Source organism: Dicentrarchus labrax, unplaced genomic scaffold, assembly GCF_905237075.1.
Source record: "Dicentrarchus labrax unplaced genomic scaffold, dlabrax2021, whole genome shotgun sequence".
In the NCBI taxonomy this organism is placed as follows: Eukaryota; Metazoa; Chordata; class Actinopteri; family Moronidae; genus Dicentrarchus; species Dicentrarchus labrax.
The window spans coordinates 3,401,205-3,521,190 of NW_026136722.1; the positions used below are offsets into that span (position 1 = coordinate 3,401,205).

At 40.1% G+C, this 119,986-nt stretch overlaps 1 protein-coding gene across 1 annotated transcript; it reads right to left on the bottom strand.

The window, feature by feature from the left end:
• Positions 1-999: 999 nt before the first annotated feature.
• On the bottom strand, positions 1,000-95,613 carry LOC127356755 (protein shisa-8-like). Its single transcript, XM_051388772.1, has 4 exons — positions 92,431-95,613; positions 57,198-57,313; positions 19,184-19,300; positions 1,000-7,538 (listed from the first exon to the last, which is right to left on the bottom strand). Exons 1-4 carry the CDS (start codon positions 92,988-92,990, stop codon positions 7,042-7,044), a joined length of 1,290 nt encoding a protein of 429 aa, XP_051244732.1. The 5' UTR covers positions 92,991-95,613; the 3' UTR covers positions 1,000-7,041.
• Positions 95,614-119,986: the final 24,373 nt, after the last annotated feature.

The following is a 119,986-nucleotide window of genomic DNA, read 5'->3' on the forward strand; positions in this document are numbered from 1 at the left end:
AGGGGCTGCCGTGGCTCAGTAGGTAGAGCGGGTTGTCCATTAACCACAGGGTTGGTGGCTCGATTCCCTGGCTATACATGTCCATGTGACTGAGTGTCCTTAAGCAAGTCACTGAACCGTGGGCGCTGACGGCTGCCCACTGCTCCTAGATGGGTCAAATGCAAAGGACAAATTTCTGTTCAATGTTGTATTATTAGTATTAGTATTGTTATGGTGTTTCCTGCATTCTTCCATCAATTTGTTAGATTTTCTGACTTTCTGCTCTTTATGTTTTGTGTTTTATTTACCAGTAAACCTTGGGAACTCCCTAACTGGGTCAAATTAAAGCTTCAAGCAGATATTTTGGGCTGCAGCTTGTAGGAGTTTCCTCGCGAGCACTGCCATGAATGTTGTCACAACCATTTAATTAGGAACATTTGGGGGGACCTTCAGTCTTAGCTCATCAGTCTATGACAGTCAGTGCTTTCAGGGGTTATTTTGTGATAAAGTGTGGTAATTTCCCCCAGTGTCAAACCCACTTTCCCTCCTTTCCCCTTTCAGTTATTTTTTTCCCTGGATGCTTTTTGACAAGCCCCAACAAGCCTGAACTTGAATGAATTTCAGATTAAGATTTGATTAGTATCTTTGCCTTTTTCATGTTGGATTCCATCCTGTATACGGTTTAAAAACATCAGGTTGTGATTTCACAGGAAGTTATGGATTATTTCTTGACTGGGCACAGTCTCCAGGAAATTGCTGCAGTCCAACACATAACCCCTGTAAAACTGAATTAAACAAATCACATACAACGCGTTAATAATTGAGCTTTAGTGGGCGTAATTACTTTACCTTAGGCCAGAACCAGACTACCTGTTTTCTTATTTCCAGTCTTTGTGCTAAACTAACTGGCTCCCAAAATGAAACTACTCCTTTAATGGTCTGGGTTAGATCATTTGACGGACAATGTTAGTCCTCCTGAACAGAAACAGCCAGTACACACATGAACGATTAACAAATGAGTACTATATTTCTTGAAAGATTTATTCAAACAGGACACATGGGCCAACGTCGTATGAGTGCCTATTGACATTTCAGTCAGTTAAGTCCGTCAAAACTTTATTTATATTGCATTTTGTATGCATGAAAATTATGTTCATATCCCTTCATCCCTTAAAAAAAAAACGTCTAGAGAAATTTGTCTTGAGTTACAGAGAGTGACGTCAGATTGCCCAGTCTGCTTTTATATCTATAAAAAGCCCTTATATAAGCTGAGTAGTCAACAAATTTCACAGCAGACAAGTGGTACAGCATACATATATACACAAGTAGTACATAGCAATCCAAGGCAGCCTATTGCTGCCTATTACAAATTATCATGAAACAACGCATGATTTTTTTTTTTTTTTTCATTTTTTGCAGATGCAAAAGCTGTACAAGAAATTACTGAATCTTCCTTTCATCTTTCACCTAATGTGTTGGCAAAGCACTTGGATACAATGCAATATCTTTTAACATTAAATACATGAGTGCATGTATACCTTACAATGTAACTCAAAAGATCACAAGCTTCAAACATTTGACATCCTCTGGTGGTAAAGGAAGGTGAGCGGGAGGAGGGTTGAAGGGTGCGCAGCCATGAGTCTAAAATCTGGAAGCACTTTCCATCGGTCAAATGAACTTTTTTTTTTTTTTGACAGGAGCTTAATCCTTGAAAAAAACACAGTACAAAAAAACAAACTGACAGAAAACAAAGAAACAATTGAACCATACACCATAATCTATATATTGCTAGGGATCATGGAGCCCAAGTATGTCTACCAGGTTGCATTCAGATAACCTGCGGTAGAATACTTGCAGTGTTTCTTTTATAGAGAGGAAGTTTAACAAACAACAGTCAGTTAGCTCTGAGATGAGCGAGTGATGCCATAGTCTGTCATTAATCAGGAGAGATTGAGTAAATGCACTCTAAGCTGATGATCCAAAACAGTCTTAGCATTCTCACTGTTTTGGATTTTTAAGCATCAGTTAGGTGTACTCAGTTTCTCCTGATTGAAGGCTTTTGGTCCTGTTTCGTACCACAAACTTGTGGACGTTGTCTGGAAGATATAATCAGTGTAACACCTCCTGTTTCATGTATGTATGTGCGTGTATGTTTGTGCATGTGTTTAAGTATTTACATTGTCCACAACAGAGGCATAACTGTGGCTCATCAGAGGCTTTTTCAGTCTAATTTATTCAGCTTAACCAACTGCTTTTTTTTCAGACAATCCTTTGCCTGAAATGAAGTCCATCCAGGATTGAAGAAAAAAAATCCTGCATCCAGGATGCCCGACCACAGGGAAATTAACACTAAAAGGTGTTTTCCAGCACATCAGCATGATTGTGTCTTGTGATTGTGACACCTCTGATGTGGATCTCCCAAAGAGGAAGAGGATATTCAAGAATCAGCCTTTCACAGTGCTCGTTCAAACACTGTCAGCCAATCACTGAAAGCCATGCTATCCAACACAATTTGAGGAAAGTTGTGAAGAAGTTGTTAGTCTCTGTAAGTTCGCTGGTAGCCTGTCCTCAGGCCCTGTCTGTCCCGAAGGACTTACTGTAGACTCCTGTAAATCCTGGAGCCAGTGTTGCCATTGTGTTAAACCTCCAGTGCTGTTTGTTAAGTCAGCAAGTGTTGTAGGAGTATGAATGGGTCCTGTTACTCCAGGACCCAAACACAAGAATAACAATGTTGAAATTGTGCGATTCAGAGCAAAGACCATCTCCAGCCCTCCTTTCAGCTACAGTCACACAATGCTTTTGAAAACTGGTTGTTTGAGTACATCAGAGATAAAACCCAGAATTAGAATGTTTTTAGACAACCCAGACAAATACGAATGAAAAACAACCATCGCCATATCAGCTGTGTCCATGCAACCCCATTTCTTTTTTCTGTCTCCTCTCCTTCATCTGCTCCCAAGCCCTCTACAGAGCCAATTCTTTTGCTCAGCTCTCCCTTTGGTTTTACCACCCGCACCCTCATTAGCACCCACCCCTAAACTCTGAGGAGGGCTCCAGATAGACAGACAGACAGAGAGATAAGGATAGGGTGAGGACGGTTGGGCGCTTATTGCTTTACAGACGCATATTGCTTGTTTACTCGCTGTCATTCCTCGTTTGTTCTCAACCTCTAATGCATTCCGAGTGATTAAGGACAGGCCCTACAGAATATTTTGGTAGAGGTTTTGGAGACCAGAAAACTTTTCATATGAAGTGACCCACTTAAAGTGTGGCACCTCATGGGAATAAAAGTCAAAGAGACGGGGAAGCCATGGAGAAGAAACCTGTTGTAACATGGCACGTTACATAGTGTGCAATGCTGGCGACAGCATAGGCGCAGATGTGTCTGATGCATATTCACACCATGCATATCCCATTGATGCTTTTGTATTCATGATCCCCATTCTCTGCTGATCCCTTATTACAAAAGCATGCCAGCAGCTCCGAGCACCACTCCAACAGCTTGCCTTACAGGTTTTTCTCATCGTGGAGAGGTAAAGTAGAGAAGCCATTGCAGCATTACGAACAAGCATTATATTACTAATTTATTCTCTCGTTAAAGTTTTACTCCATCGCTCATTTTATTTGCCTGTGTACACTCGCAGCGCCATAAAATTGAGATGCAAATTGGGGAATTTGGCTGACTGACATTTCTGCTTGGAAGAAAAGTCCTTGGATTCAAAAATTAAAATTGCTTTTACATGAAATCCACTAAGTTCAGTTTTAAGGTAGCAGGTTGTTGCCAGCAAATCTCCTGATGTGAATAATATATTACAACACATCTGGTCATTCATGTCTGTGTTTGTGGATGCTAGTTTCTTTTTCAGTGTAAGTGTAATGGTTGAGTGTATATGGGAGTAAATCTGGAGTCTGCCACGCTGTGACTGACTCTCATTAATTATCGCTCTTTCCCCTCACACACATGCTAAGAGGATCCAGTGAGAATATCATGGTTTACAACAGCTTGGAGCACTTGGTACCAAACACCAGACAAGTGCTTGGTACCCATCACTCAACCTTCCATGGTCATGGATGCACAGAGGGAGGTCGGGGGGTAGTCTGCTAGGGAGCAGAAAAAGGGAGTAGGAGCAACTGAAAAGGGACAGAAAGAGAGAGGGAGTGAGAGAAAGTGCTAAATAGCGTGTGACTCTGGTAAGAGCTGCTGTTTGATTAGGTTCCACCACCTGTCTAATGTGCTATAGCATGTGCCAGGCATATGCACTGCGGCATAGCTGGTGTCCTCATGATAACAAATGAAGGTGAATTCAATCAGTGAGTCAGACTGGCTGTTGGACTGTTCTGTATGGTGGAGGAGGTGAGAATATGCGGTGTGGAGGTAAGAGATTTTGAGGTCTGAAAGCAATATTGAATTTGTTGACTAAAGCCATAACTGGCATTGGAAAAGTATGTTAAAAAATATATAATGTAATATATTACTAATTGAAAAATAAATTATTGTACCAGTTACTCGTCCACAAAAGTAATTAATTGCATAACTCGTTAGGTTTCTTTTGTCACTTAGCACAGATCCATCAAAGGTGCCTTTTAAGAGAAATTCTAGTATATTTCTTCCTCATTTCCCATAAATGCGGTTACTTAGGCCTAATGTGACTTAACAGATCATGCTAACTTTGCATTTACAACTTTTGTTAAGAGTTTTGGGGAAACAAGGGACTTACCCAATGGTTTTTTTCTTGCTTTGATGACTTCAAACACTAGTGACAGTGTTTGACAGAAAGCAGCCGTTGAACAGCCATTATGGATAACTGCATAGCAAATCGACATCTAGGGTAACCTGCCAGCTGACCTAACCTGCATAGTCATTTGTGTGTGAGGCTGACTTTCACTACAGTTATACTGTCGTCTAAGGAAACTCAAAAAGCTAAATGCAATGGTGGATTATCTCGTGGACTATTATGAAGAAGACTGCAAGTCATTTGATGGTGACCTAATTTATCGGAACTAGACACAGACCATGAGCTAAATCAAATGGACGAGGAAAGACGAAGAATGGAAGCAGAGGCAGAAAGTCACCAGGGCATTCCCGATCACTGCTCTCACAATTTATGTACGTAACAAGGTAGAGATAAAAAACAACTGGTCACAAATAGGCTTAACAAATAACCAGTCTATGGTTTGGAGGTATTCACTGACCATCAACAGCTAACCTAACTTTAGATGGTAAGCCCACTTTCAGATTCCTGAAAGTGGGCTTACCAGCGGCTAACGTTATCAAGCCAGCAAAGAAGACACAATATTAATATATGACAACAAGTTGACAAGTAAGTTATTGGGTGGCAAATTTCTTCTTTTTTGGAATAGAAGCTTTCAAGCCTCACATCTCCAGTTCCCACACTGAGCTAACGCTCCTGGACCAATCTGTCCATTGAATGCAGAGGGACCAAACCGATATCAGATCTCTATGAAACTACCCTTATGAGAGCGACTCAACCCCAAATTGTTAAAGTATAAAGCTTTGAATGCATTCAAAGCAGGGGTTACATAGCTTTTTGTTTAGGTTCAAGCAGTGATTCATTTGTGGATGTTAATGTATGTCAATTACAGGGAGTGAAGTAAATTGCAAAGCACTGGCAAGTGGTTTCAGCCTCTCAGATCATGTCAGCATTGCAGCAGTAAACACAAAAAGCATTACAGGTGTTCTTGTAATGCAACAGCGTATTTTCTACCTACATCCAGAAAAACTTCATGATGTTAAGTTGATTATGAAATCACGTATTTGCAAACTTATGGATCTGTTGCCTGAATATAGTAAGGTGGATCTTGGAGGGTGTACATACATATTTATATAGTCATTTCAAATCCTGGTACAACCAAATGCCTATACCAATATGCAGCATTGCATAACAATGTAACACAAACCCAGTCTCATTTGCAAAAGCCAGTGTGTAGGAAGGAGGAGGAGAGAATGCAATGACTTTGTAATGACCTTTCTGGATACATGGACTCTTTTGCTGTTTTCTAGGCATTGGACACGTCATGGTTTTCTTTAGAGGTGAACATCCACAGAAAGACAAAAGATGCTGACTGAAATGAGCAGCTCAACAAACCGTTACAAATACCAACAAGAGAGCTTGCTCATTCACTTCCCCAGTTTCTGAGGATTAGTGTGTGGAGAGACAAGTGTGTGTCTGTTTGTGTGTCAGTGGGGGATGCCTGTGGTCTCTGACACTGCTGGGAACCTTCTGTAGTTTTTGACAAGTGTGTAGTGTGTGTGTGTGTGTGTGTGTGTGTGTGTGTATGTGTCTCTGTGTGTGTATGTGTGTGTGTGTGTGTGTGTGTGTGTGTGTACATGGTTCAGATCCTTCTCATCTCATTTGCCCCTGGTATGAGATGAATAACTAACCCCCTCTCCCCCACCTCTGCCCTTCTCTCTGGTATGAATTGCCAGGCTGATATCTCACTCTCTAGAGGGGCTGGAGGGCAATGGAGCTGACAACACAATGGCATTGTCTCTGCTGATGAGGAGCCAAAGTCTTAGGGGAAACACTTCCCATACCAGCCTCAGAAAAAGTGGGTAGAGCGAGTGCATCTGTGCTCGTTTGTGGGGTAAATAGTGTCTGTGTGTGGGATTTGAAGATTTGTGCGTGGTAGAGTGGTGCTACGGAGCAGTGCAGAGTGTCATTGAGGTGCGAGGGGGTTGAGAGGAGAACGAGGAGAGAGCTGTGCCAACACACTGAGAGGCCACTCAATTATTTAGAAGACCCGCCAGGTTCAAAGAGTCACAGCCAACACCTGCCAATCCACCACCTTCACAGCTTATCTGCTGCTGTTTTGATCCAGTGGTCTTAAAAGTACACATATAGAACTCACATTATTATTATTGTTGTCAACAATGATGAGAAAAACGCAGACTTACAAAAATTCTGATTATACATGATATTTGCCTGCTCCTCTCTCGCCATTTCGGCAGTGGATATAAAAGATATCTGAGCATTTCTTTTAAAGTTGCTTACAACCCCACTTGGTTTCCTCTTCTGTCTAATCACCCAAACACCCCCATGTTCAGACAGTGACCTCTGTCTTGCTGTTGGTGGGCAGTCCCTTGTGCTTGGGGTGCATGTGCGGCGAGTGGCCATAGCCCAGCGGCTGCGAGAAGAGCTCGGGCAGCGTCTCGATGCTGAACTGCCTCTTGTTGGAGTAGGCCTGGCGCCGGCTGTTATGCTGGTGCAGCGGCTGGTGCTGCTGCTGCTGGATGGGGTGGTGCTGCTGCCCTTGGAGGCCAATGTGGGAAGCCACTGGGTGCTGCATGTGGCTCTTACTGGGGTCCCATGCTTTGAATGCCGAGCTGGAGGTGAGTGGGTGGGTGTTGGTCTTGGAGATCTTAGGCTTGGGGATCTGGGAGGCGTTGATGGTGATGGCCAGTGGCGCGTGGATGTCGGGCGGCGGGAGAAAGGGCTTGTCCTTGGGATGGAAGTTGATTGGCTGGAAAGTGGGAGGGGACTGGCGGTGTGTATAATCTACCATTGGGTAGCTCTTGTAGTAGTCTCTTGCAGCCGTGTCTGGACGATGGGAGAGACAGTGGAGGCAGGGAAATAAAGGAAGAGACATGGTTAAATTAAGATGATGAATAGTTAAGACAATCAGTGTTAAGAGTAGTCAGTATGTGTATGAAGCTGACAATGCTGTAATTGTAGTATAAAAAAGATAAGCAGTGGTATTATTCAGTGCAAAATAGCAGATTCACATTTAAAAATGAAATTATTATTGAAGTTCCCCTCACACCTATATCTTCAATTTGACCCTATAGACCAGCTCATGTGGTTAAATACAATATATCTACATATATATGCACATTCCGGACAAATCTGTAAAACTGTGGCTGCTGTACAGCATGTGTGTGAGTGTTTGTACTACATTTATGTATTTGAGCTTTGAACTGTCTGTGAACTGACCATGGCGTTAAAAATACCAACAGCACCAGAGAAAAACAAATAGAGAGAGAGAGAGAGAGAGAGAGAGAGAGAGAGAGAGAGAGAGAGAGAGGCTGCGAGAGAAAGGCTGAGAGAGAGAGGCTGAGAATAAGGAAAATACAGGAAAACGCAGTAAGGAGTGCAGGGCAAAACAGGAGATTTATAGGGAATAAAAATAGAGTGGGTTCAGCGTGTCGAGTCAGATTAGCGCGAGCTCCCTGAGTGGAACTCGACTCGGCTGTTCAGTCATCACCACGACAACCCCCCTCACCCCCATCACACACACACACTCTGCCCTAAAGACACCAACAACCTTGTTTGCTTTACCCCGTTTTATTGGCCCCTTTTTCCTGGAGAGGAATAAGAGACTGAGAAAAAAAAAATGCTTTGTAGTCTTTTTCTTTCATTCTATTGCTCTGAATTTGTCTTCCTCTTAGACTAGGTATTGTTCAATATCTTAACATCAGTCTTCATCTGTCTCTGAGCAGTTTGAGGTTCCTTGAAAACAACATCAAAGAGAACCTGTCATGGTCATTTCACGTCTCCACCCTGGTTAATAAAGCACAAACTAAGGGAACTTAAAGAAAAATTCCTGTGCCAAGTTCTTGTTAACTTATATAGAGGAGTGATAGAAAGCATCCTGACTTGGAACATCACAAACTGGCATCAGATGTGTATTGCCCAGGACAAGAGGACTTGTTGAAGTCTGTTTTACGAGTAGCATAAAGGGAACGGCATTCTGAATTTCAGTATTCAACCCTGTGGTGTAAATTACCATAAAATGACCTTAAATCCTTGAAATCCTTGAAATTCTTGAATCTCATAACATACCAGGTTACAGCTGCTGTCAGCTTGTATGTTTTTTTCATTTTGTTCGTGTGCCTGTGTGTCTGATCTTATCATCATTACACTCCAGACAGAAACATCATTATAAGATTATGTCGATATTCTGGTTAGAAGACAAATGACCAGTTGACTTTAATTTGTTGTAATGAACGTCAATGTATGTTGCTGGTTATTAGTGGGTGTTAATGCATGCATGTGAGATGAGGAGAACCGTACACTGTGCTCATGGGGATTTCAAGGTCTTCTGAAACATTAATGCAACTTAAAAAGACATCATTTGAAAGCATAGTTGGGTTGCTCTATGTACCGTATGAGCTGCTTGCAGTTTAAGGAAAATAGAGCCTTGCGTGTTAACATCATTGATTGATCTTTGGGCAATATTCAGTTAAAACACTCCAAACAGAAGTCATCCTTTGGCTGGCTGAAATTAGAGGGCAGATTTACAGCTTTATCTACTGTACAGAGTTAGGAATACAGAGTTTAGCCGAGGCCTGTTTTTTTTCTCTATAGCTATTACTGTTGATTCATTTCTAATCATTTGTTGTCGACAAGATTACTGAGAACATTTATATATTCAGGAAACACCTAGAGGAGAACATTCATACATGTCAGGAAACTGTCCAGTATTATCACAGTCTGGTAATTGCCTATTGAACACTTCAAATGTGGGCCCATTGTGTAACTCAAGGGTACTTCAACAGCAGCTTTCTCAGTAAAATTGTCCAAGCTGGTCTAAAGATTTGAATACTATCCTACTTCTCTCCACACCCGGTGTCAGTACAACCATCTCAACTGCTTACTGACAGGCTGCTGTGTGTCTGTGTTGTTGTTTGTCTCAAAAGCCAACTGGATATGTTCCCTTATAACATGACAAAGCCACCTAAATGTAAATATAACTATATAAAAATAAAAAAAAATATTGATATTGATAAATTTATTGATCGGTTTATTCATGAAATATGTTAAAGGTATTATTACCTATTTGCACTGCCAGGACCAACAAATACATTTTTATGACGAGGTCTAGGACCTGGCTACGCAGATCTATTACTAACCAACAAGATGGTGCAAGAGTTTTGCTGAAATGTATATTGCATCCCATGAATCGCAGAGGGAATGCTGCTGAGGTGTTTTCATGAAAGCAAATCCAGTGTTTGACAGTATTTATGGCAGACGTTTTTCTGCAATAGCCATTTAATGTCTAGCATGTAACATTTAAGGGGATCTATTGGCAGGAATGGAATTTAATATTCATAACTTTGTTTTCATTATTGATTATTTCATCATTCCTTTGACCTTGGAATGAGCTGCTTTTAATGCTGCGGGTTGCCTTCCATTGATGCTGTCATGTTGCCATGTTTCTACAGTAGCCCAGAATGGACAAACACTGGATCTGGATAAGGATGTTCATGTTTTTCACCACCGTAATTTCTCTTTTGTGCTTCAAAGGGGAGAATGAAGCGAGGGAGTATGCCACTAAATACTGCAAACTGGTCCTTTAAATAATTTAATATTCAGTTATTATCTCTCTATATACTAGTATTTATGGGTAGTAGCGAACTCTGCCAAAATCTAGATTGAACAGGACATCCTGCTGCTGCTTTACAGTAAAATCATTCAACTTAAAATATACAGGGTGACTTTTATTGTGAAGCAGCAGGAGCTGCAATGCATTTGTGTTTCAGTACACTATGACATCACTGTTGGGTGTGGTTACAGGTGCAACAGAGCACACTTGTGGCCGCACCCACCCAGCAATGCTGCTGAGGTCATACAGACTTGAAACTTCCACCCAGAGAGTGTCACACAGCTTTAAAGCCAATTGTTAGGTCACCGGTTAAACTGAGAGGCCACAACAAGTAGGGGCCCTGGGTTAACCAATCCTTGCTGTAACAGCCATGGGTTTGAATCTGACCCGTGACCCTTTGCTGTGTGTCATCCCTATCTCTCTCCCTTTCCCTCCCTCCCTGTCTATCTTCAACTGTCCTATCCAATAAAAGGCAAAAAGCCCCCAAAAATATATTTATAAAACTATTAACCCTTCAGACAGTACGTCCTGCAGACTTGTGGAGAGGGATTTAAGATACAGCAAAAGATCTAAATTAAAGTAATCACTTTAATTATTCAAAAAACAGAGATTTAGGAGGCATATTTTTTCCTTATAAAGCAATACAGTGTCACAATATTGATGACTAAGAATGAGGAGAATGAACAGAAAAACAGCTTTACTTTCATTTAAATTTTGAAGATGGGGATGAACGTGTTTAGGATTAGTTTGTGTGTATGAGTGCACATATCAATGTGTGTGTATTTGTGTGTGTTGGTTCATGTATGTACATGCAACTGTATGTGTGCCGTGCATTGTGCAAGAAGGAACACATTTACATACATTCTTCACACGCTGAAAAGGGGATAAGCCGCTTGATGTGTACGTGTCTGTGTGGAAAAGGGCATCGCATGGGTTTGACATCTTTCAGCAGCTGTATGTTGCAATGAAGTGAAAAATGCACATTGGACGTCAGCAGTATTGCTGCAGATAGACTGACAGGCTGTAGGTTTAATATCCAGGGTGCTGTTTTATTGTTTATCAGTTTTTGTAGGAACTACCATTTATTGATTGTGGAAGCTGTATATCTCCTTTCAGTGTAATATACTGCATCTGAAGCTTCAGCAACTCAAAGAAATGGAGAGAATTGGTCCGAATCTCTGGACAGGGCAGGAAAATCTGGGACGGCACAGAAACAATGAATTAAACACACTCTTCCTTCCCACAACAACTGCTGTTGCTGTCCTTTTGAATGTTTCCACACATGTTGCCAGCAGCAGCACCTGACAGCAGGGTCCTCTGTGACAGTATTAGGTGCCTTCCTCTCCATTTCACAGACTCTCCATCTGCTAAGTCTTTATCTCTCTCTTCCTCTCTCTCTCTCTCTCTCTCTCTCTCTTGTTTTCCATTTTTCCATCTGTATTTTGTATATTTCGTACTCTTCAACGACATCAGCTTTTGCTCTCCATCCAGCAGCAGCCTAAAGTGAGGCCTGTGGGCCCAATCTGGGCCACCGCATTATAGCTGCATAAGCTGGGCCCTCCAAAGGGTAACAGAGTTTGACAACATACTGTATGCTATTTGGTCTATTTTTAATGCCATTTAATTGTGTTAGAGCAGTGAGAGGACCTGCTCAGTACACTGTCTATAAACATGTGTGAATGAATAACATAAGACCTAAAAGACAAATAGCATAAGAGCTAAAAGACAATGTAAACAATGTATACATCCTGATGTTTTTTTTGGCAAGTAGTAGATCATTAATATTATATCTAGCACCTACCTTTGTGTACACACTTCATTATAAATAAATTAAAAAAAAACAACTTTTAGATACAAGTTGGCAACCCCCAGTTATAATTTCACAAGCATTTTGTGAAGTTTCAGGAGACTCTCAGGGTGATTTTAGTTGTGGACAACATAACTAGCAACATTAAATACAATACATATGTTGATCTTCATCCTTAACCTCTAAAACTCTGATTTAGCCCTTATATTCCCTCTTTTTCCACATTTCCATGACAGTAAGTGTGTTCTGTAACTTGTTCAACCCTTCATCACAGGCATATGATGACTTACAGTGAATGAAATATTTAAACCTCTGATGGCATGTTCTTAGAACTGTACCATTACCTCAAATAGAAATATTCAGACTGACATATTTGGTACTAAACTTTGAGACCTCCATTGGAATTTAAAATAGTTTTCTGTGGGTTCTGAGCAATGCCTGGCCCACATTACACATCTGTAAAATATGGAACTGCGGGAAGGTCCAGTTTAATAGTTTGAAATACAAACTCTGCAAGACAACAATTCCCTGCAGCAGCGCATAACACCCAGCAAGACAACTGCAAGACAACTCACAAGTAGAATACAATTCTTCCACCAAACCAAAATGTTTCCACTTCATAAAAATACTGGTGAATAAAATATCAAGAACCCCTTCCTCATTAGTCCCCATAGGAACTCCATTGATCATTGCTTTTAAAAGGAACCCTTAAGTGCCAAATATAAAAAATAAAACTTTGAACCAGTGGGGTTCATCTTCAAAGCCATCTTTTGGGGAATTTAAAATCACTTCAATTCATGTGGTCATAAAAAATACCAAAAGGTGTTTCAACCAATATGTGACCTGAAGCACATTCTAAAAAATGCATTATGCACTGCAAAAATATTTAATAATTTAATCTTGGACTGGGTGTAACAGCTTTTTTCTCCTAAAACAAATGGAAAACCTTTTCAGTAAATCTATGGATACATTTTGTTGTTTTGGTAGGAATAAAAAAACAAAACAATTCATTGTGCTTGTTAAGATGATGTTTACTTAACTCAATAAAAAAAATGGCAGCAGGTTTTTTTTTTTAAATGGTCCCTTAACTTACCTTGTTATAGAAAATATCTCAAATATGTATTCAACTGATTCTATTCTACACTACAAATCGTGCTCAGGCTGTTGGCTCATTAGACTTTAATTAAAGACCTCGGGCAGTCTTGGCCCAGGTCTTGGAGTCCCAGTGTCCTGGCAAACAGTCTTTCACGCCCTCTTCAAGAACATCCCTCCACCTTCTGTCTCGTGTTGTCTTTTCTCTCTCCTGAAGCCCTGACACTCATGGGAGACTAACCTGGATTGAGCTCTGGAGATCACACATGAAGTATTTGTTATTTCTAGACCAACCCGGACCGTCTAAATCCTACAATGTAAGTTTATCTCGTCCTCCTCTCACTTTGACATTCTGCTTGTTCATTCTGTCTCTGTCCTCTCACTTTCTCACTCTCTAACCTTTAGCATCTTTATCCCCACATTTTCTCACTGCCAGTCCACCTGTCCTTCTTTAATTAAGATAGATATATCAGAGCTGTCTGCGCCAGAGTCCTGCTGCTACACCTGGCACAGGTTTGCAGTCACATAGTCCTGACCTCTTTGACCTGTTATGGCCTTCCTCGTTTTTTTCTTATGTGCTTACAGCTTCATTTTCTCTGTTTAACCTCTGGTGTCTTGGTTTGTACGAGAAATTTTAGAAAACAAATGTGAATTGTTAACCGCTGCATTTAGTCTCAGTGTCTTTATAAAGATTTCAAAGCAACTTGGTCCAGATACCTGCTGTTTCATCTGGCAAATGGGCAGCTATCCTGTCCAAACTGTTGTGCGTCCTAGCCATGACTTTGTCCACACAGCCAGGATCTCAGGACCCAGTGGCTTGTTTATTGCCCAGCAAGAGAACTGATAAGCATGTGTGAAAAGATGATTGGATTGTGTGCACAGGTTTTTGTTTCTCTCTTTGTGAGTGCATAATAGGACACAGTACTAAATACTAATAATGAAAACAGAGTCTCTTAATTTATGTTTAATTTCCTTAATAGATTTTTTAAGAGATGCCAAGTAAACGGTTTAAATTAAAAAAAATATTAAAATACAATGTTTTTATCCAATGTAATGCATAGAATATATAAGTGCTTATTTCAGCCCTAAGTATTGTCCGCAGTCTCCCTCTCAGACTGTGTACAGCATGCCCCCAACAACCTCCAGCAAGCAAACAGGGCAAGAGAGGCAAAACTCGGGGCAAAAAAGGTTGCTAAGCTTTTCCTGTAGCTGCTCCTTAAGCTTACTGCTGTGAGTGCACAGTGATCAGAGAAGTCGACTCAGATGAGTGTATCAACATATTGTTCAGCTCCTTCCTTCTCTTGTCTGGATTTTGGCAGCTTGAAAGTCAGGGGACACTACTCACATATTGAGAAAATTATACTGAGGAGGACGTGTCCAGGGGGGGACATGAAGCCTGGGATTATTACTTTTCTATTCATACTTATATCATTAATCAAATCCAAACAAAATTGATCCAAATGTTCTGTCACAATGTGAATCTGATTTATAGTATGGTAAAATATATGCCTTGTTTGAGTGCCGTTAAAGGATTTTAAGTAGATCCAGATTAAGTTTTATTTATAACACGCCATTGCCTTTCCCTTTGATATTAGTCTTTTTGTTTGTTTTGACATTTTCATTATTTGAAATCTAATATTGTGTCAACTTCTATGTTGCATATGCATGTGGGTGTGTGCATGAAGACAGTGGGAAACAGAGAATGACAGAGAGATTAAAGGAAGAAGAGAGGTTAAGAGCGTCTTGGGTTGTATGCATACTGATCAGTGTGTGGAAATGCTAGATTTAGGTGTGCTGTATGTGTGCTGTGTTAGCTGTTAGGTGCATCATTAAGAGCAATTGGACGCACAGTGCCAGAGGATCAGTCTCTGATGGCAAAAAGCACAACACACCAGAACTGTACTGGAATAGAAGAATACATACAGAGGAGTTCCTGTGCATGTGTATGTGTGTATAGGTGTGTGTGTGTGTGTGTGTGTTAGAGAGAGATAAAAACAGCAGATACCAAACAGAGGGACACAAAGAGGAGCAGCTCATCGTCTGTGTGTCATCACACAGAGACAGAACTGAACACCTAGACGTCGAGCGAGAGGAGAGAACGGAGAATTGCACCTCGATGTGTGAGGGATTTGTTATTTTGAGCTAGTTTTTTTTGTTGAGTGGTTGGGGGGGGTTGCTGCTGCTGCAATCGGCCTTTGTTTCTCACTCAGTGAGCAGAATAATAAGACGAGATTTTCTCGTTCCTGCGCCTTTTCTGTTCTGTCTATTTTTCTATTTTTTTCAATTCTATTCTCATGTTGCTATCAACATTTGCAATGGCTTTCTGAATGGCTGCAATTTTGTCATTTTTAAAGGGTGACTACACCCTCGAATTCTGCTAGAGCACATTTAAAAAAAGCAACAGATGAGTGGGTGAACAACGACTGTAGGAAGCACGGTCTTGTGGCTACGTAGTGGGGGACGCAGGGGAGACTATTATAAAATATGACGTACAATATTTCTGATTTCTGAATTCTGGAGTTCTATTGTAGCTCACAATGTCATAACATCACAGGTCGTCTTCTGTATCTCAAAACGACATGATGATGAACTCTACTGTAAGTCACAAAGACATTGCTTCACCTTTTTGTAGTTTGTAGTACAGTGTATTATTTGGTTTAACTTTGGTTAACTGTTTCTATTAAACTGAACAATAGATTACCTTACTACTATAATTCTTACGTAATTGTTATTATTGTGAACAATAAACTCTAAGGGCCCTATCTTGCCGATCTGAAACGCAACTATCAAACGCAAAACGCAAGTAGCTTTGTGGGCGGATCTCGGCGCTGTTGCTATTATGCCGGCGGGATAAATGACTCTTGCGCCCGGCGCAAATCTAAAATGGGTTGGTCTGAAGTAGCTACATTAGTCATAGGTGTGGTTTGGGCGTAACGTGCAATAAACCAATCAGAGCGTCATCTCACATTCCTTTTAAAAGCAGGCGCGCTTGTTGATTGCTATTATAACGGCGGATTTGCCAGGCGCACGCCAGGAGCGGTTCACAGCCGAGGAGACCGACGTTCTCGTCAGGGCCGTAAAATACCGAGAAGTGACATTATTGACATGAAATAAATGTAACACAGCCATACAATAAATCAAAACAATGTAACGCAGCTTCGCAGGAAAAAGACCCTGGCCTCGGGAGCAGTGCGCACGGGCCGAGCAGTGCGCAAGGGCCAGCTGAGGAGGGAGCAGCGCAAACACCAAGGTGCAGAGGATCCAGACCCGCTACACGCCGGAGGACCACCCGAACATGCTGGAGCGGGAGCTGTCCGGGATGCGGCAAAGTATTAATGCCCTTCTTGACCGGGTGGCGATGTTGCTGCTGCCTCTCAGGCGCATCCCCTCAAGTCTGCGCCCTTAAAATAGCATCTGAATAAGCGCCACTGACTTTAGACTAGGTTTTTCCTGGTCTGTGGCGGAATTGTTTTCTGAAACAGCAAAATAGCACCGGGGAACGTTTGCGCCGAAACACGCCTCCTCTTTTCGCTGAACCGCCCCCCGGAGCGCAAATTCATTCCCTAATTTAAGGACGTTCGTCGGTAGAGGGAAAATTCCAATGTGCGTCGAGGGCAAAATAGGAATTATACAAGCGCCAGTGTACAAAGTCAATTGCGCTGAGTGCAAGATAGAGCCCTACGGGTTTTAATGGAGAGAAAATATAATTTCTGTTAAATAAAGACAGAGAACAGCCTGTTGCAATTGCCTGTATAAAACAGGACACAACATCTGTAAACAGGTAACCCATGGCTGAGGCCTATAACACAAGCAGCACATCACTAGCTAATAATATTATTACATATATAGGGTTACTGGTTATGTTAGAAAACAACAACATTTACGACTAGCTCATCCAAAGTGAAGTATTTCCATACTGTGTAATGTTAGCAAGGCTGTCCTGCTCTTTGAGGTATTTTGGGGGAATTCACATTTCAGCAACTCTTGCAATGTTACCCAAGATAGCCCTGATCTCCCCCTTTTTTTTTTTTTTTTTTAATTATAGTGATTTAGTTATTGTTATAAAATACTGTGATAAAATTTGCTTTCAACTGTTTTCCTTTCAGGAATATTGATGGTTTTTGGCAGGAAATCAGAAGGTTTTGTTTGAAATATAAAAACCAGATGTTTCAAAAATTGCTCAGAGGTTCAGGCTGGTAAGTCTGTCACCATTATCATTTTAACACTGCATTATGCTTGACAGACCAAACCAAAGTAAGCAAGCAGTCATCCTGGCTTTGTCCTTAAAAACGTTGGCTGTCCCATGCTCTTTAGTTTCTGTGTCTGTTACTCTGCAGCTATGATGGGCAGTCCTGTCTCTCTTTGCATACCGAATCAATGAGCAGTACATGTACATGTGTCAAACTGTCATTCCTCATCATCGTCACTATGTCCTTGTCTGTCTGCAGTGATCAGATGATAGATGGTATGTGTCTGTGTGTTTGGGTGTATATACATGTTTATGCCTGTGACCCTTATGTGTGTCTGTGCAGAAAGAGGAAGTATATTGTATATATGTGTGTGTGTGTGTGTGTGTGTGTGTGTGTGTGTGTGTGTGTGTGTCTGGTGGGTAGGACATTTATTTGTGCATTTTCTTACTTTGCGTGTGTTTCTGTGCGAACGAGAATGAGAGAGAGAGAGAGAGAGAGAGAGAGAGAGAGAGAGAGAGAGAGAGAGAGAGAGAGAAAGGCCAGAGGACAAGCTTGAGGCCTGAACCAGTTGCTTCAAACTGCTACTGTCCGGACTTCTGCCACTCAACAATGTCTAACTGTGTGTGTGTGTGTGTGTGTGTGTGTGTGTGTGTGTGTGTGTGTGTTTAATCCCTGTTCTTTTAAATAGTGAAAATTCCTTTACATAGTTAGCAGTCTGTTATGAGTTATGTCATCATCAGTTATGTATTCATGCCATCATGTACCTTTTTTCCACAGCTGATTCATGGTTATTAACAGAGAGGCAAGCTGTCAATAGCTCTCAGCATTATTGTGGCTAAGCTTTAGGCATAATAAACAACAGTGTTTTTTTTCATGGTTGTGAGGCAACAATTATTCTAATGTCTGCTTTGTTCAATACAGGACTTCCCCAGTTTCAGAAAGTAATGCACCATTAATGTTATTATTTCACATCATAGGAGGAAATGATTTATGATTAGAACTGATAGACCAAATTGAAGGAATAAAACAACACAATGTATGTTAGTAAGGTGTGAATTGGTATACATTCTACAAGTCTCTGAATGATAAACACATTTCCTCCAACACTTACTCCCTCATTTGGTGTTTTGATGAAAGTGTTAGACATGTCGGCCAAAAATGTCTCATGGGTGTTCAGTTGCGTTGAGATCTGGTGACTTTGAAGGCTATGGCACATAATTCAATGATTTATGCTGTTCATTTCGCCAAGGAGAGATTTATAACAGCTTCTTCCTTCCATTTATGCATCTAACTCACTCTAGTCGGCCCCTGTAATGGTCAGTTATGTGTGGCACTGTTGTTTTACACTGGTATATATAAATAACATAATTCCAATTGTTTTTATCTTCATCAAAAACCTGCAGTATTTCTTTAAAATATTGTATCCAGCTAACATATTCACACTGGTGGAGCAAGCATATATTTATGAAAGGGACATTATTGAAATCAGGGTTGGGGTTTTCTTTCTTGTGAGTTGCTGCCATGATCTGATATAATATGGAAGACGAAAAACAAAACAAAAAGAAAATAAGCCACAGCACTCAAACATGCCTCATGTGATTGTCAGACTCAAAACAAATGCATTATATCAATGGGTGCTTGTGCTCCCTTAACCACTTTCTGTATGTGCATCAGTGTGGGGAGATTTAGTATTTTTTATCATACTGTGTGTGTGTGTGTGTGTGTGTGTGTGTGTGTGTGTGTGTGTGTGTGTGTGTGTGATCCTACTCACCCACAGCCTTGAGTGAGGTGTACTTGTTAAAGCCAATACCCAGGTTGTTGTGAGGATGAGACAAGGCCATGGCTGGACCCAGGGGAGACAAGGCTGCATTGTTCAAATGGTTATGATCTGAGGGAGCAAGAGACAGGCAGAGGGAGAAAGTTACATTTAAATATTGTGCACGTATTAAATGCATTTCCAAAGTTTCAACCAAAGACAATGCAAATCAATACATGTTTCCATTAACTGGTGTTCTGAGAATATTCTCAAGCTGAACTAACAATATTACACAATTAAAAGTCTGGTACATTGTGGCCTTTCATGACTGATGCCAACTTAAGATGACATTTATGTTTTTTTAGTACATAAGTGACATAAGATGCTAGTGAAGCTCTTTTTTTGGAAGAGTGGATGTAATGATTATTGAAGGCTCAATAACCAGCTGCGCATTCCTATCAGCCCTCATTGCATAACGTTTCTGCTTAAAATAACAAATATATTCATAAAGCCTTTAGATGTGCAGGTTACCCACGACAGAGGCAAACATTACTTAAAATAGCCCTGCCAGCTGACAGGCAAAATAACAAACACAATTACAGAATACAACCTGCATATATATCTCCTTACATTTTTCTTTAGGAAAAATATGACATTATGAGTCACAGAGTTTGATTTTGCTGTATTACATTTACATTTTGTTCACTATACCTCTCCTTGTTTATGTTAATTCAAGTTGTTTAATTCATGCCTCACAATCATTGGGTCATTTAATCCAATGCATATGCATGTAGGTGTACAGCTTAGCCATTATAACACTTCCACTTTCATTACCCTGCTGATACACTCCCTCCTCGTTAGGTGCTATGTTTCTTGGTGTTAATGATTTAACTTTAATGGTCATGTTTATTAAGAGGAGATTTTTCTCCCAGCAGAATCCTTGTTTCTCAAATGTTTTGAGAGCGTCCTCAGAGTAGTCAGTTCCTTGACATAATCATCTCTGACTGAATTATTGTTTATGGCGCAGCTGAATATCAATAATGTATTTATAATAGTTTGTCCTACTAACTGATACAAATTTTTGTTTGCTCTGGTGCGCTACTGCTCTGAATTTCATAATCTGTCAATATCCTGGTAATTCTGGTAATGTTGTTATAAAGGTGATCCCATGTGTGTTTTGATACATGGCACCTGTGATGTATGACATTTTGGTTATTTAAAATCTGAGGGACCTGAGTGCAAAAAGATGTTTGCTTTCAATGTTAATGTGACACTGTGGTGACACCCATTTTGAAAAGAGATTGCAGTTCTGCAGGTAAATTAGAATAAACTCTTCATGCTATGAAGAGGATCTTTGTTCTTCCATATATATATATATATATTTTTTTTTTTATTAAAAAATGTATCAAATTACAATGTGATACACGAAATGTGTTGGTTTTTAGTAATGAATCCAAAGATAATTATCACCCGGCTGCAGTTCCCCTCAGCTATACAAAGCTTTTTTAGCAGCTTTTAGCTCATTGTTTTAGTTTTACAATGTAACTGTTCACGTTTAGTCTCATTGCACTCATCAACGTCGTTTCTAGCAGCAAAAATACCTACTGTATGCCACCTGCACTGCACCGTACAACAGACTGACACAGTTAGCAACGGGCTGGTGAACACAGTTATAGTTTCCATAAGATGAAGAAATCTTAATTTAAGGAAACATTCTGGTCTCATTTTGTTGTAGAAACAAGGGATAGCAGTTAATTTAAGAATGATACAACAATGTCTGTAAATATTCCACATTGCATCTTTTACTGTTAAACCCTCCTGAAGCCCACAGAAAAATCAAGGTCAGGCCAGGATTACCTCACTCCTAAAAAATGTCATAACCCCAAAAACTGTTTCCCACGGGGTTAGAACACACACATACTCACACTCTCTCTCTCTCTCTCTCTCTCTCTCTCTCTCTCTCTCTCTCTCTCACACACACACACACACATGCATAAACAGACAAACCCACGCCAACCAGCCCCATGAAGACTGAGATGCAACAGTGAGAATAAAGCAATGGGGAAAGAGGAGAGTGGGAGAGGCAGGGAGATAGCCAGAGAGCGAGGGATGTGACACCAGCACTGACTGATTGAATTAGAAATAGATCTTCACTTCCCCGTGTAATTGATATGCAGTGATGACACGCTGTGTGCGGCTCGGAGCACAGGGAGGCACAACTGTGTGTTGTAATTTTATGCATGTGTGTCTGCCTGTGTGTGTAAAGTTGTGGGTTGTTATTGTCTTATGTGAACCACTGGTGCCACCTGCTCTCTTTACACATTCATACCGAGATTTCAAAAATAGAAGTTTAAATGTGCACAACCTTCAATCAAGCACCCAAACAAATAAACAAAAACATAATGTTAAAAATGGAATGGAAGTGCATGATAAAGTAGCTTTTCTAGGACCTTTTGAGTGATTTAATAACAGCATTTGAAGAAGTGTTCGTTGTGTCCTACGTTTGGATGCCATGTTCTCAAGCATACTTGTAGCGAGCCAACAACAGTGGAAATAATGAGACAGACAGAGAGAGAGAAAGAGATGGAGTGAAGAACAGAAAGATAGAGAGAGTTGAAGGCACAGATAGACAGGGGCAAAAAAAAGAGAAAAAAAATCAACTAATTGATGGAAAGATCCCTGGCCGGTCTCCAGTTTTACCACAGGGCTGTTCCTGGCCAACAGAGAGCACAGAGAGAGTATACTATAGTAATGTGCACACCATTTGTTTTTATTTTTCTATTTCCTATCATTGTAAGTGTGGTACAACTTGCTTTGGCAATACTGAACTTAATTATAGTCATAAGGAATGGGATGGGATATGGATTATGGATTCTTCTTTTTTTTTTTCACCAAATAACTTGTGACATAAGCCTGACATATGATGCAGGAGGTTATAAATGTTCCAAAAAAAATAAAAAGATATTTTCCATTACACAAAACATATATCACACATAGTAGCCATTTCACATAAATGTCACTTATTATTTATTATTATTATAATTTTTACTTATTATTACATATTAAATAGTTCTGCTTTACAGCACTAAAATGAGGGAAATATAATCTCTTTTGGGGTTAATGCTATAGTTTAGTTTAGGAAACAACAGTTTGGTTAAAGCTTCATTAATTGATTTTTGGCCACTCAGGGGTAACACAATTAGCAGTAAACACAATATTAATATATACTTGTTTATAAAGTAAATAAATAATAAATGAAAATAAATGATAAATAAATATATTATAAATATAAATGTGATATGGCTGTGTTTACAAACAGTGGCTTATTTACACATCAAGCAGATATGAACCAATATTATCATTCATTTGAAGCTATGTTTGATGAATGGAAGTTCCTTTTGATCTCCAGTAACATATGGGAGAAATATTTTTATTAACTTTAGCTGCTAAATGCTCAACTATTTTCACTAGCTAGTTGCTAACTTTGTTTGTCTGCTGTTTGGTGCTGAGCTGGTAGCATACAGTGGGTTTTTATTTGCCTTTTTCACCGAAAACAGCTGCCACTAATACTGTAAGTGATAGTGAACTAAATAAGTCGGCTGGAAAATTAAAACAATGAGCTGAAAGAAGTTAAAAAGCTCAGAAGAAATAAGGGGAAATGTAGAGTTGGGTGATAATTATTTGTGGGTTTGTCCACATGAGTGAGACCTTTCTATCATCATATATCATATTATCCATTCTTACTATGAAAATATTGTTTAGGTTTTCCTATTGGTTAAACGCAACATTTTCTATGAACATGATCATCACACAGAGCGGTAGAATATTTTTCTGCGTATGATTTGGGAACTGAACTTGGGATATCAGAGAGGAAACTTCCTCCTTGTCTCATCTCTTTGCAACTGAATTGTGAACGGAGATTATATATTTGGATCTTAAGACATCATGTTCATTTTTTGAAATTTCAGGTCACCAGTCTGTTTTTATGTGTAATTCAGCAGGCTTCCTGCCTTAGCCACTTTAGTACCATTCATGGGATCCCATTGTAAGAGTGAGAGCGAGAGCAGATTGAAAGGGAATAAATTCTTTCCTGTAGTCTGTATTCTTGAATAAATTCTCTCTGAATGTCCTACATTTTCCCTGTATGTGTGTTCATGAGTGTGCGTGTTCTTTGATGTACTATAGTATAGAGGCCTCAGAGGAGAAGCACTCATAAGAATTCAAATTTATGTTTATTAAAGAGAAGTGGGGAGGGAAATAAAGACTTACAGTATATGCATGTAATTCACAATGTGTGTGTGTGTGTGTGTGTGTGTGTGTGTGTGTGTGTGTGTGTGTGAAATAGAAACTGTGAGAGTGAGAATAGGAACTGTTTGGACATGTTTTAGTGTATATTATTTAAGGTATTACACCTGCATTACTTGTGTGTGTGCGCCCACGTCTTCTGTGTGAGTAGCAGCATGTATACTTTTTTTTGTTTTGCTTGTGCATGCTGTCTGACCAGCATGCATTTGTTTTTGTTTGCATGTTTGTGCTCACACGTGTACTGTGTGTGTGTGTGTGTCTATGTGTGTGACTAGTGTCTCTGTGCAGGCAGGCAGCAGAGCACCACTGGGTGATGGCCTAATTCAGCAGGGCTCAACATCAAAGAGGCAGACTGCTGCAAGTGCTTCAGCCAGCCTTACTCTGACATGACTACTGTCACACACACACACACACACACACACACACACACACACACACACACACACACACACACACGCACACACACACACACGCACACACAGAAAGAGAGAGAGAGAGAGAGCGAGAGAGAGAGAGAGAGAGAGAGGAATAAAGGAAAATAGATGCAAGGAGGAGGGAGTGGCGTGGGTTTCAGGGAGTGAGAAAGACAGGGGAGTCCTGTGTTGTTTAATGCATAGTGCACAAAACTAGCAGGGACGAGAGTTTGAGTCCTGCTAGCCACACAGGCTAATATGAGTGCACTTATAGAACTGTAGGGCACACTGGATGAACAGCCGAGTGGCGTATATGTCACATCATTTCATGTTAGTGTATGGGAGAAGGAGGGGGAAAGAAAAAACAAGGACAGAGAGGCAGGATGGGTCAAAGGAGGACATGAAGGAGAAGTTTACTTTCTGACACATGTTGGAAAACAGGGGATAGCACATTTTAGTAAAGAATGCACGTTCCCAAAGTAATGATGTTTAGGGGATTGGCCTCCATATTTTGTGCACATTAAAATATTAGCGCAGAAGTAAAAGAAATCATACATGAGTCCTCACTCACTGCATGCAACCAGAATCATCTCAGAAATTGATGATATATGAGTTGCTCTGGTAGCCTAAAATGTACATGGAATATGATTCCTAAACAATGTTTCCCACAGCAGGTGAACATATTGCACACCTCAAATAATCCTACTATTGTTTACAGATTGCATTGTGGGTAAATTTTATTTTTAGCTGCTGATGCTTCAAAATGTAAAGCGAACAAAACCATAACCAGGAATGTGTTAGGTAACTGCATGCCCTTTGCATGTTAAAGCTGTCAGTGGTTGGCATGTGTGTGACATATGGGCCTCCTTCATTAATATCTGTGCTAGAAAAAATACACGCCAACATTTGTTTGAGGTGTTGTGTTGTACATCTTGCTGTAGTCCCTCTAAATCACGCAAACAACACATCCATACAGGGTATGAGCAGATGCTGCTTTGCTGAGCTCCCTTCCTGTCCTAACACTGTTCCCTCTCCGTGTGTCTTTTTATCTTTATCTCAGTCTCGTTCTCTCCGTATCACCTAGTTTCTCTCTGTTATTTTTCTTGTCATATGCCTCTTCCTGCTCATGCAACTGTCTTTTCTTTTCTTTTTTCCCCTCCCTCCATCCTCCTTCCTGTCTCAGTCACCTGCTTCTTCCTGTAAATCTTCTTGTCTTAGTCTTTTGTTCTCTCTCAATGTGTGTGAGGCAGGCCATCTGGTGTCTTGCAAGGAAGCAATGAAAGCAATGTGTGGGGAGAACTCATCCACCTTTAATTTTTCAAATTCTCTATCTCTTTTTCTTTACCGTAACTGTTAACATGGTGGATGGACTTACAGATGAGCATTAAACTATTGTTCTTATTATAGTTTTTAAATAATGGTGTCACAGGATATTTTTTTCTGTGGTGTGTTTGCACTGTACAAAAACACCTGTAAGACAAAAGCAACGCTGGTGGAGGTGTTCATTTCTGGATATGTTTGGATAACTACATTTACAGCACCATGCATCAGTGTAATCAATTTGTTGACATGTTGGCTTTCTTTAGAGGCAAAATGACAAAAATGTTTAACTTGTGTAACGCTAACAGGCACGTAAAGAGAGTGATGAAATGACTAGAAAGAGTAGCTGCACCCACAGCTTGCCCACTCATTCTATGTTTCTCTCTTACTTTCAGTTTTCCTTTAGTCTCGCTCTTGTTTGTGTGTGTTAAATGGAGTAAATGGAGTCATTTCAGTACACTGATTCCAATGAGGAAGTCTCTCTGTCATCTCCCCCTCCCTTCTATTTCCCTCTCACACACTCTATTTGCAGGGTAAACGAGGGCTTATCCCAGGATAACACCATTATTTTCTGCCTTTAGCCCACACATTGGATGCATTGAACTTTGGCTTGCCTGTCTGCTCAGCACTTTACATAACACAGTGGACCGCTATACATCTACACACACACACACACACACACACACACACACACACACACACACACACACACACACACACACACACACACACACACACACACACACACACACACACATACACTGGACTGGAAATAAACATAGAGATTGACAGTGCCTTTTGCTTTTAAAACTCTGCCATTGGCAAGATAGTCGGGGCAGGCCTGTTGAGCACAGACTGGAACAGACTAATAAGGGAGATAGCAGAGTGAACGAAGGAAGGATGTAAGGAAGAAAGGAGTGAAGGCAAGGACAGTTGATACACTGAAGGTGTATCAACTGTACTGAAGGAGATCATAAGGCCATTTAATAACAGTGAACAGCCATGATCTAAATTGGTTCTCATAAACCATAAAATGAGACACTTACAGTTGCAGTATTAAGATTGAACACCTATTAAGACAATAGTCTGAAAAGAGATTATCATGTAAACAACATTTAATGATGACCTTAATACTAATAACTAATAATAAATGACACCAGCAACATTAGCATTTATTTGGAGTCATATTTCTGGCCACCTGATGAATGTACGACATTCATTCTCCTTTTAACTCTGTTCTCGTTGTCATTGACCACTGAAGGGAAATATACGGCTCTTTATCTGCTCTTTATCTGGCCAATGCTCCATTATGTTTTAACCAGATAATCTCAAACTTTCTGTGTCTGCTGTTTGGTGCTAAGGTAGTGTACTGTGGGTTCATCACTGGGTTTTTGTGTAGCTGTAAATGAGAATAATATGAGTGGTGAGAGTGAACCAAAACAGTGAAACTTCAGGCCCTAAAAGGAAAATAATTAGATGAAAGGATAATTACTGTATCTGTGGGTTTGTCACAAGGAGTTACACTTTTCGCACAAAGTCATTTCATCCATTGTTAATATAATAATATTGATCGGTGCAGAATTAAGTACATTTATCACTGTCTATGTAAACATTGTTAATGATATGTCACCAAAATGGGAATGAAAGATGGTAGGAGTAAAATCTGATGAAGAGGAATGACAGGGGAGAGGCAGTGAGAGATGAACAGATGGTAAACAGATAAAAGAGAGAGAAAGAGAGCTGAGAATGTCCCTCTCGGTTTTCACCAGCGAATGTATAGCAGCTGTTTTCAACACCATGGACAGAGCCATCAAGCGTCCCACTGAGATCACACGTTTCTTTTCAGCACCATGGACAGCGTCGTTAGCCATAATACTGTACCACATCCAACCCATCATTCCTTTCACTTTATTGGACAGTTCTGACTGTAAAGCGCCACACAAAACATGGGAAGACACTCTTACTGCATTGTAATCCAGCCTCTTCATTATTTAAATTTGATGTCATGGTCTTTTCCGCATCCTTTATTCCCCACTCCCCTCTCTCCATTGTCTTGCTTCTGTCATTATGTCCTTCCTTTGGTCCCTTACCTCTGCCCTGTTTCCTTGGATAAACAGTCTGATACTCATTGTTCATGTAAATTTCATGTGTCCAGTACAGCTGGTAAACCTGTCAGTCATAATTTAAAAAATGTGCAGCGATGGGTGAAAACAGGAGAATATTATGTTTGTTTATACACATACACAAACACCTAGAGACCTTCTGCAGCTGTACTGTTTTTGTGTGTGTAATAATTAGTCCTTGTCGGTGTGTGTGTGAATGAGGGTGCGTGCCCTTTTTTTTTTAGTGCTTGCATGTGTGTGTTATGTAACGTTGAAGCAAACAGTGTGAGTGAATCTCTTTATTCCATTATTTCTTTTTCATTATCTACAAAGAGCGTCTTTAACTCTGACAGGCGTCTGAAGTCCCACTGGTCCCTCTCAAAGTCACCATGACGCATTCTCCCCCTCTCTCTCTCCCCCCCTCCTCTCTATAATTGTTCTTCAAGGAACAACAAAGCAAACCCCTGGCCGCTGCTTCTTAACTTTGGAGGATTCAATTATTCAAAAGAGGTAATTGTACTGCACAGTTATCTAAAACTCACTTGCTAACCCAGAGATATTTACTGATGTTTTGTGTCGTATGTCTGTGTTTGTGAGCAATCTTGTTACCTTGCGTGTACGTACAATGAATTTGTGTGTGTGTGTGTGTGTGTGTGTGTGTGTGTGTGTGTGTGTGTGTGTGTGTGTGTGTGCGTTGCATAATCATCTCCAGCTCCCTCTAACAGCTGCAGGAATTTGGAGAGGTGAAGAAACTCTTGTTACGCAACAGGACTCAATCTGGGTCTCATACATTAAGCTAATTTGCCTGAATTAATCTTTCATGGAAAAATCTCACAACAATCACTTAAGACTTCAGATCAGGGTTTGGTGCACGACAGAGGTCAAGTGAGGGTCATGTCTTGGCTAATTAAGAAACAGCAAGAAACCATCCCATATACTGTATAGACTTCTCTCTTTCTACCATATCATTTTCTAAAAGGTAGTTGCCGTTTTACCTTTCTAAATGTCTGTGAGGGGTAGAGATATTCAGTCATGCAGGCTTCCTGTTTGCTAACCCTGCAGAATGAATGAATTAATAATAACCAATCTGGTAGATCTGTGCATGTGTGCGTTTGGGTAAGTACATATGTGCGTGACACTATAGTAGGTGGATACAGGTACACTCCTTCCTCCTGTACTTAGTGAATTATTGAGCTGTTCTGTGTGTTGAACATGCCCTTTCATCACAGAGGCCAAGCAGCCCCTGGGGCTCCACTTTACACTCACAAATCTCTGAAACTCAACTCAAAGGTTTGCTACAGGAGGGTCAAACTATATCCGTCACACATGCTCTTCCTTATTGAAACAGCATAACATTTACTATTTGGAAAAGTTGCAATCTTTACATGATTGCTGCTTTTCTGCTACACAGCTCGAGCCAGTGTTGACCCAAACAAACAAAAATATCTCACAATATAATCTTATGACATGGCATCACAGCAATGGTTTTTGGTGGTTTTAAGTACAAAAAGCCTTATTGAAATTTTTTCTCTTAGATATTTTAAAATATGTTTTCATTAGGTTTATATTTTTCACTACTCTCTGTAGAAACATCCACACCAAACTGTCTGATTGATAAGGGACACTGGAACATGCAATTACACTCATCTTTTGTTTTAATCTTTTGTAGTGGTGTTTTTTTTCTGTGGTCTTGGGGGGGGGGCTTATGAGCTCACTTGGGTTTCCTCTAGTGCAGAGATATATTATTATTGTATTTTTGTTTTTAATGTTTATTTTATACAATAAAATCATCAGCCTCATAGTCCTGGTCAACCTCAGTCTGTATTACTTGTGTCAGGTGATGGGACTCTGGTATATTGATTTAATTGTCTTACATCTATCCTGTACCCCATCAAAAGAATCTGGAAACATGTGTCAGTGTTATTTTCTTATAATCTTACACTTCAATTTCCCTTAAAACATAAATTAATGTTTTTACAGAAATACAAATAATGATATTAGTAATGATTTTAAATGTTTTTCGGCTAGGTAATTAGGTCATGGTGTGTCTAAAAAAAGAGACTTTCTATGCTATTATTTATTGGTCTGTGATCTTTTGTACAGGATTTTAAACGGTTACCACTGTTAGGCTTGACACGAGAGATTTAAGGCCTATTTCTCCTCATCCTTAAACCCATTTAAGTTTTAACCAGGGGCTAATGTTGTGCCCATAAAAGAGGTGAGGAGAAAAATTAATTGATACATATTGCCCATTAAATCTAATTTCTTACATCTTTCTGTCACCAAGGGGGCCGTGTCAGTTTCACTGATTTAAGTGCTGTCTAAGGACCATAAAAATAGTTTAACCTGTTTCATTAGCTGCTGTTAGAGAACCAATATTGTTCAGAGATATGACTAATTCACTTAAAAATTAAATATCCAGCAGGCGTGAATAATAAAAAAGGAGTGTCATTAGAGTTTATATTCAATCATTCATTATAAATCATTATAAATACTATTCTTTTTGGTTATGGTTATTCCTTAGGAATTATAATAGGCATTTTGAATATTTGATGGATGTCAGAAAATATTAAATCTGGATGGGTTCTGCAAAACCAGCATGCATTTATTGCATGCTATTACTTGGGGGTTAAAAAGCAGACACACACTGTCAAGGTCAGTAAGAACACACACACATTGAATATGACATGGACGTACACTCTCACCTCCCAATCATTGCCAGATTGTGTGAAAGAAGACCATCAAGCATTGACTTAATTATTTATGTATGCATCCAGACAGGAAGAAAGGGCACGGGTATGCATATTAGTTTCTCTCTGAAATATTACTGAGTAGACCTTTGATGCAGCCAAAGGAATGCAATAAAGGATGTAAGAGAGGAGAGAAGAGGAGATGTAGAGGAAGAGAGAGAACTATGAGGACTTAGAGGGAGGTTGCTGGAGGTGGAGAAGAGAGACGGAGAGAAAGGGATATGATGAAGTGTCTTAATAAATTTGCTGTTCAGTCAAAGAGGGGACAAATTAGGATACAGACCAGTGAGAGAGAGAGTAAAGAATAAGTTAAAAGGAAAGAAACAGAGAGGGTGGGAACATCATCATAGCTGACTTCAACAGTTGGTTATGAGGAATGAGAGCTGGAGAGTGATGTGAAAGTGATTCACAAGGGGGAAAAGAAGTGTGTATGGATACTGTACATGCTACAAGTCTGTTATTACACAAGAGCTGTCCTCCCTCACTGTCACTTTAATAGCTTTGGTTCCTGAAGAGGGTCCAATCTCTTGTGATATACAGTAATTTGATGTATAATAGTTGATGACAGTAATTCACAATAACGTGTGTATGTGTGGTTGTGTGTAGTGCTCTTACTTGTCAGCGGGGTACTCTCTATTTACTGGCCAACCATCAAGTAAATTCATAGGCACAGATACAAGTACGCATTACCGCATACATGGATGCTTCATATATATGCAACTTCGTAAGCCCAACCTTTTTCCAAGTCCCTGAGTGACACATTTTATTAATATTTCATATTATATTCAAGAATAACAATAACAGTACAGAACAAATGATAAACTGTACAATTAACACAAATAGTGATAGCAACTGTATGAAGTTTGTGTAAAATCAGCATTTTGGATGAACATTTTTAGAAGATTATTTCCTATGAATATTATTATTATATTATCAGAGATGAGTACCTTTGTATTATGATTTTTTTTTAACAAGCACACACACTTAACATGCTTCTCTTTTGCCTCTGGCACTTGGCCATTGTTCTATAGCTCTTTGCTTGTTTTAACCATGTGTTTTTCTAATCCAGGGTGAGCTGATTAGCATAGAGTGGAAACTTCTAACATGCTCTCATCCTTTGAGATTTTCTGAAATTTACATCTTAAATAATAATATAAAAAAATATCAATTTTATATTTTTTTTAATGCTGAGATATAAATTATTATATATATTATATAAGTTTTGGGGGTTTTTTTAATCAAGGAGGCCCCAAGAACCCCTGTGACCCCTAGTGGGGGTCGCAAACCCTTATTAAGGAAAAATGCTATCCTGCTTTATCCCTGTTTCTCAAAATATGAGGATTTTCTGCTTATTTGTTTTATATCATTGTATATTGATTGTTGTTGTGTTTGATCAATTTGATTCCCTACAGCTAACATGTGACCCTGTACTTGGTGCGTCTACCTTTATATCTTATGCAACTGTCATACACCTCTTTGAATGTACAGTGTTTTTTGTAGGCACAAGAAAGTCCTAGTTTGTATTTGTGTGTATTTATTTATACGTGCATGTGTGTATGTATTTGTGTGTTTCTTTGTTGTCTTGGCCTCCCCTCAGTTCTGTGCTGTGTTGGTGCTTCCTGCCTGTAATGTGATTGTAGAGGTGATATGCCTTGGTACTCCCTCTAACAACACAGGCACATACTTCATCATGTTAATTCCCTTGTGTGTGTGTAGATGTGCATTTCCTTGTGCCCAAACTCTTTTCTCTCTGGGCATGTAGGTACACACATTTATATTTATATGCAGGTGTGTCTGAGCCCCTTTTTTTGTGTGTGGTTCAGTCTTTGTGTGTACTGTCTGTGTGTGCATGTGTGGGAATGATCTCATCCATATTCTCCAGGCAGTGCCAGCAGTGGGGGAATCGCTCAGCTCACTGACTTCACGCAGCACCATAAAAACCCAGCAGCCAGCCGGCGCTGTCCTTCACTCAACGGCTCCCATTACAACACTTGGCAAGGGGCGACTGATCAAGAATATTAACTGCAAACCTATGGTGGAGAAAGAAGCTCATACAGGCAACAAAAGGGGAAAAAAAGTGCACGGTTTTCTTCTTTTCATGTACGCCCTTTAGCGCTAAATCATCTGAATAGCTTTTTAAATCGTCTACAGAGGCAACCATCAGAGCAGAGCTGCTTATCCAGCATTTATCCTGCATCTGTTCTGCATGTTGAACTCCAGTATTTACCCTTGGAAGTGTAGGGTACAATGAAGCAGCAGTGCAGCAAGCATGTCTTAGACCTTCATATATTTAGGCTACTTAACATAGTGTTTGAGGGATTGGTGCACTGGTGTGTTATTTTGATTTGGAAGATGTTTTACTTTGAGTGGTTGCGGTCAAAAGCTGAAGTAAAAATCTGTATAGTTCTTTTAAGAATGTTTTCCTTTGGCAGTTTGTATCAGTAGATGGTGACGTGGACTGATGAACACAGGGTGAATAATGGCACTAGCACTGACAGAAAAACCCTAAAACACAAAAACTATTTTTGCTGTCTCTATTCATTTTAACTCTCAGGGTGACACTGTTATCAAGGTTATTTTTAATAAGTGCTGCAGAGAAATAAGACCTTCAACATTATACGCTTACAATAGCAGGCTGAATGGTGTGACCAACATCAATGATGCTAATATCCATCAATCAATACTGTCTACTTTAATCTTAAAGATCCCCTCCAGGCATATCATGACATACATAAAAGGTCTGCTTGGAACAATAACATGTCTGATATGCTTTTTCTCCCACAAAAAAAGTACAATTTCCACATTACAATCCTTAAAGAGACATCTACTCTTTCTTCCTCATTAAAAGTTCCAGAATCTATAAATAAGCAAATGTAAAGTTTTCCTGCTGGACACAAGATGTCTCCTACTTCACTGTGAAGTATTTGTGATGTCACTAATAAAAATCATATTGCCAGTGAGCACAGAGAAACTTTCCACTTTCAGAAGATTAATGTGAAAGCATCCTCCTAGTGTCAAACTCTGCACATACATCATTCTGCACAGTGAAGCTGTAGGAACATGAGGTAAAACTGATTTTTGGGTGGACTTTATTATTTCCATGTTTCTTGGGTTGCTTCATCCAAACTAAAGAATGTAAAACAAATCTCCCTACCAACAGATCTGAATCTCACTATTTCTGGGTTAGGAGCAGTAATTTATTGAGGCTCATTCTAGTTGATTCACTGTGACAACAAGACTCCAGGAAGTCACGACAACCGGCCAAAAATAGTCTAGCACATAACCCCTTGTAGTTGTGTTTACACTTTACTTTGCTTCAATCTGCACAGCTAATTAAATAAACACAATCTAATATATTAATTGATGAGCTTTAGAAGGGTTTTAGGTGGATTTGTTAGATGGACCTAGACAGTGTCGGGCTAGCTGTTTCCCTTTGTCTTAAAACTAACTAACCATTGCATGGTTTCCACATGGCATAATGTCTGACTGCTCATTTAATTGCCTTTTTAAAGCTGTATTAGTAAGTTAAAGGTCCAGTGCGTAACATTTTGGAGGACCTATTGTCAGAAATGGAATATAATATTCACAAGTATGTTTTCATCACTGTAAAATCACCTGAATATAGGACTCATTGTGTTTTTGTTACCTTAGAATGAGCTGTTTTTGTCTACAGACGCTGCAGGTCACCTTCAATGGAGTCCACCACCATGTTTCTACAGTAACCCAGAACGGACAAACCAAAGACCGGCTCTAGAAAGGGCCTGTAGCATTTTTCATGAGTTTCATGGTTACCATTGTTTCTCTTACTTCACAACCTGTTCTCATTCCCAGGTCGATCATAGACAGACGTCAGCAGTGTTCAATTAGTTTCAATCTGCACTGCAGAAATCCTATACACTGGTCCTTTAAGTGAAATCCATTTTTTAAGCCATTCTTTATAACTGCACAGCATCTCAAATGGAAAAGTCTCAAGGACATGTGTCATCAGTTTGTAAATGTTTCTTTAAAATGTGATGTTTTTATACATTTGGAAACCGTGGGATCATCATGGGAGTTTGTTAATATATTGTCCACCAGTATATATAGTAGGTTTATAAGCAGGTGAATTAGAAGTGCCAACAGAAGAATATAAAATAAAAACTTATTTCACTTTACTATATTTTGAATATAACAGAATGCAAGCAGCTATTGTTGTGAGAAAAGCTTTGTGCTTAAATGAGTTTCTTTTCATGCGGTGGGTTTTACTCCTCAGCCACATCCTTTGGAAGCAACACACACAAGCACTTTGGTCACGTGGACTTCCAATGAGGACTGCATACAAACAAACACACACACACACAACTTGTACTTGATCACACACATTTTGTATGGTCATTCGCATACACAAAAACACACACACACACACACACACACACAGACTCTCAGCAACTCCTTTGTCGTGTCGTATCAGGAGCCAGCTCCTCTCCGTGTTTCCTAAAGCGTGAATCTCTTGCTAGTGTGCCCACCCACCATGTCTAACAGTGATTGATGCTCCACAGACGCACTCTCAGACAGACAGTGCGTGTGCACGTGGGTGTGTGTGCACGTGCATGCCTGTGTTTGACCTTCAAATCACCTTCCATCCCAACAACCCCCCTCACCCCCTCTCCACACCACCACCACCTCCCAACCTCTCTATTTGTGCTTCCATCTTGGTATGTTCGGCCCGATTAACATGGGGGACTGGGTCAGTGCTGCAAGAGCCACATGGGAGGGAGGGAGTTGGATTGTAGAGTTATGGGGGGGGGGGGGTTAGGGGTGTTAGCATGTCCTGCACAGACTGCTAATTGGCTGCTATATACCCTGTGGAGGGGGAGGAACAAAGGGAGGAAAGGTTGGAGGGAGAAGTGGGAGGGAATGATGGAGAGTAGCAAAGAGGAGACTGAAGGGAGGAGAGGGAGAAAGACGATGATACAGAGGTGCGATGGCACGAGGGAGACAGAAAGATAAAGAGAGAGAGCGGCGCCTCATGAGGAGAAACAGAGGGAGCAGATGGCTTTGAAAGAGAAATGGATGACATGAGGGTGACAAAGGAGCAGAAAACTACAGCACTGCATCCAGCAGCGGTCTCGTATGGCAGAGAAGCAATCTGCCTTCTTTTTTAAATGTTGTACGCATGTTTTCAGAATTGTAATCTTCTTTTTCGCTCATCCTCTTACCACTTTAGAAAGTTAGAAATCGCTCCATGCATAACTTTTATTCCAACCAGTCTGACATACAATTATATTAAATTTTTCATATTATTTAAAAATACTCTCCATTATTATTCAGTGATCTGCCCATATATCTCTACGTTGCCCATCAATTTCTCAGCCTACCTCTTCCTCCCCCCTCTCGGTCTCTACCCCACTTATTTCTCCCCCAAGGCAGCGATTTGTGGATTCTGTCGTACTGTGGCAGCCGGATTCTCTGTCTGTCCCCCTTAGAGAGGAAAAGGAGACAGAGACAGAGAGAGAGAGAGAGAGAAAAAGAGAGGACGTGAGGGTCTAACCACCTCCGAATAATTAAATGTCCCCTCTCTCCATGCGCTGTCATCCTTTAGGTAGTGTGAAATGTAGGCCACCAGACTAAAAATAATCCAGACTGCTGAGATGGTTTGCTCTCACTTTTATGAATGATTCCCCCATTCTTAAAAAGACCAGGTTCCTCTGCACTTATGATTGCATTCATTATTTAAAGACCCTGAAGACCCACACAGGTAGTTTCACTCGCAGTTGCTGATGGTTCAGGTTGAAGGTCTTTGTACAGTGTGCTGCACTGCTGTGTTGGGGTTTGGGATCCAGAAGCTGATGGATTGATTTGGCAGCTCATACCAAGCTTGTGGATGCAGCACTGATGGAAATCCAGACTAACGTGCCACTTCCCAGATATACGGCCGTCATTCCAAATTTGAGTACTAGTGTCAGTGTCAGCCATTAGTTAAAACTTAGGCATAGGTTCACAAATCCAGGCAACTCATGTCTCATAAAGAAATGCAGATAAGCCTTTTTACCTGGCTGTGCACTTTTGCCTGTGTGACATTTTGTAAGCACTATTTTTGGATATAGTTCAGGGAAAACCAAAACAATGGAGGCAAAACTAATATTGTATATAACTATAATATAGTATAGTATAATTGTATAGTAAATAGTATAATATAATATAATATAATATTATTCTATTTAGATCGCTGCGCTACGAAATCTGAAATGCCTCAAACTGATATTGTACAGTCTGACATTGATTTTGACCAAGATTTTATTAGATCCACCTCGCACAGAGTGACATGTAAGAAACGTACACGATCGCACGGTTGTCACGGAGTCTAAAGGTGCCTTTACTAGGACAATTGAATAGAGCACAGCTGTCAATAATGTTATTAGTACTTTAACACATGTGCTTTTCCTGATAGGCCATGTAAAAATGCCCCCTTGAAATAGGTTTGACATGCAACCTGTCATCCTATCAGCTAAAATTGGACGTGTCTGTTCTTGGTTGAAAATATTTAACCTTCATAATTAATTTTCACTGGTCTTCATTCCAGTTAAGATGACAAGAATTATCATCAAATTGGACTACTGTTTATTCTCTTCTCCTGTTCATTTTGTTAAGGTACTGTAAGATACTGCTGGCTGTCAGATGTCAACATTTATCTCTTTCTTAATCCCTGCTTTATTATAGTTGTGGATGTTCTCACTTCAATCAAAATACAGTTTGCTTGATATGCTGAAATGTGCAATATCAATGCAATGATTTGTTGGTTTGAATAACAAACTACATGCACCTTTTGAAAACATTTTCTTTGTAACAATGTTCTTTTTGTCTGACACAACATTAAACTGGACCTTTTCTTTAAGCAACTCATTCTTCATGTCTGTCTACTTATGGCATCAATAGACCTTCTTCACAGCTAATTTTTTTGACTCCTTGTCGCAGAAAATGCACAGCTTTAAGTAATAACATGAAACTCTAGTGCCCCTGTAAGCCATTCCATTGATAAAGCATATACACAACATAAAGTAAATACACATGCATTGAATTATCTTCAATGTCAAAGCATGCGGACGCAATCCAGTCAGCAGATGACACATATTGAGCTCAGTGACCTGTGCCTGACATTTTGTAACCTTTATTTGCACTGGGGATGGTTGTGACCAAGTTGTCCAGCATTTTACTCATTTTCATTCATAGCATTTTGTACAGTCAATCCTCTGAGAGCGGCCCGCCACAAACAGTGTGGCCAGAGATCAGCTCCACTGAAAGAAGTTGAGGTTAAGTGACTTGTGTTTCTTCACTATAGCTATACTTTCACTGTCCTAACATTCCCCTTTTTTCAATGTAATTTTTGCCCAAACACAATACCACTTTATACCGTATGCACCCTTCAAAATATCACGAGTCAATAAGGAAGAGTTGTGACTTCATATGCCAAGGTCAGGACTTTGACATTTGTGACATATGATTCAGCCTGTTATTGATGGAGACGGGCTGGGTGAAGCGTACCACCTCAGGGTATGTTATAAAACACACTCACACTGGGCCACATGGCTACACACACACGCATGCCAATGCTGTCTACTAGAAATTGTGTCTGTATATTACTAGATGTTTCCATAATTTACGTTACGGCAACAACATAATATCTGCCTGGATTTTGTTCAGAGGCAACGTTTTTTGAAACAATACATTGATGCAACACGGTGGAGTCACAAGTAGGTGGGTCGGGTGAAAGACATGTAAAAAGTGCTGGTGTCACCCCACAGTCCAGGGTTCACGTCCACACTCCTGCAACAAAAGCACTTTGGTTGTGGGTTAGGGTTAAATGTTAATAAAAAATCAGTGCTGAATTTTGAATAATGGTGTAGAATAGTACTTCTAGATTGTCTATTTTTATGTTTTCAGTAGCGTTTTACTGTTTAGTATCAGTTTAAATTATCAGTATCAGTTTCCCTCAAAATATATTTGCTGTTGCTAATTAGTTATATATGAATGTAATTCATACAACTAGACAAGGAGACAGGGCTGTGAATTATAATACATACTTCTGAGGAATTCTGACTAATTTAAAAACCCTTAATTCTACAGTAACGCTCTCTGCTACATGACTAACCTTAACCCCTACACGGTCCTATTTTTGTCCTAAATACACACCAAAACTAATATCAGACTTAGAGTGATGTTAATCTAACCTATATTCTCCATAACTCATATTCCAACCACCTAAGCCTAACTCCTAACATTAAAAACCCTATCAGCCACTTTGTGTGCAAGATATTCACAAGCACAAGAGACAGACAGTACAAATTATATTGCATGATTAAAGATAACATTAAGACCATATGACACTGTAATGATACTATTTGTTAACATACATGCTACATGCCTCGAGCCTTGCCGCAGCATGACTTTTAGTGACCCACACAAGACATTTAATATAGCACACATATGCACACGTAGTAAGAGACGTCAGCGGTTTTACCATGCTTGACATTTCTCTCACTCTGCAGCCAGCACATGTAAGCTGTCCAGTGACATTTCACACACTGTGGAGGGATAGACATAGACATAGGACCAAATAAAGACAGAAAGCAGGAAATAAATGAGAGCAGAGAGCAGTTAAAGGGAAAAAAGCATTTTGTACTGGTTTAAACAGGTTTTACTGCTGCACACACACACACACACACACACACACACACACACACACACACACACACACACACACACACACATACACAAATATGCTATTCTTTATTGGATCCAAATGCAGTCTTTCCCGCCTCTCCTCATCCTTCTCACTTTCTCTTTCAAGTTTCATCCCCCCGAGTCCCACCATGTTTCTCACCTCATCGTCACCCTATTTCCTCCATCTGCCATGCACGCATAAAGACACATATGCCTACGTGCACACACACACACACACACACACACACACACGCTTCTCTTTCTCGCTTTATTTTTGGACTTCTTAGCTATCACTCCTTTACTTCCTCTGCCATGCTCTAATTTTCTTTCCCCTCTCATGTTTTCGCCCTCGCCTTTCCCCTCTCCACCTCTAATCCTCCTTTTTCCCTCGTCTCTCCTGTGCAATGGTGAACGATTGAGATGCCACAACGCATGACAGACTGTGATTGAAAATCCTGTTTAGCAGAGTGTGCTTCCTTCTCCTCCTCCTCCTCTGTTTTTCTCCTCTCCCTCTCTTTCTCTCCCTTCTTCTCTCCTCCCCACTTAAGCGTCAGCCCCTGCATGGTGGCCGACACTGGCCTCTCTTTGATCCCCCATAATGCATTGTGATGGCTGTGTCAGCGCTTAGCCTGATCTCAGAGAAACTATCTCTAAGCAACAAGAGGAGATCAATAGCGCAGTGTCACCAGGGAACTGTTTTCTCTGTTGGTCTTTCTCCTCTCTCTGTCCGTCTGATTATCTCATTCGCTCACTATTCCTGACCATCTCCTTTTTTTCACAATCTCTGTGTTATCTCACTGTCAGTTTTTGCAACCTTTCCCACCCCACACTTTGGCTTCTCTCGGTATCTCGTCATCTGTCTTTTTGTGATTTATTTATTGTCTTTTTCTTTCTGCTTCCCACTCTTTTGTGCAACACACGCACAAGCAGGAATGCCTCAATGCACATTAAATATTGTGTTATAAAAAGGTTTACTAGTGTTGCCTCAGTGCTGATTTCTTCTCTGTGACTGCAGTAGGTCAGTGTGGCAATTACAAAGATCAATTTGCATCTCTAAGCTTGTGTTTACAAGTGGTTTATAAGAAATAGGTTTTGACAACAAGGTCCTCAGAATATTATCACAGCACATGGTAATTTCTTGGCAGTGGAGCACAACAAAATAAGGCCTGACATGAACCACTTTCTGCAAACAGCCAGTGTTGCTGGGTTTCCCATTTTCAGCAAACACAGAGAAAGTGCCAGGACAAAAGCTGGTCATTGGGGTTGTCCCCTAATTGTCGACCCACTTTTCATGAGTCATTGAGATATTTCAGTCTGGACCAAAGTGGTGCATCAACCAACAGACAGACAGACCATTGCCACCATCAATATAACTTAAAACAAACAAAAAATGAAAAACCATACACAGTGCAAAATTTTTCAGTTTGACTGACTATAAACTAAATGACCCATAGTCAGTTTAGTCTGTCATTAAGCTAAAGTTGACCTACAGTATATCTAAGTCCAGATACTGTGTATGAAGGATGCACACATGGTGCACATAGTCCACTTTGACACATACTGTATAAGTCAGTGAATTACCTCGACAAAGACAAAAAAAAAACTATATTTTATCGTTAGCGTATATAATTGATTGTTTGTTATTCAATATCTGTGTCATTAATGTCTATCTATTCTAGGAATAACATCACCACAGGTTGAAATGCCACAATCACAGCCTCTGCTCACAACACAATGGAGCAATTCTTGTCCCTGGAGCCAACAAGAAGCTGCATGATTGATGGCAGCTTGTGGGATAAGAGTAACTGTCAGACAGTATTATAGAAAAAAGACCATTATACTGTGTTCTCAGCAGATTGCGGAGCAGCAATAGGCGAGACGATGAAGCAATGACATCACCTCTACCATATTAGCTGGCATTACAGGACCTGCCACTTCCTCAGCTAGTTGTTTGGGTTCAAGATTAATTATAAAGAATAAGACTCAATCACAACATGGACATACATCTGCGTATAATTTCCAGGTGTGAACACAAGGACGTTGTCAAACTGCCAATTATCCAGATAGCATCCAGATGCAGATCACAGTTTAATGTGAGGTATAAATGATGTGTTGATTCGTCCTTGTGTTGCAGATCAGTAATTGGCAGGCTGGGATTGCAGCAGTGTGTTTCAACATATGGCGAGAGTGTTGGGACGAGGATGAGCACCGTGAAAAAGTGACAGTCAGTGAGAAGGGGGAAGTTTGAAGGAAATCCAATGTGGGATTAAGTTAATGTGAGTGGATTAATGATTCAATTAAGAGCGATATTTGTTTTTAATGATTACAAAAGTATGACGCTAGCTTGTGTGTGTGTGTGTGTGTGTGTGTGTGTGTGTGTGTGTGTGTGTGTGTGACAGAGCGAGTTAGAGAGAGCACTTCTGCCCTCCTGCTGCTGTTAAATAAATGATATCTGTCACTCGCACAGCAGTGTACTGGCAGTGGTAGTATATGGCTTCACTTTGTTATATGGCAATCTCACCTATACGTCATACACATAAACACACACTCACGCACACACACATACAAGGTCTGTTTCTGTTAGTTCCTGGGATTGATGTAACTATTGTTCTCTATGACACAACTGAGCCCATCTGGTCAATACTGCCTTCAACCCACAGTAGTAACTACAGTGCAGATGAGGAAAAAGACTTTAGAGTTTGAAGGCTCTTAGAAAAACTATGTGACAGATATGTATGTTGTTTAACCTTGATTTTATGCCTTTTAAGCCTAAGCTTTATGCTGCTCATTAATCATCGTCACAGACTTTGTATAAAACCTAAAAACCATTTGGCAGCACTCTGTGTTTGGACGATCTAAAAGGGGGCATGGAAAATGCAGTAGCTACAAAGAAAATGGTGTTTCTTTTTCAGCTTTTTTGAGCTAGTTTAATAAATTATTCTTTAATTATATACATTTAAATATGTGATTTACAGGTACCTTGACCAAATGCAATCACATGAATTCCACTAGAGTCAGAAATTGCAGAAGTAGCACTAACTGCCACTGGTTTGCTTTTAGCATGACTAGTTAATCTAGTGTTACCTTTTTTTTCTCCATTGTATTTTAAATCGGCTATCATTTAAATATGTTTGTAATAACAATGTGTTGTAGCTACGGCAGTGTACTGCTGCCTTGCCATGCTAAAAACAGTAAAAACTGCATTATGTTGTAAGCTGTATTTGTTTATAATATATACTTGTCCTTATACAATAAACAATGAAAAGATTTTGGAGCATCAGAGGTAGAGATGAAGCAAAAAACAGTGGCTTGATAAGCTTCAGCTCAGGCTATCTGCCCAGCTGAAGTGTAGTTACTACAATTACATTTTTACCTCAGTTTTCCTCATTATAGAGAATTGACACGATATCTCCCCCCCAAATTACACGTGTATGATATAATATTTGTATGGTGAGGTAAGATGTCAAAAAGGATGATTTTGGTATTAGACCAAATATGTTAGTAGAATAAAGGAGGCTTTATGCTACTGTCAGAACCTGTTTTCAAATATTGAGATGACTCTCAAGCATTAGGCTCCGTTATCTCCTCACAGGTAAACACTGCACACAGAAACCACGGAAACTATAAACAAAACATTTCCCTGTGAGGTTTCACGGGACAAATCTGATCAGACGTAGGAGATACAGCCGGATGTGTGTCCACTCACAGGTTAGTGATATGGAAATAACCCATTCAATTAGTCATTCATTCTGCCTTGCAGTCTTGTCTGGTTGGCTTCCTTCCTTGTCTGTCCACATGTCCGCTTCTCCTGTCGTCCTGCACAGGTCTTTTTCATGTGTGTTTCAACCCACGTTGTGTGTGTGCATTAAAGGCAGGCTGCTGGTCGGCGCTCTCTAAACCCTGTGGCCGTCACACAGCACATCGACTGTCATAACAGACCTGACTCTCCCTCTGAGGATCACGCATGGTTGAGTGTGATTAGGTTAAACACGCTCTCTGAAATGACATGATGTGATGTGGCATTGTATTGTGTGTGTGTGTGTGTGTGTGTGTGTGTGTGTGTGTGTGTGTGTGTGTGTGTGTGTGTGTGCTGGACAGAGAGGGAAAACCAGAGAGAGGTTGTGTGTCATTTACGTGTGTTTGTCATTTATATGTGCAGTGTGCTCATGTGCGCATGCAGGAGCTTGTGTGTTCTTCGGTTCTTAAAGAGTGTGTAGCTTGTTGTGGTTCCTTGTTCTTCTGTGTGTGTGTTTATGTGCATGCGTGTGCCAAGGACTCCCATGTTGCTTTCCAAGAGTTCTGACTTTCCGATGTGAGACTGATTTCAATCAGATATGTTACAGCATCGTTGGCTTAGCTTAGAGACACACCTACACTCACACATACACACACACACACACACACACAGATACCATGTAGAGTCCAGCTAAGCCACTGTTTCTTTAGTGATAGCTGCATCAATTTAAGCTCACAGCAGGAACAACCTTCACAGACTGAAGGAGACATCGTGATCAAAGGCACACCCTCCTCTGTTACTTCTTATTGGCTTCACTTGTGAAATTGTAGTCATGTCCTGTGAAAACCTGGCACCTTTAATCTTCCTATAACAGTTTATGGTCCAGTCTCTAACAAAAACATTTCATGGCTGCAGGATTAAGCCAAATAATGTATAATGTAGTTAAACCAGCCAATTTAAAGATTGAAGGAAAAAAAGCAATGTTTTGTCCTTTTGGGGAGATACAAGGTTTCCAGAAGACACGTTCCTTTCATCTGATATCATCTCTAAGCTTGTAATCGTAGGCTTGAGCTTGTACAAGATTGCTGGTTTGATTATGGAAAATTACTCTAGTTGAACATGACAGAACACATGTACAGATTCTCAGAGCGGTCTAGAGCAAAGTAGATCAACCGTCTGGATGGCACATGCTTCACCATCCTATCATAATCACAATAAAGCAAGCTTTTGTCTTTGACAGTCAGTACAATGTTTTTTATATTGTATATCTTACACACTTAAATCTCTGGTTCGAAATTGACTCAGGTTGGGACAATGTAGCACAAAGGTAAAAATTGATTAACTTTGCCCAGCATCCATTGGGTAGAAAACAACCCAGGATGTTGTTCTGAACCAGTGTTATTTTACTTTCATATTAGTGTTGGGTTACCAAACAGGAACTGTTATCTGAAACTACTCTAACTATCTGTAAACGTACATGACAGAATTTGTTATAATTATAACTAATAGTGCATTTGTAACAGTTTAAAGGTCAACCTTGAGCTTGTTATGTCTAACACTGGTTCAAAATAACATTCTACCAATACAGAACGGTCTGTTTTTTCCTGTAAATGTACTTTTCATATGGATTATGTCCTCCGTCCTCACTCTCAAACACACTCCCCCCTCGTCATCTCCCTCCCCGGTAGTCCGATGCATTAACCAGGAAACCACTGAGTCCTCTATGAGAGGGGTTATGCCTCATTATGACAGAATAACAGAGCCAAAATGGAGCCTGATCCCTCCCAGTCGCTCCATAACAGTAATACTATCAGTGAGCCTGTGGCAGTTGAGGCTAATCCAGGCCATTTAATGTATAGCCACGCACTGCACCTCACTCAGGGGCTCAGCAGCGGCTCATATCAGTATCCAACAGGCACTCACATATACACACATTCACACGCTTTTCACATCCGTGGAAATCCACATTCCCCCTTTAAACTACCTCACCACGCACTGCTCCTTACACATAAAAATGCCACCCTTTGCTCACACATACAGGACTGCTAAGTGCTTTTGCAGGCATGCACACTCCCTATCCTCACCATCCCTTCAATCTCACTCCGATTCAATGCGTCATATAATACCAAAACGAGGATAATACACTGATGACCCTTTTGCTTTACTTAGTATATTCACGGAAAAGCTTGGTGAGCTTATATCTTATGGATACAGACAAAAAACTAAACTAAACTGAATACAATCACATGGCTGGACTGCTCATCCACACACACAACTAGCTATTTTAAGGTCAAATGTGTAAAAATGTGTCAATCCATAATGGTTGACCCTCGGGATGGCTGGAGGCAGAGGAGGTGACAGACACAACACAGCCTCCCTCAGCCTCACTTGACATCTCCAATACACACACACAGACACACACTCATGTATGTGTAATACACAACCCCTACGCATTAAGACAGTACAGAATGCCAATGTGTGCTGTCATTTGTCTCAATTGAGCTGCAACTTATGAATCGTCTGTCCACACTATCCATGATGGCTGTCAAGGCTGTGTGTGTGTGTGTGTAGGGGGGCTGTCATGAGTGATTGGTGTGTGAGGCTGCAGAGTGGGGTCAGGTGTCCTTCAAATGACAGACAGAGAAAAAAAGCCCCCGCACCACACTGGATCAATGCACACACACACATGCATGCAAACACACATAAACGTACTTACTCTTCGTGCACAAGTAAACAACAGTACAGATACGCCTGAAGACTGGACCCTATGCATACTGCATACATTATATACACATGTCCTCTATAGCAGCTACAGGGGTCTAAGTGTATTAACTTCACCCTAACAAGAACACAGAGATGCACTTGAGATGATCCTGGACTAACCGGAACTAAATCTTCTAAATCTGTTCAGTATGAGAAGATCAATCAGTAGAAAACATTCAGTCCACAAGATTTTTGTATATATGTGTATTTCACTGAACTGGAATATACATGAGTACTCCTAGTTTCAGATAAATACAATAAATGGATAAAAGCATGGGCTTCCCGGGTGCTTTGCAGGAGGACAGTACTGAACAAGCAGGATTAAGGCCATAGCCAGGATTTTATAAATACTGAGGTTGTGAGTGCAAACAACCTCCAAGCCCAGCTCAGCCTTCTCCGCGCTGCCAGGAATATAAATAGATTCCGAATCCTTTCTTTTTTTGGGTCCAAGAGTAAATTGTCTTTGTCAAAGAATATTCATATCAGCCTACCATATCTCAGCAACAACTGGATGGCTGGCCGTGAAATTTTCTACAGACGTTCATGGTCCCCAGAGGGTTCTGGTATTGCACACGTAGGCTCACTGGAAAGGCTCGGCTACACTGAATGGAACATAACCTTAATAAATATCATTGGTAACACTTGTGTTTATCTATTTCATGTCAAAATGGCAGCTGTGGCTGTTACCAAAGAAAAATACAGAAGGCGTGACCTCAGTGTCCACAGTGGTTTAGAGGTTAAAAAGTACAGTACTGGTAGGTAAAAAGAGGAAAGAAAAATCTAAAATAAACTAATATATAAATGAAAAAATTAAGAAACACAAGAACGAAAACAAGTCGGTATCAAAGATTTAAACAAACAGTCAATCTGCCTCTCTGTTGGCCCCTCAGTCAGTGTGTAAGTCAGTATTTGTGCTGACCTGGAAGTTTGCATTTATGAGCATACTGTTAATCAGCCAATATTTCCCAGCAAATCACTGACCCTCTGTCTTTGGTTCTTGTCTGTCTGACTGCTTCTCTGTTTGTCAGTCTCTTTCATTGTTTTGGCGGCTCACTAAAACTGTAATCTGCTGCTGCACTGGCTTATTAATAAGCCTATTCTGAATGTTCCTCCTCTGTGAGCTGGTTGACTTTCAGCAGTGGCGACAGATCTGCACAGCACTAGAATAAATAGAGCGGCACCATGTCCATGCGATTCACTCTTGAATGATTTTATGATTTTCTGCATTTGTGCTTTAAAAACCTATTTTGTTTTTACTTTATTTGTTTTTCTAGTACAATATGATGTTATATTTTCATTCTATTTACATCATCCAATTAAGATGTCTTAGTTTTCTTTATTTTTATGTGACACAAGGTTAAATAAGCTTTTGTTTTCAATCTTCAATAATTTGCTTTGTATTTCCATCTTTTCCATCCGTTTTCTTCTGGGTTTTAACACTGTACTTTCATCACGTTGCCTGTAGGTGTTGCCCCTGTAACCCCAAAAGTTTGCTTTCAACTCTGTGAAATTCAACTCTTGAACTACTAAAAAACACCAAAAGGAACATCAGGTCTATTTATTGTAGCTCTGTGATCATTTCTGGGTGACTTTAGAGTTCAGTCAGAAAATGAGGGATCAGACAGCTCAGTCTGCAGACACTCAGGCTATGATTTAGAGAGCGAAAGAAAAGAAAGAGAGAGGAGGAGAGGGACAGAGAGATGACAGAAAAAGTGAGAGAGGGAGAGAGAGAGAGAGAGGGAGAGAGACCTCAAGGGAAGCATGGCTGTGAGCAGAAAGAGGGCAGAGGATGAGAGAAGACAGCTAATGAGAGGGAACTGGAAAGGGGAGGACTAAGACAGGAAAAGAGATAGCTAGCGATGCACTAAAGGATTATCAGCCAGACTTACACCTGATTTACCCACCCAGCGATCAGTGGGGATATCTCAATCCTACTATATAATACTACTGTATATCTGGTGCTACATCCTTACCTGCCTAAATGAGACAGAGACAGAAAAATAGCACTTTTGAAACTTAACATTCAAGATGGGTATCACAGACTAATCCAAATGGGAGAGATCGTAATAGCCAAAAAGAGATTTTTCAGCAGCGTAAAAATCATCAAAGGATATTCATGAATGTATCTGCAACCCAGACAAATATGTAACTGAGAAATTTAAATAAAAAGTACTTTATTATGGGTGTTTTTGGATGTTCAGTGATTTTGGCTGCGTCAGTATAGTTTGGGTGGAGGGTGAGACACAGATAGTTTGGCCTGAGGGGGGAGAAAAAGTGAGGGAGAGAAAGAAGATTAGAAGTTAGAAGTTGATGTAGGGAAGGAAAATGCAGAGTCACATTCTCTTCTCCGAGATTGGGGGTAGAGAGAACAGGATATAAAAAGAAATATGGGAATGAATGGGCTTGACAATTTTAGAGTCTGTCTAAAGGCTAATAGAAATACGCAAATGTGCAGTGTTTTCTTGTTTAAGAACCAAATCAGCTGGTGTGTTAAAAAGCTTCCCATCTCACTGTAAGATATTGTATTTCTGTCTCAGTTTTAATTTAAATGAAACATATTTTCTATGAAATATAAGCTAAAAATATTCTGCTACGAACTAAAAAATGGGCCAAAGTTGTGGAGATGAACTACATTAAACTCTATAAGCTCTATAAATGCTAACGTATGCTCACAACATATGCACACAATGACAACTGTGCTAACATGCTGGATTTTAGTTTTCACCTTTACAGTCTTAGTTAAGCATGCTGGCCTGCTAACATCTGCTAACTAGCACTTTTCACTGTACAAATGAAGCTCATTGGAGATAACATCAGTTTTGCATTTTTTGGTCATAAAACAAACTATAGGCTTTTTTTTCACAGCAGCCATTATGACATGAGACAGTTGGGTAAACACAAGTGACTAATGATACATACATGCTGGTGCCTGGAGAAGAGGGTATATTTTGTTTTCCAAGCGGCTCGACCAGCTAAGGATAAACTCCCTGCGATATAGACAGTCCCATGTAAGACTACTCTTGCATATTTAACTCACCCAAAAATGGGCCAGTAGTATTTACATACTGCCACTTAACTTCTGCTGCTTGACTTCAGGCAGTAAGGATCATTGTGAAATTAACCACAGGAGAATCCATGAAGAAGGTCAGTTGGACAAATTCAAATCTTGACCCAATAATGGTGCTAGATAAAAAAAAGTCAGGAGCTCACCAAAGTTGTTACAATTCATCCTGAGGGAGACATGAATGTGTCTACCATAATTCACGGCAATCCATCCAATACTTGTTGATACATTTCACTCAATACATCAACCTCATGGTGGTGCTAGAGGAAAAGTCACAGGATCACCAAAGTCATAGGATTCATCATCAGGGGACCATGAATGTCATGCACCGTCCATTAGCTGTTGAAATATTTGAGTCTGGACTGACCAATTAACATTGTCAGCTCTAGAGCCGTGCCACTAGTATGGCTAAAAATGATTAGCCTACTACCTAAATTATCATTTAGATAATTCAGATTAGGGAACTGTGAGTCTCCTGTCAATTTCTGTACAGCAATGTCAGCAACTGTTCTTCTGCATTGCTACTTGTTTGCAGTTACATTAAGGCATACACACACTGTGGCATCTGTGTTGATGTATTACAGCTGCCAAGTCTGGTTAAACACATTCCTCTGATCCCCTAAAATGTATTCTGTTCTGCAATATTAAATCTGGTTGTATGAGGCCAGCAGTGGAGGGTGGGTCGAAGGCCACAGTAGCCGTCACAAGGCCACTGAGGTCAGGATGAGTCATTTCTGGTTCACATACACATCCTGTCAGACGCTAATTATAATAAAAACACCTATAAAGCAGCAAACGGATTGGTAGACCTGAGCTCCTGTCAGTCATACAGATGTAATGGTAGGAATATAATGGGATGAAAAGACAAGTTGGCCCACCTGATGTACAAACTGTACAGTACGTTCATGCACAAGTGCACGTTTTCATGCTTGTATGAACATACAGACATATACGTTCACATACTCTTAAACAATATCTGCTCTGTCTCTCTCTCTCTCTCCCTGTCTCTCTGGGGGTGTGTCGTTGACGAGCTCAGTGCGGATATAATTGGCACTGGCCCCATGTGGCACTGTAGTGACGATCACAGAAATCAAGGGCGCACAGATGTAAACAAACACACTCCTGCACACACACACCAGCCCCCTGCCTATAGTACGTCTTTTCACTTAACACCCGTCCTGCAGGCTCCCATGATACTCATTTCCTTGTTTTGATTTCAATGTCACACTGATCCTATCTCACTCCTCCACCGTCTCTTGCTCCCCCCGCCCCCGTTCTCTCTGCATCAAACTCACTCTCCCTCACTCGTCTCTCCTTTTTCCTCTTTGAATGTTCTCTCCTTCCATCTCAACCTCCCTTCCTCCCACTGTTGTTTATATTTCTCCCCCTCTCTCTGCCTCTCTTTCCGCTCTTGCAGGCCAGCAACATGCAAATTATGCCCCACAAATGCAAATCCTTTCCTATCTCAGAAGAGACCTCCAGTGGAGAAGAAGAGTCCGCCCTGCTTAGATATACCACACCGTCTTTTCCTTCTGTAACAGAGGGGCGTCGTTAGTTTGAAGGTTATCTCTGAGAACTGCTGAAGAAAGCATTGCATGTATGTATGTGCATTATTAAGACAGTCCAGGGCATCATTATTAATGCTGTTTTAAATGGAGCTTCCAATAACAACTAGGGCATAAGTTCCTTTGGCATGCGTGGGTAATTTAATCACTGGTACAAAAATTGAAACTCATGAAGTATAATATCATTGAAATATAATAAGGTAGGTCACAAACAAATTAGCTGATGGTTCCATTACAGTGGGTCAATGAGATGTTTCCATGATTATGCTTACAAAACTGAGAAAAACAGCAAGATTTTATTATGCATAGAATATAGTCTCAGCCATATAGCAGCTCTGTGAGACTGTACTTTGAGCTGAATGTTAATGTCAGCATGCTAACATGTTCACAATGGAAATGCTAACATGTTGATGTTTAACAGGTAAAATGTTTACCATGTTCACCATCTAACATTTGTTAATTAGCAATAAACACAACAAGCAGAGCTTAGGCTGGTGGATATTCCATTAGCTTTGCAGGGAGGGCATATAAATCATGTCATGGAGCGTACTTTCTCCATTCCCAATAGGTAATGTCCTTGAGTAAATGCTGGTATGCATGCTGAGAGGAAGGTGTGCATTCCTCTCACTCATCAACTCAGTGAACCGGGAACTTCTGATGTTTGAAACATGCTTGTTGACTTGTGTTTAGTCTTTTTGCTTACACAGGTTTTCTGTAGGGGGGACTTTAATCCCCTGACCTGCCTGACCCTTTAAGAAGGAGTATACTTCCCCTTTAAAATGCCTTTGTGGGCAATGTTTTCTGGTGTAATGTTAGTCAATTTCAAAGAAGGCATGGTTATTGGTTTAGCAACTTCATTAACAATATGTATGTTTTCATAATGCCGCTTAGGGGGTAAATGTGATTAAAGGTCCACTGTGTAGGATTTAATGGCATCTAGCAATGTAGTTCAGAATTCCAACCTTAAGGGAGAAAATACTAAAACTAATATGCAAAGGGGCCTATCTAGAGCCAGTTTATCCTTCTGGGCTATAGTAAAAACATGGCGGTTCAACCTGGCAGTCTCCACTGAAGGCAGAAGGTGGCGCTCATTCTGAGGTAACAAAAACACAAAAAATCTGATTTCACCTGAAGTATACACTAATGAAAACATACCTACGAATATTATATTCCATTTCTGCCAATAGAGCCTCCTAAATGTTACACACTGGACCTTTAATATTTTGTCAAAGTACAATTGAGTACCATTTAGCTCCTAATGAGGGGAGATTAACGCCATCTGTACCAAAGTGGCACTAATTCCAGAGACCTTCCCTGATGGCCACAGAGAGCAGGTGACAGAGTTTTAAAAGTTTTAGAAGACAGAAGACTTCTTGTCTGTTGTTTTCCCACTATCTGCAGAGGAAGTGGGAAACCTAATGGAATGGGGTTTTATTGTTTCCTTTTTTGTGTGGCCTGGCTTTTTTTAGTGTTGCTGTCCATGGTGCTTAGATCAGCTGACTGTCATTAGATGAAACAAAGAATGGAGAATTTCTATTGTACCATGTGCTGCAGTCAGTTCAACAATTAGAGGCAGTGTTTGCATGCCTGACATCAGCTATAAGTGAACTGGGAGGGTTCTCGCATTCCCAGCTTTCCATCTTCCTTCCCGCTCTTCTTCCCTGCCATCTGTTCTTCTCTCACTCCTCCTCCCCTGCCACACATTCTCATTTACATCCCATCGCCTGATACCTTCTCCCTCACTTTTATATAATTGCTCAGTGTCTCACTTATTTGCACCTTCTGTTTTTGTTTTCTGATTTCCAGTCCTCTGTCCTAGCCTGTGAAGATTGTTTCTCCTCCATAATTTCTTTACTTTCTTCCACACTGCTTTTACCATCTTATCTCTGCTCTGTAAATCTGCCTGTAAAACACAACAAAAAATGTGTGTGTATCCCGGTCTGTGTATGCAAATGTGTATGTGGCTGTGTATATACATGGACTAGCAGGTTTCTGTGTGTGTGTGTGTGTGTGTGTGTGTGTGCAGAGCAGGGTGACTGTCCTCAGGGCAGCTCTCCACACCAGAACAGAGCAAGAGCAGCTGACCAGCTGTCCCCCTCGCAGCTAGCAGCATGTTGTCTCTTCTATCTATTCTCTCTATTTCTATCTCTATTTATCCTTCCCGCTTCACTCTCTTTTTCTTTTCTCCAGCTCTTTCTCTCACTTTTTCATTTTTCCTCTCCCTCGCCTGCTCCTTTGCGCTCCAACTCTCTCACACTCGCTCTTGCCATGCCTCCCTTTTGATCTAATTCCTCCCTCTGTTCCTCATTGCACACTGGACACAGTGTCACACCCACCCGCTCATTTTCATCATCAGCTCCCTTTCATCTGCCTGTTCCCTCCTTTTTTTGCCTTCACCGCCTCTCCCCCTCTTGCGCCCTCCTTCGCTTGCTGCTTCTCCCATTCCACGCCTCAGTAATGTCATTGTTAAGGTATGTCTCTCTTTTAACCTCATCTAAGTTTCATCTCCTCCCTCCTGTCTCTCTCCACATTACCTTGTTCTATGACTTTGTTCAATAACTTCTTCCTGTCAACCTCTTTTCTCTCATCAAATCAGCTGTCTTTTCTAACCACACATAAACATGTCTTCCTGTTGTCACTGTAACCATCACATGACCTGAGTATGTCTTTCCTTGTGCTTTTCTCTATCTCTCTCTCTCTCTCTCTCTCTCTCTCTCTCTCTCTCGCTCGCCTCTCTTTATGTCAAATATGCCAGCTTTAGACTTTACATCTTACCACTTTTATCCCTTAGCTCATCTCTTACATTGTATTAAATATATATCTGCCTCAAAAATGAGCACAAAGGAAGAGGAGAGGAGTGCAAGGAAGATAAGGAGATCATTCTTTTGTCAGAGAGGAAACATGAGGATTTGGCTGCTGTCTTCATTAGGTAAAGGGCTCAGGACTTGTTCAGTGTATTTTCATCCTAATCAGCCGCGCTCATGCTTCTCACTGCACTCTAACTTGTCCAGCTACAGCCTATTTTAAGCCACAGCGCATTGATGCACATAGTATGTATAGTGATGAGAATAGTTGCTGTATGTTCTGCATTGTTCCCTTGCAGCAAATTTGAAAATCATTAGCATGTTTTCCTTCCCTAGATGAGAAATTGTTTTCTGATATTTTCAGCCTGTTCTTTTCAGAAATGAGGTTGGAGAAATTGCACTGAAAGACAATAAAGTGATCATGAGCTGGTGCAAAACTTTGCATACGGTGCATTTATATGTGCATTGGAGGCAAGTTAGCCAGTCAGAGTGGATGAATAAGAAAAGTGGAAGACCATGGTTGTATTGGTTGTATCAACCTACATGTTTATTTACTACTGTAATACAAGTTTACCTTTCATTTCAAAATCTACAGTAAAGAGAGGCAGACAAAGGAGGGAAAGAGATAAGACGTTTACAGCCATAGTAGCAGCTCTGTAAGGGTGTACTTTGAGCTAAATGTTAACTTTAGCAACATGCATGCTGATGTTTTGCAGGTATAATGTTCATTATCACCAACTTAGTTTAGCATGATAGCATGCTAACATTTGCTAATTAACACTAAACACAAAGTGCAGCAGTGGCTGATGGGAATGTTGTTAGTTTTGTAGGCATGTGTTCGAGTATCTAGTATTGGATAAGTTTAAATGTTGACTTGTAATGGCACTAGACTAAAAGTCATCATATAATGTAAAAAATAAAATCTGTCAAAGATCCAGTCTGTAACCTTCTTCATATTGTCTGTATTTGTCTGTATACAAACACATCACCGCCTTTGAAAGCACTGTATTTTAATTGTCTTGTTGAATATTTAATAGCGATGATGTGAAGATGTGTTGAAGAGAAGTCCCCTAACACTGTCTTGATTGTATATAAAAAGGTTTATTACAAAAAGTTCAGCATCAATACAAGCAGCGCGGGAGCTTGGAGAGCATCCTGCCAAAGGAACAGCTCTGTCTAATTCACCTTGAACACAGGTTTATAAAGGTCAGTTTTACTCCAAAGGTCAAAAGAAATGTTTAATTCCAATCCAAATGTTTAAGGTGATAAGGGGAGGTGGGGGGTTATCAAGTAAAGGTCAAAGGCCCTTCAACCACAAACAGTAGAGGATTAAGCCACAAACAGTTGAGGCCAGAGGCTATTGCTAAAGCCATAAACATTCCATAGTAAGAATTAGTCCCTTAACCTCATGTACTACTAACACTACATATGTTGACATATATCATTTGAACTTATAACAGAATGTAATTTAAATTTATAAGCCTTCAGATACCACAGTCTGTAATTGTAATCTTATTTTAGCACTAAAGAAAAAGTTGTCATTGTCAAAGTAAATAGGATTTGTCGTCTAGGGACCATGAGGTTTTGTACAACTTTCAATGGAAACAAACAGTTGCTGGGCTATTTCAGTCTGAAATAAAATGATGGACCCACCGACAGACCAGCTTTCACTTTAGACATTTTAAATGCTTTTTCCATTAAAAGGCAATAATGTTGTCATTATTACCAATATAAGGGTGCCATTCTGCTGTAGGTCTTAAATTTGAGTTTGAATCCCAACAGTAGATTATGGAGAAAGTGGTGAAACACAGTTTTTATACTGTTTAAAATTTAAATTATGGAGATGCAGAACAGTTTTATGCAGCCATCAACCTCCGCTGAAAGATATTTTACTCCAACCTGTGAAGTGATAAACATTTTGTTTACATTCAAACCAATTTGTCTACCATCCTCTCTCCTTTTCTCTCTGCCTCTTCTTTCACTCCCCCTCATCTCTCTTGTTTTTCCTCCCAGTCTCTCTCTTTGTCTCTCTGTCTAACTGGCCTGGAGGATTAAATGTGTTTAATTAAGATGTGATTAAGTGTAGACGGCTGACACAGCAGGATCAGGATGGCTTCATCCGGTCGCCCCGACTGTCATCACCCTGTACCCCCATTCAGCCCCTGCAGTAAACACACACACACACACACACACACACACACACTCTCTCTCTCTCTTCTCCATATGTATGCTCTGTTTATTCCTCCTTTCACACCTCTCACACCCTTCCTTCTGTTATTTCCTTGACATTTTCTATTATCTTTTTAACTACGGGAATAATTCTTTCTTCTTCTGCTTCTCTTGCTACCCTAAGTGGACAAACAAATATTTATTCTTCCTTCTTACTTAAATGCTGGAATTCTACAGCAAGTATATGTCATTACATCTAATAAGATGTAAAACTTAATTTAAATATTAAAAAGAAGAAAGTGCACAAACTTGTAATTGTAGTACAGTTTGGTATAGGATGGAGTTAAAAACTGTATTTCTTTTTCTTCATGACAACATGCACATCATCCTGATCCATCAGATTTTAAAAGCAACAACATAAAGGTAATTATATCACATAAAATAGATATTAAAGACTAACAAAAATGCTGAAAAAGCTATCTGGTAATATAGGGTGCTGAAAGTCTGATTAAACTCTGATGTTGAAGACTCCAAAAAAACACTTAGACAAAGAAATGTGAGAAAGCAGAGGAGGTAAAAGGGGGATTTAATAACAGGGGAATAAAAAAATGGAAGGAGCAGGGGAAACAGAGTGCTAATAAGCCCAGTACGGGGTGAAACAGAGGCCAAAAACATGTTTATTGCAATGGTTGGAAGATGAAAGTAAAAGGAGAAGCCTCAGCATTTGTCTGTGTGTGTGTGGATAAATACTGCATGTGTAAGGGTGTGCATTTGTGACAGTGTGAAATATGAAAACTTTACACTAGAATAACTTACATATGAACCAGAACACATGAAACATTTGGTATCTTTTGTATCAGTGCGTGTGGGTTAGCTAAAGTAGCATCTACAGAGACTCATGTTTTTTTAATTTCATATGGCTTTATGCATGCTTTGGTGAGTAACCAGATATGAACGTAAGAAGTTTGGAAAAAAAGACATTTACCTACAGTACCACACAATAACACAGTCTGGATATTAGGAAATAACTGGCTCACATTTTTTCTGCTACGCCTGATAATGAGGACCAAATTGTGGGGCATCAGGGACTTTGTCCTTTAAAGCATGCCATCACTCTTGTCACAAATGAACCCTTAGGAAATATGCCCTCTAATTTGAGTCTCAATCCACTGAAGAAGCAAAGGGTTATACTGAGCATGTACATATGTGTGTGTGTGTGTGTGTGTGTGTGTGTGTGTGTTCTGTATGTGGGTCTTTGTGTGTGTGGTCAAAACGTCTAGAAAGCGGAAGACAGATGGGTCACACAGCATTCCCTCTGTGGGTTTGGAGCAGGAACACGGCTAATTACATCTTAATTAAATATGACCTGTCTGTCCCTGCGCCTCCTTGCCCATGGATGAGACATGTGTGCTTCTGTGCTCAGACAGAGAGACAGCAATAGACGGTGAGACACATGCATGTACAGTAAGTGCGTCACTGTAAGTGGGTACAAGGGAAGAGTTCTGGTGTAGAAAATTTAAACATACATGTCTATTTAATGGGTCTGTGGTGTTTGTGCGTGTATGTAAATAAAAATGTTCTCAGATGGACTTGAAGTCTTCACTCTCCCATGAGCTCAGTCCTGATGTGTTGTGTGTATTTGTTTGTGAGGTTATTAGAGGGCATGAAGCTGTTTCACAGCAGTTAAGGCTTTGTCTCAGTCCTCCAAATTAATGCACCCCCTTGTGTCTGAATTGTTCTCAATTTAGAGGGGCGCTGTAAGACAATGAATCCCAAGCAGGGGTCCTTGTACCCTTGGGGCTACTTCTGTAGGTGCCAGGGAGTTTGTAGCTCAACTAATTTGAGTTACTTGTAACACCTGAACACCACATGTTGACGTTGTGTGAATACTAATTAACCAGTGAGCAGTAGCAAAGTCTAAACGCTTGGCTAAAAATGATGGGATTAATAAATAGTTGAAATAGTTGTGTAAAAGTAATTGATTAACAGTTCTTGCTAACAGTTATGGATAACTGGTTAGTAAATACTTGAACTATAGTTAAATTAGCTTGAAGTATGAGTTAAACAGTTGAAATATTTAGCTTTAAGTAGTGGATAAACTATTAAAATATACTTAGCTAAAATTGGACTAATTGATAGTTTGCTAAAGTAGTGGATAAGCAATTGAAATTTGCTTGAAGTTATGGAGAAATTAATGGCGGTGTCGATGAAGAGGTAGGCTGCATGAGTTCATCTGAGTGATATCACTACTCTAAGACACGTAATATAATTTAACCTATCCCAAATGCACAACATGCACAGACGCACAGACACACAGACACACACACTGAGGACTGACCATTGTTGGAGCGTAGTGCCCTGGCGGAGATGCCGTTGGTCCCTATAGGATGATGAACCCCGGTTCCATCCACAACTCCCGCCTCCCCTGGCTGCTTCAGAAGCTCTGTCAGAGTTCTGGAGGGAGGAAAGAAAGCACATATTTACACACTTCATTTAAGCATCCTGCATACAAACTGAAAAGTAGATAAAAACATGATAATAGGTAGAAAAAATATCCACGCATTAATGTGGACAGATTATTAAAATCTATTATTAAAAATATCCAAACAGCCTTCATGTAAATAGTAGTACCTGAGGATGAAGACAAGCTTGTTCATGTCTATTAAAACAAACCCAAACAGAAACGCTCAGAATTAAATTCAAGACAGTGGAATTGAGGATAAAAAGGATGAGACTCTGGATGTTTGCGAAGTGGGAGCATCAATCATTTATAAAATATAAAGCAACTTCCCCTCCTGCCATCTTTTATTGTTTGATGCCTTTGAACAAGTTCTGATGCCTCTTCAAAAACTGGAACAGAGGCAGGAAAAGGCCTTCCAACATGCAGATTTAACTCTTTAGGAGCAGAAAGAACTAATGCTGCAGCTGTAAACAAAGATTTGTGATTTGTATCAGACAATAGCTATTTGATCGATTTCATTCTACTTGAATATAACGAGAGAATCAATGGATAAATAGTTGGAATATGTAACTAACAGATAAATAGCTGAAACACGTAGCTAAAAGTAAAAATTGTGAAATAGCTAAAAGTAAGCTGAGAAACATCAGGACAAACAAAAGGAAGCTCAGGCACTGTCTCTTGAGGACTTCCTGTCAAATATTTTGTCAATTCTGCAATCTTTTACTATTCTATGAGTTATCATGTGTTGGAATCATTTATTTATTTAATGGAGGACCATTGTGGTGTGACCTTTCATTGATTGTAAAGATGATAACTTGTCTTTCATTTCAAGCGGATGCATTCTTTTGTTTGTTCTGTGCAAAATGATGGGAGTAAAATTTCATTTTCTAGTGTAGTGTGGTGGTTTCAGCAAAATGAACTGATTTGTCCAAGTGTCTCATAGAAAGCTGCATCACTGTCATCTGTGTGATTGCAGTTTAATTGCTACAGAAAACCACCCTGGTGGAAAGAAAAATATATTGCATGCCCTTTTAGAGTGTCAGACACTATATTTGCTCCTGCCACCATTTGTTTTTAATAAGGTTACGAAAAAGCACAGAAACTAAAATAACAACACCTGGTCTGGTACATAGGTCTGCTCAGATTGCCCACTGTTGACGTCAAATAATTTCATTGTTCTTAAAAGCTAGAAACTATTTGTTCACCTCGACAAAAACAGGAGAATGCTCACCATCAACGTGTTGCCACTGACAAGGAAATTATAACAACATAGTCAACAAATCAACTGTGACCCGAGAGCCGCTATCAAGAGACCCGTAAATATTTCCTCACTGTTAATCTCACTGTTGAAACCTTCTAAAACGCAGTAGAGCAATTGCTTTTTTATTAGCCTGCTGTGAAATGATTGCCTGTGGTCATGGGAGCAATCAGCATAAAAACATGAACACCTGACCAATATAATGCAATTTAAACAGTGGACTTGCAATAGGTACTAAGTATAAATATATATAAAGTACCGTTGTGAAGGTTATAATGTGGATTTTTGTTTTTTTAATTTGTTCCCAAATGAAGGGACAAAATAGCATGAACACCAAATGGAAATGTGTACACTCCTGGCCATGATATAGAATAATATACTAACATTGCTATGACGACTTCCAAAGACGTGATCAGCTGTTTTTGTCTTTATGGTCTACTTGCCCACCAAATTTGAGCTCAATTCATGAGCTTTTTAGAAAACCAGCTGTGACAGAAACAAGCTAATTAACAGGGTAGAAACGTGGTCTCCCGACACTCACACAGTACAATTAAAGATCCCCTCCAGACATGTATTTCGAAATATACAAATAATCTTATTGGAACAATATTGTGTGATTTACTCTTTTTTTGTATTGGCAAAAATGTGTAATTCCAGAAAGGGTTAGTTTTCCTGCTGGACACAAGATGTCTCCTACTTCACTGTAAAGACAATTCTCAGTGTGTGCACTGGTGGCTTCAAGTTTCTGGACCAGTGCACACACGGTATGACACAAAATCAAAGTTATCAGGTAGGATACACCCATGAAGCAAATAGGTGCAGATGCATCAGTCCCCCTCATCACTACAGGGTTCGTAATCGTCATCTAAGACTGGATCTTCCTCCTCTGCCTCTATCTCATCCCTTGACACTCTTCTCACTGCTACGGTGTCATTAAAGCAATCTTCAGCTGCTCCAGTGGAGCAGCACAGCGACCAGCAGTCGTCTGTGGTTTTACTGGGCAGCTCCCTACTGTGAATGTGAAATGGGGGTTGTTGAAAAAACACCCGGCTCAGCAAAAAAACACTCCTCTGGATAGAATTAACATTAGGAAAAAGTTTGTTTGAAATTAGACCTTTTGATGATGATGAGTCATCTCTTCTGGCAAATAACGTGTGACTACGTACAAGCTCAGTAATGGAATTTATTCTTAACGCCACAAAAGTTAAGGTTCAACAGATTTTATAGAACTTTAGAGATTTCCACGGGGAAGGGAGTGGACTGACGGGCATTTAGGAACAATAGATAAAATAAAATGTGTCCTTAAACTGGATAGCAGGAACACATATTATGTACCCACACATGCATCTCAATTGCCCTGTAGATTTTCTGCTTGCTCGCCAATCCATTTCTCTCTCTCATCTCATCAATATCTGTCCACTTCCATTCCATTGCTTCATTTGTCTTCCACTCTCCTCCCCCCTCTCATTCTCAATGGTAAGCAGGCTGAAACTGTAGCTCCGTCACTTTCTCGTCTCCCCTCCCACTCTCGTTGTGTCTCTTCCTTTCGTGCCCTCCAGAATGCTTAAGAGCGCTATTGTTGAGTACTTGTTGTTCTCAACCCCCTCTATCTCCCTGGAAACATCTCTTTCCTTCTCTTCTCTTCTAATCCCGTCTGTCTTATCTTCTCAACTTTCTGCGTCTGACTCTACCCCCCCCATGCTCCTGTTATCTCTTCCCCCTCTTCGTTTTTTCTTTCTTTGGCTACGAGCCTTTTATCTCTCCCTGTATTGCTCTCTCAACCCTCCGTCTCTGTCTTTCACTCTGTTGCGCTCTCTCTCGTCGTTGTGTCTGGTCTGTCTCAACCCCCTCTGCCTCTCACCCTTTGGCCCAATTTCTATTTTCTCCCTCTTCTTTATTTCTTCCCCTTTAGTATTCTCAGCCCTTACTCCCTCGTTTCTCTTCCCCGCCCTGAGGAAACTGTCACATAAACTATTCCAACTTGCAACATTAGCACTCTTGAAATGATACAGACTGATAGGAGGACATCAGAGCCCCCTATCAGCATGCACACAAACACACATACACACACACTCCAGAAAAGATTTGAAGCAATGTCAAACATTTACTGACAGTTTCTACCAGCTTTTCTGCACATTGCTCTGTCAACTATTTGTTGTCTGCAGAGTTAGTTATTAAGCAACTTAAAGGTCCAGTATGTAACATTTAGGAGAATATATATATATAGTATATACATATATAATATTCATAGATATGTTTTCATTAGTGTATAATCACCTGGGGATATAGGAATCGTGTTTTCGTCACCTTACAATGAGCTGTTTTTATCTACCAATGCCAGGGGTCGCCTTCCATGGAGGCCGCTATGTTGAACCGCCATGTTTCTGCAGTAGCTTAGAAAAGGCAAACCAAACTAGTTTCTCCTAGACTCTTCACAGCCCGTTCTCAGTGTTCTCAGTTAGTTTCAATCTGCAACTTCACCACTAGATGCCACTAAATCCTGCACGCTTCTCCTTTGAACTCATTCCACTCTGTTGCATGAGATAAAGGAACAGCTAAATCCCTTAAATGTTGAAAATAAAAAGCAAATCTCCATCGCTTAAGTTGTGGAGAGATTCAAATACTGTGTAAACCCCAGTTCAGAATAACATCCACCCAGTCTATACGCCAAGGGATATCTGGCTCTTTCATGATAAGGGTGGAAGCTTTAAGTGTTGACATGCAGCACTTCAAACAACACACACTTCTAGCACAGATATGAAGGAGGCCCAGTATGTTGTAAGTGCACACAACAATGCATGCAGTACATATCACATTCCTCGTTTGGTTTATTATGTTTATTGTTTGCACCAAAATACCAAGGCAAATTCCTTGTGTGTGTAAAGCTACTTGGCAATAAACCCGATTCTAATTCTGATTCTGGTGCCCTCTTAATTCATTTTCAAATGTACAATTTTGACAAAAGCTGTCCGTGTTATAAAATGTAGATTTAAACCAATCTTCTCTTTGAAATCTGTAATGTATCAGGTAGCTGCGACACCATTGGATTTATAACTAGGCTATTTAAGCTGAGGTGATGTTGATAAGCTACATCCTCATCCCACTCTCAAGAGGGATGTAAAATACTGTAATGGAACACCAAGATGACAGTCAAACAATCAATGTGGTGTGTTTTACTATCAATAAATGACCTATTACCTATTTATGTTCATCACAAAGGCGAACATAAATAGTGAGAAAATTGGCATTTTGGGACTTTTAATGGTAATTTCTTTATTTTTTATACTCTTTTATACACTGTAATAAAACATCTTTACTCTACTTTGTGTCAGTTTAGTCCTTGATGTGAAAAAGTTAGAAAACCACTGTACTACGTTATAAGAGGTCACTATTTCTATCTCATTTTGCTAAATTATGTGTGCATTTCTATATCTATTATTGTTTTAAAGACACTGTGCCTCAATAACTTAATTTCATTGTGACTTTTGTCCACAAATGCCTTTATTTCTGTCCATATTGTGATCTTTTAAAAGTCCCAGCACAATTATTCCCTTTTTATATGTATATATAACATCACATCAAATTTTTATTTTAAACATTTTCCTTCTAATCTGAATACAGTATGGTTTTCAAAGGCTATTTTGTTAAGCTTGTATCAACTTTCTGTTTGGTTGTTTTCTAGATTGTATAAAGTTAATCAGTTTCATGAGGCTTGCATCCACACGAAGCCGATGAGCCTCATTTCCTGTTAAATTATTAAAGAATGGATTTTGCCTGTAATGCAAGACAGGATATGAGCTGATGTACAGAGACTGTATAACACTCATAAACTCAAATGATTCAGCAATAAATAAATATCCGGCACAGAGGGTTTTAATCCCGCGAGGTTTGGTGTAACTTCTGGAAAACTCCATAGAAACAACTCCAGGCAGTGTGGCCGGCTTAAAGCACCACATGCTCAGCTTTGTCCCCGATTGAGACTTGCTGAATTTGCAGAGTAAAAAAAAACATAAAACACTACAAGCTACTCCCAGTATCCCCCAAAATTTGATTTGAGAAAACATATAAACTTCAAAAACCCAGCAGCCATGGAGCTGTTCAAACTGGTAACAGTGACAAATTAAAAGTCCTTGTGAGCCCACTGACTGAGCATGAGTGTGTTTTCCAGTGAAGCAGTCCAATATGTGTGGTAATTGCTTCAAACGGAGTCCGCCATCGACCATCCTGGAATCCTTTTGGTCGGGCGCAATTAGTGATCGTTCAGACATTTATGGGAAAAACGATTTGCCTCTGAAAACGCGCTGATATTCATGCAACATGAACCTTCTCAAGGATGAAACATTCAGCACTGTAACAACTCGTCTTTATGACGTTCTACCCTCTAATTCTAAACAGACTAAAGCAGAGGAGAAATATTAAGCTTCTGAAACTGCCTCTTTAAATATATTTCTTTAAGTATATTTGATGTGAGAGAGGGAGATTTATATGAATAGAGGTGCACTGCTCCTCTGACTTTAAAGAGTATTTAAGATACATTGTTCCAGGGCAGTGTTTCTTAAACATTTTACACCCCGGACCACCTCAGAAAATATTAGGCTCTCAAAGTACCATGATGACATTAAAATACAGTAGTGCAAGCCAATCCTATTTAGCTTTTGACTCCAATCCTGAATGGAACTGGTTCAATAACCAGAGCTTATGTGGTGGAAAAGGGGTACTACTGGTCCACTCATACTTCCCATTTGCAGCCACAAATGCGATGTTTTTAAACCATTCATTTTACCTTCACCTTCTTTTATTATTTTGCCATCACATTAGAGCGTGCTAAACTTGCTAATGCTAAACTTTTTTTAAGACCAGGGTATCACACACACACACACACACACACACACACACACACACACACATATATGAACAAACATCCCCTGATATATATATATATATATATATCAGGGGATGTTTGTGGTAGTGTTTGTTCATGTCTGCGTGTGAATGGATACGTGTGAGTTTTCTCAATATGTGACATCTTTTAGATTTCAGTGTAAGACATATGACAAACATAACATGCAAGCAGGTGCAATATATGTTTGAAATCTTGATTTAGTGTGCTAGCATTCTGACATTAGCTCACACAAGCCCTAAACAAAACACAACTGAGGGTTATGAGAATGTCATTATTTTTGTTGTTTTGTCATAAGGCAAAGTATTGGACAAGTAGAAATTTTCACCTGGTGATGGTGCTAGATTAAAAGTCAGATTTATGACAATTTAAGCACAGGGGAACATGACTGCCTTAACCAAATTTCTTGACAATAAATCAAACACCTGTTTTCACTCAAAACCAACCAACTCAACTTCATAGTGCCGCTGTAGAAAAAGGATTAATTCTATGGACGCCATTAATGTCTGCAGGTATTTGCATGGTATATCAATCTGATAGTTGAGAAATGTCAGTCTGGACTCTCCCAAGAATGTGCCGCTATAGTGTAGCTAGTGTCACATAATAATTGGAGCAGCAGTTTTCATGATCTACATATCATTTACACCAGATATTTAGTTACTGTACAGTTTACTAATGCAGTCTAAACAACATAAGAGTATTAAGAAAGTGGTCATTGAGTACATACTGTTTTGAATAAATAATCTGACAGATTACATAGTTGTCTCAAAGCACAGAAAAATGTTATCCATTCCCTCTACCGTGGCTGCAAATGTGCCCTTGAACACTGCTCTGCACTACTACAGTAAGTACTCCCATGGAGCAGCTCAGCTAAAGGCTCACTTTATGAGCTCATGTAAGCACTTATTGTTTTGTTGTTGTGACATGACAGAAAACTCAAAAGAGTGATTAAGAGTCCAGAATGATTAAGTCAGTCCCTCACTTGCTCGCTTGTTTGCTCTCGCACTCAGCTGCACAAAAATCTGCAACTGCAATGTCAATTGAGCGAGTGGATTATGATAGAATTTAATTTGCAAGTATTAAAGAAACACACTCTTTGTGTTGTTTGGCCCAAACACATTTCGCTATGCCGCACAACTCCCGAGGAGAGGAGAGGGCAAATATTTATTTCATGATCAAATTGCATATCAAAGTGGTCAAACACTGTGAAACCAAATCACTGCATCCCTACAGTTTGTGTCTGTTTGTGTATCACAGCCTTGCAGTGCCCTGGTCCTGCTTGTATAATAAAATGTGCACTATTGTTTTCAATTGTCAGAGAGTGTTTTGTGCTAAAAATAAAGTGAGAAAAACACCCCACGGTCGTGCAATACGACGTTCAGTATTGTTATGCACACAACAAACACACAATGGTGCACACAAACGCATTTACTCCCCTGGGTCTATAACACAGCATTTTGTAGCTGAATCACTCTTCACTGTCACAGCAGGTTAGTTTATATTACAAGGACCCCCACAGATGATTCGAGGGGCCTACAGCCTAGCATGGGACTGAGCATTGAGCTACAACCCTGCTGTGTTCAAACAGTGCTGCTGTATAATTGTCTGTGATGCTGCATGCCACCTACAGTTGTGCCACCCGACCAACCTACACAAACACAGAAACACATGATCAGGCTCACACACACAACCACACAAGCGCACACACACTTGCCCATTTTCTACCTACAGTGTGTGCCTAGAGGGAGTTAATTGATGCCACACAAGAGTGACTCACCCTTTAATTCTCATGGGTGGTAATTTAGAGAGGTTACAGTGGGTGGGAATTGTGTGTATATACAGTGTGTGTGTGTGTGTGTGTGTGTGTGTGTGTGTGTGTTACCAATGATTTAACAAAAAATCCTCCAGGGCAGGGAAAGGGAATTTTAAATGAGCGCATGAGCCAGGCAGGAGTGTGTATGTGAGTTTATGACCATGCGGGGGCTGTTTTCTCTTTGTATTTCACTATTAATTAGAAATGTGAGACCCCAAAACAAAACAAATAAACATAAATAAAAGCCTTCCTCATTACGGCCTTTTGACCATATGATCTGATTTTCAACCTACTTATTGAATATTACGTGCTGTGATTGAGTGTTTTGTTTTTATGTTTGGGAATATACTTCACTAGTAATACGATTAAGAAGGATTTTCAGACTCCTTAATGTCGTATGCAATTAGAAGCTCTGCAGCTTATTTGAAGAGTCTGATTTTTACATAAATCAAGTTGAAGTTTATAGTTACTGTTCCAAAACTGTTGCCCCTAAATGGGCAGTCTGAACTACAATGCCAAATGAAGTATTCGTAAGTAAGAGGAGAGGACAGAAAGAGATATTGATATGCAGCCTGGTATGTGTGTGTGTGTGTGTGTGTGTGTGTGTGTGTGTGTGTGTGTGTGTGTGTGTGTGTGTGTGCTGTAGTTTATCTGTCTCTTCATCTCTCCCTCCTTCTTTTTGTCTTGGGGTGTTATGAAATGACAGAGCCAACACTTGAAGTCTCTCCTCATCAGTAATTCACTGCACTTTATCCCACTTCTGCTGTCAGAGGGAGGCAACACACACACACACACACACACACACACACACACGGCCAGATAGACAGTAGGCTAAATGGACACTGTAGTGGCACAAGTGGTAGCATGCATTATCTCAGAGGGAGTCTGATACACCAGTCCCTCTGACACAAAAACATTTGCATACTCATTAGTGCGTGTGCACATGCACACAGCAGATACGCAGATATGCAGTAGCTGCCAGATAGTGCACCCTTGTAGGCTTGGTACAGAGCCTGGATCTGTCTCCCACCCTGCTATACTCCTATTAGAGCTGACAGCTGCCAAATAATGTCCCTTGGCATGGCTGAGTGCCTGCCATGCCAGGGCCTGTTTGTGTTCATGCGTAGTCTCTCATCAACACGAGTGTGTGTTTACATGTGTGTAATAGGAGGATATATGAGAATTCCAATACTGTGTCTTAAATTAACTTTTATGAAAAAGATGTCACATTTTTGAATAGATCAGGATTCCCTTTGTGGCAGCACTGCATGAGAAAACCTACAATGAAAACAATGAATGAATGAAAAATGTTGTTGCCGACCTTTTTTTAAACAACAAAAATTAGACTAAAACTACATAAGGAGTAGCCTTGAAAAACATAAAAAATGTTCTGCTCACAACTTTAACGAATATATTGTTTTAATTGTAAAGTCACTGACACTGTTTAGCTTTATAATTAGCACAATTGCATCCTCCACTGCTTGCCATTCTTGGGGTCTGCAATGCTGTGTTTGCTAATGTTACTGGCTCCTGGAAGGATAACTGACACAGTTATGGCAAAGCTAATTTACAATTGCCTAAAAAGATTGACAAGCTGCAACAGAATAGATGTAACAAACTATGAAATCATGCAGGCCAACATTTGTAAGAATATAAACTAATATTAACATAGCATTGTGCTAAGATGAATGAGAAAGCAGAGTGCTGGCTTCCACATATTTGCGTGTTTCCTGTAAAAAGAAACAGCTAGGGAGGGACTTGTCACAGTAGTCACTAGCGCTGATTGTGTGTTACGTTGCCCCGCCATGGAGATATAGCGGTCTAATTAGCTGACTGCCAAACTGAGTGCGCAGCGAACGGCACTGCCAGACCGGGACGCATACAGCATCTGAGGCTGAAGGATGGCCAGTTTGAAGACAGGAAACATATGACTGAGGTGATTTGGCTCCTGGCTCCCCGAGGAGGGGCAGAGCAACCAAAGAACATCATTTTCTCCATAAAATATCATCCAGTTTCACCCAAATCAGTGATAAAGTTGTGTTTTTGTGAAACCGCCCCCCAATACTCTACTCTGTGCTAATGAATCTCAGCTCTGTGTCGTATAAAGAATAAATATAAGATTGATTGATAGCTGGATGTCATAATATTGGAAAAAGGGTGGTTCAAACTTACATAAACAGGAGGAGGAAGGGAAACTGATTAGACTTTGAATAAAAAGAAATTATATTGTAAATTTGTTTGTTTTTTTGAGCAGGGATGTGATCTAAAAGGCTTAAAGGCATCATTCTCAATCATCTTCATTTCATCTAAACTTTAATGTTTTGTGTTGCTAAGAAATCAGTACAAATGCCATCAATATCACGCAGTATCTTAGTGAAAATGTGAGTGAATATCCAGCTCCTGAATGATCACATTGTCATGCAGTGCTCACCTAGCACTACTGCTGCTATGTGTAATTCTAGGTACTAGCGAACACTAAAGTGAGTGGGCAGCTGTGTTCAAACAGCAGAGTTTGTAAGGACGGGATTCACTGAGAACAGGTAGTCTGATTAGAGCGGTGTGACACAAAGACTTTTGTGTGCGAACACTTTGCTATGAACAGGTAAACACTGCCTTTCCACCATCACGCCGAACTCCTCCATCCATCCACCTACCCTACCAACTTTTCTTCCTTTCTATCAACCCTCACCCAGCCTTCCTGTAGCCACTCACCCCTCAACCCTCGACCCTTTCCCCCATCCCTCGACCCTTACCCTGTCATCCCTTCATCCTTTCATCCCCTCCATCCCTTGACCCTTTCCCTGTGCCTCCCTCTACTGTGGGAGGCACAGTATTCCACATTTGTTCATGACGTGTAATAAACCTTTCTTATTCCATTCAGCCGTTGCCGTGGTCTTGCAACCTTGCAATAGATGAGAGCGACACCTGTAACCATAGTAGCTGTACACAACAAAGATGGCAACAGCTGTTCAGAGTGGACATAAAGATTTTAAATGCATAACAGAAATGAGACTTAAATGCCACTATTGAAAACAAGACTAAAATGTGAAATGCGATGTCCTCAGGGACTCAAAATGTTTTATACAAAAGCTGTTTTAGAAAGAAGCCAACATTAATGTCGCTTTAGTCATTGGTGCTCCTCTCATCTCCACAGTACAGTAATGACAACAAGATTCTAAGCGAGTTTGATTCACAAGTTTTTTTGCTCCATTGCTTTAATGTGCGTCAGTGTGCCCGCATAAAGCAATAAAATAAGAACAAAATGAACAAATTCAAAGTCAGCATGCTGGGAGCAGCGTGAACTAGTTGCTGGCAGGATCTCAGCGCTGAGGCCGTGGCGTTGCTAAAGATGATGTCACAGAAAATACCATATGTCAACCTCTGAGTCACCGCCTGCACTCATTATTTTTGGGCCGTCTTTTATTTTAGAAACAACAAAACACACGCACACACACACAAAGATTCATTCTCCTCAAGGGATTTGTTCTCAAACATTCATCAGTGTGACGCACACATAACCCACGCATGAATACACACACAGACACACATGCACACACACTGTCGGCAGAATATTTATCATCCTGTGAAGCCTTTGACTTCATTGATAATATACAGGTACTCAGTATGATGTCCCCATTATCCATCATTAGATTGACAATAATATTGATCTGTTTTATCAGATATCTATCAGTGTCTAAACAGCTTAATGGGAAAGTCTGTACAGTAGATTTTATGCAACTGTGAACTCTTTCATTATTTGAACCATTTTTTTTCTTTATGTCTCTTTTGTAATTAATATTTCAACGCGCATACATGTGCTGAAGCTTCCTTTATTTTGTTTGTTGAAAAGAGTTTTCTATAATTCACGATTGGAGCGTTGAGACTTCTGCAGCTTCTGCCATTTCATTCAACCTTAGGGGTCAACATCCCAACCATCCATCCCTTTGACATGGACAAAGAGATCAATTCACCCCTTTATGCCTTTTATGGATGCACCCACTTGGGGCCAACACACAACCTGTAAATGTCATGTACTGTAAATATGTCATGGTCAGGGCAGCATTGATGAATTAGCAATACCTTGGCACTCTATCATCTGTGCACTGTGACAGGCTCGAGTAACTGTTCGTGGTGTGTGAACTGTGGAGTTAAGTGACCTTGGATTACAACCGCAGGCACGGATACGGCCAGTATGATGGTCATTCGCCCTGGGAGCTGTTTGCTCAGTATAGCAAGGTGAGGCAGACACAACAGGATGCATGGATGAGTGGCAAATCTTAACTCCGCTCATTTAGGATGCAGTTTACATGAGCACTGGGATGTGGCAGCTCTGCGTCTCCCAGATGGGTGCTATTTGTGGCTAAGGGGATGCAGCTGGTCAGCCAGCAATGTGAACTATCAATGGACATGCATGCAGCTTGATTAGACACATTTAGGAAAGCCTGATGCTTGACTCTTTAATCTACACATCCTTATTACAGGTTAATGCATCATGTTAGCGTCACATTACGTCAGATTTATGATTCAACAATTATTTATGTTGTTGAATGGAACCGCTGACTTTATATGTTGTTCCTTTTATTTATATGTTGTTATTGATATGTGAATATAAGACTCTCTCTCAAACCCCATAAAGCATGGATATAGATCAAACATTAATCACTGAAGGGGACACTGACCTATTAAAGAAAGAGTTTGACATTTTGGGAAATGTGCATATTTGCTTCCTTGCAGAGAATTACATGAGACGGTCAGCTTAGTGGAAAAGACTGGAAACAGCTAGCCCGACTCCATCCGAAGGTAACAAAATTAAACTATTAGTCACCCTGAAGCTGACTCCAGAAAGTGTATGCGCCGGGCCAAAGAAATAGTACATAGCTGCTGGTAGGTGGATTTTGCTTCATATTTACTGTATAGACATTAGAGTGGTATCAATCGTGTCATCTAAATCCTGGCAAGAAAGCAAATTAGTTTCTTTCCTAAAATATCCAACTATTGCTTTAATTATTATTAAATTATTTTTTACACATCCAACTGACCAGTAGTTATATTAACATTTATTTTAGCAACTAATTGCTCCACTTGTAAACCAGATATTTTTTTTTGCTTAAAACAGCTGCCTGCTGTGGTGTAAAATGATGCCACTAGAGCAATGAGAGTGAACCAAATCAATAAAATCAAAACAATGAGTTGCGGATCCATCACTCTCAGCTAATTTTTATTAACATTACAAGGCAGAGGTTCTCGCGAGGTCTACACTACAGTGGTACCAGACCAACCAGTGTCTTTAAGGTAGTACTGGCAGCTATGGGGCAGGGCGCTAGGAGTAAGACAATGAAACAACAGGGTGGCTGCTAAAGAGGTTAGCATAGAGGCTTCTAGCATCAGTTATCAGATCAGAACTGGAGAGTTTTTATTCATTGAAAGAAGAGCAAAACAGCACTGAAGGCTTTTTTTTGATGGAAAAGATGTTTTCCCTCTTGTTCCGACTGGCTTCGCTAAGAGTTTGACTACATTATTTGGTTTGTTGATGGGGTGAAGTTCACGTGTGATAGACAGTGACAGACAGATGGTTCATCCAATCACCTGCTGAGTATTTTTTGAAAGTGCTTGCCCTTTTCCAAACAGTTTCCAACGGTAACTTTCCACATGGTTCTGTGTAACAAACCATGATTTGATCCGTTGTTAAAACAATAATAATTATATCCGCTTAAAAGCTGCATTACTTCTCCTAATACAATTTCTGTACTACTAGTACTACTTCTCACAGAAATTTCTGAAGCCGCTCTACTGCACACACCTCTAAGTGTTATGTTTTCTCTAGACTACATTCACCTTTTGCTTGATCACTGTAGCTGTTTTTCTTGCACAGTTAAAACGGAAACCACTCGGTGCTAATCTCTTTGACGCAGTACAGTAAATTTGATGCAATGCAATGTAATGCAACAGAAAGCAACACTATAAAAAGCTTTGCAATACAGCGCAACAAGAAGTAGGGAGGCAGGAGTCAACCTGTGTTTAGCTCATAACACACATTCACTCATGCACAGATATTGCCTTCACACTGCATTCAACTCAAAGTTCAGCCTTGTACACAGACATCAAAGCTAGGCACAATATGCACTCTGTCGGGTTTACTAGCACACACACACACACACACATACACCTAGTGCAAGGACACTCTGACAATGCGGTATAATATACTAATGGATAAGCAAGTCTCACAGCCAATTCTTGTTCCTCATTTGTCATGAAATCAAACACACACACACACACACACACACACACACACACACACACACGTGTACAATAAGTCTGATCTTGGCTTCACGAGTGAATACGTACCTACAGGGTGGGTCACATCAATGACTCTAATCTATCAAACTGTCTGACTTGACTACTTCTAATTCCATCCACACATCCATCTCTTCTCTTTATTGCTGCTTCTCTCCATGCCTGTACCCTCAATCAGTTTGTTCTCTCAACCTCTGTCTTCGTCCGTATCATCTTTAATATATCACTTTTTCCTGTGTTGAAATGGTCCATTTCACTGGTGCCATTTTAATTTTGATCTCTGCCTGCATTCATCCTCCAAAATAATTCTGTCTTTCTTACTACTTGGCAGGTTTCTGTTGTCTTTTATTCTATCACATCTTATTCTGATTCTAACTTCCATTTATCCAGGAACGAGTTTAGTTAACTCTTTTATAAGATCTCTTTACCCCACTTGTCCTGGTTTTAAATGTTTTTTCCAAAAATGTCATGAAGGACACAAACATTTATTTTGAAGAGGTGTTTGATGAACATTTTGTAGCCTTGTTTTGATTATATAACATTTTTCTTCTTCCGTACATTAGCAACATTGCTTTTTAAGGTGGGATTGGTCATTCTGCAGAAAGATAGTTGATTGTTGACTCTCATTCCCTGGTATCAAATACTTTTGCAACCCAAAGCGTCGATATTCAACGACCTTTAACTGCTTTGGCACTGCATCTGCCTCTCTTCTATATCTTTCCACATCCGTGTTTCCCCCCAATCACTTAATATTTGCAGTCAGTTCAGTAGACAGAAATCATGATTCACTTGATTTTAAAGTTTTTAAATGATTCCTCCCATAAAAACAAAATGCTGATTAAAAAAAATCCTCTCAAGCATTCAGTCTATTCCCATGTCCACATACTGACAAACCACCAGTCCAGAGGAAGTGCAGACAAAAGGGATGGGGAGGGAGGGAGGGACAGATTAATGGAGTGATGGTATGAAAAATGTACTCGCTCAGTGCACTCTTTTGATAAAATGCCAATTAACCAATCTCTTTCACCAGTTAATCTCAATTCCTTCCTTTCCCAAGCTTTCTATTTTGCTCAAATTCACTCCCTCTCTCACTTTCCGTCGTGCCTCTACTTGTTTTCCTCTCTCGTCTGCCTGTTTCTCTTTTTAATGGCTCTCTAACTCTGACGACTATCTCCCAACCCCTCTCTTTCTCACACTTATTTCATGTCCATCCCTCCTTCCTCATCACCCACACTCCCATTCCCTCTATTTTTCTTTTTTTTTTGTCTATAGGTCTCCTGTTATCTCCGCTGCCTCATGACTGCTCCTATCTCTCTCTTTCTCTCTCTCTCTCTCTCTCTCTCTCTCTCTCTCTCTCTCTCTCTCTCTCTCCCCCCTCTGTTACGTGTGCTGTTTAGCTGCGCTTAGCTTCACCTGTCAGCTTGGATCAGGGCTGTGGAGCAGCAACATGACAAACTGCCCTCTGATTCACTTACACACACACAGACACACACATATAAGCGCGCGTAAGTGCACACACTTGTAGCGTCTTTTCAGAACCCCCCCCCGCACCACCCCTTTTTCCCTTTCTCTCTGTCTTTCACTGGCGTATTGATTTGTGTTGATGCTTTAGTTTGCAGTTACATACAGTTCACCGTCTTTGTACAAACATTTTAAAGGAATGTACTGTGTTTTTTTCAAACTAGCCAACTTACTGTATCTACGATAAGATGGAAAAACAGACAGAATGTCACTAGAAACAACAGAAACTTATTTAGTAACTCTTTGCATTATTATTGTTATTGTTATTATTTTGAGAGGATGGTATTGTGGGGTGGGGTGGGAAGGAACAGTAGTAATTGCTTGTATAAATGTTTGAGGAACAGTTACACTATTATTTGATATGACTGTAAAACGGAGCCAGTGTGAGCCAGCAGACGTGACGTACTGTGAGTTGCTTTGTACTCATTGGCTGCACATATTTGATTCGTCCGTAGCAGGAAACAATGGTGGCTCGCCTGTTCTCACACAATCTCATATTGTGACTAAACAGTACGCTAAAATATGTTTCTGAAAGAATTTTAAGCGAGTAGCAGGATCTAGCTCCGTATTTTCTCCATTCAAGTGAATGATATCAGTGTGTTATTGCACCCAATGGCGCTCCCTCTGTGGCCTTTACATAGAATGCAGGTTTTAAGACACATAGGCGTTCAACTTTAAGACCCGGACGCTCTGTCCATTATATATACTGTCAATGATAACAATATAAATCTGTTTTAAATCTGACAACGTTTTACCTGTTGTATTTTACCTGTTGGAGTAGGTAGAGGTGTATAGTACAGATTGTGTACATGTGGAAAACTGTGTTAAAGCTTAGTGAAAATGCATGCATTGCTAATATAAAAGCGTTTGTTTTCAGTGCACGTGCACTGGAGCTGGCTTGTGTGTTTTACAGTCAGACACACCATCACACAGATGGCTTTTAAAAAATGTTTAATTAAAGAATCGCTCATTTTCTTCTTTCATGTGCCTCCCCCAGTATCTCATCTGTTCCTTCCTGCATTTGACATTGCAGTCTACAAAATATTTCTCAAGTCTTTAAAATCCAATCCAAATCCAATTATTAAATTGAGGTTATTTTTCTCTATATCCAAATGACAAATATGTGTGAACCGTTTCTGGCATAAACAAACCGACTAACCCCTCTCTCATGAAAGGCAGACATACGTGGGGAGAGAGAGCATTGATTGGGAGTCTTAGAAAGGTCCCTATAGCTCTCACAGAAAAGGAGGGCTATAAATCCACTTAATGGCTGGAGATATTAGCATGGGCTAAGCTGCTGGGACAGTCATCACTTACAGGAAGGAGGAAGGTGTATGGAGGAAGACAGACAGACTAAGAGGGGATGTGAACTGCATAAAGGGGGTTTATTATATAGTGAGTGTTATGTGCATGTGTAAATTAATGCCTGTACGATGATGGTACAGTAAACACACACACACAGAGGCAGAGGTCTCCCTATATACAAGCAGAGGGAGGACTGAACTGATTGACAAAATGGTCCCCCAAAAACACTAAATTCTAAATACAGGTTTGCTGTTTGTCTGCTGCCACGCCTTAATTTATCGACAGTTTCTTTACGCTGACAAATTGTGGTGATTTGAGCGTAATGCAGGCTGCTCTGCTTCCTAGAGAAGTCTCACAAGTGTTGGAGGGTTGCAACAGGGCGGAAGTTCCTTTTATTTTAAGCATCTTCCGCTGCCGGAGACGGAAAAAAGAAGAGGAAAGGGAAAAAGACAAGTCAGCGAGGAAAAGACAGGGAGGGATGTGACAGTTGTGTTCATAGTACTGTAGCCTAAAAAGCCATTTCAGTTTTTACTGTGGGATGACAGAAATTTTTATTCTCTTTGCCATGTGGATATTGTTCAACAAGAGACTTACTAGACTTGTTTTAACACCATTCTTATTTTTCTATATTTAATTTCAAAATGTGTATTTCCGCTGTGACTGAATAAGAGGTAGGTTAGGCAAGAATTATCATAACTAAGATAAAACATAAATTGTATTGCATCTTTCTAAGCCCAACTGTGATTTTACTGCACTCTGCCTTATCCACTTCTACTTCAGTTAGTCAGTTCTGACATTTCCCCCGATGCTTCTCGGCGACATTCAAAATTTATATCAATTCATCAAATCAGCTCTGGTTTTTGCATAGAGAGAGAAAGAGGAAGTTTCTGGAGAAAAGTTGTGTCCGTCAAACAAAATGCATTTTAGCTGTGAAGGGTTCTGCAAAGGACTTATACCAATACTTGTTACTGATTATTGGCAGTGATGCCAGCAGCTTGTTTGAGAATAAAAACACAAAAATCCATACACACATCCCTTTTGCTACATTATAATGTAAGTAAAAATCTGACTATGATCCTTTGTTGCATATCATTCCCCTCTATTTATCCAGCTTGTCTGCCACTTTTCACATACATAAATAAAAAATGCCACGGGGTGCCTATATTTTTGACAGACTATTAACTTTTGTCATCACATGCTGTGGTTGTATAAGGTACCACTGTTTTCCAATTGAAAACAGTGAACATCTGGCTCGCTGTCTGCTGCCTCTCTGCCACAATATGTATGCAGCATATAGAGCGATCCTCCTCTCTCTAAAGATTTATCACACTCATTTGTACCAAAGTAGGGAGGATAGGAAGCATGTGGCTGGAATGTAAATGTCCCTTTACATTTCATAGTGGTTCACACTGATAAACACACCAAATGGAGGAGAGAAGAATAGAATTAATGAATGAAGGAGGGGATGAATGGATGAGGTACAAAAGAAGTGAGCAGAGGAGAAAAGGAAGGACAAGATGGTGTGCAAGGAGAGAAGAAAGAGATTTTATGAAGAAATTACATGTAGGTATAAAGAAAACACTATAGAGAATATGCCACTTGAGCGCAGATTCAGGTAATCTCCCCTTCACATTGTATTACATTATTTGATAGTTAACATTCAATCTTATATGGCAGACGTGTGCAATAAAGAGTTGACTGCACCTTTAAATTGGTCCTCAACTTGATCAAAATGCCCATATGACCCCACTCTGTTGCTACCAGTTACGGCATTGTATGTTATCTAGATGTTAAAAGGTAAATGTTTTGAAAAGCAATGACAAATGAGTTATTCTGTCAATGAGACCAGAGGATTCCTGCAAATGTCATCAAATGAGCATTCCTCATCAGTTTCCTTTCTCATGATTGTACTGAATTATTCATGCAGCCAGTTCACTACTTGTATTTATTTAAACTACTAATTTAGTGACTTTTTTGGTCAAGTGATCGTAGCGTTGTTCTGTCTTGACTCTAGATTAAGGCACAGCCCGAACTGCTCAGGCAACCATTTATTCAAACAAGAAACAAAAATCTTTCTCAACTATGTATATCTTTTTGCTTTATCTTTGTACTTTTCCCTCTGATGCATTCTGTTTCTGTTTTCCCCAAACTCTCTCACTCTCTGTCTTGTCCTGCGTTATGTAACTGTGTTTCTGTGCCTTTGTGCTCCACTTTCGTACACAGTGTAAAGACCCTTTATGGTTAAACAATGCAACCGAACACCGGGAGACCGAGCTGGGTATATTGGTTATGTAGACTGGCGGTAACCAGTGTTTTTATTCCTTCACTGAGGACAAAGCAGGAATGAACAGAGTACATGAAGTGACTTTGTTTCCTGGAGCAATAGCTGAACTCTACAGTGCTTGTTTCGCATCAGCCATTGCAAAACTCCACTCAACAGTCTCAACATTAACTCTTTTGTAGCCTTTATGAGAGGATGTTCTTTAGCGTGGTTAACGTCCCTAAAATCACAGCAAAGAATATCCTCAGCAATATAATGGTTAATTAATAACAATTGCTGGACAATGATAAGATAATGATAAAATGAACATCAAAATGTTCATATCACTTCAATATTACTTTTCTGTCTGCACATACATTACACACTGCAGCCTGATTATGTCCCATACATGCTCCTGGATTATATTTCTTGTATAGCCCTTCTGTCTTCCAATGTTGGCCTTTTGGATGATAGCAGGATCTGCAATACACACGGCATTTAATATCTCTCTGATCCTCAGAGCAGCCTGCCAGAGAGCCTGAGGGCAACAGAATGTGTCGGTGATCTGTTAAAGGGTTGTCTCTCTAATCAGTTTAGTTATATACAGCGGGTTAAGTATTTCATTTTGGCATTTAGCCAAACACATGTTGAATGTGTTTAAATAGTAAGGACACAATTTGGTCAGTGACTCAGGGGGTGTCCATATTTGCAGCTGTATAGGAATACTGTACAAAAAACACAGCTTTTCACTATCGACATGTTAAGGGGTAATGTGGGGCTGGAAAACAGAGGGGGCCGGCAGGCTGGAGAGTTTATGAAGAAGATAACAGAGGAGGGGGAAAGGGAAGCAGGGAAAGTAGCGTAAAATGGGGATGAAGGTGATTGATGGAAAAAGAGATGACTGGAGAGAGGGAGGAGTGGACGGATAAGGTGAGTTGTATTTTGACCATCATGGCTGTCATGTAGAGTTGAGAAATCTGAGTTCCCCTGTCATTTTCCATTGACGCTGTGTTATTTCACAGCAGCCCATGGGGGGTATTATATTGTTTTCAATCCAGCTCAAGGGTAAGACATCAAAATCTATTTTCCTCTCTCATTTTTCTCTTGCTCTCTCTCTGTCCATCCATCTTTCTTTGTTTCTTTGTCTTTGTTTCTTCTTTCTTTCCCTCTACACTCCTCTCAATGACAGGGTTCCCCCAGCCAACGTCAGTGTTGCGTCAAGCTGGCATTTATAACATTGATACCGCATCGGTATAATTAGAACGCACATATCGACTGTTCGACTGCTGCCAAATGTGAGTATGCGTATGTGAGTGTGCGAGTGCATGTGTGATGACACTTTTGATCCTGAGAGCAATCTTGATTCCAAAGTTTTGCCTTTAAAACTTTGTTTTAGGGGTTTTTTTGTGTTGAAAAAAGAAAGAAATTAAGTTGTTTGCAATTTTTGCACCTATTGCACAACAAATGTGCATGTACAAAAACAGTAATTGAAGACAGCGCCTGACACAACATTAACATAATTTTAACCAGCTGAAAAACAATCAAAATAAAAACTGGAAAGAGCTGACAGTATTAGAAAACTGGGCATGTCTCCAGTGATTATGGGAGGCTTCCAAAGTACTTAGAAAGATGCAGGTAAAATATTGAATCTAATACTGGCTGTTGGCTCTACAGACAGCACCATGGCTCCAGCACAGTGGCTCTTGCGTACTATGATAGTGTCATCATGCGTTGTAACTGCAGGCCTGAATCCTCATTGATTTTCATTATAGCTCAGACACTGTTACTAATCCTGAGTGCAAAGAACAAACACAATCCTGTTCAGTACACAGATAGTAGAGATATACTTTACCCTGCTGTTGCTTTAATGCACACAGGCTTTTTTTAAGTGCTGTGGTATCATAAAATTCTGAAACTGACACGTCGGCCCTGTCCTAATTGAAAATGCAAATAAAGTAATTTTTAAAGTGAGCCAGTAACCTGCCAGTGATGTCTTTTCACCCAACAACAAATCAGTAAAATAGGATTACTGACAACACAGCAAGTTATAGATCATATGGCTTTAAAGTCTCTTTGTGAGTAGAAGAAGCAGAAATAGCTGGACAGATATATTTTTTATTACAGTGAAAAACCAAACACTTTAAAAACAAAAAAATTTCTAAAGAATAAAGAATGAGCATGTTTCTACAGCAGCCTATTGCTGCAATGCCAAAATAAAAACAGGTCAGTATCAAGTTTATTGTTATAACAAGATGTTTTTCACATTATAACACTTTTTTTTATTTCTTTCACATTATACCTGAGCCATTTTTCTTCTTCTGGCATGGCACCAATACCATTAGTATGTTTCTATGTTTGTGAGAGGTAAATCAAAAAGAGCTAAGTGCTAATCATTACATTGTAGTCCCTGAAAACTCTTGTAGTCTTCCAGTCGGATTTGAACTGCTGCCTTTTGTAAAACAGGAAACTTGAATCTCGAGATAGCAACTGTGCAAACGTTAAGCACAGCTCTGTGCTGTTGTTGTTGTTGCTGTGGATGTTAACTGTGCTGCATACAATATGTGTATTTGTATGAGTAGGAATGTGTGTGTGTGTGTGTGTGTGTGTGTGTGTGTGTGTGTGTGTGTGTGGACAGGGTTGGTAGGGGTTAAGGGGAGGCGAGCAGAAGACAAAATGATATAGTGGTGCTATCGACTGCAGACCCTGAACCCCTGCAGTCTCATCAATCATATGACATGTTACGCCACTAACATACAGAATAAACCCCCAATTAGCCGCCGTGGAATGCCAGTAAAATACCATATGAAGAAAATACGGCTTAAACCAGACACACATGGTACAATAACCTGCATTTTAACCATCGTTTTGCCACAGTGCTGTATCACTAAATTGTCACTGAACAGAACATTAACCTTCAGAATACTTTTTTGATATAGCATGTTGTTTGTTTTACTAGGAGTTAGATGAGAAGTCTTATCATTTAATTTTATGTCATTAAATAGTTCAGTCAAAGACTAGATGGACCTATCTTAGGACAAACACTGGGAACAGGGGAAAAACTAAACTTTTGTATCTGTCATGTAAACAAGATTAAAATGCAGGCTGAAGCTAGCAGCTATGCTGTGTGGGACAGTGTCACTGTAATACATTCAGCAGTTTAAATTAATTCAGTTTTGCACTGCGGGCCAATTATGGACGATTTCAGTAACTTCGGTTCAGGATTTTGTTCCTGACTGTAAAAACAAAGTGATCTGAATTTGGTCTTAACTGATTCATGCTTCTGGCATTTCTTCTTCTGGTCACTGCGGATTATGGATGCTGATTTAGACCCATTGACTCAGACTCAGTGACTGAGAACAGGTTAAGTGCGTAACATGGTTAACTGAGAGAGATAAAAACAGCTGGAAAAAAACAAAGAAACTTTCTTATTTTAACTTTTTCAGCACTCTCTCTCTCTCAGTATCTTTTGGGTGCTATAAAAGGAAGATGGATAACCCAGCTTTTTGACCCGAAAGGCGAGAAACTGCTGGCGAGATTGGTCTCAACATATATCGGCACTGCACTCTGCAGCCTGTCGAAACAAGTATGTGTGTTATTGTGTGTGTAGGAGAATTTTTGTGTGTGTGTCCGTGAGAAAAGGAGAGAGTGATAGTTAAGTGGTTTTGAATTGACCAGTCCATTCAGGGAAATTTATATATGTAGACAAAATGTTACCATTATGAAAGATGAAGTGCTAAAAAAGGAATTATTTTGATTATTAGATGATGACTACATCAGTATCTCTATTTACCTTAACCGCTACGTACTGTACAGTATATGTTCTCCTATCATACCAACAAAAGCTTTGGAAAAGAAATGGGGCTTTTTTGGAGAGAGAGCAGCCAGACAGAAGAAAGGATCAAGAGAGAAAAGGAACAAGATGGAGACAAAGGGAGACCAATGGGGAATGAGACAAGCACAAGCATATGAATAGGAAAAGCAAACAGAACACGAACAAGGATGAGGGTAAGGGATGAAAGTAGAGAGTGAAGTAAAGAAGTGAATTCCTCATCGCTGTGCCATCCTGTTCCCCCTTCTGAATTTCCCTCATCTCTGTTCCTGCACAATGCCGAAGACGTACGACGGTTTGGGCGATATGAGCCAGCAGGTAATTATTTTTTGGATTATAAAGAAAAGGAATGGGTAGAGATGGAAGGATAGGGAGGAGGCAGTGGAGACTTGGGGAGGGGAAGGGGAAGAGGGAGAGATGAATGGCAAAGGTGATGGATGTCTTTCTCTCGTTTAATCTGTGTGTTATGTTTAAGCTTTCCTGTAGATGCGATAGTGTTTAGAGATAAGAGCTGAGAGGTGATTACTGAGGAGGCAGGGAGCCACGATGGGCAGAGAATGAGGGGGGAAAGGAGAAAAAAAAGACAGCAAGACACAGAGAGGAAGAAATAAACACCAGTTTACAGAGCTTTAATTTTAAATCAATATACATAAATTGAAATGGACAGTACATCATGTAAAAATATCAGATAGCAGCATATTATGCATACAGTACTCATTATTTAGAAGCACATTATGCATATGGGGTTGTGGGGAGTGGAGATAGGGGGCACTGAATCACCCTCTTGGTGGCACCTGTGCTCCCATCCCCAGCTTATTGCATGAATTAAATGGTGTAAGTGCCACAGAATAATTATTGAATGATGAATCATTCGTCCTTGCTTATGACATCAATAAAGTGCATGAAAAAATTGCAAAACTATCTAAATAGCAAAAGCAGATGTAATAGTATATGATTACAATGTTCAGTGTGGGGCCATTTTATTGTTATTTCCTGCAAAATTCTAACTATACAGCCACTATATTATTCCAGAAATTTAATTACATTTTTTTATTCAAGAAAATGTTTGTACTGTCTCCTACGTGAGGTTTTTCAGGCGTAGAACCAACACTCTTGATGAAAAGCTCAAGCTCAAGTTTCCCTCGTATCATCTCCTTCACTCGCATTTAAATGAGCCACAATATGGTTGAGACCTTTCTGCTTCGTTTCTTCCTTTTCCAACTTAGGTAAGTGGTCCTCAGAGACCCTTTTCATTTCTGCCAATTCTTGGCAAAGAGCTTGCAGGATCTCAAAGTCCTTAAGGCTCTCTGTCTCATTCTGGTCCTTCAGGTCGTTTTGCTTTTGGAGCACCTCAACAATTTTCTGCTGGAGACCATATTTTCCCTTCTCCACTGCATTGAGCGTCTGCAGGGTATCATCAGAGCACCTCTTTTAATCATCTGCTTCTTTGCCTCTGCGACCACGAACACCTCAATTTTGTCAGCCTCTGCGTGGGTCCTTAATTCTTTTTCTTTCTGAAGGAGTTGGTTCCGTTCCACAATTTCCAGGTGGAGGCCTTCCCTTGGCTTGTTATTGCGGGCCCATCTGAGATGTTGTGCATCTCCTCCAGTCCAAGCCCCTTTCTATCTGGAGTTGGTGGTTGAGCACTGTAATGTTTTTTGAGAGAGAACTTCCTGCTTTATTTCTTCTTATTTCTGCTTTACGTCCAGCTCAGCGGCAAGCATCTGGTATTCAGTTGAATGCTTTGACCTCCAGGTTTTGAGGTTGTCACCTTGTCTGTGCTCGTGGACTCAAATCCTTGAAGTTTTTTAATCAGTTTGTCAAATTCTTGACTCAGGGCTGCGTTCTTCTTCATCTCCGCTGTGAGCTTGTTTTTGAAGTGCAGTTTTATCTCTGCATTCTCCATCTGGAGGGCATTGTGGTTGCTACAAAGGACCCTTAGCTCATTCTCATACATCTCAAAGAGGTCCACGCTGTGCTTTTAGATGTCATTTTAAGAATTTTAACAAAGTCATTGTCAGAAATTATTCAAAGTAGATTATTTTTATATCCTAAAGCATTTATTTTAATGAATAACACATACACTGTGCACTTGACCATACTTTTATTAGTTAAATATTAATTTAAAAATGGTTTAACTTTTTTTTAATGAATCATTTGTATTCACTCTACATATCACAATCAAATCATTACAAGAAGAGTTTCAGTGTTATGCTGAACACAAAATAAAACTCTGTGTTACATTAAATAAGTGTATACTCAATATATTTAAAGGGAAGGGTCCTTCTTGTTTTTATTAAATAAATGTGGTTTTGTGTTTATATATATTTATTATGTATTATATGTATTTCCTAGTTTTGCCAGAAAACTGATTCAGTCATTATTTTTTACCGGCTGTTAACCAGCTTACATTGGCCAGTTCTGGCAAATCCGGCCTCCTGGAGCACCCAGACCCAGACAAGTACAGGGGAGGTCTGCCATTTTTGTTGGGGTGATTGAGGCCCTATGCCAGCAAGCCACTGCAGTTTCAGAAACGAACTTGGGTGTGGTTATTTCTGCAGGCCTGTCAGATTTGGGCCATGGTAGGAATACTTCTTTTGGTTAGCAAACTTGTTGTTTGTTCATTAGCTTGGAGAGCTTTAATCCCTCTTCAATAACTTTTTATTGAATGAAAAGATTCACAATCCTGAGAACAAAATACCTGGGAGGGGGCTGAGCAAGGAGAAAATAGAACGAAGCTCGGAGAGCTATTTCTGGAAGACGGAAGACATTTCAGGAAGAATTGCAGATTAATTTCCACGTGACATTTTCTGGTATGACCGGGCCTTAATTTTGAGAATGGTTCATAAATTATTTAAACTATTAGTTAATGATGAAATAATTGCTTTTTTACATCTATATCTCTTTATTTACATGATTAACTGAGTATTATCCTTTTTATACAGTGTGTTAGTCTTTAATGTATTTATAAGCCATTAGAAATATAGTAGGTATTCACAAATAATTTGTGAATAATTATAAACATATAGTTATGAGCTAATTCAATAACAATATATAAATTATGAATTTTACGTTAATCAAAACAAATTGGTTTGATAACACTGGCTCTTTACTTGTTTCGGGTAACAGCAATTCTACCAGAGTGAAACGTTTCAGCATTCTTCCCTCTTCTGACTGAAAGATATTAAAAGATGAAAAGGAAGCAGAAGGTGGAAGGGCAGATTGCAAAGAAATGAAGATATGCATAATAGCTAAGAATGGTGAGATGGCGAGGAATACAAAATGAGATAGATAGATAGATAGATAGATAGATAGATAGATAGATAGATAGATAGATAGATAGATAGATAGATAGATAGATAGATAGAAGTTGAGTCAGTGGTGAGTTACAGGAGCAGGAGAAAGAGAGATGACCAGCTACAGTACACAGAGAGTAATAATGCTTGCTGCTGTGCGCGCTCCAGCAAACAGCTTCATGTTAAGCAGTTGATTTCCTGTCAGGGCGACTTGGACCTAGCGTCAATCTACTGGGACAACACCATTATCAGGATCACTGGAGTGAAAATGGAGCCCACGTTGGACGGCCTGTTCCCAAACTCAGACTATACACATAAACTTACACAGTTGCAGAGAGCCTCACAGAAACACAATGTAACAAACACAGTCAACACAGTCTCCAGTTCTAAGGAGTTAGCAAAACATTATTAGACTGAATATAGGGGGGAATATATATTCATACACTTTAACAATGGAGCTTCCCACAAAACCTCCTACAGTGCCTCCACATTACCAAGTCAAAAGTGACAGATCCTTGTTAACAGCCCACAGCCCTATTCAAAAATAAACCTCTCATTGTGAAGTAATAACTCTTCATTTATCTATGTTTTGTCTTCCTTTCAAACATAAAGTGAAATATAGTGTTTTAGTTCCTCATCTTATGATAAGAATCCTGTAAATATCTAGTAACTCGAGTGTGTGGGCTTTGATAAAAAGCTGATATAAATTTAATTCAGTGAAGAAGCAGGACGTTTTTTGGGTGGATGCTTTGGCATGTAATTAAATTAAAGTCAAATCAGAGAGAAGAGGAGGCATTTGCATGATGGGCTGTTGCATTTTTTTACATTTAATGTAAGTAGAAAGATGTGGGAAAGGTTCATTAATCTGTTGTGCTTGTGGTGGGGAAAAATATTTTTACCTGGAGCAGTCTACACACGAATAGTTTCTCCATGCAGGATTTTTCTTCAAATAAAGGCACTTGTATGTATTTTTTCTAAATTCAACACAGTTTGGGCATTAAAAATATCACAATAAACTGGAAATAATATGGACAAGCATAAGCCTTGTATGCGATCTTCATCTTCCCTCACAAGTAGCCATGAGATTGTGCATGTTATGTAGCTTTTGAAGTGTAGTGTGCTTCATTGAGAGCAATTCAATACACTAAACTTAAGTGCATACATTCTGTACAAATCTTAGTATTTTGATGATTTTGTTTATGTTGTACGAAATTGAGAGTGCATATTTTGTAATACTTATATATATTTTTCAGTGCCTTTATGTCTTATGTAAAGCACATTCAGTTGTTTTGTTGAAAGGTATTATACAAATGAACTTGCCTTGCTTTCATCTGCTTTAATAATGTGCATAATGTGGACGCAGGTATCATTCTGTACGAATATGCAAAATCTCAGGCCATTTTGTTTGTAATCTCTCATGCACACTTTTTGGCCTCATATCCAGCACGTGCTATGTTTTATACATGAGGCTGCAGACAAGAGTGAGAGAAAGTAGAGGATGAGATGAAGAAACAGAAGGAGAAATAATAGGATACAGTATTAGAAAGGGGGCTACTGAAGGAAGGAGAAGGAGGTAGAAAAGGAATAGGTCTGGGCGCAGACACAATAGAGAAAGTATGTGTTGTGGAGCCACTGCAGCAACAGTTGAGCTGAGGAAGTTCAGGGCTCTGCAGCAATCTGTCTCACTGAGCTCTGCTGCACTGAGGTGTGGTGTGGAGTTACAATCATAACACAACTGATACTGCCGCCTCTGTGGGACACGCATGTAAAAAGACATACCTCCGTCTATAGACACAAAACTACAAAGTAGGCATACATCCAGTGTTAGAAGAAGCAGCGAGATATTTAAAAAAAATAAAAAGTAAAAGTAGCAGTACCTCATTGTGAAAATACTCTGTTACAAGTTATGTAAAGGGGAAGTATTATGCGGTTAGCTGCTTAGCAAAAAGTAAAGCTATATCCATCAGTAACCTCCATAAATCACTGAGTTGAGGATGAGAAGCTGGAGGACATAGCAGGGAAAACTAGAAAATGTGTTACTTCTCTTCACAACCGGAAAAGCAAGTTTTGCAAAACATACAAAAACTCTAAGAGTTGGTCCTGAACAGAGCAGTCAAATAACTTTTATAACAGACTGAGTGGGTGGATGGGCACGTCCCTGTACTTCGTGGACATCCTGTGCCTGGAGCAGATCACCAATTAAAGAAATCTGTGACAAGCCGACGTCCGCGTTTTACATAAAATAGAAAACACTGTTGGAAACGTTGCATTCAGAGCAGTCTGAGCTTTTTGGTCACAAGGATTACTTTACATAAAGATACGTTTACCTAATTTCTTTAAAATTTGACATTGTAACATTATATATATATATATATATATATATATATATATACATATATATATATAACAACCAGTGAATTTGTCTGATTATAATTATATATATAATAATTTTTCTCTTGTGTTAATAGTAGATTTTCATATTGACTCTACGGCCTATTTCCTAAAATATTGATTAGTCATATGTGGCCAAGATCTGTAGGTCAAGACAACAAATACTAATCAATCGTATTTCTTTCACAGCAGTGCAACTGTCTGAAGGCCATGAATAACCAAACAGTGGTTGGAAATGCATTGCTTGGATTAATTAAATAAACAAACTAGCTTTGTCCGAGCTAGCATCAGGAGGGAAAAGACATCCTGACCTGACATCCTACCGTGCAGTTCTGCTTCTTTGAGTTGTTTACTTCAACTGTTCTAGTTCAAACCTTTCATACCCTTTATTTAGATGTACTAGTAAAAACCACAAGTAAAAACTTCAGGCTGGTGCATGAAATCCAGCAGTCAGCTAACAGCAAAGTGTGTCTTAGAGCTGAAAATACGTTTTAATCACTTAGAATCCAACTGCCAAAGATCACTTTGTTTTAAAGAGCACAGATACTGGCAAAGAGAAGAGAAAATGTTGAAAATATTCCCAATTATCATCACTTCCCTAAATGTGCGCAGAGGCTAATAAAAGGCATAAACAATAATTCCTTGTTGATTTGCGTTAACTGTGCACTTTGGGAGGGTCAAAGTCTATTTTTCATATCGCTGCAGCATCAAAGAGTTTATTTTGGGTCCAGATTAAGCATCGAGGAGGAGGAGGTGAGCTTAACAAGCCTCACTGCTTTTCTAAAAAACACAAGCTCATGTTATTACAAGGTGAGCACAGCTCTAACAATGGAGGTGAAATCAGCACTAAAGCCTGAAGACACATTTTACGTCAATGATGAGTCTCTTTGTGATGAAGAACTGTTTGATCTAGTTTCATGTCATTTGCTGTATTTCTTATTTTATATTTTAATAGATCTTTTCCTTGTGGTACCTTACCTGAAAACTTTTTCTAAATGAAATAGCAACGGCTCATCATCAGTTTATTACCCCGCGGGCCTCCACACACACACACACACACACACACACACACACACACACACACACACACACACACACACACACACACACACACAGATACACACGCAAAACTTTGTTTGGACTTCACGCCTCACTATAAAATATTAGATTAATCTGTCCACTGCTGTATCCGTTTCAGGAGAGCAGAGCCGTGTGCACATGTTTATCTCTGGCCTCTAAACACCTGTCACAGGCGGTGATGAAAAGCGCCACTGCGGCTGAACAATAAAGGAAATAGAAAGCAATGCTGATGAAACACAATACAGTAAAGGAAAAGAATGGCCGATGGAAATGGTTGTTTAGATCCCCAGTGGGTCATTCAATCGCCTGTGCCCTTGAACACATGGCTTTTGAGTGGAATAACTTATGATAAGTGGTATAATGCTGTTAAAGGGAGTGAGAGGGGTGTGTGTGTGTGTGTGTGTGTGTGTGTGTGTGTGTGTGAAGTGGACACTTCTTCCACCAAATATTCCACCAATATTCTGATTAGTTGACATGATTAGTTATTTGAGTCTATAAGAGTGAAAATGTATTTTTTAAAAGTTTTTATTGTTTAACTGTGTGTTAGAGTGCATAGATTTCCATTCTTTATCTGTTTGTCTGATGCTTACCCTGTTAACACTGGCATTAATTCATGCCTGGCATTCAGATTATTTATGCTGTCGACCCGTAAGTATTGTTTCATTTTCTATCTTTACACTGCTTAAAGCACCAGTGGCTGTGTTTTGAGTAATGCTGCACCAACACTTTTTTAATAGTTATATTTTATAAAGGCCGATGTGTCAGATGTTTATTAGCCACCCCCTAAACTGCACTGGCACTGTTATTAAAGCCACAGTGTGCATGGTGGTCTTACAACAGGGACTTTGGCACCTTGTCAACATGTTAGCTATGCTGATTTCTACAGATTTGGTCACCTCAATGATTATAGTCCATAATAGCATGAGCTGCGCTCTGGTTAACTGACAAAACTTGATTTGGCATATTAATTCCCACTGAATCACATATCAAAGGATATATTTAATTTTTAATTTTGCTTTGCAGCAGTTTCCACATGACAGGCGCAAAAGCAAACAGACTGAGAGAAAACGAAAAACACAAACAGCCACTTGGGAGGGGAGAAACAGTGCCATGGAGGGGGCACGGGAGGGGTGGGTGGGATGAGTACTACACAGTTATAATGAGAGGTTTGTGTGTGCATGTGTATTTTGTGCTATACATCATTGCACCACTGCCTGTTGTGATTGCCTGACCCAAGGTTTCAGCGCATTACCACCTTAACGGCTTTGTGGCTGGATTTATTCGTTGAGGGCACACACAAACCACACACAAACACACACACACATGTTTACACACAGACCCACCGCACTTTCTCGCTCACAGCTGGATGAGAGTGTCTCGCTGTCAAATGTATGCAGGTTGAGAATGGATTTTAAAATGTGGTGCCCATGAATAAAAACAGTCTTACCAGTGCTCATCTATTCTGCACAAAGAGGCTTCACAGTGTTTTTGTCTTCCACAGGCAAATTATCAGTACATATTTCATAATTAGAGTTTCAAACTCAATACAGTTATTTTGTCATATTGATTTTTATTTACATTGTAGGCATTGTAGGTGGTTCTTTTATTCATTTACAACCAGCTCTAACTTTCGGATTTCATGAGCTAAGAGTACAGTTCTTTTCTTAACTTGAAACTTTTTCCACTCTGTTTGCTTTGTCTATTTGCTTCCACGTATATTTTTTCTCTGACTTTGTGTGCAAAGAGCTGTCCCTAAAATTAGCATTCAGCCAGAATGAACCTTCACTCTCAGGGAAACTGGTAAAAGACAATTTAGTTTTTTCTTGAAAGACAATTACTATAGGATGGGAATAAATTAGAGAAATACTTTTTAATTATTGTTCAATGGATAAAATCTGTGTCCTCTGTAGACCTTACCCGTCCATCAAGTTTGACCTACCAGCAACGCCTGACAAAAAGAATTGTTAAAAATGAATTAACCACCTAAGTAAAAACTTAAAGTAAGAGCAACACCACATTGTCAAATTGCAGCCCAAAGGTTTTAAAACACACCATCAAGAGTTAAAATGTCTCTTTAGCAAGTTTTGAAAGACTCTCAGACTATCCTTTTCCATGCAGCCTGGGCACAAAGCTAACAAGTCATCTAAAGCTCTCAGTGGCAGAATTAAAACAGCTCAGCCCTTCACTCATCAGCACCTCCTTCTCTCTTGTGTAATGTCCTTCCTCCATCTGTCCCTCCCGTCCTCATGCTCCATTGAACTGTCCTTTCACAGGCTCCTTCACCACTGGGCTCTGATCTCGTCACTACAGCGGTTAGCTCCGATGTCATTGTTATCACACACACGTCTGTGATAGGCAGGAGAAAGCGTTCTCTGCGTCACTATTTGCCCTGTTGCCTTCTTCCAGCCCTCTGTTCTGTCTTTCTTTTTATTCCTCCCATTCTCATTGTTCCTTTTTCTTCTTTGTTCTGCTGTATGGTTGTCACTGACCCCCTTTTTGTGCTTCCCCATGAGTTTAAAGAAGTTTACTTGGGACTACGGCATGGTAGTAAATAAAAAGGGCACATTCACAACTATTCGGCTTTTGTCACACCTGTGCCTCTTTTTTTTTTAATGCTAAATATGAATTGCTGCAAGGCCGAAAGAAGGAAGCTTTGGAAAAACTATTTAGTCTCATAGGCAACCAGTCCTCGTGTCAAAATGCAGTCATACAGGAAGTATTGAGATCCTTATTTAAAGCCCTTACAAGAAACTTTCATTTTGTGTCTTCTTGCTGATGGTTTCATTTTTTATGTAGGTCATATAAAAGCATCAGTATTAAATTGAGACTGTTTCATAACCAATTAAAATCTCCTTGTAGTAGGTTTAAGTAAAAGTAACTACTCCTGCACCCATAAGCAAAAAAATTGTATCAGCATAAAGTACTGAACATATTAACATATGAAAAGTACTTATTATGCAGCAGGAGTGGTATATTATATTATTCCATCAGTAGTACTGATGCTTTACTGTGTAAGAAGCAATTTATATGAAGTTGGGTTCTTTAGATTATAATATCACATTATAAAAGCTCATATGTTTGATATTTAACATCTTGATCTTTAAATTAACTGTAACTGTCTGTCAAACATATATAATGCGGTAAAAAGTACTAGTAATATTGTCTCAAAAATGGAATGGAATATAATGAAGTAGAAAGTAAATACTAAATAAATAGAGGAAATATTTAAGTGAAGGCCAAGAACCTAAAAGCTGTACTCACATACAATACATGGGTAAGTGGATTCACTTTCCACCACTACCCCAACACGGTTTTCATCCAGGAAGGTCAAAGTGAATGGTCAAGTGGGTAGAGTTTCTCTGTCTTGCTCCCAGGCACTTCAGCAGATGCTTGACAACATCTGTCCAGCTGATTGTGAGGCATACACATGCCAACTCTAAGAAGACAAATGTTGAACATTTCTTTTGACAGTATGACCTGGATGTGGTGCAGACAGCCATCCAGATTTCAGGAACATCTCTCAAAACAAACGCTTTATTAAGTATTACAATTCACACATAACTGTTTGACTCTGGGGATAAAATGTGCAAAGAGCTGCCAGCTTTCATTGTGTTATGGTTGGCACTGTGCAGTACAACAGTAACAAGCACTGATGTCCACTGCTATCTTCCTCTTCCTCCCTGCCCTGGAAGGTTGAGAGGAGATCCGGTAATGACAGGAATTTAAAGGAGCCCCCGTGGCCCAACTCTTAACACCCAATAGGCTGGCCAGTCACACCCTGCACACACACTATCCCTCTCCCTCTTCCACACACACACACACACACACACACACACACACACACACTCAGACACAAACACACACCCCTGTTTTCTGCACTAGAATTAGCCGTTGGCTGCTCTCCAGTCACATCCGCTCAATAGTCCACCCTACCAAAAACCACCCCTCTCTCTTCTCATTGTTCACTGGAGCCGCACATTGCCACAGTCATAGTTGTGTCACAGCAATCAATCACCCGTCAACGTGAAACGGCTATACCAATACAAAGAAAACACAATACAACTGCACTGTAATTTCCCCCCAAACTCCTCCCTTACTATCACCTGACATCTGTCCTTTGGAATCTCCATCACACTGCTTGACCTCCATCTGGTCCTCTCTCTCTCTCTCTCTCTCTCTCTCTCTCTCTCTCTCTCTCTCTCTCCTTCTCCATCACTACATTCATTGCGCCCTCATGGTTGCATACAGACATCACACCACTTATCACCTCACTCTAATTCAGTCGCTCGATTCATTATCAAGTGGACGGCCCTCTCACACAAATGCAAACACTCGCACATGCAAGCATTTACACTTGCATTTACCCGAGGAAAATGTTCATGCACAAACACTACTGAGCTATAGAGCTCGATATGCAGATCAAATGTAATGTTTTTTGGTTATTTCAGTTTTTTCTTAATCCATTCTGACTGACAGTGTTGATACATTATTTCAGTAACACATTACACTCAAGTCAATTTTATAGCCCCAAATCACAAATCAATCTGAGCATGGCGGTATGAGTGACATTTTGCGCAGGAAGTTAGTCAATTAAGGGAAATTGGGATCACTAGGTGTATGTTTTTGGCCCACAGCCCACCATCAAGTTTCAGTTTTTGCCCTCCCAGTAAAATCGTTTTTGAACTAATAAATGTAATAGAAAGCTCACACACATATTTTTAAATGATCATTGACTTTTAGTCAACAAGGACTTTTTTTTCTTGAACTAAAAACGAACATAAAAAATCATTCATCAGCAATTCAGACATTATCATAGTCGTCATAATCATCATCATTTCACTGCTAATCATTATCACATCTATCATCTACCCATTATTCATTACTCCTTCTGTGCTCAGTATCATCCATCCATCCACTCATCCATCCATCCTTCCTTCCTTCCATCCATCCTTCCATCCATCCATCCATCCATCCATCCGTCCATCCATCCTTCCTTCCATCCATCCTTCCATCCATCCATCCATCCATCCATCCATCCTTCCTTCCATCCATCCATCCTTCCTTCCATCCATCTATCCATCCATCCATCTGTCCATCCATCCTTCCTCCATCCATCCATCCATCCATCCATCCTTCCATCCATCCACCTTTCTCAGTTCATACCTGGAGTTGGTCATGTCAGTCTGTCCTCCCTGACTCTTCTCCAGCCCGAGTTTGGTGAAAATCCCGACCAAAACCATGATTGCCACCACTCCACAGATAATATACACGATCATGTGGGTTCGATCCCGGTCTGGTTCCTCTTGGACTTCCGTGACGGGTTCCGCTGGTTTCCCGGTGTTTGCCCAGACAGGTGTGTCGTAGTTGGAACAGGAAGTCTGGTCCAAACTGTGTACTTTGAACTGGCAGCAGAAGCGGTAGAAGCAGGAACCACAACAGAACAGGTAGATACCTGCGTTACAGTTGAAGGGTGGGTCCCACTGACCCATGACATCATAGTAACCCCAGCAACGGTTACCGACAGTTGGGACTGTTTTGTCTTCCGCTTCTGGTGTAGGCGTTGCCAGCGCTGCTTCTGGCACCACAGAGGGCTCTGTTGTCTGGTTATTGACCTGGGCTAAAGCTTGACCTGACGGCCGAGAGTTCAGTCCACCCAGAGAGGTCAAACCCAGGAGAATAGCTAATGAGAGGCTTACCAACAGAGGATGCATGGAGGCGGCCATCTTGGATTCACTCCAATGTCTTGTGATGGCTTGGTGCTGATGTGTAATTGTTAATGATAGGCCCAAATTAAAGCTCTAGGTTTAAAAAAACAACAGTTGAATATCCTTCTTGCCCAGAGCTTTAAATTGTAGTCACTGAATTAATCTCTGAGCCTTTCAGATAGAAATCAGTGAGGGGGTGGGGAAGAAGATAGGGGAGAAGACAGAGCCTTCAATTAGCGTTGTGGGAGTGCACACAGTAACAGAAAGCTAAATTGTCGTCAAGGGGCAGAAGAACAAGTGAGTGAAAGAAATCAATCTCCCATCTCAACATGCTCCTAACAGGAGTGAATGAGTCCCTTGTGAGCAGGCACTCACATGTGCAGACACATCACAGTCCCTTGCAGTTTACTGTACAGTCTGTGTGTACCGTAGGTGTGTGTGTGTTTATCAAAGCAAATAAATATTCCGTAATTCAGGAAATGTCACCTTTCACAAAGCCATATGTCGTCGGCAGACAGCAGAGGCGGTTGAAGGCAAATCCAAATCCGGTGGCTTGGAGGGAATCCAGTTTAGGAGGGCGTGTTACGTACAAATGAACTTGCCTCTGGCATTTCCAGCAATACGCTCCCCCGCTGAGTGGATGAATAATCCGTGAAAAGTGAGAACTCTGGGTTCCTGGGCGCTATCAGAAAAAGAAGGCAGATTCCTCTAAAACTCACAGATAGTCACAGGCTCCCACATGAAAGGCTTTTCACTCCGGAGACAGACTCATATTCCTGAGTGGATAACAACTCTAATGCTCAACACTGGAGTCAAAGCAGTTCTGAAGTCCTGGCGAAAACTCTGAACAGAGTGAAGTGTTCCCTCTCAGAGCTTAACTGGCATCTATCATCCTCCTACTCTCAGTGTCACTGTTCAAAAGAGGCTTTTTTATTTTTGTAGTGGGCATCTTTTTCGATGCCACCTTGGTCCACTTTGGGGAGACGTTACTCCCACCTTGAGATATCTAGATCCAGTCTCTCAGCCCCTGATGTCTTTATGAGTGATATTAAATATTGAGCTTTTATTTTGTAAAGATTATGTAGGATATATCTCCTTCCTATTTCCAGCCAAAGACCCAACAGGTAACCACAGCTGTTCAATAGTCTTTAAAACATTACTCCAGTCTCTCGGCAAGCGGAAATCCTATGATGATAACAGTCCAAAAGCGTCCCTCTTGCACCTGAGGCGTGTTTTCTGTCACGCACACACACAATCACACGCACACACACTCTCACACACACTTTCACAAACAGCTCAAATCCCCCTGGTGACAGTGCTCTGTCAGTGTCAGTCTGTAGCTTTTAAGCGACACAAGGAGTCCAATGGCTTTTTGTTCCTCGGCGTGCGCGGGGGTCTCCTGTTGCTGTTTCTCCACTGACACCCCTCCTCTCCGTGGATCCCAGGGTCCGTAACAGACCCGGGACACCAGCTGGGTACTACTGTCTATCAGCCTGCACAGTCCTGCCCTACAAGTGCTAAGACTAAGGGGAGAGGAGAGAGGAGGAGAAAGGGAGAGGGGGAGGGCTGGTGTTGTGATACTGAATCTCTGATCTTAATGTCTTAGCGTTGCTGCACCCAAGACTCAAGAGAAGCTGTAAAAAGAGATGCTGGATTTACTTGACCACAGTGGAGTGTCCCACATAACGGATCTTGTGGCTTGTTCTTTGATGTTTTTTTTTTCTTTCTCCTTCCTTGGTTTGCTTTTGGCTCAGTTTTTGGTTATGTCTCTTTGTTTACACTCTGATCCTATTCTCCCTTTATGCTTCTCTTTGATATTTTTGCCTCTTTCTCTCTCCCACAACTTACCTCAACCCTTTCCTCTCTGCCCGAGCTGGGCTGTGTGGGCTTTTTGTCGATTGCTGAGGAAATATCAGCGTGGGGTCAGAGAGCCTGTGGACTGCCCTCTGCACTTTCAGCGGCGTGCTTGCACAAGCCTCACTGGAACAATGCTCTCCCTGCCCAATCGGACGACAGAGACAAGTGGAGATGCGACAGCCAAAACAGCCGTGTGGCAGCAAGGGCAGATCAAAAAATATCCTGTTTTCAAAAGAAGCCCCCTTGGAAGTATAGGACTGTCTGCAGCAGAAGCTCTTTGTTGATGTTATTGTTGTTGCTTTAACAACTCAGTGCCAGTTTCCCAAATTTTCCCTTTGCATCAATGTATTTTTTTGTCTTTTTTTCCCCTACTGAGCAAAAAATAAAAAATAAAAATATCAAAGCACTAATCTGCAACAGTTTTTAAGCAAATGCTGCATATGATCTGCAATTTTTCATTCAATAGATTTTGATGTCAATTCAGTCCTTGTCCGGCTGCAGCTTCTTTGAAAACAGGCATAATTTGATATATATGTATAGGAGTTTTATATATATATCATATGTATGTGTTTTCACTGGTGCTCTGCTTGTGGAATGCTGGGAAGAGAAAGGAGAAGCAATAAAATATATATATTTTTTATTCCATCCTTTCCCTTTGTTGTTGCTTCTTCATCAGCGTGTATTCCCTTATTTCCTCGCTGCCTCAGTGCGTCTGTATCCCGTCCGCTGGTGATGCCTGCGCTGCTGCTGCTGCTCTCTGGCATGCCTGTATGACAATGTCTCACACACACTCTCTCTCTTTCTCTCACTCCTCCCTCTCCAACTCACTCCTCCCTCTCTTGCTCACTCCTCCCCTCCCTCTCTGTGTTTCTCTCTCTCTCTCTCTCTCTCTCTCTCTCTCTCTCTCTCTCTCTCTCACACACACACACATCTTTTTGTGGGCAAATGAGCGCGGCTCTTGCTTGCTGACTCTCCCTTTCACTCTCCTCCTCTTTCTCTCATTATGTGTCACTGACACTCTCCTCTCCCAGTTTTGTCCCACGTTTTTTGCTTTATTTTTTGGCTCCCAACTATCAAAACTCACTTCTTGTCCTTTTTTTACGTTCCCTCCGTTCTTCTCCTCCTGTTCTTTTTTATCCATTCATCTCTGTTTACTTCCTGTTCGTCTAACCTTTTCAGTTTGCTTTGGCTGCCTCTCCTGCCCCCTTCCTTCTTTTTTTTTTCCCATTATTATTGAGCTATTCATCCCGTCTCCTTTCATCTTTTCCCTGATTCTCTTTCAGTTTTCTACCGTGCTACTTTCCTTTCCCAAAATGCCTGTCAGTCCAACAAATAAGAGCAATGGTGCCGACAGAGTGGCAGGTTGTAATGTGCAGGCATGCTTTCATGTGCAAGTGTGACGCATGTGTGTGTGTGTGTGTGTTTGTGGCTTGGTGAGTGTTTGCGCCTGTGCGTAATTACTGCACTAATACCACTGCACATCCTCGTCTTTGTGTGAGCACGTCTGGAACATGTGTGGTGCTGCAGTCTATAAGGGCTGATTTACGGAAAGAGAGAGAGAGAGAGAGGGATGGATGGATGGTGAGAGGGAGAGAGGGAAGGAGGAAGTGAGATTGAGGTAAACAGAGAGGAAGAGGGAGGCAGGAAGAGAGGGAGGGGAGGAGAGAAGTAGACAGCAGAGCGGTTGCCAAAGGGAGAGGAGAGAAGGGGGTTGACAGAGAGGAGCCGGGGAGGGAAAGAGGAGAGGAATTATCGCAGGGAAGGGAGGAGGATTAAGAAACATGGGGAAAGCAACTGGAATAGGAACTGACAGAGGGATAGTGGAGGGAGTGGGGGAGAGATATAGATAGGAAAGGAGGTGCAGACAGGTAGGAGGGGGAAAAAAGACAAGTTATCTCAAGGGAAAGTGACATATTAGACCTAGAGAGAAAGAGAGAGGGAATCGTATTCAGATAGAAATAGTCAAGGCTGGAGAAAATTCCCAGGAAATAGACTGTAGAGAGAGATGGAGAAGCAAAATGTTATGAATTTTGAATAATCCTGGTTATAATGTTGAATGTGAACTAGATTTTGAAGTGCCTTTGGGTGTGACCATGAACCAGGCATAATCAGAAAACACTGAGAGAGAAAAAGCAGCAAAAATGCAAAAAATACTGCTTAATATTTTATTCTGTTTGTAAGTGGCTAACATTATATTCATCTTAAATATTCATTTTTGCTAACTTTTTTTCCCCTGCATAAAAGCTTAAAAGCTTTTCTTTAATTTCCCTGTCACCCTTTCCTTTTTTATCTTTTTCTTTTCCCCCCTCACACACACTTACTACAGACTCTTTGTGTCTTTTTTGGTTGTTGTTTTTACTGGAAGAACCCCCAGCTCATCTTCGCTTGCCGTTTGTTCTCTGTCCAACCCTCTCGGCCTAAATTTGCTTAAAATCTTTGGCAAAGTGCATCAGGAGTTATGTCAAGAATACACACACACACACACGTACACTTACAAAATGCACACAAACACACTCCCATTCCTTCACTCTACAGTTACGTGATGCACCACAAATCAGCTAATCCCCCTCCTTCCTGCAGTCTGACATTAAAGTGTCCTCAGCACATTTTCTCTAATGGAAAGCAGGTCATTAATTTAAGAAAAGAAATCAAAGTTGGGGTGAATTCAGATTGGTCTACTGGCAATGGATGCACAGGACACATCTCAATGCTCACAGAGGCAGTGAGACATGGGAGCAAAGGGTGTTGGCTGGAAAGCGAGGTGGGAAGAAAAGAGGGATAAGATGGATGGAGAGGAAAAGAGATGGAATGAGAGGAGGAGTCCTAGGGGAGAGATGGAGGGCAGAGAGTACGGTTGAACAGGAGATCTGTCTTAAATCATCTCCCCCCCTCCCCCCCTTTCTCTCTTTCTCTCTCTCTCCTTCTCTCTGTCTCTGCTTGGCTGTGGTCTCATATTCTCCACTCGCTCTATCTGTTGTGTTATTTTTATTTTCTTTCTCTTGCATATCATACAATAATAATTTCATATATAAGTCTTAGGGTTGTAAGCTAGTAGGCTACTATCTGCATCATCTGTTTATGTCACAAAAATATCTGGATAGTGGAACCATGCCTACATCAGAAGTTGTTCCCCCAGATTACAGCCAGTCATGCTCCCTATACATACCACTTTGAGGTTATACAACTTTCTTCAAAACTGGAGGCTAACTTGAATGTTAAGTTGGTCTGAAGATTAAAAAAAAAATGAATAAGAAAGCTATTGACAAAAATGTGGAAAAAACTCCCAAGGCTCATTTTGCACGAACTTTGGAGACGGTCCCTAACTTCAGTTAGTCAGCTGCCCGTCTACAAGTCACTAACACCACCTGTGCAGCATGAGTCAAGCTTTGTCATGCGCTGACCAACAACTGTGGTGAAAACTGTTGTAATCTACTCAAAACTATCCACTCAGTGTTCTTTCAGCCATTCGCCTATGGATCCTGACACCAGTCACTTGTGCGGATTGTAGCAGACATCATGCAGATGTCTGTGTCATGTATATGAGAAGAAGTGCTGCGATGTCTGTGACAAACTGTCAATCTAATGACAGGTCAGTTGGGGAGGGGCAGCAGATCTAACTGCAGATGTTCTGCTGCTGCTCCTATCAGGGAAATGTATTCCTACCCATTTAGATCCCTAGCAAGGATTATTTATTTTGACACCTTTTACTGTATTCCATCTAAACGCAGGTGGCTTCATTTGGTGGATTTTCACAAGAGATCTTTCTGTCAGATGCTGACAAAGCCAATAAAAGGATGTTCTCTCTCCTCTCTTTTCTCTGCTCTGTGTATACCTTTTCTTTCTTCTCATCTACCACCTCTCGTCTTCACTTCCTCTCCCACTCCCTCCTTCATTACATTTTATAGAAAACTCAAGGAGGATGAACATTTTAAGTTTCCTCAAAGCCAACCTCATTCTTTCTCTTCATCTCAGTCGCCTGCTGCTTCCTCTGCCACTTCAAACCACATCGCCTCTTTACCTTCACTTTGTCCTCTCCTCAGCCTGTCTCTGTCTCTCACCTCATCTTCCCATCCTCTCATCAAACTGTCTCCCACATTTCTCAAATTCCAGTGTATGTGCCACACCACGCCACGCCTGTCACTCTCACTCTTTTTTCCTCGCTCTGTGTCACTCCTTTACTCTCTGACTGTCGCTCAGCATGTATTAGTTCAGGGTGGAGATGAACACGGAGAAAGAGCATCAAGTGAAGCATGTTATGTGAGGGTAACTCAGACAAGGCCATGAGAGGATACAGTGAGAGAGAGAGAAAGAGAGAGAGAGAGGGACATTAAGGAATCCAACATTAGTGGCAGGCCTTGAAAAATGAGAGAGAGAGACATTTAAGAGAAAGAAGGCAATGAAATAGTTACATATAAAAACATGTGAAGAGAGAAGATGAGTGGGGAGCAAGGCAAAGAGAGAAGGACATAGATCAAGTGATGAAGTTATATTGAAATAAAAGAGTTTGATGGCATCTGCAGGGTTGATGGATGTCTGCAGTTGTAGAAGTGTTTTTCTTTTTCTTTTTTTCACTGCCTTGTGCAGCACGGTCCCGAGCCAGTGCCCTCCTACAACCTCGTCCTTGACTGCAGAGGCCAGACATCGTATACCTGTTATTGATTCAGAGCTGGCACACACACACACACACACACACACACACACACACACACACACACACACACACACACACACACAGAGACACACACAAATTAATACTTTCTCACACACCTGAGCACACACACTCATGTACACAGATACAAACAAAGATATCGTGTTACTTAGAGGAGATGAAGACAGAGTTTAATGGGATGGAATTTAACGTTTATGCCCTACACTGTAATTAGGAGTGTTTGTGCCATGTGTGTCTGTACCTGTGTGTATGTGTGTGATTGCTACTTTATTTTATTGTGATTATCTTTTTGACCATGAGAAAGACTGCAGAGTAAGTATTAAAATTAAACATGGTGCTGATTCTGTTAAACCAGGCAGACATTGTACGGATTTTAGCCTTGAGTTGGTCACCTCACGCTAATTTAGGAATTGAGTCCTAAAGAATTTTTCGACATTGGTTTGTCGCATGTCAAACATTGTGGTCACCTGTTTTGCGGTTTGAGCAGTTCTACCATTCAATTTCTCACATGGCTGTCGTGAGCGGGTTTTAATGGTAATGGTTAAAACTGTCTTGACTGTTGCTATAAAACTGAACCTGCAGATCAGACAGAATATACTGTCTGCAACATCCCAAACATCTGCAGCACCATATTTTTCTTTTTTCTTCTTATTTTCCATTCAAATTAACGCTTCTTATTCTTTTTGTGTGTTGAGAACAGTTTTCTTGTTTGAATACACTTAACTGAAATTGTCAATAGACAAAAGTAATGTGATGTGTGAGCATAAAGTTGCAGGTTCTGATTACCTGATAACCTATTGTGACGTCAACCACTGGTTTGTGGAGACTTGAGTTTGGCATTATGGCCGTTGCCACGTTGTTGTTTTTTGCAGCCAGTGTTGCTTATTGGCTACACTTGGTTATGACTCGTCCATAGCAGAAAACAATGGCAGCTCACCTGGTCACATGTTCTCGTACAGATCATAAAATATGTTTCTGAAATATTGTCAAGAATATATAGAGAATCTGAATCAGAATTTTATTTTGATTCATATTGCAAAAGCACTGTCTAGTAGAGTGTGACATTGCTCACTCACTTTTTTGCTGAGAGATAGATGAGAAGACCGATACTACTTTCTTTCTCTGTCCAAATGTAACAAAATCCAGCACTAACATATTACATATTGTTGGATTAATTCACGCAAAAAAACTAAAACAAGTCACCAGACTATTCTTTGAGTAAAGTGCAGTGAGCGTTATTGTGACTGTGAGGTTGCAAGGCAATCAGCAGAGGCTCCAGAAACTGCGGCCAGGCAAGAAGTAGTCAAACATATTCATTAGTGAACTTTAGAGGTGCTGCTAGGTGAAGTTTGTTGTCTTCAGATAGAGCCAGGCTATGTGTTTCCAACTGTTTCCAGCTAAGCCAACCTGCTGCTGGCTGTAGCTTTAGCAGACAGTTACGAGAGTGTTACTGATCTTCTCCTCTAACTCTTGGTAAGAAAAAATACACATTTTAAAAAAGGCAAACTATTCTTTTAAAAGTCCAGTGTGCAGGATTTAGTGGCATAGATTGATAAAAACAGCTCATTCTAAGGTAAAAAAAATAGATAAATAAAAGACACTATTGAAGACATAACATATCATATTCCATTTCTGCTAACAGATCATGCTAATTGTTACACACAGGGCCTTTAAAACAGTGTGTAGGAATTAGCTGACAATGTCTGGCAGTGTAGAATTCCAGGCAGTATAAATACAGAGTTGTGTCTAATATTATCTCAAAGGTTAAAGATAAAAATAAAAAGTTCTTGAAAGTAACACTGTCTCGCTGGAGGTTTAAAGATGTTCCCGGGCTCTCATTGTTGTAGCTCTCTTTAAATGAAAGTTTCATTTTGCGGATGCAATGCAGGCTAGCTGGGTCTAATTCCCAGCTGCGGTGCTTTTTGTACTGTGATCCCTCTTTGTCTGTAGCCCTCTCATCTTCCCTCTTCTTCAATCAAAAGAAAGTACACAAAGAGCTCACTCTGTCTGTTCCTCGTGTTGGACAAAAAAAGAAAAGGTCTGTTGTGAAAGGAGAGCCCCGCTCTCCTCTCTGTAAGACAATGTGGGTCAGTTTGATATAGAAAGAAAAAATCTATTGGGTGTCTTGAATTTCCTCCCGTTGTAGATTTTATTATTAGAATACATAACTTTGCAGTGGTGTTGTACACTGTTTGTATATCTAGTATATAGTCTATGTGCCATCCTCTATTTCCACAGTACGTCTCTCGTTTCCCAATGTTCCTTTGTATTTTACCCTACTAAGAAAGTCTACCCCAACTGCCCTTCCATGGTCCGATCAATGACTACTAATGCTAATGCATTTAAGTATTGATGATTCTTTTTAGCCATTTGTTTATCAGCCCATCCAGTCTTGTCAGTCAGCTATCCAAACAGCTATTTATTTTGACGAGGGCCAACAACACACTCGATCTATCAGCCAAAATTTCAACTTAACCCATCAGCCAAACCTAACCCGTTGAGCCAAACAGTCAATAAACCCAAAGACAGAGCACAATCAACTCATGCTAACCAGAAAACCACCATACTTTAACAACAGGGAATTCTCCTTTAATATACACTACATGCTGGACTTGTTTTAAGCTCTTCCATTCGTCACATCTCTGGAGCAAAAATGGATAAATTCCTGTTCTGAAGGGCAATTGAAGACGAGAGGATATGAGACCATGTACTATAAATTATTCCGTCATGGTGTAGGTAGTGCTGGTAAAATGATTTTCTGTTTGAGGGGACTTAATTACCACTAAGCCCTTTGGCTGTACCAGCTACTAACAGGTCATAACATAATGCTACAGTCAATACCAGACAGACAGGATGCAGTTCTCTCCTGTCCTCTTCTCGAGTCGCCAACCATGCACAGCGTTGGTTTCATTTCATTTAGGTTAACAGATAGATGCATAATGCCACTCGTGTCCATATTTGTATTCTACTATCTTCTTCTCTGGTATCTTCATATGAACCAATCCGGGCCAAGGATTCGTGCAGTTAACCCAACAGAACAAAACCAGAAAGTGAATGAGACACACACAATGAACACGGCAACTGGCAACGGCCTACTTTTCTTGACTAAGAAACTACTCAGCTGATACTTATTACTGCTTCAATGCACTACCAGAACCTGCACATTGCACTAACATGCTTGGTGGTACGACTACAGAAACACTGGTTGAAGATGCCAAATGTTGCTGTAAGCAAAATCCTGACAGGTCACACGGCTTGAGAGAGTGCGAGAGTTTGAACCTTGCAGGTAGCTGGGGCCTTTCTAAAGTTTACATGTCTTCCCTGTGCCTTTGTGGGTTTCCTTTTGGTGCAGCCTGTCCATGGAGTGCCTGCTTCAGTGTGTGCTGCGATAGGCTCCATCCCCATGCGACCCTGCACAGGATAAGCAGATATAAATAATGTACGATGGATAAAAATCATTCAAAGATCAGCAAGTCAGCAGATAGCAACCAATTAGCCAACAAGAGCACCAAATGCCCAAAGAGCCACTAAGCTAGATAACTGGTCGTGCAGTCAACAAGTAGTCATCAATATAGAAGTATCCCACTGCGTCTCCATGGGAGGTCTGTGTCATGATTAGCTGTCTGTCTCTGTTTCATCCTGTTGCCTTCTCAGTCCCCTGCAAAGCCATCGACTGTGTCTATCTGTGTGTTTGTGTGTGTGTCAACAGGGACAGCCACAGTAACTCAATCAGTCAGAGATAAGATCCGTCCTCACTTGTTCCGCAGAAAAAGGGACAGAGCAGAGATGTAGAAAGAGACTGTGTGTGAGAGAGGAGGATAGACAGAAAGGTCACCCATAGGTGAACAAAGAAAAGTGAAAGTGGTGTGGGTGACGTGTTAAACAATCGGAACTGAAAGAAGGGCTAAATAAAAAACGAGGTTCACAAATGTGAGGTATGGACGGATTATGAGACAATAGGCCTCTCCTGCATACCAGCAAGAAAAAAAATGTGGTTATTAGTGTCTCTTTATAGTAATTTTCTGTCTCTTTGCATCACTTTGCATCTCTTATTATTCATTTTGAGTCTTGTATCTTTTAATTTTGTAATTTTGTGTTTCTTTGTCATTGTTTTGTGTCTGTCATCCTTTTGCACCTTTTGTGGATGTTTTTTGTGTCTTTGTAGTCGGCTTTTGTCTCTGTTGTCACTCTGCATCACTTCGTTATCAAGTCTTGTTTTGTATTCTTTGTGGTCGTTTTGCGTCTTTTTGTAGTTGTTTTGCGTCTCTTTGTAATTGTTTGATTGCTTTTCCAACAAGAATTACAAAAGTCACTTCAAACTGATTTTTCTTGCACAGTTGCACACTGATCACTTGAGCGCCGGGGTCTGTGCTCGGTAGGTTTGATCAGTAATCAATCCATGATCCCAGCACGTGTGGAGAGAATGGAGAAAATGAAAAAACACTAAAAGAGGAGCGAAGTTGTAGTTGTAGAGTTGTAGTAAAGAGACCTTGTTGATGCAGAGATATTCACTAACTTGCCCTCAATTGCTACTTCTTCCCCTTTCCGCTAAAGTTTTATGACACAAAGCGGATTTGTAAAATCCAGCAGACGGTTATTGCAGCTCAGTGATCAGTGCAGCCGTAAAGCCCTTACGTTAACATGTTTGATAAGCTATGCAGCGTAAGGTCTATAATTCACACATGTATTAGCACATGTGGTAGTCCATAATTAATCTCATGTTCATTTCAAATGAGCTATCCAGGCACCACTTTGGTTTAAGTATGTGGCTGTGCTCATGTATGCGTTTGTGTGTGTGTGTGTGTGTGTGTGTGTGTGTGTTTGTGTGTGTGTGTGTGTGTGTGTGTGCACGGTTTAAATTTGTGGATTTCAGTGGATTAGCCCAGTTTAGGGCTGATGTTTTCATCACCGAGGCTCCTAAACTTGAGGATGACTCATATTTGGTCCAGTACCGCTGATGACATCACTGCACATCTCACAGTGCTTCTCCCTGGAGCTGTTTATCCAACTCTATATTTATCATCTTATCACACTTACAGAAACACATTCCAACTTGTGCTGTCGATTAACTACATGCCATGAAGAGCCCAGGAGCACCTTTACGCTTTCATGAAGGGTTGTAAACGGGAGAAAATCCCATCTATTTTATAGCGTGTAAATACAAGGCATATATTGGAAAGCAAATTGCCTCTGGGAGGATATTTTTCCTGATCTAATCTAAAATGTTCATGCTGAGATGGCAGTATCAAAGTCAGGGCTTCCTCTTTAATTTGATTCTTTAAACTTCTTCAAAGGGAAAGTTGAATCAAGGAGGCTTATGGCAATGCCTGAGTTACTGGATCCTCTTCTCTCTTTTTTTCCTGAGAGGAGTGAAACCATGAGAAAGTTTAATGGTTGATTTTGTAATGTGAATACTGGAATATTCAAAATTAGCCAAAATAATTCATTGTATCCATTCAAATATTAATTCAGAGTGGTCTGACATTCATAATTCAGTTACACAATCCTGATTTAGTCACCATATGTGTGTAATTGACACTTTTGGGCAACAAACTTTGCATTCATCTGGTGTCCCTGAGCAGTGGGAGCTGCAGCATTTCTGTTTCTTATTGTTCAGAAATGATAAAGACCCTTGTAGTCTCCTGCAGAGTGCTGTGAGAGCACAGCTATAACTCTTCCAGTCTAACAAATTCAGCAACTCAACCAAGAGATTTCTCCTTTTATTGGCTTAAAAGCAGCACTTACTCCAAAAGATAACAGTCCAGGGTGGCGGCACATTGTATGCATCAGAGATTTATTGTAACCACAAGTGATTTTGTGGTCCCGGTAAATCCCTGATGTTGACAGCAAACTGTACCTTTTTTTCCTTCTTTTCCCACAGATAGTACGCTTTGAAGTCTTTTTTACAGTAAAACCACCCTGGGTCTAACTAAATTAAACTCCCACCGATGTAGTCTCTTCTTCTCTTTCGTATTCCGTACTCGTACGCCTTTGGAGTTCACTTTGTACAGAAGCTAGGAATAACGACGACATGTTTTCTTTGCCATCATCAAAGCCCACGGCAGTGACCTCATTATCCCTTTTTCAAATTTCAAAGCTCTTCTGAAATTGGTTCATCACAAAATCTATCTCCACCTATCACAAACAATCTAGATCAAAATTAGATTCTCCAGTGTAGCTACAGAGAATATCCTTGTTTCTAGTAGAGGAAAATAGATGTTCACTGCTATTAGGTTTAATTTACAGTCAACTAACTTGCACAATATCCATCACAGTAAATCTTACTGAGAGCCAATTGCATACCAATTAAAATGATCATATTACAGCTAAAACATAATAATTTTCACATACCAAATTTACTATACAGTTAAGTTAATTCTTCAGACTTTAATTCAGTTGAGTTCAGCATTGATGCATTGGTCGGTGCATGGCACTGAACCCACTGAGCATCTATAATTGACCTGCTCTACAATAGACCGGCACCAAGACATTTCAGTCTGACCCCAGACCTGGGGTTGTGTAAGGTTACATGCACCAGTCTATTTACCCAGCACTAGGACAAAAACACATCAGGTTCCATTATTGTAGTAGTAACAGCAGGATATACGCAGGTAGGATCGGTTGTTGTCACATGAATAGAACATATGATAGATAGAGCCATGAGGATTCTGTGCCAGGTTATTTTTGGTCTTACAGATCTTTTTTACCTGGAGGGCATATAACAAATTACAAAGAATATCTCTAAAGGGTTAACTATTTAGAATATTTTGTGTGATTGTTGTTGAGGCCTCCCTAAAGGATTATATCCTCTTGAAAATGAGGACAGTGAAAAACAATAGTCCACAGGCCACATCTGTCCCTCGTAGTGGTCCTAAAGCAGCTGTTCCACAGGCTGACTCTCTCTTCTGACTTCTCCCAGTGGATTTCAGTGCAGATACGTCACAAAGAGAGCAAACACTGAAATGTAATTTCCAGTCTTTAGAAATTCATTGCATTAAAGATGACGTGAAAGAAAGATGTTTCTGAGTGTTTGAACAGGCCGGGATGGTTGGTCGGGGGAATCTACAAGATCTCGAAAGAAAAATGTGCTGATGAAGTAGCACCATCGTTTCACTTGTTGTGTACTGCTGGGTAAATTGTCCACACTCTACAGATAAAAGCTGAGATGAATTACAACAAAACAATACTATAAGTTAAAAGTTTTACTATAAAACAATGAATATGTCTAACTTAGAAATAAATACAAGATTGCACTGAATAAGATGTCCCTGTCATTTTTTACACTCACATACAGAGACACTCACACCATATGACATTTCTATATATAGAGTATATGAAGGTGTCTTGAAGCTGTAACTGTTTATGTACAGTGTATCTCTGCTTTTACTGACTATTAATCACAGCAAATTCAAAGGCAAACGTGCATGGTGGACACATGTACACATACACTCTTTGGTCTCCCTTTGCATCCAGTTAACCCCTCGAGCCATATCCTCATTAATGACCCTTACAAGGTCATTGTACCGTCTGTTGATTATACTTGGCACACAGACACAGACTGAAACACACACACTCACACTTTCCCAAAGAGCGAGGCTTTAAATTTTACACCACCACCGTAAAGGTTTATCTCAGCCGTAATCAATAGTGTATGACTTTCATTATCTTTGTCGTTGGTAATATAATCACATCATAGCCTGAGAGAACAGTAGCACAATAATGTATCATCATAATCTACATTGTAATTATTATTGATGTAAGTGGATGGATATTTAAAGCACAGGGAAGCACTACACTCATCCTCTGGAAGATCATTTAGTTTGAAGATCTGTTGCAAGAAGTGCAATACTGTTCCAATTACATGGGTGAACAAACTGTGGCAATGTTGTGTGCTATGTGTATTCCCTGGGTCAAAGAGAGGTTAAACATATTTTAGGAACACTGTTTCATGAGAAAATTGATTACTTTGTGCATTTGTCGAGTTGTTTTTACACTGAAGGTTATTTTTTAATAAATTACTGGACCTATCTATTGTCCATGTCCATTTGTGTCAGTGTACAGGGCCTACTGATTTTGTAGCAGTACCTCAGGGGTTTCATTATAAAACCAGAGGCAAAGTAAGTATTCAGATTTTTACTTAAGTAAAAGTAGCAATACTCTGTTATAAGCAGGTAGTAAAAGTAAAAGTGTTATCAGCTAATACGCTAATACCCTGTACTCATTCTGCAGAACAGCCACAATGAAATAGTTTTGGGATTATTTAAATTCATAGATACCAATGCATCATATTTTATAAAGTGATTTTGTATGTACAATCTGCATAGTAACTATAACTGTAAAACTGTTCCCAAACCACTGATTTAAAGGATGCAGGCGTGGTGGTTCAGCTAGGGCATTTCATTTACCTTTTCTTTAGTGTAACTGACTGGTTCACCAATTAGCTTGCTGTGCTAACCTCAGCACGTGTTGCTAATGACAGGAGCTCCCCTGAAAACAGTACTGGTTAAATTTTTAGGTGGGGTCTCTAAAATATAAAAATAAAAATATGAAAAATGTATGTTATTTTTGCCATGCATTTCTATCTTCATCATCATGGATCATGTGTAAAGTTGGGCTATTACTGATTCATGCAGTAATACACTGAAGATGATGGCATGTAGGCTATTCTTGCAATAACCACTGAAGCTGAATGCTTTATCAGTTTTTCAAGACCCCCTAAAACTCCAAAAAATAAAACAGAATAAAGTTCCAAGTACTGCAAAGCAGTGCTCAAGTATGTTACAGTCACTGAGAAAGTGTACTAAGCTACAGCCACCGTACAACATTGTGTTAATGTAATAAGCACAATAGGATGAGGTATTTTGATAAGGATGCCACTGTAGCTAATTAATAAAACTGTTCCTGATGCCAGCAGTTTGCACACATCAGACCAACAAAGCATTTAGAAACAATGATCTGATTGCTGTGTGAAATAGATTATTATAGATTTTTTTTTTTTCAATGTGATTCATTTGGCCTGAAATGACAGTTAGCTGTGGGTTAATGACTCTGTGTGAAAGAGCCTCGGCCACCCCTTAAGCATGTGTGCTGTGTGAAAATCTCCATGACTGCTCAGTATGTATCAATAAATAGACTCAATTGCGGATATAATTAGGTCATTTCAGTAGCTATAAATGATACTTACTCGAATTGGTCACTATGAAATCCATGGTATACTGCATGACCTATGATAAATGATCGAAAAAGCTGTCCATTCAGTTGGTGTGAGTTCATATGAGTTCACAGGAGATTGAACTGCCATGCACTGTTATGATCGTTAGTTCCCATGTGGCTGTGGGAGATATAGGGTCTCTGTCAAATTGACATGCAATACATTTTCATGACTACGTTATAGTGGAGGGGTCAAGAGGCTGGGAACTAAACTCATACTGAGCTCATCCGAGCGAGGCCAGAATCACACAGCATTCCCATACATCCTCCTTCCGATTCATCAGTCAACATATGGCACAACAACAAATCAGCAGCTGTGCATCAAGGTTCGTGAGCGAGGCTGAGGAGCGTTGGTTTTCTCAGAGGACCCTTCTTTATTTATTTCTTCCTTCCTGCAGTTCAGCCACAGTGCACTGCCTCTGATACATCTCAAAGCAATACATCCAGAGATGATGCCCGACAAAATAATTACAGGCCTGAAAGTAAAGCGCATTATGAATTGTCATGAAATTCATGAGTCATCGGAAAACATTTCCCTATAAAACAGCTGTGTTTTTAAGTATAGAGATTAGCGGCATGTCTCATCATTAAGGGAAAAATTACAAGTATTGCATAATTGTGGGAACCATTTGCTTGTACATCGCTGTTGATTGTCTGTGTGGGAGACATGAGGTTGAATCCTATCAGCTGTGTGCGGTGTTGGGATTTAGAAAGTGATTATATTTGACATCCTGCTAACAATCCCCCTGTTGGTGAAACCATTTAAAGGTACAAATAGCAAGATGTTTCACTTTTAGCTGGGGGCATATAACACAATAATAGCATCAGCTGTCAGCCGCGAAGACACTGGGGGGGAAAGCGAGCATTCAGCTTGTAGGATGAGCTGTTGAATCAAGGGAGGCTGAAACACAAAGATGGAGAAACTGTAAAGAAGAGAGGAGCTAAGGGACAGAGAGGACTGGGTGAAAAGAAGGTGCCTTTCAGTTTAATTAGCAGTGGCAAATTAATTAGCAGCAGAATGTGAATTAATTAGTGTTCTAAAGGCAGTTTGAAGGCAGCGCCATAAGGAGCCACTCTAGAGGTCCCATAAGGCTTTACAGTTTGTTGCAGTCCAAACATTATCCTATTAATTAGCAATTAAATGCTTCTTGAATCCAACTTTCTATCAATCTCTCTCTCTGTTTTTCTTACTCTCTATCTATTCTGTTTGTCTCCGTATCATCTCTTCCACATCTTCAAGAGAGACGAAGTGCAACCCCCCGCTGTTATTTACAGTAGAGGACCTCTTTGCACTTGCAGTTACACATTTGTGCAACTAACTAATTTTGTTTTTGTTCATCCACACAGCATTGCAAACTGTTAGCCTGAGGGTATAATTCCTGCCAATAAAAAAAGCTAGATACACTTTGAGAGATTGAAGGGTTTTTCAATATTTCTTTCTAAAGAGTGGAGTTGGAGTGCTAAACGCAGCACTATTTGATATAATCACTGATTTATAAAAGCCATTTAATTTCATATGCTCTCACTCCAGTACGTTATGTTGGCTGTAAAGCAGCCAACATAACCAGGTGTGTGGATGGGTCAGTGCACAGGAGATTAGCTGGTTTAAAGAGATTTCTTACAAACAAAGGATTAAGGACCCCACTGCTGGAAGTATTGATGCAGAGGACTCAATTTAATCACTTCAATTTTTGCCATTCAAAACGTTGCACTGAGGGAGCCTCGTGGAGCTTCTTCATACCACACTGTGCGTAAAATGTATGGCTTTTGTATCACATATCACCCTACTGTGGCTTCTGGGGCTCCAGCCCCGATTGATCTCTCTAAACCCCAGAATCCAGTCTCTAAGCCTGGACAGGCAAATCAATTGAGTTCTACTGCTGGGGGAATATCACTATCTATGGGTCCAACCTATGGGCGATTGTTGTCTTGTGTGTGTTTTGTTTAATTCAGTTGCGTCACCTCAGTGAGCAAGCTTGCTGGCTAACTATCTTACGAACTATGGAAATAACGTTTTTCACGAGTAGTCACCCTCAACTATGTTTGCCCCTTGTTAGGTGGTGGGAGTAAAAATTTGTCATCCTCAACATTTGTTGTGTTATGGTTTCAGAATGATGAAGATAGTTGGAGAATAATTAGATACAAAATAGTATGTAGACTCTACAGGACCATTTTTTTACTGGCCGACTATCATGTTTTCTCCAGATTATGAACAGATTTTTAGACATTCTATTAATTCAACTGACTTAAATCACCTAAATTCATATTTTGCCAAGATTGCTGTATCTCTTCCTTCCACTAGATAAATCTGACTGACAATTTCAGGGATGGAGCAAACTTCTATCGAGGTAATTTGACCTAGAATTAGATATCAGAGTCTACAGTTGGCAAAAAAAACACGGGAGGGGGTCACCCTCCCATGTCTAATAGATTATTTTATAGCAGCTCAATTAAGACCTTTGGTGTGTTGGTGTAATCCAGAATACAGGTGGAAGGAGAGTTTCCAAACTGGGGATAAGATCTGGTGGAATAGTTTAACTGATTGGAACAACGTAATAGCCCAAAAAATCAATTAAAAAAGGCTACAAAAGTTTTAAGATGATGTGCTTATGACCCAGACTTTGTACGTAATAGATTAGATGATGAGTTCAAGCACAGAATTATATGGAGCATTTAATGAACATCAAGCATTTGGATAATATATAATAAAAGGATAATATATACTAAAATTCTTCATAGAGATATATGTTTTAAACTCAAACCATAGAAACCTGTTAAGACTGTATAGGGCCTAAAATAAATAAAATGTAATTCATTGTGTGTGAAACAAAAATCGGAAAGGGAAGGAGTAACGGATGGGGAATGGGTGACAACTAACTGGCAGCCTTTGACAAGTATCTTACTGTAAGTTTTTTGAGTTACTGTTTGGAAAGAAGCTTTTTCATTGCAAACAAAAATGAAGTCATACAATGAATTTTCTTATGTCAAAAAAAAATCCATTGTCTAGCTCATTTATGCAAGCTCAGCGATACTGCCACACTTAAAATAAATTCTCCTTTTTCTTAAAGATTCAGTGCAGAAATACCAGGTTTCATACTCTGGTGCAGATTGATTTTCTGTCATCGGTCAGAAAGTACTGCTAGAGGACGTGCAGGAAGTGAGTCTGCGAAACTTATACAAAACTGGAAGTTCACATCTCAGGCTGACACAATGCTCCATTGATTTTCTTTCCAGTTCAATTACGATAATATACAGTGATACTCATGTTTGTCACAAGGAAATAAAAACAGTCATGACAGCCACTAACATTTGTTTATAGCAGCAGTGGTGACATATGTCACAATGTGTATATTATTTAGTGTTCCAGCATTTGTAGGTCATTTCAAGGTCCATTTATTGTGCAATTCATTACCCTTTGCTCTTTTCCCTTTAGCTCTCCTTGTTGTCTCAGGCTAACATTGTCTTGGTGTGTCTTTCTTGATGATTATTGTCTCTGGCCCCACTCGGCCCCGCAGAGGGAAAAGCGGGTGAAGCTTCGTCCATGTTGGGGTCGCAGAGTTGAATCTGTCGTCATGTTCTGTTTTCTTCTTCTCTTCCTGACTCAACCTGAAGAAGCGCTGCACCCTCTGCCCTTCATGTCGAGACGTGATTGGTGGCCTTCAAGTCGTCTCCAAGGAAACCAGGACAATGTAAAAAGTCTCACCTGCACATCTCAGGGTCCTGAGAGTTGACCATTCTGGTGCAGTCAGCGTTTTTCTGATGGATGGTTAGTCGCCCACCCGTAGGCAGACTCATCTTTATCAGAGATGAGCCCAATGAGGGTGGTGTCATCCACAACCTTTAGCTTGACGGACTGATGACTGGAGTTCCAGCTGTTGATGCACAAGGAGAAGAGAAGAGGAGAAAGGACCCAGCATTCAGGAGTCTTATTTCCCCAGCTTCATGTGCTGCCTCCTGTCAGACAGGAAGTTGTAGATGATGTACCGTTAAAGTAATTGTCATCTTGATATTGATTGATATATGATCTTTATTTCTGTGAAATCTTTTATAAACTCTTTTTTTATTTTATTTGTTTTCTATTCTCTTATTTTTGTTATTGATGTATAAATAAATCTGATAAAATCTCAAAATCTTTCTATCTATCTTTCTAATCTATCTTTCAAAATTAAAAAGATATATTGATATCACTAAGCAATTTAAAGTTAATTTGAAGTAGACAAGACTTGTTTAAATAATAATTGTTTTGTTTTTGCTTTTAATTTTAAAATCAACAGCTTCTCCTCATGCAGCATACCACTGCCTCAGGCTACATGTTGTTTCCAGGTAGACAGCTCATCAAGATGAGAGACAAGTGTTGGGTTTTGAACTAACTGAACTGAGAGTTAGGACTAACAATACACTTCCAGCCTCAAGGCATAAAGTTGCAGCATTGTAGCTTTTAATTCCTAGTGTGACAACTCTCTGCTGACTTTTGGAGAAAGTGAAAAGCAAGCAGTTTTTGTTTATTTTTCCTTTCTGGATCACAGTCAATTTGTAAAAACTCAACAGGCTTCCTCCCATACATTCTTGCACCATGTCAGGAAAGCAGTTTAATGGCTGACAGTGCTCTCTCTTTAAATACAGCAGAGTCAACGAGGTTCAGTTGTCACCGCCTCATCACCCAACTGTGCTACTTTAAAACCTCACCTGTGACAACACTGAGGACTTGCTTCTGGTCATCTCTCTCTACTGTGTTATGTAACATCAGGCTGGTGCTGCTATCGATTCTTCCAGCTGACTGTGTGGAGTCATGGGTGGCGCTCATCCTCACCCAGCTGCCACCAAGCCATTGACTACAGCGGCCCCTGATCAATGCTAATGACACCGCATGTGCAACATCGCTACTACTTTTACACAACTTTACACTTTTTTCTCATTTAGCATCAACACACGTCAGAGGAAATCTCCGGGGCGATCGATGCTCGATGCTCGATGCTGTTTACTTATACAAGGATGCTGCTAAACTATGTGCAGTTACAGTACTTTTAGCTCTGACGGCACATTGACTGACATTTGTAAATGGTACTACTGTCAGGATGCACTAAATTCTGTGTATCATATCAAACAAATCAAACAACTGCTGCTCTATTGGTCATGATACAGCTAAAGGGCAAACATGTCTTCTCAAAATTTGGTTTCCAAACAACAAGCTGATCATTTTGAGAGAAACGTAATGCATAGTGGCAGCTTTGGCAATTTATTTTGTCTTTCAACATTCACATGCATTTTCTGAAGCTAATGCTCATAGCATTAAAGCATGATTAATATTTCTATGATTATGTAAATTTTTATGGTTAAGGCAAATTGTGTTGTTGGTTAAATATACTGAAAAAATAAAACACTGACTTCAACCATCAGGCTCTGCTCCTGATCTCAACCAAAGTGCTTTAATGAACTAAACCTGACCACATGCAACTCTGGTCGACGTGTTTACACCCACAATCAACCCGGACCACCTCCCTCTTGAGATTGTCCTCCTGAGAAAAATTACAACATTGCTAATTTCCGCTCTGCCAGAGTGACAAAGACCTTTAGTGCCCTCAGGAGTTATGGATCTATGGCAAAAGAAGACGTAGTGTGATGTTCCAGGGATGCTAGGCTGGTATTTATTTCAACCCAAGCCATGATCTTAGCTGATGACACGTGTCATTCTAGTGGGTAAATATTTTTGCCATTTCATTTGGAGGACTTGTTGACTTATAGGCTACAGCTTCTGTGAGATGGTAAAACAAAATTCTGTTACTGAGGTTGGCAATGTTGGTTGGTCTACCACTTTGGTCCAGACTTAAATATCTCAACAACTATTGGATGGATTGATATGACATTATGCACAGACATTCATGAACCCCAGATAATGAATCCCAATGACTTTGGTGATCCCTTGGCTGTTCCTGTAGTTCCACCAGCAAGTTGACATTTACACTTTTGAGTGAAACGTCTCTACAAATATTGGACAGATTGCCATGAAATTTGGTTAAGATTGGTTTATTTTCCCATCAGAATAGGGTTAAAAAGACACACAAAATCAAATTATGCTTGTTTGTAATAAGAACTCAACAACTTGAATGTGTGTGTTTGTTTCCAACAGCATACATGCAAACATGCTTCTGCCAGTTTTGTGTGTGTGTGTGTGTGTGTGTGTGTGTGTGTGTATGTATGTGTGAATGTATATGCACCTTCTGCAATCCTCTTCCATAAGATTATATATAAGCAGTCTATTTAATGAATCCTCATTAAATAAGGCCGAGAAGTTACAGAGTTGCCAGGCCACCAAATCTAAGAGATCGGACAGAATGATAATAACACTGTACTGGAGTCAGCAATAAATCACAGACTGATAAGGTCAGCTCCTGAATAATGATCATAATAATGTGATGAGTTCCAGCCATGAGCTGGCGGACATTTCTGGGGAATAAAATGCCGAGAGAGGATCTCTGTGGAATATACGTGTACTGTGCATGTTTGTGTGTGGGGGGGTCTGGTGCATCTGTATGTGGATTTGCATGTGCATGACTGAGCAATTGTGCACTTTGGATAGGTTTACTCAGAAAAGCTCAGTTTGGCAAGCCATCCGCCTTTCCCATTTCCCCCCAGCCAGGAAACAATAGCTCCTCTGCTAAATATAGAACGTCTGCATTTTACCTCACCCTTCTTTCTCACTCTGTCCCACCTCTCTCTCTCACAGACACACGAAACACACTCTCTTGTCTTTCTAACATATTACGCAATTCTCCCTCACTCTCCCTGTTTTTCTTTGCAATCTCTCATCTTTTTGGACACGATAGTGGGGTGGCTACTGGGGTGGTTATATGGGTCGAATAGTTGGTGTTTGAATTTAACACTTTGACTCTGATTATGAGATGATGATGATGAAGACGTTTATGGCTGGGATGAATCCCAATGACTTATCACTCCTCCATTGTTTTAGTTCATGACAAGAGGCTTCAAAAACCACCACTTAGCAAATGTCAGCCTTAGTGCTGTAGGTCATGTAAAGCCATCAGTATGAAATAAGTCTCTTTCATAACCAGTTAAACTCTTGTACATTACTAAAAATAAATAAATAGATTACATCACATAACTGTTCGTGCTGGTTATGCCACCTGTACATTACCATGAACTTCTTGATTTAGAGACCTTGAGAATCGTGCTGTAGCCACATTAACATGTTGATTCTAGCATGTTTTGTCCTCTGGTTGCAATCACACACTGTTGTTTCCTCCTACCCGTCACCCATGCTGGTGCAGAGCTGTGATCGGTGTAAGTTCAGCTTGTCGTCATAGCAGCCAATGGGGTCACACTGATGCTAATAGCTCTGATGAGTGTTTCCTCATCGCTCTACACTCGGCCCCACTGCCCCATTATCACGCTTCCCCCCTACCACACACTGTGTCAGCATTTTCTTAGCCTGTATGCCGCATTGACATATGCAGGATGCGTGTGTATGTGTGTCTGTGCACACATGGGCGGGAATGTGTGTTCAGTTTCACTGCTTGGTTGTCTGTCGATGTGCATTGATTCAGCCACATGCCGTTTGCATTTTGCTTTGTGTCTGTTATGTGTTAGTCTCAGTGTTGGCTGTATGGCATGAGACACATGCAGCAAGGGCAACCAATTAAAAATAGTTGTAAGTAGGACAGTCTCTCTCATCACTGCATGAGCATAAGAATATGCTGATGAGAAGGATCTCTAGTTTGTTTCCTTCCTGGTACAGTTTAGTCTTGTTCTAGTTAAAGGTTAGAAAATAAAATAATGGCAACTGCAACATGCAACCTATTTAGTGTCCATTTCCTTCACACCCAAGACTAAGATCTCAAATAGATTTATTTTTAATATAATATTTTACTGTTCCTTTAAAACCTGCATGGCACCTCGCACATTGAAAACATTAATTAATTAATTATTTTCTTACAGAGATGAGATGATGAATACTTGTCACATTTAACTGAAAGCCAGTGAAAAGTACAGTAAGACATTTGTGTCATGACAACAACCTATGTGTCTCATCTAACTCATCTCTGGTATTTCAATTTATCTTTAATTGTTCTGGATATTATTTTAAAGACAAAGTGCGGTTTATAAAACTACTGATGAAACTAAATGTGGCTGTAGAAACTGCACTTTCTCTACCTGCAACTTCCTGCAAGATCACCATAGCAGATGCTGTATGACACTAGTAAGTACCAATAGTGGCGTCATTGTGTGCGTCGCTGTGCACTAGCACAGTGTAATGCTTTTATGATGCCTGTAATGTTCAGTTTTTGCTGTAGCTTTGGACCACAACGCTAGCATTTGCTTTGTTGTTGTACAGAAGCCCATTTTGCTCTGTGATCCCAGCTGGTATGTGTGTGTGTTTCCGCTGTCTGACAGACCTGCCCTGAAGGTAACGTGTTAAAAATAAATGGTCAAACTGCAGGAATTAATTTGCTGTGTTAATTTGATTTGCACCCAGCAGCTAAGTTGGCTTGCTCATTGATGAGGCAGAAGCAAAATTACAAATCCTACAATGGCGAAGGCACGACCCCAGTCTGCCATTGATTGATCATCGTCTTCGTTGGTTAGACATGACCAGTGACATAGGTTAGGATTAGAGTAAGAATATCAGGGCAACTCAATCAGACGTGGATTACAGCAGGTCAGAGGCAAAGTAGGGTGGGTCATGCCTTCGCCATAGTAGGATTTATAAATTTGCAATGCTGAAACATTATTGCAGATTGAATTGTGATACATTGTACAGGTGTACCTGATAAAGGGGCCAGTGAGAGTATGTTGGCCAGCAAATAATCATAAGTTACAACTCATCACGAATGACACATCACTGTCATTAGACGAATGAACTTCTGACCATCTAGAGCTCTTTAAAGTTAAACCGTGAATGAAATGTCTGTATTGAGTCACTTGAGTCACCTGCTGTTGAGTGGAAGATTATGTAAGAGGAGGAGAAGGTGTGTGAGACTGCTGAACTTGTCGTGGCAGGAGGGAAGAGGCCTCACAAAGATGATGGAAAGAAGGAAAACACAGGGCAAAACACACCAGTCACAGAAAGTTTTTGAATTATCATAATCCACACTTTTTTATTTGTATTATTTAACAGCATCCTTGTCTACAAGCCAGTTACCACATGCCAGTAAACAGCCTGAACAACATAGTGTTTTATTAACATCAGCAAAGAAACTATGCTATGAAATGAGGAGAAATGGCACTCGGTTTGACAGGCTCCATTCAAATGTGATTTTTTTTGTTATGAATACATACAAGGGTATAGTGGGTGGTCATTTACTGTCTTGTCAGGAGATTCTAAATGTGATTCCTGCATCATCAGCAGAGGATAACTGAAACTGAGGATATTTAGAGAACATTCGGCCATCTGTCAATAACAACTGCCTCCTGTAAACGCAACGGAGGTCCGCATTCAAAAAAGTCTAAATGGTTGCAAACAGAGAAAATATGCTTAACACTGAATAATATCTTGTCATGCGTTCACGGCAATCTGTCATGTGTATTTTAATCTAATCAGAGAGAGTGTGTAATACTTTGGTTTGGAGACGGATCCTGTTCACTCACCCTGTTTCATCTCTTTCCTTGAAGGCACAAACTTCCCTAATTTATAACATGACAGCAGCAGTTTTCAGGCAAGTATCTGAGATATTTTGATGCGGTAATCAGGATAACGAGCAAGAGGATGAAGTGGAAGAAAGAGAGAGTGAGTGAGGAAAATGCATCGGTTAGTTATTTCAAACACCAAGGCAACGTGGAAGCGTCTTAGAAGATTTGTTTCACTGCAACGTTGAGCACTGGGACAACTGATCACAATCCAAGGTGGTGATTGGCTAATACCCCGCAAATAATCTCCTGTTGTCATTAATAATCATTTCAAAAATCCCACTTGAGACATGGAGTCACATAGAACGCTACGCTTCTCCACGGAAAACAAAACCCTGTTGCGTGCTAATTTGCAGCATTGCTGCCAGCTCTGTATTCACACCCTCTACTGTAGGTTTGTGTGGTAGGCCTGACACTGTCTCTCTGCTGACACATGTATTGGAAATCAATTATGTGCAGGCAGACTATACAGACAGCACTGCATTGATGCTTGCCAGTGTTCCTATTGTGCCTTATTTGCTAAAGAGGTAAACACTGTTCCTAGAATCCAATCGTCCAAATCATTAATGCAATTAAAACTGTGAATAATCAACAGAGCAAAGCAATATACTATATTATTTCAGGAAATAAAAGATAAGTGAGCACAAGGTGTCTTAAGGTGTTTCTTTATCACTGCATTGCACAATTATAACATTTGATTAAATTCCTAATTGCTTTTTTTGCCTGACTTAAAAGTTGTATTATGCAATTAAACCTATTAAGCAGACAACTATCAGTGACCCTGAATTTGGCTTTTCAGTAATGAAGCCATCAGGATGCTGCGAGAATGGCATAATACAGATTGGGGTTAAAGCATCTGAACATTGCACTGAGAAAATATAGTAGCAATTAGTTCTTATGATCAGTTTGCAACTTTCTAGACAGCTTTCTATAAGACAGAAGATACTGTAAGGTTTTGTTATTACCTGATAAGTGATTTCACTGCACTGAACAAGGCACCATGATGACACCGCCCTGCTAATTCTCTTTCCTTCCTCAAAACAACTGTTCTTTCCAAGCACTGACAATATTCTGTCTGATCTCCAACACAACGATTAAAATATTCTACACTGACCGGGACTTTTGACAACAGCCTATCTGTTAACATCAGATGTAATCATCTACAATTGTGACAAAATAAGGAGCTGTGGAAAAGAAAAAGAACAATTTGTAGCCTGACTGGTGCAGACATGAAAGAAGGCAAAATTATGCGAGCTGTCAACAGGATCCAGTGGAATTAGAAAAAGGGCATCAAGCGTCAACAGAATATTAAGCATCATCTGATGTAAAACAACCTGTGGTTTGATTTGATGTGTGTGTGTGTGTGTGTGTGTGTGTGTGTGTGTGTGTGTGTGTGTGTGTGTGTGCATATGTATTAAAAATGTTTTGAAGCAAGGAAAAAAACCTTAAGAAGAGTTATCCACAATAAAGTCATCTTCCTCTCATCTTTCTCTTCACTTCAACTTGTACCCATTTCCTTATTTTCCATATGATTTCACCTCTTTATAAAATCCTTTCAGTGTGTTTTCGCTGTGGAAGTGTTGGGTTCTGCAGGTGTTTGCTGTGAACTTGTAAGAATAAGGTGTTTTTAGAAAAA

Excerpts from the sequence above, each read along its gene's own strand:
- LOC127356755 (XM_051388772.1), bottom strand. The coding sequence starts at position 92,990 with ATGGCCGCCTCCATGCATCCTCTGTTGGTAAGCCTCTCATTAGCTATT. Across the intron at positions 19,301-57,197 it reads GGCACTACGCTCCAACAATG|ATCATAACCATTTGAACAAT; the intron begins GTCAGTCCTCAG and ends TTGCTCCCTCAG. Across the intron at positions 7,539-19,183 it reads CACCTCACTCAAGGCTGTGG|ACACGGCTGCAAGAGACTAC; the intron begins GTGAGTAGGATC and ends CCCATCGTCCAG.